This window comes from Camelus ferus, chromosome 3, assembly GCF_009834535.1.
Source record: "Camelus ferus isolate YT-003-E chromosome 3, BCGSAC_Cfer_1.0, whole genome shotgun sequence".
Taxonomy (NCBI): Eukaryota; Metazoa; Chordata; class Mammalia; order Artiodactyla; family Camelidae; genus Camelus; species Camelus ferus.
Genome location: NC_045698.1, coordinates 115,255,889 through 115,398,492, shown reverse-complemented (window position 1 = coordinate 115,398,492; position 142,604 = coordinate 115,255,889). Strand labels below are relative to the sequence as shown.

Here is a 142,604-nt window from a genome sequence, read left to right as displayed (position 1 = left end):
AGATTTTCATTCCAATTTGTAGTTATTTTCTATAGGTACAGCACCCAGAGGAGAAAGAAGGAGTTTGCTTTGAGCTGGAAAAGAATTGGGCTTTCCTATCTCCCACACCCACAGCTCAGTCTCCAGGATTTCATGGCCAAGTGCTCAGTGATGCTGTGCTGGAAACCAACCAAGGTCTGGATCTGGCCAGTGTATGAGGTGTCACTTTCCATATATTCCTGTCCTAGATACATGTCTCACCTCTCCTCACCTCATCTAACCGGCCCACAGAGTCTAGGGGTTATGTTTCTCTGCATGCAGTGTTCACCAACACTATCCTGCAGAGCTAGAAATCCCAAAGGAGAACTGAGGAAGAGAGGACACTTGGAAGCCCTTTTGCCACAGAACAACAGGCCAGGGTTGCCCATGGCTGCAGTTCCCACACCCTTGGGTCATCTTGATTTTGTAGCCTAGGCTGCTCTCATTAGCTCTAGGCCTCAGGACAGTGGCCTTTCTGCTTGTGCTTCCTTGCTCCAGGTAAATCCCTCCAGAGGCTTTTCCATAATCCAGACCAGAGTGTGGAGTTGTATTCCTGGGGCCAATGACCAGCGTCCCATACTTAGACCCCAAAGCAAGCTACTATCTGGAGAAAACAGTCCCTTAAGAGCTAAACCTCTTCACGATCATTAGCTTTCACCTCTCATTTCTGACACAAAACATCTGTACTATTTGGTGGCACTCACTTCACAAGAAACCCTTTCCCTGTTATCTTGGGACATAGCATGTTACCTTGGACTCTTCTTAGGTGAAGACTATAAAAACTGCTAAAAAGAGCAACAGGATACATGTGAATTTCAATCTCCTAGAAAAATTCTGAATTTATGCCTGTTGGAAAAAGGGCTCAGGGCTAACAGACAAGATAACACTTCCGTTTATTTCTCCAAGCCCCTGTGGAAAACATGAGGTGCAACCAACAAACCAGGAGTACTCATCATTGAGAGCGAAGGACGTAAGGCACGCTAAGGCGACACGCATTCGTGTGCCAAGGCTTATCCACGCACTCATGTTTCATGGTGGAGACGAAGGTGCTTAAATCCTCACTTCTCAAAAATGAACGCGTTATCAAGCACAGCAGCAATCATGGCTGAAGTTGACAGGGATCAGTGCTGAGTAGAGTCAGCTGAGGCGCTCCAAAGCAATGTGAGATAGACTGGTGACAGCACCCATTCCTAGCGCCAATTTCAGAGTGAATGCCCTAGCTTGTTCCCAATGTCAAATAGAACGGGGTGATAGAATCCTTTTCCATTTTCAATTTTAAAGTGAATGTTCCTAGCTTCTCCTCAAAGTCAAATAAAACAATGATAGCATTCTTCCTATTCTTGATTTAAGAGTGAATGCTCCTAGTTTCTCCTCCATTGTCCTATGTGGTGATACTACCCTTTCCTATTCCTGATTTTAGAGTGAATCACTTTGAGCTTCTCCCCAGTGTCAGATAGAATAGTGGCAGCACCCTCACTATCCCTGATTTTAGAGTGAAGACCTTAGCATCTTCCCAGTGTTAAATAGAGCTATGAAAGCATACTTTCCCATCCTGCTTTTATAATGAATGCTCAGAACTCCTCCTCAATTATAATAATGTTTGCTGCAGGCTTTGTTGTTGGTTTTGGGGGGGATACTCTCCATCAAATTAGGAAATTTCCCTTCTGTTTCCACTTTACTAAGATTTTTAGTCATGTATTTATAATGACCATTATTAAATGTCTTCTCTATTGAAATGAGCTGCTTCTTTTTATTCTATTAATGGGATTATTATTCTAATAATGGTTCTATAATTTCTATCATTCCATTCCTGCAATAAATTAACTAAGAAAATCAAAGGCAAAGGAGTGGAAGAGAGTGTCATATGACAAATAAGTGTGTCATGGCCTAGTTTTCCACACTGAAAACCCAGAAGAATCTAAAGACAAGTTATTCTAGTGGTAGAAGAATTTAGAAAATTGGCTGAATTGAAGAACAAATATAAACAATCTTGTGTATATATATATATAAGCAACAAACATCTGGGACACAAATTTTAAAAGTTGACAACATTTAACACACAACAAAAATATTCAAGTATTTTGAATAAACCAACAAAGGAAAGATAAATTATAAAAAATTTTGAGATGTTAAAAACAAATAAATGGTGAGATATCCAGTGTTCATGGATATGAAAGCTTGATGTCATAAATATAATTATCTTCAAAACAATCTACAGATTTAATAAAATTCTAATCCAAATTCTGGCATAATTTTAAAATGTACATTATAAATTTGTTTTAAAAGTACAATTCATGTGGAAGGATAAGGCCCAAGAATAATTTGGCAAATAAATTTCCCCCTTAAATACCAAATCTTATTATGATGCTATAATAATTAAAATTCAGTGGTGCATATACAGGAAAAAAATAGATTGGTAATGGATAATTGATAACTGAGCCCAAGATTAAAGCCTATGAATATGGACCTTTGATACATAACTGAGATAGCACAGGAAATCAGTAGGGAGAGGAAGAGTTATTCAATAAGAAGTTCTTGGAAAAGTGGCTATCCACAAGAGGAAGAGTAAAATAAGAACTCTACTTTATACCTTGTACAAAAAATAAATGTAGAAGACAAGGAAAAGACTTTAAAACGTTTGGTTTAAAATGTGGATGTTTCCAATAATAGCAGACAATGGAGGCAACTTGATGGAGAGAACTAAAATTCATGGCAAAATAGAAAAGATATCTTCATAGAAGCTGAAAATACCTAAAACATGGTGATGAACCACCAGATCCAGGGGCACAAGGAGATTCAGTAAGTTAGGCATTCAAGGCTATTTATGCCTTCAGAAATGGCAGCTAAGTGATTTTGTGTCATTTCTGACAGTAATTTGCAATTAGGGAAACAAAAGTGGGAGACCAGGATTCACCAAGGGTGTAGACCATGGCAAACCACACCTGCTTTGGGCTGAAATAAGAAGGGATTCACCCTAGGAGTGAATCAGCAATAGGACAGCTGCCCAGCCTTGAATCACACAGGTGGTTCAGGAAACCTCAAAACTGAACTTCACGTAAGTTAGCTCCAGACTGACAGTGCACCCTGTACCTAGCAGAAGCAAGCAAAATTCCAATTAGAATAATGATAATATCACTTTTAGCCTTAAATAATTTCTAAAAGTAACATTTAAATATCTTTCCAGCACATAAACAAAGATGATCCGAAACTTGAGACCATATACTATGACTGAGAACCAGAAGAAAAAGAGCCCTGAAGAGAACCCAGGATGGCAGAGTAGGAGGACATGGAACTCACTTCCCCCCATGGACACATCAAAAAATACACCTACATGGGGGAAAATCCTTACTGAAAATTAACTGGAGACAAGCAGAAAAACTCCTGTATAACGAAGGCTGTAAGAAAGATTCATACGGAATTAGATCAGAAGGGAAGAGAACTGATCAGGTCAGGACCTGTAACCCTGGGAAGGACTTAGAAGAAAAGGTGGAGACTCTCCCTGGGGAGTGAAGTGTTTGAGCCACAAATTGGGTACCTGAGCCCAGGGGTACAACAAAGGGAAGATGAACCCCCTTGGCTGGTTGGAGGGCTGGTAGGACTAACCGGAGGGCAGTGGGAAGCCAGGACTCCATCTATGAAGGTTGTACAGACACTTACTTGCTCCCAAAGCAGGGCAGAGAAGGAAGATTGAGACAGAAAGTGTGCATCTGGATAACTTGTTACCTGCAACCACCCCCATGCATGCCCCAGCCTGAGCCAAATGAATGTTCCAGCACTGAGTTCCTCATGTCACAGCTCCACACTAGAGCAAGGGCTACTATGACCAAGGAAAGAGTTCAGTCAGCTGTAAGATGCTGAGGTAGCTGAAACCCTAAACAGTGTCCGAACAGGGAGAGGGCAATCATTACTAGTGATTACATAGATGGATTTCTAAGGGTGCCCAGACCACCACAGCATATACCTTGGCCTTTGCTAAATACCTACATCTACCCTTCTTGCTCCAGCAGTGCTCCCCTCTGTGGCAAGAGTACTGGTGTGGGGAGGGGAAAGGTCACACACTTAAAAGAAACTGAGCCAGCTAGGACCCAACCCTCAGGTCTTCTGCTCTCGCAACTTGAGACCTGATCCATTCCTGATATGGTGGTGACAGCCACTGAGCAGAGGGGAAGACCCGCCTCACACTTGGCTTCAGCCCTAACCCCTCCAACTTGAGCCAAATCTCCTGCTAAGGTGATAGCTTTAAGCACACCCTGTGGGAAGACATGGCTTGTGTTCATGTCAAATCCAGCTCTCCCACTAAAGACAATGGGCACACACAGACTGTATAGGGATCCTACAAGACCACCATAGGTAACTGTGTCACTTAATTTCATAGAGACAGAGAAAAAAAAACAAAAAAACAAAATGAGGAGACAGAGGAACAAATTTGTCTCAATTGGAAGAGCAACAGAAAACCCCTGAAAAAGCAACTAATGCACAGAAAAAAAATTTTTACCAGATAAAGATTCACAGCATTAGTAATAAGAATGATGACTGAGTTAAGGAAAAATAAATTAACACAGTGAGAACTTTAATAAGGAATAGAAAATATAAAAAAAGAACCAAACAGAACTGAAAAATACAGTAACTGAAATAAAAACAAAACACATTAGAAGGAATGAACAGCAGACTAGGTGACAGAGAAGAATGTACAAGTGATCTGGAAGACAGAATAATGAAAATCACCCAGTAAGAACAGCAAAAAGAAAAGCAAATAAAAATGAAGGCAGTTTAAGGAATCTTTGGGATAACACCAAGCATAGTAACATTCACATTATGGGGGTCTCAGAAAGAGAAGAGAGAGAGAAGACATCAGACAATGTATTTATAAAATTATGAAATATTCCCAAGCCTGAAGAAAGAAACACATATTTTAGGTACAGGGTGTACAGAGAGTCTTAAAGAGGATGAACTCAAACAGAACCACACCGAGAAAAATCATAATTAAATTGGCAAAAGTGAAAGAGAGAGTTTTAAAGGCAGCAAGAGAAAAATAGGATCATATACAAGGGAATTACAATAAGGCTGTAAGATGATTTTTCTGCAGAAACTTTGCAGGCTAGAGGGGAGAGGCATGATATATTCAAAGGCCTGGAAGGGGGAAAATTGCAACCTAGGATACTCTATTCAGCAAGACTAACATTTAAATTGAAAAAAAGATAAAGAACTTCTCAGACAAGCAAACACTAAAAGAGTTCATTAATACTAAACCAACCCTAAAACAAACGTTAAAGGGTCTTCTCTAAGTAGAAAAGAAAAGACTGTAAAAATAATTAAGTATCCATAGGAAAGGAAAAATCCCACTAGTAAAGTCTGAAGATCAACCACTTAAATAATTTAGGACAAAGATTAATAGATGAAAAGTTGTAAAATCAGATATAAATACAGTGGGATAAACATGAAGATGTAAAATATAACATCAAAAACACAAAGCATGGGGGAAAGATGTTCTCTTCTGAACTAAAGACACATACACATTGAATATAAGGGGATGGAAAAAGACATTGCATGCAAATAGAAATAAAAAAGTGGGTGTAGCAATATTCAGACAAAATAAACTTTAAAACAAAGAAGGGCATTACATAAGGATAAAGAGATTAACACAAGAAGAAGATATTATACCCAATACAGCAGCACCTAAATATATAAAGCAAATATTAACAGATATAAAGGCAGAAACTGACAGGAATGCACTCATAGTAGAGAACTTTAACACCCCACTTACATCAACAGACAGATCATCCAGATAGAAAATCAGTAAGGTAATAGTGGTCTTAAATGACACAATAGGCCAGTTGGACTTAATAGATATCTGCAGGACATTCCATCCAAAAAGATACATTTTTTCCAAGTATACCCAGAATATTCTCTTCTCCAAGATAGATCACATGCTAGGCTACAAAACACATCCAACAAATTTAAGAGGATAGAAATTATATAAAGCATTTTTTTCCAACCACAAATTGAATTCTAATATAAAACCAGAAATCAGTTACAGAAGAAAAATAGGAAAAGCACAAATACATGGAGACTAAACAACGTGCTATTAAAAAAAAAAAACCAGTGGGTCAATGAAGAAATCAACAAGGACATCAGAAAATATCTTGAAACAAATGGAGGGGACAGACAACTTTCCAAAATCTATGGGATGCGGCAAAATCTGTTCTAATAGGTGAGTTTTAGCAATGCAGGCCTTCTTCGAGAAACAAGTAAAATCTCCAATGAACAATGTAACTGAGATCTATACAACACTTAATTCAACAACAGAAGAATGCACATTCTTCTCTAGAACACAAGGCATGATCTCTAGAATAGACCACATGCTAAATCAAAAAATAAGCCTCAATAAATTTAAAGAATTGAAATCATACATTTTATGTTTTTTAGCCAAAATGGAATAAAATCTGAAATGAATAATAGAACAAAATCTGAGAAATTCACAAATATGTGGAAAGTAAATAACACACCTGTAAATAACAAATAGATCAAAGAAAATATGACAAGGTAAGTTAGAAAACTTTGAGATATTTTGAGGTGAATGAAAATAAAGTACAACATCACAACATATCAAAACATGACAAGTAGCTAAAGCAGCTCTTAAAAGTAACTTCATAGAGATTTTTCCAGTCAAGATGGTGGAATGGTAAGACCACAAACTCACCTTTCCTTGTGACTACAATGAAACCACAACTGAATGCTAAACAACCATCCAAAAAAGAAAAAGACTGAAAACTAGCAAAACAGATCTTCTGCAACTGGAATATAAAGAGGGAATCACAGCAGGATGGTAGGAAGGGTGTGCTCAAGATATAATTGGACCCCATACCCCCTATGTGGGCGACCCACAAGCTGGAGAATAGTTAAGTTGCAGGGGCCCTCCCACAGAAGTGAGAGATCTGAGCCCCACATCAGGCTCCCCAGCCCAGGGTCCGAGCATTGGGAGGAGGAGACCCCAGGACATCTGGCTTTGAAGGCCAGTGGGGTTTGGCTCTGGGACCCCCATGGGGCTGGGGGAACTAGAGACTTCATTCACTTGGGAAGCATACACAGAAACTTGTATGCACCAGGTCCAAGGGCAGAAGCAGTGATTTCATAGGAACCTGGGCCAGGCCTGCGTGTTGATTTTGGGTCTTTTGGGAACATGGGGGAACGGCTGTGGCTCACCTAGGGGACATAAAAGCTGGTGGCAGACACTCCAGAAGTGTTCATCTACATGAGCTTTCCTGGAGGCTGACATCTAATTGGATCATTAGCACCAAAACCTAGCATCATCCAACAACCTGTAGGAAAGCCTCAGGCCAAACAACATACAGAGTGGGAACACAGCCCTACCCATCATCGACTTCCTAAGCTACAAAGGCCTCTAGACACAGCCCTACCCACCAGAGGTCCAGGACCAAACTTCACCCAGCAGTGGGCAGGCACGGGCTCCTCCTGCCAGGAAACCTGCATAAGCCTCTAGTCCAGCCTCATCCAGCAGGGGCAGATACTAGAAATAAGAAAACAATAATCCCAAAGCCTGCGGAAGGAATCTACAAACACAGGTCAGACTCTACACTGGGACTGGCTGGACCCTGGCCCTTGGGTGACAAGAGAGAAGTGTACTGCTGGGACACATAAGACGTCTCCCACAGAGGGACAGCCACCTCTCCAAGGTTGAGAAACATAACTAACCTACTTAAAAACACAAATAGAAAAATAGATGATATGAGAGGGCAGAGGAATATCTCCCAGGCCAAGGCACAAGATAAAACCCCAGAAGAAGAAATAAGCGATGAGGAGATCGACAATTTATCTGAGAAAGAGTTTAAAGTAATGATGGCCAGGATGTTCAGAGAACTCAAGAGGGGTACAGATGCACAGAGTGAAGTTTTTAGCAAAGAGTTGGAAAATATAAAGAACACCCAAACAGAGTTGAAGAATAAAATCACTGAAATGAATAAAACACTAGAAGGAACCAGGAAGTGACTAAATGAAGCAGAAGAACAGATCAGTGAGCTAGAAGACAGATTAGTGGAAATCACTTCTTCAGAACAGAAAAAAGAAAAAAAGAATGAAAAGAAGTGAGAATAGTTTAAGACAACTTTGGGACAACAAGAAGCACTCTAATATTCGCATTATAAGGATCCCAGAAAGAGAAAGGACCTGAGAAAATTTTGGGAGAGATAATAACTGAAAACTTCCCCAACTTGGGGAAGGAAACAGTCACCCAAGTCCAGGAAGCACAGAGAGTTCCACACAGGATCAACCCACAGAGGAACACACCAAGGCACACAGTCATCAAATTGACAATTAAGGATAAGAAGAAAGCATTAAAATTAGTAAGAGAAAAGCAATAAATAATATACAAGGGAACTCCCATACGGTTATCAGCTGATTTTTTTCAGAAGAAACTCTACAGGCTAGAAGGGAGTGGCATGATATATTTAAAGTGATTAAAGGGAAAAACTTACAACCAAGAATACGCTATCCAGAAAGGCTCTCATTCAGATTTGATGGAGAAATCAAAAGCTTCACAGATAAACAGAAGCTAAAAGAATTCAGCACCACCAAACCAGCTTTACAACAAATGTTAAAGGACCTTCTCTAGTCATCAAACTGTAAGAAAAGAGAACAAAAAGAAGAAAAGACCTACAAAAGAATGTTTTGGCTGTTTGGGGTCTTTTGTGGTTCCTTATAAATTTTGGAATTGTTTGTTCTAGTTCTGTGAGGAATGCCATGAGTATTCTGATAGCAGTTGCATTGGATCTGTGGATCGCTTTGGGTAGTATGGCCATTTTGATAGTGTTGATTTTTCCAGTCCAAGAGCACAAGAAATCTTTCCATTTCTTTGTGTCATTTCGGTTTTTGGTTTTCAGAGTATAGGTAACCTCCTTGGATAAGTTTATTTCTAGGTATCTTGTTGTTTTTGATGCAATGGAAATGTTTATTCCAATTATAAAATTCTGGTTTTTGAAGTGGAAAAAAAAAGTGAATGAAGGGCTGCAGATGGCAACATACCCTTCTTTCTTATGGGTGAGCTATATTCCATTACATATGTATGTGCTGCATTTCTTTATCCATTCATCTGTTGATGTGTACTTGAGATGCTTCCATGTCTTGGCAATTGTAAATAGTGTTGCTGTTAATAGCGGGGTGTATGTATCTTTCTGAATTAATTCTTATTTTGTGGTTGGCTTTATTCCTTTGATAACTATGTAAGTTTAAAAAGGTAAAGCTCTAAACGTTCTTAGAAACAATGAACAGTACATACATGTAAATTTTTTAAAATATGTGCAGTAAAAAATGTCATATTAGTTTCTGGTGTACAGTATGAATGGACTTGGAGGGCATTATGCTAAGTGAAATAAGTCAGACAGAGAAAGACAAATACTGTAAGATATCACTTATATGTGGAATCTAAAAAAATACAATAAACTAGTGAATATAACAGAAAACAAACCAACTCACAGATGTAGAGAAGGAGCTAATGGTACCATTGGGAAGAGGGAAGGGGGAGGGGCAGTATGGAGGTGGAGGGATTAAGAGGTAAAAATTATCAGGTATAAAATAAGCTACAAGGATGTATTGTGCAACATGGGGAATATAGCCAATATTTTATAATAACTATAAATGGAGTATAACTTTTAAAAATTTGTGACATTACATTGTATACCTGTAACATATAATATTGTACATCAACTATACTGCAATTTTTTAAAAATATGAATAGTAAAAAAATAAACAAAAAGGTAACTTTATAGCTTTAAATGCCTGCATGAAAAAAGCTCTCAAATCAATAATGACCTTAAGCAACAAGAAAGAACAGAAACTAAAACCAAAGCAAACAAAAGGAAGGATATGATAAAGATTAGAGGGAACCAATGAAATAAAAATAGAATATAAAATTGAGACAATCAACAAAACCAAACGTTTGTTCTTTGAAAAGATCAACAAAATTGACAAATCTTTAGCCACAGTGAAAAAGAAAAAAAAGGACTCACATTACTATAATCAGGAATGATTTACCAAAAAAGGTTCATGGGGAGATATTATGAACAACTGTATGCCAACAAATGAGATAATTCAGATAAAATGGACAGGTTTATCTAAAGACTTTCCACAAAGAAAAGCCCAGGACTAGATAGCTCCAATGGTGAATTCTACCATCATTTAAAGAAGTATTAATATCACTCATTTACAAACTCTTCCAAAAATAGATTTAGAAGGAACACTTCTCAACTCATTCTTTGAAGCCAGTATTTCCCTGATACCAAATACAGACAACACCAACACAAGAAAACCATAGACTGTTATCTCTTATAATACAGACACAAAAACCCTTGGTAAAATAGTGTCAAACTGAATCCAGCAACAAATGAAATGAATTATATACCATGACCAAGTGGGATTTATGCCAGAAATTGGTTAATAGCCCCAAATCAATTAATGTAATAAACCATATTAATAGATAAAGAAAAAAGTCCACATAATAATCTCAGATATAAAAAAAGAATTTCAAAAAATTCAACACCCTTTCATAATAAAATACTCCACAAAGTAGGAATATGAAGGACTTTCTCAACCTGATAAAGAGTGTCTGCAAAAACCTCACAGCTAACATCATACTTAATGGTGAATGACTGGATGATATAAGATTAGGAACACAACAAAGATGTCTGCTCTCACCACTTCTGTTCAGCATTTTGCTGGAGGCTCCAGCCAGGGAAATTAGGCAAGAAAAGAAATAAAAAGCATCAAGATTGGAAAATAAGAAGTACTGAACAATTAAAAAGAAAATTAATATAACAATTCCATTTACAATATTACCAAAAAGAACAAAACACTTAGGAATAAATTAAATAGGAGAAGTGGCTGCTTTGTACATTGAAAGTCATAAAGCCTTCTAGAAAGAATATTTTAAATATCTAAATAAATAGAAAGAAATTCAATGTTCATGGGTCAGAAGACTTAATGTTGTTATGATGCTCCCCAAACTGATCTACAGAGTCAATGAAATTCCTATCAAAATCTCAGCTGCCTATTTTTTTTTTTGCAGAATTCAGCAAAATGATCCTAAAATTTATATAAAACTGAAGGATTCAGATTTGCCAAAACAATTTTGAAAACAAAAAGAGCCCCAAAGTTGGAAGACTCATACTTTCTGATTTTGAGGCTACAAAATTACACAAAGACAGTGTGGTGTTGGCATAAGGATACCACACACAAAAATTAGCTCAAAACGATCATAAAAACCTGAATGTAAGAGCTAAAACTGTAAAACTCTTAGAAGAAAACATGAGAGTAAATCTCCATGATTTTGAGTTAGCCAGTGTTTTCTTAAATATGATATAAATCGCACCTCATTTACGGTGTATAATCCTTTTCATGTATTTTCCTTTATTAAATGCTCTTTGGGCTGTGGCAAACTTTTGATTAGTTTCCAGAGTTCTGAGAAAGTTGATTTTGACAACTTTTGATATTGCTTTATAGAGAAGTGGGTTTTCAGGGAGGTATGAGTATAAAGGGGCAGTATTAGAGCTCCTTTGTGGTGATGGAACAGTTCTATACCATGATGGTGGTTATGCGAATCTATTCATGAAATCCAGTTGCAAAGAACTACACACACACACACACGTAGGTTTTTAAAAAGGTGAAAATTGACTAAGGTCTGTAATTTAGTTCTCTGTATTGCATCAGTGTCAATTTTCTGGTTTTGACATTATACTACAATTGTAAAAGATGTCACTCTTATATGAAAGGTAGCTGAGTTACTTTGCACTATAACTGCAGCTTCCCATTAAGTCTATAATCACTTCACAATAAAAAATTAAAAAGTAAACAAATATCTTTCCCAAAAAAGCATTTTAAAATTCCTATATTATCAGAAAACAAGAAAAGTATTTTTTAAAAAAGAAAGAAAAAAAAAAGAACAGAAAAGTAAAAAAGTAAACAAAAAAGAGATAATTTTTAAATTTCCAAAATATTTAAAGTGTATAAAGTGGCAAAAATTAAAGCACACACTATTGATGGGATTGAAATAGGATTTGGTTGGACTACAGAGAAAAAAGTGATCTGCCATTTCATTACTCAGGCCTGCATGTTACCTACATGTGTGCATAAAATACATAAAATGATTAGTTTTGACTTTGTTTTTGGTTCTTCTCTGTGGGTCATAAACATATAGGCTAATCATTATAGGGAAAAAGTTTAACCTGAATTATGTAAAAACTTGTGCTTAATTTCAAGAACTAAATTAATCCTCCCAAATTAGAAAAAAATATTATTAGGAATGAGGTACCAATAATAACAGAAATCATGAAATGTTGGGGTATAAAGAATGTTGAGCCATAAATGTCATCAGAGATGGCAAATGTTTTTAGCTTTCCTCTTTAATGTTCAATGCCCCACTGCATGCTTTTCAGAGTTCATTGATTGATATACATTTATTTTAATATTTCATTACTACAAATGATGTTTTAGTGAATTTTCTTATTACATCTTCTTATTGTAATAAAATATACATAAAATAAATTTTACCATTTCAGCCATTTATAAGTGTACAATTCAGTGGCGTTAAGTACGTTCACGATGCTGTGTAACTATCACCACCATTTGTTTCCAGAAATTTTTCATCACACCAAGTAGAAACTGAGTATCCATTAAATTATTTCTTGTTACTCACTCCCACCCCCTGGTGACCTCTATTCTACTTTTATGTCTATGAATTTGCCTGTTCTGGGAAGCTCATGTAAGTAGGAGATGATATTTGTCCTTTTGTGTCTGGCTTAATTCACTTAGCATAATGTTTGCAAGATTTATCCATGCTGTAGTATGTGTCAGAATTTCATTTCTATTTAAGGCTGAATAATATTCTATTGAATGGATATACCACATCTTGTTTATCCATTCATCCACTGATGAGCAGTTGGGTTGTTTCCACCTTTTGGCTCTTGTGAATAGTGCTACTGTGAATGAACACAGATGTGCAAATATCTGTCTGTTCCCCTGCTTTCAATTCTGGGCTTATACCTAGAACAGAATTGCTGAATCACAATTCTAAGTTTAGCCTTTTGAGGAACCACCAGACCGTTTTCCACATCAGCTGCACTATTTTATATTCTCACCAGCAATGCACAAGGGTCCCAGGTTTTCCATATCCTCACCAGCACTTGTTATTTTCTGTTTTGTTTTGTTTTGCTTTATTTTTACTTTTTATAATATCCATCCCGATGGGTGTGAAGTGATATCTCATTGTGGTTTGGGTTTGCATTTCCCTAATGACTAGTGATGTTGAGCATCTTTTTCATGTGCTTGTTGGCCATTCGTGTGTCTTCTTTGGAGAAATGTCTCTTCAAGTCCTTTACTAGTTTTTCAATTGGGTTTTTGTCTTTTGTTGTTGAGTTTTAGGAGGTCCTCTATATTCCGGATATTAATTCCTAATCAGATATGTGATTTACAAATATTTTCTTCCACTCTCTCTTAAAGAGTCTTTTCGCTCTTTTGATAGTGTCCTTTGATGCACAAATTTTTAAAATTTTGATAAAGTCTGGCAAATGATTCTTTTGAATTTGGATTCTTAGGAAACTTTCATTGCTTCCCACATCCCAGATATATTCCTCAGCCTGACGCACCCTCCTGACTCTGGACTCCTTTCTCCAGCCCACATCCAGGCCTGACTATGTCATTTCTCCCAGTCTCACCCACCACCTCTCCTTCCTCAACTGTTCTCTTTAGCCTACCTCTCCTGTCCACATCTGGGCTATGCCATCCTTGAGGGACTCCAAGGAGACTTCCAAGCCGCTGGCCACTCTGGGTCTCACCTCAGTGGCTTGGACCCCAGCCCTACCCCTGAGTTCCCACCTAGGACTGCACCCCTCACTCCTCTGTGTCCTGGGTTGAGCACATTCCCTCCTGTGGCCCTCATCATCCTGGTGGAGGCTCATCTTTGCAACTGAACCCTGAGCTCTCTGAGGGTAGCAACCTTGGCCTGAGATCCAGGTGTTCTGCAGGACCTCACCCTCTGCTCTGCTTTGTTCCACTGCAAAACACCATGCAGTAAGACCAGCCTTATCAATGGAATGGGGAGATGGCTGGCAGCCGGGCACAGAGAGGGGCATTGCTGAAGATGTCCTACCTTGACAGTGACCAAGTCACCTCCAAAGTCTTCCAGAAAGTTAGGTGCATGCAGCCTGTTGTCATCTGTCATCTCTGAAGGATCTGCAGCAACCTCCCATCTGATTTATTAAAGTTATACAGCTGGCCAGCAAGAGAGCTGCCCCACAAGGACTCATGAGGACCTAATGTAGCATTAGCAGAGAACTTGGGGATCTCAAAGAGCAGGAAACCCTCCATCACAGGTTCTGAGGACTGAAACCCAGCTTTGAATCTCAGGATCTAGGGGTCTAGGAGAATCACACAGGCTTTGAGTCTGAAGTGACTCCCCACTGCCAAGTAGGGAAGCCACCCAGCAGTCCGAGGCACAGGGCTGTCACCAGGCCCATGGTTAGCAACGTAGAGCATCCTTGATTGCTCTCGACCATCAGAGCAGGAGTTGCCTAGCATCTGCACCCATGGAGATCAGCAAAATCCATGAGACCACGTCCTCCTGCAGCCGACACAAAGCAGGAAATACTGCAGTCACATGGCCTGACCCATCTAGAGGGGCAGGGAGTTTCTAGGACAGGACTGCAAGAGGCAGGGAAGGGCAAGGAGTCTAGGAGAGGCCTGGGGAGGCAGAGACTTCTAGAATAGGCCTGGGGGAAGGCAGAAAGTTCTAGAACAGAACTTCAGAAAGCAAGGAGTTCTAGGACAGGCCAGGGAAGGGAGACAGGATGTTCTGGACAGGCATGATTGATACGAAGAGTTCCTGGATAGCCTGGGGTTGGCAGGGAGTTCTGAATTTGCCTGGGAGGGAGTAAGGGAGAGAGAGTTAAGGAAAGAGGTGGGAATTTAGGCCACTTAAGCTCAAAGGATGGTAGGTCCTCTTTGTAACTGCCATGTGGCGACACCTCATAATATTCTTTTATGGGTGAGGGGACCATGGTGAACAGGACTGTGGAGGCTTGAACTCTGAATTTTAGGTTAGCACAGAGGTCTGGGAGGATCTGCTGAGAAGCTCTGAGAGCCAGGAGGCCCTAAGTGTGGGTCAGCCAGGAGCTGAGTCAGTACAGAGCACCATGTGCTGGCATCCAGCTGAGCCAGAGCTGCTCCAAGCTGCCCGGCACCTAAAGCAAGTCTGCTGCTGAGGCCGCTGTTGGAGGGCTCCTGCTGCACGTTCGTGGGTCAGGGCCCTTCAGCGGGAGCAGAGCAATGGGCAGACAGCACAGAGCAGAGCTCCTCTCCTCTCAGGCCAGTACACTGAGACCCGGGATCCAGGAGCAGCAGGGGACGGGCACACCCACATCAGCCATCTGCCTTTGAACTTGGGAAAATGGGAGGCAGATTCCTGTGGTCAGAGAAGCGTCGGTCAGTGGACAAGTGGAGACGGCGGCTGGCCCAGCTGACCGCTCCTGGCGCCTTCACCACCGGTGTCCGCCAGGCCTCTGTGTGTCCTGGGAGGTTGGGACCTGGACTGCGGTGATAACAAAACCCCACGACCACAGAGTGATTGTGAGGGCATCTCCTACCCCGAGGGCTGGCAGCGGGACCCGAGAGGCTTGCCGAGGCGCCAGACTGGGTTCTGCACGCTGCTCTGGTCTATGTCCTCTCACCCAGGACACCTGCCAGCGATTCAAGGGAGCCGTCAGTGACCACTGTCCCTAGGGGACTACAGTAGAGCTGTGCTGGTGACCTGTCCCTGGCTGCCCTCCGACCCCTCACCCCGGGACTGGGGAGCTCCTCTGGGCAGGGTCTTACTCCCCTCGCTGCGCTGGCCCCTCCCCGAGGGCGTTCCCGGGATGAGCATCCACTTGGTTGCGGGCAGGGGCCTGGCCAGGTGCACGCAGATGGGAATTCCGGGCTGCCTTCCGGGAGGAGCTGGGTCAGCCAGAGGTCTCAGAAGGCTGCCGCCAGCCCGGCCAGGAAGGCCGGGCAGCAGAGTTCATGGAATGTTCTCTAATCCGCCTCCCGGCCCAGCCAGGGCGGCCACGGATGAGGCACCCCCTCCCCGTGCCTCTCCATCTCCACAGCCTTGCAACTAAGACTGTCCCAGCGTCTCCACGATGAGGGAGAGGCCCCAGCCCTTGCGCCCACCAGGAGGGGAGTATGTGCAGCTACAGGCGGAAATGGATGTGAACCCACTTAGTATACAGAAGGATGCACCACACAACCAACACATCCTTTCACAGATGCTAACTATCCCAGCAACCCCCAAATAAAATCAGTTTTCCACTCTTACAAATAATGCTGCATTCTGGCACTCTCAACACGTATTCCTATGGGATGGATTTTTTTTTTTTTAATGCAATTGCTGGTTGGAAGGTCAGCGTGTTTAAAAGTTGAAGGGCACTGTCAAATTCCCCTAAAAAGACTTTACTAGCTTAAACTCTCACCATTACACTGCCAAGGAGTTTCCTAGAAGAATCTGGGGTGCCTGACAGCACTTGCCAGCAGTGCACACAGTTGCCCATCTCAATGGCCAGCTGATTATCGCATATTATTTTATTTGCACGTTATTATTTTTAAAAAGCTTCATCACTCTAGCTCAAGAGTCAGCCCTCTGGTTTACATCTGCTTTGGGATTGCCTGCCATCTAAGAATGGTTTTATGCTTTTCAGTGAATGGGGGGGGGGGGAGTAGATTATATCATGACATGTGAAAATTATATGAAATTTCAAATTTCAGTATGCATGAAAAGAGTTTTACTGAAATTTAGTCAGGCTCAATCATTTATGGATCATCCTGGCTGCTTTTCTGAGCCAACCATAGAGATGAGGGTTGTTTCTCTGCCCAGGCCTCTGGCCCTTCAGAGAAAATGTTTGCTGGCTTCTGCCACAGCTCATGAAAACCATGGGAATTTACTGTTGTTTGTAAAGGTGGATCCTTGTGTAAAGGCTGCTTCTTCCATCCCCCATGTCCCTCTCTTGTCCCCTCATCCGTTCCCCATAGGCCTGCTCATTCTAGCCCCACTGACTGTTTGCCACAGGCTTATGCCCCCCTCTCACCCCATCCCAAGTCCCTTCTTGCATCCTTTGTCTTCCTTGGCCATGTTCCCTCCTGCATCCTTCATGTCTCCTTCTGTCCTCCCATGGGCTGCCTCTTCCAATGCCATGACCCGTCTTGCACCCCTGGGCTGCCCCCCCCCCCAGGCCCTCTCCTCTTACCATCATGTCCCCTTCTACACCCACAGATGTCCCCCATAGGCCTGCTTCTTTCATCCTCTATGTCCCTTCCTCCTCTTCCCACTTGTCCCCCATTGACCTGCTCCTTCCATCCCCCCAAGTTCCCTCCTACATCTCGGGCTGTCCCCACTAGTACTTCACACCCCCTGCATTTATGCCTCTTCCTCTGTTCATCTTGGCCCAGAGTGCCCTGTGGCCCCACAGAACCCCCTTGACTGTTCTTTCCATTTCATGGGCCTGGGTGGGTGGGGCCTCACCCTTGTTTCTGCAGAGCCACCTGGCCCCCAGCTGGCATGGACAGTGCCCCTGGGTGGGGGGACTCAGGCCGTCCCCAGGGATCTGCCTTGTGGGGGCTTTCTCTGCCCCCAGCCCTGTGTTCTACTGGATATCCTCTCCCAGGAGCCATTCTGAGGATTCCCCACCCCACATGCAGGGCAGTGTGGGCCTCTGTCAGGGTCCATGCAGTGGATAAGCCACGAGGTAGGCTCAGATCAGGCTACCTATAATCCCCTGGAGTTGCTATCTGAGGCCAGCATAGCAGGAAAATGTCGGCAACAGTACTGGGCTTCTGCCCAGGGACCAGCCTACTCACATCTTGGACCATGCCCTCAGTGTCCCCTATCCACCCTTAGCCCCCATAAGCTCCATGCCAGACAGACAGACCCAGGACACACCTAGGAGTCCAGGAAGGAGAAGCCTGGCCCTGCAACAGACCCAGAGTGACTGCAAGTGGCTATGGGGTCCTGGGGCCAGGCGTCAGCCCCAGGTGTGGTCATCATTGCCCCTCGGGTCTGATCCATGACCCTAAGCTCAGAGCCTGGGCCTAGCAGCTCAGTCCTGTCCCCTGCCTAAAGCCTCTGTCAGGCCTAAACCAGGCCATGGGCAGCCTTTCCCTACCTCTCACCGCACCACTGTCCCTCATCACAGGCCCCAACCCTTTCCAGGAAAGCTTGGCCAAACTTGAAGCCCCACTGAACTGTAACTCCATTACCATCCAGGCCCCTGACCCCTGTCCTGGCCCTGTCTAGACACCTGAGTGAGGCCATCCTAATAACTCAGCTCCAGTCAAGCCACATAGGAAACCAAAGATTTGTGAGAAATGAGACATATCTGACCTAAACCACCAAGTTTGGGGATGTTTTGTTATGCGGCAAATTTAACTGATACATAGTTAGTACAAGGTAGTCAGAGCTGGATTTGAGGATGTGTAGGGCTAAAGATCGTGTGGTAGGGTTAGATCAGGCAGCTGGGATAAGCCTGCATTCTTCTACTGCCGGTGGCAGGCTGCTGGGGTTACACTCCCCACACCAAGGCTACCATCTTTCCCAGAAACAATTGTAGCCTGACAGACATGTGAATTATTCCCAATATACAAGGCCTGTGTGCCCCCAAGACCTGGCATGGGAAGAAACACTCCTCACTCCTGAGTGCCCTGGCCAGAGGGGAAGCTATGACTGTACTAAAGGGAAGGGAAGCAAATGAGGGCAAGCCAGAACATCAGGTCTTACCCCAGGGTTCATGGAGACCAGACTGGTAGGTTCTGGGCAAGGAGGGCTGGGTGGGAAGCACACAGATCAGGAGCTGGGTCAGCCTTGTTGAGTGAGGAGCTTTGCCTGGACCTGAGGACAGTTACTCTGGGCAGTGACCTAAAGGAGTAGCTGTCTGCATGCCCAAGGATCCCCAGTTGCTGTCTGTGTGGAGGAGCCCTGGACATGGGTCTGCTGTGGCCCACCTCCTTGGGTCTGAGTTTCCCCAGCTCTAGAAGGAGGGCTACACTGGGACTTCCCTGGGAGATGACTTGAGGATGGAGTACGTGGCCTATGCTCCTTCCAGACGCAGCTTCCCCCTCCCACAGCTGGTTCCCATTAGAGCAGGGCTCAGCTCCCACTGGTTAAGTGAACTTGTCAAGCAAATGAGGAAACCTGATCCTTTGCTCATTCCACATTCCAGCCCTGGGAGCAGGCGGAGCAGCATGCTCCTGTCTCCTCAGCCCTGCCCTCCTGGGTCTTTAGTCTCAACCAGATCCAGAGGGCAGGCGGGGACTCCCAGGAAGAGGAGACTTGGATGTGGCCCATTCCAACCAGAGAGCTATTTGGTGAACCCCCCGTCTCATGGCCTATCTTCTAAGGCCACTGACTTTTGGCTGGAGTCCTGCTGACCTAAAACAAATGGACTGCCAGTTATTTCTCCAGCAAAGATGAGTTTATTTGGGATCAGCAAAGAATTGAAAGTCAGGGTCTGCAACCATGGCAAGCCACGTGCAAGTTCCTGCACAGCCGAGGGAAAGGAAATTGGGAGAGCTATGGTAAACAAGAAGTCTATAGCTTTCCTTTGGCTGAGTCCTTGCCAGGAAAGAAGAGAGTCTTTCTTCTTCCTATTGGGCTGCGCTATTGTCACAAGGCATGAGAGCCCCCCTTTCTGATCTCCCAGCTCTGTTTGGTTGATATTTCTGTTTATTAATTTTTTTTTTACATTTCTCCCCCTTTGATCAAGATCCTTCTCTGAAAGCATTCCAGATCAAGAGTCAAGTTTTCCGGCATCAGGAGCTTTTTTTCCCTAAGTGCCAGGAAGGACCTTTCCTGGGTGTAATGTTTCACACTGGAGGGAAAGGGCACTGATTGGAAACCTACTGAGGTCACGTTCAAGTAATAAGGAGCTGTAGAAAGGAGAAATCTTGAGCAATTTTTATCAAGATAACAGACCTTGGAGATTATCTGAGTCATTATGTCATGATCAAAGGTTTGGTGACAAACTCCAAACAGACCTGGTCCAGATATCTTAGAAAAGCTGTCTCATCATATATTATCTGCTTCAGTTCCAGGAACTCTTTACTTTCAGGTCACCAGATGATGTGCGGTTCAAGTTAGTGTTTGATGCTTTCTTTGGGTGTGTTATATGAATCCAAGGGTCTATTCCCTGGAATTTGGTGGCACAGAGTTGGTTACAAGTGCCTGATGGGGCCTTTTTAGTGAGGCTAATGTGAGTCTTTCTGGAGGTACATTTTCCAATAGACAGAGTCTCCCTGTTCCAAGGTATGATACTTGAGGTAGTCATCTCTTGAGAATGCAGTGGGAAAAGACTGTGCTACCAGAACATGGTTATTTTTAATAGAAGCAATTAGGTCTTTGCAATATTGAAGTAGCTCTCCTTTTATCAGTAGTGGGTCAAAAGAGGCAGGAGGCGAGTACATTGGGCATCCTGTGACTATCTTAATGGGTGAGAGTTTATGAATTCCAAAAGGAGTGGGTATGAGATTTAAAAGAACCAACAGCAATGCTTTTGGCCAAGGTGTTTGGAAGGCCTCTACAAATTTTCCCTCCTGAGTCTTAATAATGCCATTAGTGTGTTCAACTAAACCAGAGGCCTGAGGGTGGTAAGCATAGTAAAATCCAACCAGTATAGACCTGTCAAAGTACCTGAGCAGTAAGATGGGCTCCTTGATCACTGTGGGTTCCAGAGGAGTTCCCCAGGTAGGGGTAATTTTTTCCAAAAGGGCTTTAGCCACAGAAGAGGCTGTAGCCGGTCTGCAAGGGAAGGCTTCAGTCCACTGTGCAAACATACAGACCATGACTAAAACATATTTATATCCACTAGATGGAGGAAGTCATATGAAATCCATTTTCCAGACCTCAAATTGTCCATTAGGTAGTTTAAAATGTCCAGGAGCGGTACCAACAGGCTTTCCTGGGTTGTGTTTTGGACAAGCAGGGCAAGTGAGGTAGGCAATTTTTGCAGCCCTGTTAATGTTTCCCCACCAACATCGACTCCTGAAGGCTATCATTTTGTCAGTAGACAGATGGTTTCATGCATGTACAGTGGTGACGAGTGGGAATTTTAGAGCCTCTGGTAGGACTGGGCTGTTATTTGGTCGGAACCAGAGTTTTCTCTTTTTATTGAACCAATAATTGTTGGATTTCCAATCTTGTTTTTCCTCTTCTGAGCCCAATTGTTGGGATTCTCTGGCCAGTTTTTCAAAGTTATCATTTGGGGCAATATTCCTTTGGACCACAGCAGAGGTTTGGCTGCAGTTTGTTCCTTTAAGTACAACATTCCTTGCAGGAGTGTCAGTAAGGTGCTTTCCCTTAGCTTCCAGAGAGTGAAGTTTAGTATGCTCCAGAATCTTAATAATAGCTAAAGCATCAGGTAAAATTGTTGTATCCAATAATTCCTAAACATAGGGGCCATTTTAAGTTTTATTTCTACTGGAAGTAAGGAAGCCACATTGCTTCCACCAATATTTCAAAGTCATGGGCTACTCTGGAAGTGTTGCTGAAAATCTGCCTCCCTAGCCCTGATTACTGAATTGAGACTCAAGGATAGGGTTTTGTACGAAGCAGAAAGAACAGCTTTATTTCTTTGCCAGGCAAAGGAGGTCACAGTGGTCTAATGCCTCTAAGACTATGAGTCTGCTGGGGAGAAAAGGAAGGAGGTTTTATAACAAAATTTCAAGGGATGGTGCTGGTTTCCATAGAGATCACACACAGGGTAACAAATTGTTGCAATATTGTTCTTGATTTTGCAGATGCAATGATCTCCTTCTGGTCCCCTTCCTTCAGCTGGGCATGTTGTTTATCTCTGGACTTGGGAATCAATGACCTGTATCTCTTAATATTCTTGTGCCTGGGACAGAGGGTGCTTAGGAAGGGGGCCTGTGGAAAAGTGCTCTGAAGAAAAACTTGTGCAGATTAAAGTCAGGTTGATATATGTTTCTAGTACCGAGGCAGGCTGAGACCTGGGATCTCTTGCTGCAAAGCTTGCACAGGCTGGGACCTGCATCTCAAGCAAAAAATACAAGGAAACTATAAGGGACTAAAAAATGACTGCATGCATGCACAGCTGGGACGAATTATGGACAACAAGATACAGAAACCAGAAATCCAACTTCCACTTGGGAGGTGTCAGGAGTGAAATCAGGGTATGGCACCTGGTCCCTGCATGTAGCACCATGAAGGCGCTGGGCAGACCACCCAAGCTCCCCACTCCAGCCCAACCCTGGTTGGCAACAGCATGAGAAAAGCCACCTAAACTATTAGACAGGTAAGCAGTTACAATTACAATATGGTCACCAATGACAGAAGCATATCTACCGTCAGCATAAATACTGGCAGTTTCATCGTTGGCTAGAGCGCAAGCCCATGTAAGGGTGTGTTGGGCTGAGGTCGCCATAGGTAAAGATGCTGTCTCAATAATGTAAAAACGAGTTGCAATAGCAGATCCAGCACAATATGTACCATCGTCACCTTTTAAAGAAGAAGCATCAACCATGGACCGTGAGACTCAGCTTTACATGGGGGAGCTTCAGGCAGGTCTTCATGAGGAGTCAGGATGTGGTCCACCAGCATTAAGCCATGGAGGACTTTGTTGGTGATGGAAGAAGAGTAGCAGGGTTAAAGTTACTACAATGTAAAGGTACCACTGTGAGGAGAAGCTAACAGAAGGACTTCACAGGTGTGATGAGAATTCGGGAGGACTTCTACTCTATCAGGTACGAAAATGGTTAAAGGGGGTCCACGGTGACCTTTCTCAGTGGCCTTACCCAAAAGGGCGTTGGCAGTTTGGGCTCTAAGGCAAAGTGGGTTATCCCCATGCCACAGGGTCCAGCTGCTGACTACAATACTTTGTGAGTTGACGGTGGTCCCTTTGTTTTTTGGGTGAGAACTCCAAGGGATTGCCTTCCTTTTCATATACAAAAAAGAGAGGGAGATTCTGATAATTACGATGCCTAAGGGCAGGTGGGTTTATCAGACTTTCCTTTAGGGCCTTAAAGGTTATGTTGTTCAGTTCTCCCCCATAAAATTGGGTTGGGGTTGATATTGTTTAGTAAAACATACAGAGGTTTGGCATAAGTGAGGAATTTGGAATCCAGCTTCACCAATAACTAACTAGCCCGAGAAAACCTTGCAGTTGACCCTTAGTTTTGGGTTTGGGGAAACTCAGGATACCATGAAGCCTATTAGGATCTAGGTGTACCCCTTATTCTGATGTCAGATGCCCTAAATATCAAAGCTGGGTTTGGTCAAACCGTAATTTTTCTTTGGTGACCTTACATCTCTTTAAGGCTAAAAGCTTTAATTAATGAGTGGATGCTGTCTCTCTGCGAGGAGGCTTGAGAAAAGCAATAAAGCAGATCATCCACACATTGCAATTTAGTAGAATCCCTACAGAATTTTATATCATCCAGATCAGCCTTCAGGATTCATGAGAAATAAGGACCCTCAGTAAAACCCTGAGGCATTACTGACCAGGTGAATTGTTTTTCTTCCCAAGAGAAGGCAAAAAGGTATTGGATAGCTTTATCAACTGGAGTACTAAAGAATGCACTGTAAAAATCAGTTACAGTAAAGAATTTGCTCCTGGTGGGAATGGATGCTAGTATGAAGATTAGGAACAAAAGGGTGTCAAGGGATTTAACAATGCGGTTTATTGCTCAGAGGTCCTGGACAAACCTCCACCCTTGGCTCTTAGATTTTATCAATAAAACAGGAGCGCTACAGGGGCTAGTAAAAGGAGCAATAAGGTCTTGAGCTTTGTAATCTTCTATTACGGACTTTGTGCCTTAAAGAGCTTCTTTATTTATATTACTACATGTGTACATTCTGGGAAGAGATTTGGAAGGATATATTTGATCTTGATATGAATTTTGCCAAAATCTGTTGGAGATTTTACCCAAAAGTGGATGATAGTTGACTCAATAAGGACAACTGATCACTATTTCCAGTTCTACCATCAGAGACACCAAATAAAAAGTGTCAGAAGGTCATTCAACTCACCTGGTTGGTTTCTTTTATGACCACTGTTTAATTCCAGAATTATTTCATCCTTTTTGGAGAAAGAAATTCCAGCATGATACTTCTTTAAGAAGTCTTTGCCTAATAAATGGGTGGGGGCAGAGGAACTAAAGAGAAAAGGGTGTGGCCCTCCCAGAAGACCTAAACAAAAGGGGATAGGTTCAGAAATAGGAACCTGATGAGGTTCAGAAGAGATCTCCACTATGTGAGCTGTTTTGTTGCTCCAAGTCAAGGGCTGCTTTATAGTAGTGGGTTAGCAGTGAAAGCGTGGCTCTGTTGTCAGTTAGAACTGGAGGAGATTCATCCCTAATCTGGAGAAGTGTTTCTCCAAGCTGATTAGGAGACAAGATCGGGAGGAACCCTCTGTAGTTCCTTGGAGCCTCATCACTGAGAACTGGAGGGACGTTGGAAATGTTGGTTAAAGGGCTAAAGGTGCCTGAAGCACTTAAATTTGTAACAGTCTCTTTTCCAATATTATTGCTTTGCAATAACAGCAGAAATTAGGAGGGTTTTGATTTCCTTTAGGGGCCTTTATTTGCTGGAGTTGAAAATGAAGAATTTTAGCAATCTTCCTTTTTGGCGACTCATCTAGAGTGTGAAAAAATGTGTTTGCATATTAACTAAATGTGGAGTACCCATAGTTTCCCATTCCATCCTGGCCTTTTTTAACTAGAAGGGAAAGGCCCTGATTAAGTCATAAATAAACGGAGTTAAAAGCTACCCCGGTGGAATCAACATCTGAAAGAAGACCAGAATTTTTTTTTAAATAATCTGAAGTCAATTATAAAAGTCATGAATATGTTCGTTAGATTTCAGTGTATAAGCCTGAATTTTGTTACAATCAACAGGCTTTGGACAAGCCCTAGGAATTGTCCAATAAGGTTGCCGAGTGATTGCCTGAGCCTGATCATATAATAGGTTAGTAGGCCGATCTTCTAGTTGTAATATTAGAGACCTTTCAAGGTTTTCCCAGTTAGCAGTATTCATCTAATACTGGGCCTGGGCTTTACTGACGAGCATATGAATTAGCTGGTGTCAGAGAAGCCAAGTTGGTAAAGTTGAATGACTATATTAACTTCCTCAGAAAATATGTGAGATCTTTCATTGCTTTGGGAGATTCTTTGACCATGGCTTGTAGTTCAGCTTTAGTCCAGAGAATATAAAAAAATTAAGAATTTACCCTCTGGATCCTCAGAAGGCTTAATTTTAAAGAAATGGACTCCGATAAATTCAGAGGAAAAGGGAGTGGAGAGAGTTTCAGAGCAAAATGAAATTCTTTGAGAGAATGAAGCTAAGGGAACTTATTTAAGGGAATCACCTTAAAATACCAATCGAAATAGGCATTCCATTCAGTTTTGGGAATTTTAGAGCTATGGTAGTCTAATTCAGTTTTAAGAAAATTAAATTTGGGGATTTCAAAATTTCCCATAATGGTCATTGAAATTCTAAATTGCCTTTGGTTAGGTTGATTCACTTATTCAGAACTGTACATGAGGGAGGACTGTGGGGTTTTTTGTTTTTTTGTTTTTAAGTACAAAATCAGCCAAAGTCCTTGTGTGCAGGGGACAACCTCAAAATGTTTAGTTAACTGGGATCCCATTTATCAGAGTTTCTTCTCTAGAGGGAAAGAATAATTTTCAAATGGCCTACACAGATAACAGTTCAAACAGTTTAAACAGATCTGATAGCTCAGACAGCTTGCAACTCAAACAGCCTGCAGGCTTAACACCAGCCACTTCTAAGGGAAGAGCTTGGTACTGGAGAAGCCAGGCTTAAGGCTCAGAAAGGAATGGGCTGAAGGCTGAATTGGCATAGTTCCAATGAACCAGCCCTCTTCAACCACCCCCACCCCTACTTCCAAAGGAATGGGTTGAAGACTAGCCAGTTCCAGGAGAAATAGTCCCCGTTCCAAAGGGAATGGATTGGAGGTTAGCACAGTTCCAGCGCAACACTCTGATTTCAAAATCAGACTGAAGTGCCAAATGAATACTCACATACAGAACAAAGCCTTAACCAGAAAGGACCAAACCTTAAAATAGATCCCAAATAAAACCTGGAGAGCTGCAAAATGCAAAGAGAGCATAAGCTCAGATCCAGGAGAAAAATGTACCTTCAAACCCCAGTGTCAGCAGGAAAAGTAGTGAACTACAATGAAGTCCCACACCTGTTTCCTTACCAACCTCAGAGCCTTCAGGGGACTTTTCTGATCCCCATGTGGGCCACCAAAATGTTGACCTAAAATAGACTGCCAGTTATTTCTCCAGCAAAAATGTGTTTGTTCAGGATCAGCAGAGAATTGGAATTTGAGGTCTGCAACCATGATGAGCCACGTGCCAGCCCCCGCAAGGCTAGGTAGGGGAATGCTTTTATAGAAGGGAAAAGGAAGTTGGGAGGGCTACAGTAAACAAAGAGTCTATGCCTTTTCATTGGCTGAGCCCTTGCCAGGAAAGAAGAGCAGTAGCAGGTCATTAGAGCTCCCTCTTCTGGTCTTCTGACTCTATTTAGTTGGGGTTTCTTCTTTTTTAAAAATTTGGTTTATTTTTTGTTGTTGTTGAAGTATAGTCAGTTTACAATGCTGTGTCAACTTTTGGCATACAGTATAATCTTTCAGTTATACATATACACACATATATTCCTCTCCATATTTTTTTCATCATACATTACTATAAGATATTAAATAAAGTTCCCTGTGCTATACAGTAAAAACTTGTTTATTTCATATATAGTAGTATCTGCAAATTTGAACTCCCAATTTATCCCTTTTCACCTGCATCCCCCCGGTAACAAGTTTATCTGTGAGTCTGTTTCTGTATTGTAAATAAGTTCATTTCTGCCTTTAAAAAACACCTCTTAAATATATATATTTTATTGACATATTGTCAGTTTACAATGTTGTGTCAATTTCTGGTGTACAGAACAATGCTTCAGTCATACATGAACATACACATTCATTTTCATATTCTTTTTTGCCATGTTACTACAAGATATCAAATATAGTTTCCTGAGCTATACAGCATGAACTAAGTTGTTTATTCTATATATATTAGTTAATACCTGCAAATCTCAAACTCCCAATTTATCCCTTCCCACCCCCTTTTCCACCCCTGGAACCATAACTTTGTTTTCTATGTCCGTGAGTTAGTTTCTGTTTTGTAAATAAGTTCGTTTGTCTTTTGTCTTTCTTTTTTTTTAGATTCCACATATAATGAAATTCCACCATCATATGGTATTTTTCTGGTTTGATAATTTTCTTTTGTATTAGCTTGGTTTCTTTTTGGGTATTGTGGTTACCTTGTTTTTCAAGTATGTTAACCCCTTTCTATATCTGTTTGCTTTAGGTTGGTAGTCATGTAAGCCTCAAACACATCCTAAAAAGAGTTAAGAAAAAAAAGGGAAAGAATAGAGAGAAAAAAAATCTATATTGTCTTGCTCTCCTCTCTGAATTTTTATGATTTTGATGTCTTTGTTTTTTTTTTTAACATCTTCATGTTTATTCTCCTGCCACTCATTGTAGTTATCACATTTCCACTTACGTTTTTCTCATTTCTATAGCTTCCTGCTTCTTTTCTATTTAGAGATGACCTTTCAATATTTCTTTCAGAATAGGTTTACTATTGCTGAACTCTTTTAGTTTTTTCTTGTCTCTGAAATTCTTTATCTCTCCTTCTATTCTAAAGGATAGTCTTGCTGGGTAGAGTATCACAGGCTGCTGCTTTTTCTCATTCGGGACTTTGAATATGTCTCACCACTCCCTTCTGGCCAGCAATGTTGTGTAGAGAAATCAGCTGATAGCCTTTTAGGGGGTTCCCTTGTAACTAACTCTTTGTTTTTCTTTTGCTGCCTTTAGAATCATTTCTTTAACTTTGGCCATTTTAATTATAATATGTCTTGGTGTGGGTCCGTTTGGGCTTATCTTATTTGGGACCCTCTATGCTTCCTGTATTTGGATATCTGTTTCCTTCTTTAGGTTTGGGAAGTTTTCCATCATGATTTCTTCAAATACCTTTTTGATCCCCCTTTCTCTTTCTTCTCCTTCTGGGAGCCCTATTATGCATAGAATGGCACAAATTATATTATCCCATAGGTCCCTTATATTGCTTTCATTTGTTTTCATTTGCTTTTCTGTCTGCTGTTCTGATTGGGTGATTTCCATTATCTTGTCTTCTAAATCATTTATTTGTTCTTCTGCATTATTTAGTCTATTGACTTCTTTTAGTTCAGCTTTTACCTCAACAATTGAGTTTTCTTCTCCTAATTGGCTCCTCTTTATAGTTTCTTTTCCCTTTTTATATTATTCTGCATTTGTATTGATAGACTCATTTCCTTCACTGCTTTTATCACCTCCTTTTTGAGCTTAGGATCTAATAGACTGTATGGTCTATTTCATTTTTTTTTTTTTAATTTCAGGGGACTTCTCTTGATCTTTTAATTGGGAGGGGTTCCTCTGATTCTTCATTTTATTTATATTTCTCTGACTCTATGAATTTAGGAGTAATAGTTATCTACTGTGGTCTTGAATGGCTTTTTTTTTTTTTTCATGTGGGAGCATCCCTGTGTAGACTGTTCATGTCTAATACTTTTGTTGCAAGGGCTGTTTTTTCAGCATGGGTGGTTCCCACAGCATGTGTGCTGGCTATTACCCTTTGATTCAGGGTACGGTTGGTGTTGTGGTGACCAGAGCCTACCCTGGTTGTTGAGCGGGACCTCCTCTTTTCTCTTTGGTTGTCACAGCCCTGACAGGGGATGGGTCTGTTTCCCTGTTATTAGAATAGAGGCTTCCAGACCCATTTCTGACCTGCATATGGTGTGTGGTAGGTGGGATTGGAAGAGGAGCTGCAGAGTCTCCCTCTGCTGGAGATGTCCACCAGCAAGTGCCCTTGGTGGTGTCATCTGTCACTTGTTATGGGGCTTACAAAGTACACTTTGTGGATGCTGCCCTTGTCCCTGCTCAGCTGCAGGAATGTTGGCAACCTACCCTGGTGACTTCCAGACTCTGCATCTGCAGATCCACCAGGGCTGATCTACATATGTCAAGCACTAGGACCTGCTATAGTGCACGTGCATTCACAAACTTGGATACACTGTGTGCCACAGTGTCAGCCCAGACCCCAGCCCCATACACAGGCCTGCTGTTAACCCCAGACCTGCCCCCACCATGCACCAGGACTCTGTTCATTTGTCTCAGAGTTATGGGTCCACAAATGCTCCAGCAGTGCAAATCTGCCACTGCCACCTGGGGCTTGAAGCAAATCTCAGTCCTGCCTGAGAAGTCGTGGGACCCCTGGATATGGATTCAAGTTTCAGCCTCATCTCCACCTGGGAGCTGTGCACCAGCTATTTGGCCCCTCCAGAGCAAGCCGAGAAGACCACTGTGTCTGAACCCTGCCCTTCTGCTTGTGAGAACAGTGCGCCAACAATGATGCTGAGCAATGCCCTCTGAACTAGTGGAGAGGGTTGTTATGTCTAGGCTGCTTTGAAAGCCTCCCACTACATGCACCAGTAATGGTGCTCTTTTGGGGGGCATGTAGGCTGTTCTGTTCTGCACACACTTCCAGCCCCAGCTCACACCACACTCCAGCCATCTGAGGCTGCCTCTGCATAATCAGCCCCAGCCCTCTCCCCAGGCTCATCCACAGAAGCCCAAGCTCCAGCACCTTGTCCCAACCCACTCCCACCTGCTCGCGTCTCAGTCCAGTGATTGCAGGGACCCTCTGTGCTAGTCTCTCTCAGTTCTGCCTGCCAGGTGGCCACTGCTTTCTATCTGAGCTCCCTTTCTGTCCCTGTTGACCTCCCCACTGGAAAGGGGAGGGGGCTCCCCAGAGTGAGGGCAATTTTCCTCCTTTGCTGCTCCTTCCCCATGGACAGGTCCTACAGCAATTTCCTTTTTTTTTTTTTTTTCCTACTTGGTTTTGTGAGAATTTCCTTGTATTTCTAACTGCAAGAGATGTTCTGCCAAAGTTCAGTACATATTCTGTGAGACTTGTTCCATGTGTAAAAGTAGTCTTCGCTGTATTCATCGGAGAGGGTGAGCACAGTGTCCTGCTACTCGGCCATCTTGGTGATCTCCCCCTGAGTTTTCTGTTTATTAATTTTTTAAAATTGAGTTATAGTCAGTTTACAATGTTGTGTCAATTTCCAGTGTAGAGCACAATTTTTCAGTTATACATGAACATACATATATTAATTGTCACACTCTTTTTTGCTGTGAGCTACCACAAGATCTTGTATATATTTCCCTGTGCTATACAGTATAATCTTGTTTATCTTTTCTACATATGCCTGTCAGTATCTACAAATTTCAAACTCCCAGTTGTTTATTAACTTTTTATAGCCCTGAGAGAGGTGGGGCTGCCTTCCCCCCACCTTCCAGGACCAAAGACTACCCTGTCCTCTGATCCTGACTCTGTAGATGGGGCTCCAAGTGATGTGAGAGATATATATCCATCCCCTCATCTTGTGAGGGCTCACCCAGTGAGAAGCTGCCCCAGGACCCCCAAAAGCCCAACCTACTTCTGCCTCTGGAGTTGTAACTCTGAGTGCTGCACACACCCCAAATTTTCACCTGCCCCAGCCTTTCTTTCCTCATTCTGCCAGGCTGGCCTGTGTCTGCCCCTAGCCTGGCCAAACATGAGGCATCATCTCTTTTCCAGGAGATCCAAGCTGTAATGAGCCAGGACCAAGTGTCCTTGCTTCCTGTAGAGCTCCCTGCCCAATCTACCTGGGGGTTGCTGAGTCCTCCCTCCACCACTGTGGCTGCTTGGCATTGCAGAGATGAAAATTAAAGGGACAGAGAAGGTCTGACGCTAGGAAGGCTAGTCCTCAGGTCATGTCCTGCATGCATAGCAGGGATTGTAGCCATGTTCTTCACTCATGTATGGACTGTGTATGGATACTGTGAGTGGGTGGAAAGATTGTGCCTTATAATCTTTGGGGGGGGGGCACCACAAAGGAGCCATTGGTGCCTATATGCTGGTTCTCAGTCCCCAGACTATCCCTGGAGAAGGGGGAGGCTTACACTCATGTCCCTCCAGAGTGCAGGGTCCTCGATCCACTCCCTCTGAGGCCCATGAAGAAAGCCGCCATGAGTCTTCATTCTTTAGAACAGGAAATTAAGCTTGCACCTGGCCAGACATGTTGCCCATCCTCTCAGACCTGGCCTCACTCCTCACTCTGCGACCTCTTAGTGAGGCCTGCTGGGAGAAGAGGGGGTGGGAGCAGAGGGTATTGAGCTCCTTTTCCAAGCTGGGCCTCATGCCCACTGTACACTTCTCCTCATTCCCCACCTGCCCTGGGGCACACCCCTTAGGGCTTCCTCAGCCCAGGGCCTCCTGTGGCTGACTTGGTCTGGCTGAGGAGGAAGCTGGAGACTGCTCCAGATGCTGAGGACACTTCTCCTCCATGACCAAGGGCTCTTGTAGCTGTAAGGGAGGCCCCGAGGCAGCACAGTTGGGTGGCTGGTGGCCCTGGGAGGTCCTGATCATGAGACTCAGGACCCTGGGACAAGAGCCAGGCAGGTTGTGCTGGAGGAGTGGCCCAAACCTTAGCTGAGACCGACAGGGATCCAGGAGGCAGGGCTAGCCTCAGTCCGCCCTGCCCCACACTCTGGAGCCAGCCAGGACCCCTCCTTGAGTGGGACTCTCATGGAGTCTCAGGCCAGCCATGGGGTTCTGTGGTTCCAGGTTACCTGGAACCTGGCAGGGCAGAGTGTCTTGCTCCCAAGTCCCGAGAACTCTTGATTCTCAGCTAAGGGTCACCACTGCCTAGGGATTCTGCTCAAATATCCATCTTTCCTTGGGTACCCACCTGTCTGTCCATTTCATCTGTGCTCTTGGCTTGTCCCTGTTACTGCTAAGACCAATGCCCTCAGACTCCATCTGACCCTGGTCCCATCACCTGGCTCCTAGGAGCCTACCTGCACCAAGTCCATAGGAATTCTGCTCCACACCCTAGGAGGCCTCACGGATGCTTTAGGATGCCCACCTTGAGGGCTGCTGGAGCCCCTGCCCTTTATCAAACATCTAGGGCATTGGTCCATTCTGGACACCCAAGTAGGCACTCAGGAGTGCACACATGCACACACACTCATACATATGCCCTCACACACTTAAACTCACACACGTGCGCACATACAAATGAACACTTGCATATGCACACACATGCACTTGTATGTGGACTTGCCCAATACACTCACACACTTGTATTCCCACCCTCATACACACGCACTCCCTTGCTCACGCTGGCATACGTGCAGTCACCTGCACACAATACACACATAAGCATTTGTACACATGCATTCATATACATGAACACATACACATTGCACACACACTAGTGTGCTTGCACAATGCAATCACATGCATACGATGCACCCGCACACACGCACAGACACTTGCATATGTGTGCATGTGTACACATATGCACAGATATGCACATGCACTTGCACCCTTGCACACATGTGATGACACTCACAGGAACTCATAAGAATCCAGGTTCAAATGGGCTCTGGCCACACCAGCTGTGCCCACCTTCACCCACACAAGCCATCCTCTTTCCTTCTCTGGACTTTGAGTTTCAGCTCCCACTATACCCTCCCTGTCCCCTCTATACGGTCAGCTGGTGGCAGCCCTTAGGGTCCAGGGCTTTGCAATGCCAAGCCCCTGATGTGATCCCCCATGGCCTTAGCAGTGGTCATTGTCTTCATATGCCTCTTGAGGGCAGGACTGTTCCAGACATATAACCCCACCCAGAAAACGCCTTCCCAGCTCAATCAGCAGTGACTCACCCTGGCTGCAATCTTCCCAGGGTCTCTGTGGGTTTGGGCCCAGGTGGGGCAGGAAAGATGGGCTCAGCCTCAGCCTAGGTCACCCTACACCACAAGCGTGGGCGGCCAGCTCAGGGTCAGACCACGGAAGTGGTCGAGTTGGGAGCTGAGCCCGTGGAGGTGGGTTTCAGAACTGGGTCTTCACACAGGCATACACAGGCTCACCAGTAAGTGCTTCATTCCTAGAGCTGGGGCCACCCCACAGCCCCAGGGCTTTGATGGGGACACACTCCTGACCAAGGTGGCTCACAAATGAGGGATGCTGGGCCTGCGCTCTGGGTCGTGAACATGGAAAAAGGACCCGAGCTTAGCCACACTCAGGAAAGGACCAGCAGCATGGAGATGGGAAGAGGGCAGGAGGATGAGAAGGAACCGGTGCTCCCCGCATTAGTGGGGCATCACCCAGGATGGACACAGGTAACACTGTGGTGGTGAAGGGCTGTCATGGATACCTGCCAGCTGCAGCTGGAGTGGACTTAGAGTGAAGCATCTTGCAGATGGGAAGAATGAGAGTCCTGGTGAGGCTGAGGGAACAGTGGTAGTTCAAACACAGGGCAGTCCCTGGCATAGGGACAGACATAGGACCAATGGGATGGAACCGGGAGTCCAAGGACTCACCAAGCATTGATGGCCGATGGATTTCACCAGGAGTGCAAAGGCCATTTGGGAGAAAGAAGAGTCTCAACAACAAATGGTGCTGGGACAACTGGATAGCCACACACAAAATGGAGCTGGATCCCTATCGCATACCAACCTCCCCCAGTTAACCAAAATGGACTGTAGACTTAAAACTATAAAACTCATAGAAGAAAACGCAGGGGAGAACCTTCATGATCTGGGATTTGACAATGGCTTCTCAGATATGACGCCAAAAGCACAAGCAATAAAAGAAAAACAGACTTCATCAAAATTAAAAATGTTTGTGCATCAGAGGACATTAATAAGGTGAAAAGATCATGTCCAGAATGGGAAAAACTTGCAAGTCCTATATCTGAAAAGAGTCTAGCATACAGAATATATAAGGAATTCTTTCAATTCACCAGCAAAAGGAGAAACAACCCGGCTAAAAAATGGGCAAAGGACTTCAATAGATATTTTAAAGAAGATACACAAATGACCAGCAAGCATATGAAAGACTGTCCATCATTATCAGTCATTAAGGGTGTGTAAATGAAGGCCACAACCAAATACTACTTTGTAACTGCTGAGACGCAGAAAGGAAGCAGAAAATAACAAGTGTCAGCGAGGATGTTCAGAAATGGGAATCTGTGTGCACTGCTGGTGAAAATGTGAAGCGGTGCATCCACTATGGGAAACAGAAGGATGGTTTCTCAAAAAGTGAAGTATAGAATTACCATATGATTCAGCCGCTTGACTCCTAGGGGACGGAGTCCCTAGGGTTGAAAACAGGGACTTGGAGAGGGCAGGTTAAAGGAGGCGATGGGTATGTCAGTCCCAGCCAGCTCAGGGGTTACCCGAGCACAAGGAAAATCCTGACTGCAGAGCCCAGGCCCGACTGCCCTGGAGACAGCGTATCTCCTCGGGCCCAAAACACCCAGAAACCCAAGGCCGGGACTGACTGTGAGCCTTGAGTCCTCCTGTGAGTCATCTCTGGTGGCCCCAGTGGTCCTGAATTACCCTCACAGGGAAAAGAGGGCAAATCCACCCTTCCAGGAAGCAGCAGTCCAGTCCAGTTTGGTGACGCCATGAGGATTTTCTAAATTATGTTTCTCGGTCCACCACGTGGGTCAGAGGAGGCCACATGACAGGCCAGGAGCTGGTCCCTGCCCTCTATTCTCCTGTCTGCTGCCCAGCCTCCAGCCTCCGGCATCTCACCTCTGCTACTCTGCCCCATGGAGCCTACCAAGTGCCCCTCTAGCATCTAGGGACCTGGGCTGGATTCTGCCAAGAGGAACTGGAATTCAGGGCAGCTTCCTGGACCCGGGGCCTGGCCTTCTCTGCCACCTCTGACCAGAGAAGCTCCAACATGTCCTCCTGAGCCAAGGCCCTCTGCCACCCACTGCCAGCCCTGTCACATCCCAGCAGTTTGTCAACACTCTGGGCATCCAGGGTTTCATGGCATGTGAATCAGATCACCCCTTGGTCAGCACCCAGAGTCCGCCCTGGTCAGGAGACCCCAGGTCTCCCTTTTCTCACTGCAAAGAACCTGACTGTGAGTGTGCACAGAGCTCCCACTTCCCATGGGCCTCTGTGCAGGGGTGAGTCTGCCCTTCATCCTGTTGTTCGGGCCCCTCCCAGGACATCGCAGGTAGAATGATATGTAGGTGGAAGCCTCCAAGGACCGCACAGGCAGATCTCAGGTGTCAGCGAGTAGCAGGGACAGGAGTCTGTCTGGAGGGAGAGATTCCTGGGTGGTGGTTGGGGGGCAATCACAGGGGAGAGTTTAGAGCCTCTTGGAGAAGCAGTAAGTGGAGAGGACACTGGGGATGTGGGGAGGGGGTTTGTCTGTTTTAAGGTGGTCTTAGAGCACATGTGCAAACTGATGAGCTGATCCAGGACAGGGGCTGGTAAACCATGGCCCACAGGCCAAGGCTGGCTGCCCCCTGCTTTATAAATGAAGTCATATTGAAACAGCCACATTCCAGCAATTCCACTCCTGGGCATATATCCAGAGAAAAATAAAATTCAAAAAGACACCTGTACCCCAATGTTCATAGCAGCACTATTTACAATAGCCAAGACATGGAAACAACCTAAATATCCATCAACAGGTGACTGGATAAAGGAAAATGGAATACTACTCGGGCATAAAAAAGAATAATATAACGCCATTTGCAGCAATGTAGATGGACCTGAATGTTGTCATTCTAAGTGAAGTGGGCCAGAAAGAGAAAGAAAAATGCCATATGACATCATTTATATGAGGAATCTAAAAATTAATAACAGTAATAATAAGGACAAAATGAACTAATTATTATTTTCATTTCTTGAATATGTGTAAGCACATTTGACTGTCTTTTATGGTTGGATTACCATGTTCTGTTGATTCTTATTTTGTAGTTGGCTTTATTCCTTTGGTAGCTATGTAAGTTTGAAAAGCTAAAGCTCTAATCTGTTCTCAGAAACAATGACCAGTACATATATGAAAACTAAAAAAAATGTGCAGTGTACTGTTTATATGTATTTACATGCGATATAATGTGTGTGTGCAGTCGAACTGTAATAATTCTACATAATAAAACTGAAAAAGGGGTGTAAAAAGAAACAGCCACACCTTTTCATTTCTGAATTGTCGCTGGCTGCTTCTACTCTATAACGGCAGAGTTGAGTATGTACTTGTAACAGAGACCATAATCAGCTGGATTAAAATCACCAGAGCCACTGGGGAGGCTGGGAAAGATTTATACAATCTGCACTGTTCTCATTAAAGGAAACTCGTGGTTGATGGGGCTTGGATGGAAACAACCAAGTGTGACAGCTCAACAGCCTTCAAATTGTCCCTTGGGAGGCCATAGCTGTGACCCAAATCCAACATGCTGTTTCTCGGAGAATGATGTGTACATTACTTCTCCACCTCACCTGGGCTGCTCCACCTCATCTGAGCTGCTCCACCTCATCTGGGCTACTCCACCTTATCTAGGCTGCTCCACCTCATCTGGGCTACTCCACCTCACCCAGGCTACTCCACCTCACCCAGGCTACTCCACCTCACTTTTGCTGCTCCATCTTATTTGGGCTGTTCCACCTCACTCAGGCTGCCAAATGAGGCCCTTACATGCACCTGAGATGAAGCCTCCAGCTCAATCATCAATAATTTTGGAGAAAGTCCTAGATTTTATGGCTTTTACACCCCAGTTGCTGGGTGGGGACAGACAGGCAAGGATTTAAACAAACAGGAGACCCTCAGACAGTATGAGTCCTACAAAGGCTGGCAGGATCCTGATCATGCATCTGTCCCATAAGGATCCTGTTTTACCTGAGTTTTTGCTTCTCTTCCACTCTAGCTCTTCCAGGCTGCCAGATGGCATCTAATCAGTTGAGAATTTGCACCTGTTCTGCTCTGACGTCCCAGCTGTGGTTTCTGTCCCTACCATGTGAATGCAGAGGCTGCCTGACCAGAAAAAAACAAACTCACTTAAATGACCCAAGACGCAGCGGCCCTTACTGACTTGAGAGCCAAGCTGGAAAGGCCCGGAGAGGGAAGGAACTGTCTGGGACCCCATGGCCACAGCTGGGACAGGTCTCTTGGCTGCCAGTCCTTTCTCGGAACAAACAAAGGGCAGAGATGGTGATACAGGGGGTGTCCAGACATGAGCTTCCCAAACCCTCCTCAAAGTACCCTCTCTGATTTCCAAACTGTATCTGGCCCCAAGAGAACAGCCCACAATGATTCAGCTATGGCCCTTGTAAATGCCAAAGCCATAGCATTCATCTGGAGTGTGACAGACACCAGACACGGGCTGTGGGAGCAGAGCACAGCCACAGAGGCCTCAGGAGGGAAGCCTGTTCTGTCACGCAGAGGCACTGACGTGCGCCAGGCATCGCCTGTTGCTGGTCATAGATGCAGCTCCGAGGGGTTCCTGACGGGGGGAGGTTCCTGGTGGAGGGTTCTGTGCCTCACATGGTGATGCCATGCAAAGATCCCAGAACAGGCAACCGGGCATGCAACCTCTCACCTGTGCAATGCAGGATGATCATACACCCCTCAGCCTCGGCACATGCTGAGTGATGTCAGAGCTTTCACTGCATTATCATCATTATGCTTTCTGTTAGCTTCTATCCCTACTTCCACTGATATCACTGTCCTTTTCCCAAATTTTCCTTCTTGTAACTAATCTATTTTCTGAAATATTTTATGCAGCCTTTAGAAGCTGTTCTAAAACCTTTTGGAACAAGGTGCATTGAGTGTAGCCTGTGTACGTGTGCCTGTCTGCATGTGCCTGCATGTTTCCATGTGTCTTCATGGTTCCATGTGTCCGTGTGTTTCCATGTGTCTGCGTGTTTCTGCGTGGGACTGCAGGTCTCCACGTGTGTGTGTCTCCATGTGCATTGCTTGTGCTTCAGTCTGTCTGCACCTGTATGTCTATCTGCCCATGTGTGTGCACACACACTCACATATGAATAAATAACTGCATAATTACATCTGAGTTGGTGGGGGACAAAGTCCCAGAGCAACTTTCCCACATTGGTTTTAGTGGGTTGGCACATGCTTCAGGAGCCCAGCCACGCTGCCATGGAGTGGCCACCAAAGGTGATTGAGACACGACCTCCTCCTCCTGGGCCCAGTTCCATGGGAAAGAAGTTTGTGGGACAAATTCCTGAACATATAGAAATGTTGCACAACATTACAAACGCACCTGACTTCATAGAAAGCCATGAAACTGGCCAGCAGCCCAGGGCAGGCATTGCTCCACAGGGCGAGCGTGGCCAAAGTTCTCCTGATGGTTCTTGCAGTGTGGGCTTTCAGACCCACAAACCCTGTGTCTGCAATCAGAGTTTTGCCTGCAAATAACCTCCTTTTCCTTCTGTAGATTAAAAAATAACTAGAGAAGAAAACAATTTTTCCAATGTTAATTTCTTCTCTTCCTTCCCTTCACAAAGAATATCTACTAACATAGGTTTGAGAATATCACCCCAGGGCGTACTAAAAAGGAAAGTTCCAGAGGGGAGGCACACAGGCTCCCAACCCGTTGGGCACCTGGTGAACACGTGTCTGCATAGTGACCACTGCAAATGGTTCTCCAGGACCAGTTATTATTATAGGAATTGGTGTTCAACGGTCAACTCATGAATAAGATAAAAATTACGACTGAAGAAGAATCCCAGAGAGGAGATCACGGCTTTCCAGCTTGATTTCAAATCAGTCTAATGATACATTTGCTACAGTGGATGAAAAATACTGCCTGCCATATGAGTGAACAAAGTGCGCAGCCACCAAGACTTCAGCCCCTGTGGCCACCCTGCCGCTCCCAGCTCACCGCCTCCAGTGAGCGGGGGGGGGGGGGGGAGCTCAGGATGGAGACGAGCAGGCTGCCCTCTGACAAGTCCTCAGCCACGGCAGCCACCTGCAGCGATGCCCCCTGAAAAGATGCAGGCTGGAAAGCATGAGATGCTGGCCCTAGACGGCTAAGGTGCTTATCAAAGGAATGGTTTCGGTGAGCCCAGATTTTTGGATCTTCCTGTACCTAGAAAAGTACTAAATTACTTAACTTGAGCTATCTGGTTTTCTTTAATTAACAGTAATCTTTTGATGTTCTGACTACCTGGTCTTTGTTACAATGACTCTTACGTATCCTGGCTCCTCCCCTGCCTCTTTGGAGCAGCCTCTGCCATCCCAAGCTTTAAGTTCACCAAATAAAACATAACTCTCTCTATATAAAATAAACAACAAGTTTAGCATACTGTTTAGCAGATGGAACTATATTTAATATCTTATAGTAACCTATAATGAAAAAGAATATGAAAAATAATATAAGCAAAACCGAATCACTATGCTGTACACCAGAAACTAATAACATTGTAAATTGGCTATGCCTCAATTAAAAATTAAAAAAAAATAACTCTCAACTTTTCGGTTGTGCAATTTTTTACAGAGGACACTACTACGTATTTAAACTGTGACTTTTACGAAGGTAATCAAGGAAGAGGCTGTTTTACGGTCAGTATCAGCTACCATTTATTTTGTTGGTTGTGCAGCAAATTCAATATTTTGTTTTTAAGCTTGCTTTGCAATATCAAGACACCTTTAAATTAAATTGATCCAGAAGCTCCAGAGAAGGAAAACTTGGCTTGCAAAGCTCAATACAGCTGCTTGCTTTTTAATTATAAATAATAAAAGTCAGCAAGAAGCACCCATCACTTGCAAGGAATCTGGAGCCATCCCTAATCTATGCAGACATTTAGTTCCACTGGTTGTGGGTCATGGAAACACCAGAAGGGTCTAGAATTGCAGGCTGCAGTTAGCACCTGCCCTGCCCCTGCCTCAGAGAAGGACCCCAGACAGCTCTATGTGGAAGGTGGTGCATGGAAAAAAACTGGTTTCTCCTGTGAACTCAGCCTGCCCACATTCATCTGGAAATATGACACAAGCACATATTTACAGGGCCATTTGGCATTGGCCCAGCCTCCCGAGGTGACGCCACCCAGTTTCCTAGTTTGTTCCCTCCTCCACAAAATGGTTAGAGTTCCCTAAGCATTTTTTCTAGTTTTAAGCATTCCATATCCATGTATTTTTTTCTCTGTGTGTATATGTATTTTATTGAAGTATAGTCAGTTTACAGTGCTGTGTCAATTTCTGGTGTACAGCACGATGCTTCAGTCATACATGAACATACGTATGTTCATTTTCATATTCTTTTTCACCACAAGTTACTACAAGATATCAAATATAGTTTCCTGTGCTCTACAGTACGAACTCTTTGTTTATCTATTCTATATATATCAGTATCTGCAAATCTCAGCCTCCCAGTTTATCCCCTCCCGCCCTCCTCCCCCTCTGGTAACCACAAGTCTGTTCTCTATGTCTGAGAGTCTGTTTCTGTTTTGCAAATAAGTTTGTCATTTTTTTAGATTCCACATGTAAGTGATATCAAATGGTATTTTTCTTTCTCTTTCTGGCTTATTTCACTTAGAATGACATTCTCTAGACCCATCCATATTGCTGCAAATGGCATTATTTTATTCTTTTTGTGGCTGAATAGTATTCCATTGTATAAATATACCACAGCTTCTTTATCCAGTCATCTGTCGATGGACAGTTAGATTGTTTCCATGTCTTGGCTGTTGTAAATAGTGCTGCTGTGAACACTGGGGTGCATGTATCTCTTTGAATTAAGGTTCCCTCTGGATATATGCCCAGGAGTGGGATTGCTGGATCATGTGGTAAGTCTATTTTTAGTCTTTTGAGGAATCTCCATACTGTTTTCCACAATGGCTACAGCAAACTGCATTCCCACCAGCAGTGTAAGAGGGTTCCCTTTTCTCCACAGCCTCTCCAGCATTTTGTCATTTGTGGACTTTTGAATGATGGCCATTCTGATTGGTGCGAGGTGATACCTCATTGTAGTTTTGATTTGCATTTCTCTGATAATTAGCGATATTGAGCATTTTATCATGTGCCTATTGGCCATGTGTATGCTTCATTGGAGAACAGTTTGTTTAGGTCTTCTGTCCATTTTCAGATTGGGTTGTTTGTTTTTCATTATTAAGTTGTATGATCTGTTTATACATTCTGGAAATTAAGCCCTTGTCAGTGTCATCTTTTGCAAATATTTTCTCCCATTCCATAGGTTGTCTTTTTGTTTTGCTTATGGTTTCCTTTGCTGTGCAAAAGTTGATAAGTTTAATTAGGGTTCCATTTGTTTATTTTTGCTCTTATATCTACTGCCTGGGTAGACCGCCCTAGGAGAACATTGCTGAGATTTATATCAGATAATGTTTTGCCTATGTTTTCTTATAAGAGGTTTATAGTGTCTTGTCTTATTTTAAGTCTTTAAGCCATTTGAGTTTATTTTTGTCTATGGTGTGAGGGACTATTCTAACTTCATTGATTTACATGCAGCTGTCCAGTTTTCCCAACACTATTTGCTGAAGAGACTGGCTTTACTCCATTGTATATTCTTGCCTCCTTCGTCAAAGATTGATCGACCAAAAGTTTGTGGATTTATTGCTGGGCTCTCTATTCAGTTCCATCGATCCATATGTCTGTTTTTGTACCAACATCATGCTGTTTTGATTATGTAGCTCTATAGTATTATCTGAAGTCTAGGAGGGTTATTCCTCCAGCTTCATTCTTTTTCTTCAGTATTGCTTTGGCAATTCTGGGTCTTTTGTGATTCCGTACAAATTTTAGGATTATTTGTTCCAGTTCTGTGAAAAATGTCCTGGGTAATTTGATAGGGATCACATTAATTTTGTAGATTGCTTTAGGTAGTATGGCCATTTTAACAATATTAATTCTTCCAATCCAAGAACACGGGATATCTTTCCATTGCTTTAAGTCATCTTTAATTTCTATACCCTCTTGGGTTAGAGCTTTTATCATAATTGGATGTTGAATTTTATCAAATGCTTTTTCTGCATCTATTGAGATGATCATGTAATTTTAGTCCTTTCTCTTGGTGTGTGGTATTACCTTGATTACTTTGCATATGTTGAACCATCTTTGTGTCCCTGGGATGAACCCAACTTGATCATGGTGTTTGATCTTTTTTATGTGTGGTTGGATTCTGTTTGCTAATATTTTGTTGAGGATTTTTGCATCTATGCTCATCAACGATATTGGCTGATAGTTTTTTTTGTTTTTGTTTTTGTTTTTTTTTTTTTGGCATATACAGTATTTTTATTTTAAGCCAGCACAATCCTTTTTTAGAGAAAGTAAACACAAACCATTAATTAATTGATTGGCATTTTCATTAATTATAGTGGATCCTCCTTATTTGCAGATTCTGTGCTTGTGAATTTTTCTACTTTAAAATCTTGATTTCCTTAAACTTTTTGAAACTTATTTGTCATCCTTCAGCAAAGACCTGAAAACACAGGACTGGAGTTGGGGAGAAATGACTGATCTCCTGGGCAGGATAGTTCTTCCCAGAGGGTGGACTCAGAAATTGTCTGCCCTGTGCTCCGTCTCAGGGTAAGACTGTATGTTTTTGGCTCTCACTACAGCGGGGCCCCTGGCAGCCTAGGGGATGCAACACTCTCCCTCTGGCCTCAACTTCTGTTCCCCTCAGTCAGGTGGTGGGGATTAAACCAGGGGCCTCACTTCATCCTAAATCCTCCTCAGCGGCCTCTCCCTCAGCCCTGTGCAGTGTCATCCGTCACTACAGGAGAAGATGAGCCAGGCTCAGGAAGGGAGGATGGACAGCAGCCTCCCTTTCCTCAGTGGAAAGCTGGCCCAAAGCCTCCTTGTGGCTGCGACAAGGCATCACATACACTGCAGTGGGGATTGGGACCAACGGCAACCGGGGAGGAACTGACCGCACTCAGGGAGGGTGGGGCTGAGAGATGAGGCTGTGAGGGTGATTCTGCCCCTTGGGGTGGGAAGCTGGCTATGGGTCCACCTGCGGAAGCCACCATCCCCATCTGGAGCCTCGGCCTGGGTGAGCTGGTGTAGCTGTCTCATTGCACGTTCCCCCCTCCCAGGTGCCAAAAGCCTGGCCAGCTAGGCGTGGCACCCTACCCTGGGCGGCAGGAGGGTGGGGCAATACTGGGGAACATGGACTCCTGCTGCCCCGCAGAGACCTTGGGGCACCACAGTTCCTGACCTTCCAGGAGAAATCCCATGTCTGATCCAGCCTCCTCAGCCCTTCCAGAGGCCAGAGCTCACCCCAAGTTTCTGTGGGCAGTGCATCAGGAACAGGGCCCCTGTCACGTGGGCCCCTCAAAGCTAGCAGCCAATGAGCCGAAGGGAGCCCCGCAGCTGTGTGCGTCCCATGCCCTTCCCAGCCAGCCCTTGGAGCCCTCTGATGAGCATGTGGTCCCTCTCCCACGGAGGGAGGAAGCTGCTGGAGTGGAGCTGGGAGAGCACAGGAAACTAGTATAGGATGCCCCCACCAAGGATCCGTGTGCCTTGCTTATTTGAGCAACACAGGTGGGAGGTTTAACACTGTGAAGCCACTTTGGCTGATGAATTTCTTTATTGCTGTGCCTCTCCAGCCGGGGAGACCACGTGGACCCTACATTCATTAAGGTCCCTCAGGTCCCAGGATTTGGAAGCACCTTCCTCAGTGTTCGTGCCAAAGTCTCACATCCTGGGAAGCTCCTCCTTGGGGTGTGAAATGTCCAGGACCTGTGGCTGAGGCAGAAGACCGGGAGAAGAGTAAGAAGTTCATATAGTGTCACAAAAACCTGGTGAAAGCAACTCTATTTAGTGTCCAGTGGGTAGGACACAGATTGCTGGCCTTCCATAGTTACTGCTTGCTGTGACCCGTGACTTACACTGATGGGCCACTCAGATGGCATGATGCAGTACAAGGATTCACTGTTGTGGTCGGTCCTGAGGTGGTGCTAATTAACTGTTGCATAGGGAGTGCACAGAGAATGAAAAAGGGAATGATGACTCCTAGTTCCAGTACAACCTGGCTGTCACCAAAAGGAAGACTTCAACATTGCATGACAAGTCCGCATACTTGGATGGGAAGCCAGAGCCCACACAGCATATGCACCATATGCTGGACTGGAGTGGGCAAGGAGCAAGGTTGATCACACACATGGAGACCAAACTCAAGTCCTGCTGAGATGGCAACACTTCTGCCCAGACACAGGTTTCCATCTCCCTAAAAGATGCCAATGTGCAGCTGAGAGTAGTGGCAGCTAAGTGGCTTTGGCACGCCACCCAAAGGAACACCATTCCTTTAACTATCCTGGCTGATAATACTCACATCTCCTAATTCAGGCCCTATAACTAATGTCCTGTGGGTGGAGAGAGTTTGGAGCTGACAGCCTCAGAACCATCCCTGCCTTGGGCTGCATAGCATCTTGCGGAGGGTATGGGGGTACTTCCCGACAACAGAACAGGACATGGGTGGACTCACCCATCAGGAGGCAGAACTCCTAGTCCTGGAACTGGACACCCTGGGCCAGGCTCCTAGCCCACAACAGCACCAAGGGAGCCTGGTGAGCTACTGGTCAGAACATTCTCTCCGACTGGATCCTCTGTTCTGAAGCCAGACCAGCCCTCCGTCTTCTATCTCACAAGGCTGGTCCCACTGTGCCCTTGGATAGCCCCAGGCATGTGTCCCCTGACCAAACCTAGCCCTGGACTTGGGAGGGAAAGAGGCCAGCCCTGGACAGGGCTCCTGGTCAGTCTCCTGTGCAAATCCTGGGGACCAAGGGCTGAGGAGCAGGAGGTTAGGGAGTGAAGAGGCCACAGATCTGCTTGGAAGGTGGGAGCCTCAGCAAGGGGCTGGCAGCCTCCCAAGGTCAGCTGAAGGTTGCCGAGGCTGTGGGCAGCCTGCATGCAGACGTGCTTGTCTGGGAGGCGACACCGCGTGTGCCGGTACCGCTGTATCACCTCACTTATTGTTCCCAGAAACCCCCCTGGGGCTTCGCCGTGTCTCCCTGCCTAGGCCTGGTGTCTGGAGGGTGCGGGTCTTTTGCTCCCCTGGCCCTGGTGCTTACTGAAGACCTCTCTCATAAAGAGAGACCGCTCAGAGTCCACCCTCTTCCCGCCTTCCATACACTTCAGATTTTAGCTGCCGGGAGATGCCACCTGAGCTCTGGACCGGGCCCATCCAGGAGCCAATCCCCTGCTCTCTGACTACTGCCTGGCCCATGCCGCCCAGCCCCTTCTGCCTCGCTGAGGCGAGCAACTTACTCTCACACCTTCCCGGGGGGCTGGAGTGTGGGGTTCTGAGGGTGGGGCCCAGGCATCTCCACACTCAGAAGCCAGCGTGCTCAACAAATGAATGAGCAGAATACTTCTTTCTGCACAAAATGTATCTTGATCGTTTCAGCACCATCCCGATAGCAGGGCTGTATTAAAACGAGCCTCAATCTGTATCTCATTTTTATCAGACTCTAAACATAAGGAAAGAATTAAGCTTTGGAGGAGGTATCATTCCCAAATCTAAGCAGATTTTTGTTTTGGAACTTTCTCCCTTGAAAATCACGAAAGCCAATACTGACAGGCATGCTTTCCTCTGAAATTGCAGCGTAATTTATTTATTTATTCAGGCTATGTGCTCGCTGGGATGGCATCTGGAGATAAACATCTGCTTTTGGTGAGAGACGGGGATTTAGTCATGCCCAGCACATACAGCGAATTCAGCCGTACAAATGCACAAAGTGCCCAGTCCCTCTTTCTGAAAGAGACTGGTCAGAGGTGGGTGCCAAGCATGGAGTCCTTCCACAGGGACAGTTGACATCTTCCTGGGGGACCTTACCTGTCCCGGGCATGGGGCCCTCCTTACAGGAAGGGGCCCTAGGACCTCCCACGCCTTCCTCTCCCCAGGACCCTGTCCCAGGCCTTCTGCTTTTTGCTTCTTCGTTCCCATCACTCCACGAGATACTCCCCTGCTCAGGGACACCCCCAAGCTGGGGGCTTCAAAGTCTAGGGCAATAAAAAGTAACTTCTCCCAGCCGCACAGCCCTCAGGGGTCCTCCCCTATACCACCCAACTGGACCTTATGCAATCACGACCCTAAATGGGGTTTGGTGCCAACTGTGTGCCAGGCATGCCCTTTGGGTACAAATGGTACTCCCTTGATCCCTGGTGGGCCTCACTGGAAGGGTGGAGGAGTCCCAGCCACAGGAGGTTATAGCTGATGCAGCCAGACCCTAACACGGGCTCCGGCATCACCTCTGGGCCTGCCTAGGGCTCCCTCTGGTCACAGCTTTCCTGCGATGCTGAAAACAGGGAGGGGCAGATCCTAAGATACCCTCAAAATTCCTGCCTTGGTGTACACACGGTCTCTCCCAGTTATTTAATCAAGTGCTAATAAGGTACTGCTGCAAAGGGATTTTGCCAACAGAATCAAGGTCCCAGATCAGGGGACCTTAAGACAGGGAGATATCCAGGTGGGCCTGACCTAATCACATGACTCCCTTTAAAAGCAGTTTTCTCCAGCTAGCTGCAGAAGGGGGGCCTAGATTCACAGCATGCGAAGGATTTGGCTGGCAGCTGCTAGTGTAAAGATGGAGGGAGCCATGGGGCAAGGAACAGGGGTGACCCAGAAGGGCTCAGAGCGGCCCAGCTGACAGCCAGAAAGGAAATGGGGACCTCAGTCTCATGGCTGCAGGGAGCTCAGTTCTGCCAACAACCTGGATACACTTGGAAGAGCCCCAGATGAGCCCAGATGAAGATGCAGCCCAGCCAACTACCATGATTTCAGAATTCTGGCCTCCAAACCTGTAAGAGAGTGAATTTCTGTTGTTTCAAGCCACCCAGTTTGTGGTCCTTTGTTATGGTGGCCCCAGGAAACGAATAGAGATGTTATTACCCGGGGGTGGGGTGCCATTCAATAGATGCTTGCAAATATGGAAGTGGCTTTAGAATTAGGTAGTGGCTTGAAAAGTTTTGAGACCCATGATAGAAGCAGCCTAAACTGCCTTGGAGAGACTATGGTATAAATATGGATGTGCAAACCTCTGCCAGCGAGTGCCCAGAAGGAAATGAGTAACATGTTATTGGAAACTGGAGCAAACTTGTAAAGTGGCAGAGAACTCAGCCGGACTGTGTTCTACACAGAACTTGTAAACAAACAAGAGGAGATTTCTAAGCAAAGTTTTGAAGGTGTATCCTGGTTTCCCTTGCCATGTGTAAGTAACATTTGAGAGGGAAGACAGAAATTGAGGATTTGGGAAATTCTCAGCCTGTTCAGATAGCAAAAGATGCTACCATTGGGAGATTCATGGTTAGCAAAGTGTGCACTGGTGAGAAAGCCAACAGTGTGGCTGAAGAGACTGAGGGTGTGTCTCATGGACGCACTCAGCCATCTCAGCAGAAACCAGCCTAGAGATGGGGTTACCCAGGAAAGATCTATGGAGGACCTTCTTGTCTGATGGTGTGGATCTCCATGACAAACACAGGAGACCCACAAGTTTTTGGGAGAATGTTAATCAGCAGAAACACTGCCAGTTTAGACAGAAAGAGACAGAGTGAGAAAGGGCTCTTGGACTTCTGAAATCCTACAGGCAGGAAACAGGCTGATAGTTAATGAGTTGCTGACATGTTCTGTCCTTCAAGAGAAAGAATGACTCCAAGAGTGGAGTCTTGGGCCCAGAGGGCAAAGCCTTGAATCACAGAGGATTATTCTCAGGTCTTGAAACTGAACAGAATTTGCCCTGCTGGATTTTGGTATTGCTTGGACCAGAGACTCCTTTCTTTCCTTCCTTCCTTCTTCCCTCTCTCCTTCCCTTCCTATTTTTTTTTTTAAAGTAATTTTTCTTTCTTAGAGCAGTTTCAGGTTCACAGCAAAATTGAGCGTGAAGTACAGAGAAGGTATGCCCTCTCCCCACAGTGTCTCGCCACTATCAAAATCCCACAACAGAGGGGTACGTATGTTATAATCGATACGCCTACATTGACACATCATTGTCGCCCAAAGTCCATAGCTTACATTAGGGTTCACTTTTTTTTTTTAATTTTATTTTACTGAGTTATAGTCAGTTTACAATGTTGTGTTAATTTCCAGTGTAGAGCACAATTTTTCAGTCATACATGAACATACACATATTCATTGCCACATTCTTTTTCACTGTGAGCTACCACAGATCTTGTATATATTTCCCTGTGCTGTACAGTATAATCTTGTTTATCTATTCTATATATACCTGTCAGTATCTACAAATTTCGAACTCCCAGTCTCTCCCTTCCCACCCTCCTCCCCCATGGCAACCACAAGTTTGTATTCTATGTCTATGAGTCTGTTTCTGTTTTGTATTTATGTTCATTTGTCTTTTTCTTTTCTTTTCTTTTTATTAGATTCCACATATAAGCAATCTCATATGGTATTTTTCTTTCTCTTTCTAGCTTACTTCACTTAGAATGACATTCTCCAGGAGCATCCATGTTGCTGCAAATGGCGTTATGTTGTCATTTTTTACAGCTGAATAGTATTCCGTTGTATAAATATACCACAACTTCTTTATCCAGTCATCTGTCAAAGAACATTTAGGCTGTTTCCATGTCTTGGCTATTGTAAATAGTGCTGCTATGAACATTGGGGTGCAGGTGTCTTTTTGAAGTAGGGTTCCGTCTGGATATATGCCCAGGAGCAGGATTACTGGGTCATATGGTAAGTCTATTTTTAGTCTTTCGAGGAATCTCCATACTGGTTCACTCGATGCTCTATATTCTATGGGTTTTGACAGATGTATCCACTATTATAGTAGATTCACTGCCCTAAAAATCTCGTGCTTTGCCTATGCATCTCTCTCTCCCCTCCCAGTCCCTGGAAACCATTCGTCTTTTTTTCTGTCTCCACAGTCTTGCCCTTTCCAGAACATCATAGAGTTGGAATCATATAGTATGCAGCCTTCTCAGATTGTTTTCTTTCACTTAGTAATACACATTCATGTCTCTTTCATGTCTTTTCATGACTTGACAGCTCATTTCTTTTTAGTGCTGAATGACATTCCATTGTCTAGCTATACCACAGTTCACTCAGTGCTTTGGATAACAGTCATTTATCAGGTATGTCTCTTGCAAATATTTTCTTCTAGTCTGTGGCTTGGCTTCTCATTCTCTTTACATTGCCTTTCACAGAGCAGAAATTTTAGATTTTAATGACGTCTACTTATCAGTTCTTTCTTTCATGTATCATGACGTTGTTGTTGTATCTAAAAAGGCAACACTACGCCCAAGGTCGTCTAGGTTTTCTCCTGTGTTATCTTCCAGGTATAGTTGTATCTTTTCCATTTAGGTTTATGATCAGTTTTGAGTTAATTTTTCTGAAAGATGTAAGATTCATTTTTTTTGGTGGCGAGAGGTATGTGGATATCCAGTTGTTCTTGGACCATTTCTTGAGAAGACTTTATTTGCTCCACTGTATTGCCATTTGCCCTTTTGTCAAAGATCTGATGACTACATTTGTGTGACTCTCTGTTTCTGGGCTTTCTATTCTCTTTTACTCATTTGTCTACTCTTTTACCAGTGCCACACTGTCTTGAGTACTACAGCATTATAGTAGTCTTGAAGTCAAGTTACGTCGGTCCTTTGACTCTGTTCTCATTCAATACTGAGTCACCCATTCTTGGTCTTTTGCGTCTCTATACGGACTTTAGAATCAGTTTGTTGATAGCCACAGAATGACTTACTAGGACTTTGGAATTGCATTGAATTTATAGATCAAGTTGGGAAGTACTGACATCTTGACAATATTGAGTCTTCCTATCTGTGGATGCCAAATCTCTATTTAGCTCCTCTTTGATTTCCTTCATCAGTTTTTGTAGTTTTTCTCCTATAGATCTTATACATATTTTGTTAGCTTTTTACCTAAATATTTCATCTGGGGGAGGGGTGCTAATATAAATGACATTGTGTTTTTAATTTCAACTGCCGTATGTTCATTGATGGTACATAGGAAAGTGATTCGCTTTTGTATATTAACACTGTATCCTGCAACCTTGCTATAATTGTCTATTAGTTCTGGCAGTTTTTTTGCAGAGGGGACATCAGTTCTTTCAGATTTTCTACATAGACAATCATATCATCAGCAAGCAAAAACAGTTTCATTTTTCTCTTCCCATACAGTGTACATTTTATTTCCTTTTCTTGTCTTATTGCTTTAGCTAGGACTTTCGGTACAATGTTCAAAAGGAATAGTGAGAAGGAACACCTTTGCCTTCTTCCTGATCATAGCAGCAAAGCTTCTAGTTTCTCACCATTAAATATGATATTTGCAGTTGATTTTTTTGTAGATGTTCCTTATGAAATTGAGGAAGTTTCCCTCTGTTCCTAGTTTGCTGGGAGTTTTTATCATGAATGGGCATTGGATTTTGTCACATGCTTTTTCTATGGCTATTGATATGATCATGTGATTTTTCTTCTTTAGTCTGTTGATGTGATGGATTATATTGATTGAATTTTGAATGTTGAACCAGTCTTGCAAAAATGGGATAAATCCCACTTGGCCATTGTGTGAAATCAATTTATGTACTGTTGATCTGCTAATATTTTGTTGACGACTTTTGCATCTATGGTCATGAGAAATATTGGTCTGTAGTTTTCTTTTCTTTGAATGCCTTTGTCTGGTTTTGTGTTAAGGAAAAACTGGCCTCATAGAATGAATTAGAAAGTTTGCCCTGTGACCTCACTTCCTTGATGGATCTAGGAAGAGTTGTTGACTTTCAGTTTCTTCAGCCTTTAACTTGTTAGGATGGAGTATCAACTTCCCAGCTCCTCACGTGCCCGATAGGAAACAGTAACTCTTGTGACCCTTCCTAACTTCCATTCCCCAACTCCCTTTGGAGTAGGAACAGTCCGTCACTGGTATCATATGCCTGTCCTACCACTGTGTTTTGAAATCAGAAAATTTGTTTTCTGGTTTCCCAGGTCAGAGATGGAGAGGAACTTTGCCCCAGGATGGATCATACCAAGAGTGTCTCCAATACTGGGATTTAGATGATTCAAGTCATGAGACTGGAGCTGATGAGATTTTGGATTTAGAGCTGTTATGGAATGGGTTGAGACTTGTGGAGATGTTGGGATGGGATGAGTGTATTTTGTATGTGGCATGGATGTGAGTTGGGGACAAACAGAGGGCAGACTGTAACAGGCTGAATTGTTGCTTCCCAAAAGATATGTACAAACTCTAATTCCAGGAACCTGTAAATGTGACCTACTTAGAAAAAGTGCCTCTACATATGCAGTTAGATTAAGAACCTTGAGACGAGCAGATCACATAGAATTATCTGGTGGATGCTAAATCCACTGACAAGTGTCCTTATAAGAAAGAGGCAGATGGAATTTTGAGACAGACATACAAGAGGAAGAGGTGATACACAAATGCAGTGGAAATGAAGAGATGTGGCTTCAGGCCACCAGAAGGTGGAGAGGCAGTACGGATTCGCTCCTAGAGCCTCTGAAAGGAACAGGGCCCTGCGGACACCTTGATTTCAAGATTCTGGCCTCCAGAATTGTGAGAGTATAAATTCTGTTGCTTCAAGCCACCCAGTTTGTGGTATTTTGTCACAGCAGCCCCAGGAAAATCACATCCCCGTTTGCTCTTTTGTACAGTTTGCAGCCAGGCCAGCTGACTCCATGCTGTGAGGTCTAGCTAAGAGTGAAGGGCTGGGTGATGGGGAGACCCCACCCATGCTGAGGACTGCGGACTGTGAGAGCTGAGCAACAGGGAGACCCCACCCATCCATGCTGATGTTCTTGTGCTGGGCAGTGTGACAAGGGAGAGCTGAGCAAGCAGGAGTGGGTGGTGCTGTGAGCAGCTTCAGGCTAGTGTGTGACGCCAGGAGGGCAGAGCGATTACTTCACAGGACCCAGAGGTCAGAGTCGGCTCAAAAAAGATGTCTTTCCTCATGACCTGCATGCTCCAACCAGGGCACAAAGCAAGGGAGGCTTCAGGTTCAGACAAATCCTGATTTTGGGTTAAGCTGGAGGGGTCAGGACACAAGAGTCCCCCGGGCATTTCCCCCTCACCCCCCAACCCCACTCCCATGCCCAGCTATTGCTCCAGTCCCCTCTGTGACCCTCCTGTGTCAGGCAAGGCAACGTCCTGCATGGACAAGCCAATTGTAAGAATGGTAGTCTGTGAGCTTAGCAGGCAGCTGCTGCTTCCAAGAGGAAACCCATTTTCTACGAGATAGGGCATAAATGGGTGGGTCTGGGTCTGCGGCTGGTATCTGCACCCTGAGGAGCCCTGGCTCACCCAGACTGGCACCCCACAACCTGAGACATTCTCCCTTCTCCCCACACTGTCCTCTCTGTGAGCTCTCTCCTCTTTCCTGCGGGCTCACTCGCGTCAGGCAGCCAGGATCTCAGCAGGCCTTAGAGGCTTGAGTGCTGACCCTATGTGGGTGTTAAGTGTTTGTTTCCTCGCCTGTAAGAAGGGTAAACACAGCTCCCCTCTGGGGAGCTTCTGTGAGCACTCAGAGCAAGGCCAGCACACAGGAGCAGACTTGTGTTTTGCTCAAGATGACTCACTTACTGGGCACTTGGGAGCGGGCCCCCAGGCTTGCCCTCTGACCCACCCCCGTCATCTCCATTCCTAATCTTCATTCCCAAGAGGCGCATCTCAACACTACCGTCACATTAGGAAACAAACCATCCCGTAGAGCATCGCTTCCACTGGAAAATGCAGCCCAAGGTCCAAACAGCTGCATCTAAGGGATCTTCCGAGTCTGCACATTCTCTGCTTGTCCTCACCTTCCACGGCCCCCTGCCCCCTTCCAGGGCATCTGCCCCGAAAGCCTCTAAAAAAGGGCCAGCCTCATTAGCCTCTCAGCACCAGATCCACGGGCTAGGCATGGGAATGGGGCAGCCACTACTGGTGGGCAGGGGCGCCCCAAACCGTGGAGGAGGAGGCCCCCCGGGCAGCAGCCTCAGGTTGTCTGTGCATCTTCAAGACACCTGTGGGGCCTTGGCCCTCCTCCACGTACGGCTGGGTTTCTGCACCCTGCCCTTTACTCATTCTAGGGAACACGCCCCTTTCCCTAACACTCCAGCCTTCAGGAGGGACGGATGGGGGAAGTGAGTTGCCCACTATCTTAGCTCACACTTGCTCCCTCAGGGCGAGAGAAAGGGGCAAAGTCTGTGACAGGAGACAAGAGTGAAATGCAGAGGACCCTAGGAAAAAGTGCTGCTTCAGACCCGGTGGGAGAACGTGCTGGAAAGTCAGTGCGTGCCAGCGCAGCCCAGGAGAGTAGCCACTCGTGATGGGATGATGCGGGACATGGTAGTCCTCGCAAGCGGGAGCCCGGCCCGCAGAGCACAGCCTGGACCCTGGTCCTGCTCATGGCTCCCTGCCCCTGCAGCCGGGGTCTCCTCCCCTGGGCACTGCACGTGGCCCCTGGATGGCTCTCCTGGGTTGGTGAGCAGCTCCCATTGTCTTTGAATCGATACCTTCCCCACTCTGCCCCTGCGGGCCTGCTTCCCTCTGAGGAAGCTGAGGGATGAGACAGAGCAGCCCTTCTGGGAAGCGGGACCACCCCTGCCTTCAGACTGGCTGGAGGACCAGCCCTGTGGCTCTTCACTTTCAAAATGAATCAGGGAAAATTACCTCCTGGGCAAACCCACTGCTATTCCAAGTTTCCAGATGGGTGCCAAAAGCCGGAGATATTATGTGGATATGGAAATCAGTTGCAAATGTGAAAACTGACTGCAATTTGCATGTCTTTCAAGTTTGATTCAAACCCACAGCTAATAATTAAACTGGCAATAGTGAGAGGAGAGGGAGCTCCTCACAGGTGAGGCCAGTGGGCATCAGAGGTGCATCCGTGAAGTGTGGTCTCACACCAGGGTTGATGCCCCAACCAACACAGCTGCCTCCAAGAGGGCATTGCATCAAATCGCAAACCAAACCAGAGCCCCCGCCCCAAGTGACCGCATACAGTGCGGTTTTCTGTGGTATTTGAAAATGTCCGAAGGACTGATTTTTATTTTTCCCTCTCTCCTAAAATGTGTGTGTGTGCTGATTTTGGGGGCCTTCAGAGAAGATGACTTGTGGAAACCAGCACCAGCCATTTCCCATCTCACTCCCCTCTCTCCACTGTCCCCTTTTTCTGCCTTTAAAAGGAACAGGATTGACTTTGTCTCACTGATGCGGGATGTGGGCTTCGAGGCTCTCGACAGCTGAGCACAGTCAGGAAACGAGCTGGCGGATGTCCAGTATTTTTGCTGTAAACATCTTTGCTGTAAGCAGTTCCACCGCACAACTGATTGGCTGTAGGGCAATTTTGCCGTAAGAGATAAAATAACTGTGATTCACAGTAGTCTTTGGGAGCACTAATTATCGATTCTTTAGCTGATTTAGATACAACTTGTTCTCTAATACTTTCTTTACCAAATTTATCATGAGATACTAGAAGCCTAAGGGAAAAGAAGAGTCAACGGCCTCCTAGCCCCCAAAAAGAAATGGCTATGTGATTCCTGATGAGGGTAACTGCTTTTTTTTTTAATTAATTAATTTTTTAAAAGTTTTTTTTTGGGGGGGGGGAGGTAAGTAGGTTTATTTATTTATTTGTTCTTAGAGGAGGTACTGGGGATTGAACCCAGGACCTCATGCAGGCTAAGCAATGCGCTCGACCACTTGAGCTGTACCCTCCCACCTAAGCTTCTTGAAAATGGTGAAAACTTCTTGCTATTTGATAATGGAGTACATGATGTAGACAGAATTTGGGTATTTGGCACAGAATCTGGTTTAGATTATTTGGCAAAATATAAGGACTGGAACACGTGATGGAACATTTAAATGAAGTCCAGACATGTATTACCATTTATACACAATAAATATATTGATAAGACATAGCATCCTTCATCTGCTCATTTTATTTCCAGAGAAATCTGAAGAGACTCAACAGTTTTTTCATATCATAAAGAACTTATATCTGACATTAGATCCTGAATCCTTAATGATCAACTTTGAGAAAGTGTCACTTTCCCTAAGACATACCCAAATACAACCATAACCATGAATCTACACACATTCAAATGTATTCAAACATTTTTCTTTTTTCTTTTGGGTTTTTTTGGGGGGTGGGGGTAGGTAATTAGGTTTATTTATTTACTAATGGAGGTGCTGGGGATTGAACCCACGACCTCGTGCGTGCTCCACAGTCACTGTACCACTGAGCTATCCCCCCCCCATCAAACAGTTTTCATATCTCCATTTTTTTCACAATAGACTCTTTTAAAGATTTTGTCATTAATTTCTCATGTTTCATTATGTTCTTTTTGTCTTTTTCATTATGTCCTTTTTCATCTTTTATAGTGAGAATACCAAGAAGCCTCCCAGCCACGAGCCTAGGTTCAGCTCTGGCCACTGGCAGCAGTGCTATGTGACGGGCTTGGGCCATGCTCGGGCTGAGGAGGGAAGGACGCTGCCCTCCAGGGCAGCCCAGGCTGCACAACTCTGATGTGAAACCTCAAAAGGAACACACCCACCTGGGCAGGTGGCTACAGTCACCTGCAGCCTGTTCTCACAACCTGCAAGCTAAGGACATGCCTGAATTTTCAAATGGCTTAAAGAAGAAAATCAAAGCGAGAAAACATTTCACAACACATGAAATACACGTTCTAATCTCACAGGCAGTTTTATTGGGAGCATAGCATGTCCGTCTGCTCAGAAGCCCAGGCTGCCTTCATTTAACAGCAGGCCTGAGACATTTCAACAGACGTCATGATGGCTTGAAAAATGAAGTATTATTTTCTACCTGGCCTTTTATAGACAAAGTCTGCTGACCTCTGCCCTAAACAAATGAAAGATTCAGCCATTTTTGATGAAATGTCAAAGCAGCTTCATTTCAGCTCCATGTTGGTCTCACAGCTGCATCAGACGTGGGTCTTGCATTTTGCCCACCTTTACAGAGTGTAAAACTGAGCTCAAAGCATTTGGTATTTTAGGAAGTGCAAACGCCTTAAGGAGTGACAACAAACTAACAGAATCCATTCCCTCCGCCACAGGTTAAGGGGCAAACAGATTTTGGTGCTGAAATAAAGCACACGGGTGAGCTTGACCCTGTACACAAACCAATCAATGTCAGAGGGCAAGCTCCATAACAGGAAAGTAAAAAAACAAAACAGGAGACACAGCAGGTCCTGAGCCAAACACTGGCGATGATGGTGAGACAATGGGATTGTGCGCCATTCCTGCCAGTCTCTTGAGGGTCTGCTCACCTGATGGGATCCACTGGGTTCCAGGCATCGTGACACTTAGTTCCTGGGCTGCCTGAGGATGGCAGGAGATCCCCAGCCTACCTGCTCCTCTCCTTCCCCCGGTATTCCCAGTGTCCGATCCCCCTCGTGCCCCTCCCGTGTCCAGAATGTGGAGGCAGAGCCGGAGCACCAAGAGTTGAGGGAGCGGTGGGAGGTGGAGTCAGTGCACCTGGGCTGGGGACCAGTGTGCTGTGGGAGTCACTGCCTGGCTTTACAGGGTTCTTGGCAACTTTGTTTCAGCCTTAGTGACTAACAGTCTGACAGATGGATTTTCTGCTACTTCCTGGAAGGGGTTATGCTTAAAAAAACTTAACTCTGGGGCCAAGGTTTAAAAAATAGCGTAAAATGGCTCTTGATGGCTTTTTTTTTTTTTTTTAACTCTCTTTAAGTCTCCACATAGACAGACCATAGTCTCTAACAATTATTCATGGGAGAGAAATGTCCTGGAGAATAATCCTGTTGTGGTACAATGTCTTCAGTACCACACACCTGCATGCCCAGAGTGTCGGGGCTTTATGCGTTCCCAAGTGATGGATAAGGAGAAGGTGAGGCCCAGAGCGCTCAGCGCTAACTCACAGGCACAGGCCACCAGCCGGGTCCCACTCCCTGCTTTCTAGAGGCCTGTTAGCAGCCGAGGTGTGTGCAGCCCTGATGCCCCATGAGTGCTGGATGGTATCTGTTTTCAGGACAAGGAGGTGCCAACGGGCCACTGAAGGGCTGAGCTGAGAACCCCTGAGCGGGGTCTGCCTGGATTCAGAACAGCATTACGAATGGAACAGATTCACTTTCATTTTAGCTGCCCAGGGCTCTCCAAGCTAGATGGAGAGAGAGAGAAAATAGGCCTGGTGGTAGCTAAGTCCCTTGGCCTGTGGATCTTGTCCTGTGTGCTCCTTAGAAACATCTGTGGAGCGTGTGTGCCCACAGAGATGCTGACTGAGGGGCCCGGGGTCGGTGTGTGCACGCACATGTGTTGGTGTCTTCTGAGGCCATGGCCCGAGCCCAGTGTGTGGCCATGGTGAGAACCAGGCACTCGGCCTCGGGGAAACTTGCTCCTCATGGGCTGCCCCGCCCCCAGCACTGCTCCAAGTTCCACGAGGACAAGGATCCAGCCGCTGCCGCCTCCGGGCATGAGCTCTCGGTAACTGTCCTTTCTGACACATCGTCACATCTGTTGCGCCCTCGCTGCCCCTCCCTGTCAAGGATAAGGAGAAGAGGCCACCCGGGGGCCAGACCGCCCCTGAAATGGGCCTGAACTCTGAGGGCCCCAACCCCTGATGTGCCAGGCACTGTCAAGGGCAGCCGCTCACACGCCTGCATTGCAGTAAGGAACCTTGAGAGAACAGGCCCACCTCTCATTTTGGAGGCTGGTAAGTACAAACCAAATGAGACAAACAGAGACTAGGGATGTAAGTTAGCAAGTTAAAAAAAGAATCAAAAGCCCTTATGAACGTGACTTTCTAGAAGGGCTACTTTCCATGTCTTCTTGGAATAGGTCAGCTTCCCAAGGCTGCACATCCCTAGACGGCCCCAAATTCATGCCCACTGAGAACCTCAGCACGTGCCCTTATCTGGAAATAGGGTCTTTGTAGATGTCATCAAGGTAAGTACCTTGCAAAGAGATCACCCTGGATTAGGTGAGCCCTGACTCCAATGACAGGTGTCCTTACAGGAGAAAGGAGAGGCAGACTTGAGACACAGAGACAAAGGAAGACGGCCAGGTGAAACGGAGGCAGAAATTAGGGTGATGTAGCCACAAGCCCAGGGACACCAGAGGCACCAGCAGCTGGCAGGGGCAGGAAAGAGCCTCCCCTAGAGCCTCCAGAAGGACACAGCGTGCTCACACCTTGACCCTGGCCTCCAGACTTGGGAGAGAGTGCATTCGCATCGCAGTAAGCCCCGTTTGCGGTACTTCGTTAGGGCAGCCCCAGAAAGCTAACACTGCACCTGTGAACTCATTCTTAAAAACATCCAGGGCTTAGGACGCAAGTGGAGCAGTGCTGCGGGGCGGCGCACGGCCTGGAGGCTCCTTCCTGGCAGGGCTGTAGGAGAGGTACTTTAAAGTACCATCTCTGAGAGGTCTCAGTGAGCCCCTTGTGCGTAGTTCTTTGAGGGGCTACTGCAGAGCAGTCTGGGGTGGCCTGTGGTGAGAAGGAAAGGGGATCGCCCACTTCTCCACTTTCCCCTTGTCTTCCCATGAGGGGCTTTCCCAGGGACACACTAAGACACCCCAAACCAAGCGGAAAGCAGCATCAATGCATATCTTCAAAAAATGTCTTAAAATTAGCGCTTGTCTTTTGTTTCTGAATAGAAATGGGGCAGAAAAGCAAAAATTACTTTTTAAAATAGGTAGTTTGTACTATTTTCATGTTTGACTAAAAACTGGGCAGTGAAAGAGTATTTATAGGATGACCTTGAGGTGACTGGACTCTCAGCTTTGGTTGGAAGATCACAATATAACCAGACACTGACCTGTCTACCAGAGGGAAATGGAACGAAAGGAAAGGCCGTGGGGTCTAGGCCGAGCGGTCCACGTAGGAGAGGCGGCTCAGGCCTGAATGTGGCCCCAGAGGAGAGATTCTGTTCACACGGGGTACGCCTGCAGTGTTCAGATGGGCAGAGAGTTAGAAATAAGTAGACCGCTTTCACAGAGACAACTCATCCTTTTATGCTTATCAAGAATGGAGAAAGGATGAAAGCGCGGTTAGCTGTGCTGCTGGAGGCCTGGGGTTGTGACCATGCAGTGGCCCCTGAGTACTGGGTGCAGCCTACCCTCAGGGGAAGAGCCACCGTGCTGCGGTGGCCGCCTCAGTAGGGCTGAGCCCCAGATCCGAATGCACATGTGCTCCTGGCTCCCCGCGCAGCCCGAGAGCGCCTTGTGGGAAGGCTGCTCACTGCGTTTGCAGGAAGAACTCCCCTCCTGTAGCTTTACCTTCAGATCCCTTGGTGCAGCCATGATTACCCCAAGCTAAGCTGCCCACCGCCCTCACAGCCGCCTTCCATCCTGAGGCAGCCGTGCACCTCCTGGGACAGGGCCCTTGGAATGACTTCCTGGGGTCTTCATTTCAAGGAAGCATGCAGGGGTTGAGAACAACATATTCAGAGAAGTGATTCTCATTAAAAGCAGTCACCTCTATGGTTTCTTTTCCTCCTATGTTAGTTTTTTCATTCGTCGATTGTGCTTGTCAATGGTTAAGGTTGTCCGGTCCACCGCTGCAGTGAGGTCGTCCAGGGCCTCATCCTGTCTCTCCAGCTCCGTCTCGGCATCCAAGGCAAGATCCTTCAGTTTCTTCAGGATCTGCAAGAGAGGCACAGATGACAGGAAGGGCTGCCTTTTCTTCTCACAAAAACAGAGACTATTTCTTTCCATCAGTTTTACAACACTTAAGAAATTCGGTGACAATGAGGGTGATGAAGACCCTGAGCACAGAGCCAGAGCCTGCGGCTCTGAGCCTGGGTGCGGGTCTCAGCTCGGCCACTTTCTGGCACTAGCTGCTGGGAGATGACGTATCTGCCTTCTGGCCCCGGCTCCAGGTTATCGGCAAGGAGACTGACCACACAGCCCAGGAGGTGCACCCCTCGGGCACTGCTACATCCAGCCCATGGTTCGCTGTTTCACTTGATGCTGACAGCCTTGCTGCGGATGTTACCACATTCATGTGGAATTCCTGCAAACAGTAGCATGGCAGGCTGGCACAGGGCGGAACCAGGGACCTGGAGCCTACAACTTAGATCTGGGTTCCAGCTCTCGCCTAATCACTGTTTTCATTACTTGTCTAAACCCAAGCACCTAGGTGCAGACTAAAGCTGGAAAAACAAAATTGAAAAAGAAAAACAAAATCCTTTTTCTCTGTATGTTTGAAATACTGTATATACAAATACAAAAGGTGGAACAAAACAGCAGAAATAACACAAGGCAATGAAGCAGTTACACGACACAACCCCATGAGCCTAGCGGCAAGTGCTGGGAGACGGCCCTGGGGTTCTGCAGGGAGGAACGGGCAGCACCAGCAGGCACAGACGTGTGGAAGACACACAGAAATGCATAAACCACGGCGATGCCGCAGGGGAGGGTGGTGCAGGGGAGGGTGGTGCCCGCAGGGTGGAGGGCACAGCCAGATCAAGGAAGCTGGATGGCAGCCCCTCGCCCCCAGAGTTGGGACTCATGTCATACTTCATACAGTTCCATGAACTGGGTGAGAGCAGCCATTTTATTACAATCCTTTTGAGACTAGCTGCATTGTGAAATGTGCTTTTAATTACACAGTTACTGAACCTGGGTTTAAAAATTCAATGTCCTTAAGCTGACAGCAAAAAGAAATGATTTTACGAGAAATCTTAGTGACCAACTACTTGCAATAAATGTTAATACCTCTTCTCTTTTAGAGAAAGTTTCAGATCATTGGTTAGATCAAGAAAAAGGCACTGCAGAATCTAAATGATTAAGATGAGCCCTTGGTGCCCTGTTTACTAACTCCCAGTGGATCAACCCGCCTACAGACCCATTCAAAGTCCTCTGTCACATGGGATGGATATCAGTAGTGAACAGCCTGGGTGACTACCACAAAGGACCCCGAGTGCAATCTATTGATAACAGATCATGCTTCACACTGGAGTCGCCCCTCTCCCTAGCAGTTCCCATCAGGTGACACAGGCAAGAAAGCTCTAGGTTCCACCAGGAGGCCTGGGACAGCCCTGAGCAGTGCTACTGCCTGGGAGAGGAGGCCACTCCTCAAGGGGAGTAAAGTGCATCCCATGTGTTGTCTCAGAAGGCATGACAGTAGCCATGTGGTCAAAGGAAAGCAGCTCTGCGAACACAGTCGAAAGGGACTCCTGACCACCTGGCCCACCACCCACTGCCTGGAAGAACTGCTTCGTCTGATTAACAGGAAACAGGATAAAGGCAGGGAGATGGCCCAGAGGATAGCAAGACCAACTCCTTTCCTAAGAATGAAGAGGTTCAAATGAGATCACAAATGTGAACAAGCTGTGAAAACTATACAGCGCTATGTAAGGTGCCACCGCCAAGTCTCAGAGCCCAGCCACGCACCCCCGCTTTGCAGAGGGGGGCATGGTGACGAGGCGAGCTGAGGTCATCCATCCGCAGTTACACGCAAGTTAGTGACAGAGACAGGATTTACCCCCACATCTCTTTCCAAACAAAGCATCACTGCTGGGATCTTTGTCATGAGACAGAAGACTAAGTCCTGGTCCAAGTTAGCAGTCTCAGACACCACCTTTTTGCATCCTCTGGGAACTGGTGGAAACTCCATCAGCTGAGTCACTTGAAAAACTGGACGGAGCTCTGGAAAGTATACTGTGGGGTCAGTCAGCTCTGGAGGGGATGGGCTGGATGACCTAATACAGGAGGTCTTTTCCATCTCTTATTTCTATGATCTCATACGGCTGAGGCCCAGACAGCATAATAAAAAAGTCAGCACTCACCACCACGATAGGCAGGTCGTTCCACGCTGCTCTCTCTGGTCAACTATTCCTTCCTCATTACCTCCACGTCAGTGTGATAATAGGGCCGTTCCATCAGGAACTTGCACAGGATGTCCCCTGGAAGCCCAGCTCTGGCCACGCAGCTGTGTCTGATCCGACACGCTTGCTTGAGGTCTCTCTCCTGTGCTGGGTGACCGGCTGCACAAACCCCCTGCAGCTCTCTCTGCACCCTCTATGTCCCTGTCAGTCATATCCAAATGTGGTCAAGTTTATTTCCAATTGAACTGTCTTTCTGGACCACAAGGTCCCCAACTGTAAACAATCACCATTTGTACATGTGCTGATGGCAGGAGACAAGTTTTCAGCAAGACAGCCATGTGTTCCCTTTAGGCAGATTGTCAGCTGTCTTGTTCTGTTCCAGTAATAACTGTGCACATAGAAAACTCGGAAACAGAACTTAGAGGAGAAAATAAAAGTCCTCCAACATCCAATTCCGAATTAGTGCCTGTCAGATAAGCAGTGCTGATAACGTGGCGCAGCCTTTCTCATCCCAATGTCCACACACTCTCAGAGAAGAGCAAAACTGGGGATTAAAGCATATGTATACGTGGTTCTGTTTCCTGGGTTCCCATCCCCCAGTTATCCTATAGAAGGGTAGGAGTTATGGGACCCTGAGATGTGCCCTAACTATTCTGTTAATCTTCAATCTAACTCTTTCACAAACAAGGCTAAGAGGGGGTGGGCAACTTGCCCGAGCTCCCGGGGTCCAGCTCCTGGTGCGGCCCTGACGTGACCACTGCATGGACAGCAGATGTCATGACGAGGACGCAGAGGTCACATCACTGAGACACTGACAGAAACTGCACAAGACCCTTAAAAATTGGCAAAAGGGCTCTCACTAGGGATGGGCAGTCTATTCACACACCCAAGGGAGGCCACGCCCCAGAACCTGGGCCAGCTCTTAGAGCCCCGGGCAGCTATGGCAAGGTGTGCCGTGTAAGGAGGGCCACCCCTGTAATTTTAAATTTTCTGATACTCACATTTTAAAAAAGTGAAAAGTGTGATTAATTTTAATAACATAGTTTATTTAAACCAATCAACCCCGTGTTATTATTTTAACATGAAGTCAATATAAACAATTATTATCATTATTATTTATGACTAGTATGAATGTTATACTTAAGGGACATCTTGACTCGGACCAGCTGCTTTTTAAGTGCCCGGAAGCCACGTGTGTGGACAGCACAGGGCCACATGGCCTCACGACAGCACTTCCATCAGGGGCCCTCTGTGTGACTGACCCTGTGTGTCGTACGCTTCCATCAGCGATCTTTCCCTAGAGCAGGAGTCAGCTGCCTCTTCCCCAGCCCAGAGTGGAACAGTGGCCAGAGCGAGACAACCTGCACTCCTGAGTCTGTGCACGGCGCTCACAGTAGTAAGAGGTGTGCAGAGATTCAGTCTGTGAGCTGGAGCGGCTGGCACGCCTGCAGAAGCTGAGCGTTCCACTGAGCGTGCAGTCCAAATAAAGGCTGGTTCCTGTTGAATTTTATTTGGGAAAAGCTTCACCAAATGATGGCCTTAAGAACAGCACTCAGTCTCCGCAGCCTGTTGAGCCCCGCGGTCACCCTGCCAAAGCTGCACTGAAACCAATCAACACGGCGAAAACACAGGTGAGCTCCTTACAGCTACTAAGTCTGCAAAGAAAATCACTGAGTAAACGCTCAGACTACTGGTTCCCCTGGAATATGGTCCAGTGTCTTCTTCCTTTAAGAAAGGGACTGAAGTAATTAAATGGCAATTAAATTAAATCTTGTGCATTCCATATAACATGGGATGGAAGGAATGGAGTATATAAAGTCTGGCCAAAACAGCTGTTACCTCTGTGGCCTGGCATGACAAGCTGTCTCGCCACCAAATGTGCCGTGCCCTAGCCCCGGAACATCAACGGGCCTCGCAGACGAGCCTTCACTCGGCTCCCAGTCAAGGCCCAGGGTCAAAGAGACTCCTCCCCAAGTCTCTACTCCACTAATGAACAGCCCCAGGAGAAGCTATTGTTGCAGCCACATTTGTAACTACACAGAAGTTAGCTGATTAAGAGTGCACTGAGTTTTAGGTGAAGCTAACTTTTATAAAGTCCAAAGAAATGTGCAGTGCACATCAGCACAAGTAAGACATAAAAGCACATGTGCTAGTGCCTCTGGGAGCAGAACCTCGAGGAAAACCACAGACACAGCCAGTGCTTTGCTGCTCAGGGGCCGCAGGCCCTCAACAAAGCCGGTGCAGGAGGCCCGGCCGCCCACAGGCAGGATGCTGGGCTCGCTCACCAGCGTCAGTAGCTGGGAAGGAGGACAGCCGACATGACTCAGGCAGGAAGTGGGGGCACCATGTGGGCCCCAGGACAGAGTGGGGAGGGCCTCCTGCATTGGCCACATGTTATTAGTGACCTCCATCCCTGCAATACCACAGACTCATAACAGCGGCACAAACACTGGGTTGACATAAGAGCAGATATGGGACATCTTAGTCTCCCAACCATTTCCCTTTTGTTTATAAAAACAGAAAAGAAATTATAGAGAAACAGCTCATCCCATAGAGTAGGTCCACTTACAAAACCAGACGTCGTAACTGTCTGCCTCATGCCAGCGACCAAGGTGTAAAAGTCGGGAGCAGAGGCCCCAGCTCTGCTGTGAGCGACACCTCCAGGGGGCTCTGAAATGTCCAGTGTGGGCTCCCACTGTGTCACTGTGTCAGGGAAAGACACAGTCCGCACAAGTGCAGGCCATAACATTTCTGAAGTGCCTGTAGTATGCTAGTTGTTGTCTCAGCTGATAGTCTGAAAACAGAAAATGCCCCACTCTACTTTATGACAAAACTCCAGGATTTAGAGCATTAGAATATTAACATTCACCACCTAAAGTGAGTTGGTATTAGCTAGCCTGTCTGCCCTGATCTTGTTATTAAACTGACCCACTAAAAACCGAAATTTTCTTGCAGTGAGAAATTAGCAACCGTTTAAGAATAGGGCTGGGATAAATCAAGCTGTCTGCAGTTCTACCAGTTGGGGCCATTAATATGCTACAGAGAAGGTGAAGAGGGAAAAATTGGCTCTCTCTCAGCCAAAGCTCTGGAGGCTGTAAAGAAGGTTCTAGGCCACAATCTGTCACATTCAGCACTTACAGAGCCCCCTTGCATCCCCCCTGTCCCCTCTGCTGCATTCCTGGGGGCTCTGAGGTGATCTGTGCATGAACAGGGGCAGTACAGGGTTCTCTTTTAAGGAGCCCCCCGCATGGGGCTCCCCTCCTCATGACCCCCTCTCAGAGCAGAGGGTGGAGGAACTGAGCACAGACTTGCCTTGTGCACCAGCATGTGTCTGCACATCCCAAGTCTGCAGGGGTCTGTTGGCCCTCAAAGTCTGACTAGCCTCCAGTTACAAACAGCCCTGATGGCCCACAGCAAGAGCATGGCCCCTCTCACTCAAGGTCTGGGAAGGGAAAGCACATGTGAGCACCTCCCAGGACTAGAGCGGGGGTCCTGGGAACCAACGTGCCATCAGACCAAAAACAGAGCTTCCCAGTGATGAGAACCACGTCTTTAAGAGGGCAATGGAATCCCAGCCAAGTGAAGTGCTCAAGAAACTGGAGGTTCGTCTTACAATGTGGAAGTAGATGCCTCAGCAGGGACATTCTCAGAATATGGAACATACAGAAAATGCATTAAGTTTGGGGCTCTTCAGAATTGACTGGGTCAACAGACATTCGGGGCCCCACTGATACATTTGTTTAGAACTTGCTATGCGCCAGAATTCTGTTCCATGTGGTACAGGCCTCATCCTCAGGTCATCCCCGTGCAAGCCTCGAGGCAGGACCCTGTTCTGTAAAATATGGCAGTAGCACTTTTTTGGGGAAATGTGCAGTTTGATGAAGGCCACACAGCTAATGCGCCAAAGGCACTTACTGGCCACCAGAAGTCATGCTTCCAACAGCCCTCGGCCCTCATGCTGCAGATGAGGTGGACAGGCACGGGCTGCCCACGGCCACGCAGCTGAGCTGCCTCCCCAACACTGTGTTCACGCATTAAGTCCAATTTTACATTTAAAACCTGCACAAAACCAACGTACCAGTCTGAACCCAAAATCACCTAATACCTGCTATTTTTAAAAGTTAATTTAAAAATGTTGGTAATGGGTAAGATATCTGGATAGAAGATCAATAAGGAAACAGACGGCTTGAACAACACCATAGACCCACCACACCCAACAGCGGACACGGAACAGCCCACCTGCAGCAGCAGCGCACACATTCTGCTCAAGCACACGTGGCACAACCTCCAGGACAGACCACACGGGAGACCACAAAACAAGCCACACGCTTAAAAAGACTGACGTACCAGAAAGCACCTTCTCTGGCCATACTGGAATGAAACTAGAAATCTGGGCAACTAAAAAATTCACAGACATGTAGAAATCAAAAACATACTCTTGAAAAAAAAAAAAAAGAAAAGAAAAGAAAAACACACTCTTAAACAACCAGTGGGTCAGAGGGAAATTCTTTGAGACAAATGAAAAGAAAAACACAACAGACTAAAACACTAGCAAATGGAATCCAAGTAGGATTTATCTCAGAATACAAGGGTAGTTCAGTGTTAGAAAAGCAACTGATTAACACATTATTAGAACAAAGAGAAAAAAAAACACATAATCAACTCACTTGATGTGGAGAAGGCAATGACAAAAGCCAACATCCTTTCATGATAAAAACTCAGAAAACTAGGACTACAAGAGAACTTCTTCAACATAATAACAGGTACTTACGAACAATTCAGCTAATAGCAGACTCAACAGGGAAAGACGGAAAGCATTTCCCCTCGGGTCAGGAAAAGACAAGAACGCCCACTGTCACCACTGCTACACAGTCTGCTACTCACTGCAAGTCCGAGCTGGAGCAATTAGGCAACTAAAAGGAATAAAAGGCACCCAAATCGGAAAGGAAGATACAAAACTATCTCTATTTGTAGATGACATGATCCCATGTAAAGAATACCCCCAAAATTCCACAATTAACATGGAACTAATTAACAAATTTGGTAAAGTATAAGATACAAGATCAACATAAACACACCTGCTCTGTGTTTCCAAACAGCAGCAATAAAGGATCAGAAAAAGAAATTAAGAAAATAATCCCATTTCTAGTAGCATCCAAAAGAATAAAATACCTAGGAATACATTTAACCAAGGAGGTGGAAGACTGAAAATTATGAACTATGCTGAAATAAATTAAAGACTACCTAAATAAATAAAAGACATTCTGCGTTCCTGGATTGCAAGGCAATATTGGCAAGAGAGCAATACTTCTCAAAGCGATATACAGATTCAACACAAACCCTATCAAATTTCCAACAGCTCCCCTGCCCTTTTTCTTCCTCAGAAATGGAAAAGCTGACCCTCAAACTCATGTAGAATTGCAAGGGGCCCCAAATAGTCAAAACAACTTGAAAAAGAAGAATGAAACTGGAAAACTCACACTACGATGTTACAGTAATAAAGACAGTACGGCACCAGCGTAAGAACAGACACACATAGACCAATGGAACAGAATGGGGAGTCTTCAGAGAAACCGAAGGATCTATGGCCAGTGGGCTCTGACAAGGGAGCCAGGTCTACGCAACGGAGCAAGAGTAGTCTGCTCAGTCAGCAGCGTTAGGACAACCGGACACCCACGTGCAAAAGAATGAAGCTGGACCTCACTTCATATACAAGAACTAACTCAAAATGGATCAATGACTTTCAGAAGAAAACACAGGCAAACTTCAAGACCTTGGATTTGGCAATGAATTCTTATATATGCCACCAGAAGCGTGAGCAAGGAAAGCAAAATGGATAAATGGGATTTCATCAGAATTCAAAACTTCTGTGCACCTGTTGTAGTAGAAAGAATGTGACTGGCCTTTGTCCTTGGCTCCTGGGAGATGGACTCTAAATCTTTGGACTCTTCCAAGTGCCTTTGTTACCCATGAGCCCCTGGGACCACATCTGAGTTTAGGCTCCTAGACAGTTTCGGGATGGAAGCTGCCCATGCTTCAAAGACCAGCCATTTGATTGGAGGGTAGGGACTGTGACCTCAGGGGGAAGGAGGGAGACTGGTGACTAAGCTCAGTCACTTGACCAGTGATTCCCACAATCATGCCTACATAAGGAAGCAATAAAAACTCTGGACACTTGAGGCTCAGTGGAGCTATCTGGTTGTTAAACAGGTAAAACCCATTACCTGTAAGACAGGTTAAAAATGTGCCAGGAGGGTGATGTGTCCATTCACTGGGAGAGAGCACAGAAGCTCTGCACCTGGGACCACTCAGACCTCGCCCTCTGGGTCTCTTCATCTGGCTGTTTCCTGGTCTGATTTGGATCTTTCATAATCATGACTAGAATGCTCTCCTGAGTTCTGTGAGTTGCTCTAATGAATGATCAAACCCAAGAGGTGTCATGGGAACCCCCCCCAGATTTGTAAGCAGCTGGTCCGAACTGCAAGTGGCCTTGGGACACCACTGTGTCTGGTGTCTCAAGGAGTCTGTGTTGGGGACTAGGCCGTTTAACGTGCGGGGTCTGCTCTAACAGTGAGTGGTTAGTGCCAGAACTGAATCATGGTATACCAGCTCGGGGCTGGTGTCAGAATTGCATCAAAGGACATTATCAGGAAAGCCAAAAAGAAAAAAGAAAAAAAAAACCTACAGAATGGGACAGTCATTTGCAAGCCAGCTTTAAGGGCTTAATATCCACAATGCAAGGAACTCCTACAACTTAACAAACAAAAAGACAAACAACCCAATTAATAAACAGGGAAAGAACTTGACTACGCATTTCTCCAGACGCACGGATGGCTAATAAGCACATGAAATGATGCTCAGCGTCATCAGCCATCAGGGAAATGCAAGTCAAAACTACAATGAGGTACCACTTCGTATCCACCAGGATAGAATAATTTTAGAATTTTCAAAAGAGAAAATAAATGTTGGCAAGGATGTGGAGAAAGTAGAACCCTCATACACAGCTGGTGAGAATGTAAAATGGTGCAGCTGCTGAGGAAACAATTTGGCAGCTCATCAAAAAGCTAAACAGAACTGTCCTATAGCCGAGCGATTCCAGCCGGAGGTGTACGCCCAAAGGAACTGAAAGCAGGGGCTCAGATACCCGTACATGAACGTGCAGGGCAGCTGTGTTCACAACAGCCAAGAGGTGGAAACAGGCCGAGTGACCATCAATGATGAATGTAAACAAAACGTGTATAACCATCCAACTATTGTTCACGGAATTACGAGTTCAGGTGAGTTGGAGAGATCAGAGGTGCCAAGGAAGGAGGCAGAATGTGGAGTTAGTGCTTCACCGTAACTGAGTTTCTGTTTGGGGTGACGAAACAGCTTTGGAAATAGATGGTGGGGATGGTTGCACACATTTTGAATGTAATTACTACTACTGACTTTTACACTTAAAATAGTTAAAGTGGCAAAATTTATATTATATATATTTTACCACCTAGAAAACAAGGTTGTAATACAAATATGCTGCTACAGCCAGGCACTCAATAACAATACAATCAGACACTTGATTTCAAGATGTGAGGTTCATTTAAATGCTGGTGGAGACCGCAGGGAAATGTTCCAAACAAGAACAAGCCCTCCTCTCGATCAAGATGCCTGAGCGTCTCGTTTTGGCCTCTGGCATCCTACCTTCTGCCCAGCCAGGCAGCGGCTCTGGAAGTTGCTCACTGGGATGCTGGTGTTTTCTGGAACCCCGTCCTTGGCACAAGACCTCAGAGCTCCTTATCTGGCAGCTTCCTCCCTGTCCACAGTTCCCGAGGGCAGCAGAAGAGACGGAAAGCACCCCCGGGATTCATCCACATGGACATCTGGACCTGAAGGGCAGACGCCCCCTCCAGGCAGCGTGGGTTCATGCCACAGCTTCCATGTGAGGGGGTGTGGCGCGTCCGCCCAGCACCTCTCTCGTGGGCAGAGAGCACAGCCCCTGCTGACGGGCCCTCCTACCCCGACAAGCACCGCCCACACACCGTGGGCCTGGGCTGGAGCGGAGACCACAGCCAACATGACGGGAGGCCTGAGGCTGCTGTGGAGCAGAGCTGGTCATCTGGGGCAATCTCACAGGGCAGCAGTGGGAGGCACAGGAAACCACAGCAGGCAGGGCTGGGCTGGGGCACCACGTGTCTGTCCAAGCAATGCTCACGCTCACCAGTGACCCTAGTTAACCAACCGGGCAGACAGGAAAACCATGAACGAGTATTTCAAAGGAAGGCATGGCATATTCCTGCAACTCGGCTTTCATTTCTTTGAGGTAGATTCTACGTTAGATGGTAGGTACTGGAACATGTTACAAGTCAGTACCCTTGTTTCTCTGAGGTAGAGACCCAGGCCGGGGGAGGGGAGCAGCCTCCCCAGGACTGCAGAGCTGCAGGCGGGACCAGTGCGAGGACACACTTCCTAGTCCAGGGCTCATCCCAGGACACACGTTCTCTTACTGAAATGCCCACTGTGTGTGGACAGCAAGAGTTACTAGGAACCTCGTCCCGGTTACCAAGTCTCTTCTTACGGTTTAACATTTAGAAATGACATAGGATATGATGTCAGGAACACTTATTAATAACTCACAATTAAAGTACCATACATTTAAATACATAACCTAGCTCATTGTTAATCTCTGGATGGGTATCAAAGCCGTAAATAAAAACACAACTTTCTAACTGTGCCCCGGAATTAATGAATGAAATAAACAGTCTGAAACAGATTTAGAAGGTAGCAGAGGATAGTAACAGAACCTGAGGAGAACGGGTTAAAATCTGAAATTATCCCACCACTCCCTGCCTAAACTCTTTCAATGATTCTCAACTGCTTACAGCACAAAATCCTGGCAGGAAGGTACTGAAAAGTTAGTGGCCACATCCAGCTCTCTGTCCCCAGACCCCCCCACAGAGCCTGCTCCAACAAAGGTGCCTGCAAGTCCTCCCCGCACTGGTCAGTGGTCCTGCAGGCTGGAATACATCGCCCTTGCCTTTTCACTGTTGAGGGCCTAACCGTATAGCCATCTCTTCTTCCTAAGACACGTCAGTCCTGGAATGTGGCCTAACCCACAGCCACAGGGGATGGCAAGCACCATGGACCCACCCCTTGCTCATGATCTCACGACTTTGTCCTGACAGTCATCAAGGAAACCCAGGTCTGTCATCTCTCCAAACAGACAGTTAACGCACTGAAGCCAGGGCTAAACAATTCATTTATTCAGGTATTTATTTTGGGCCGAAGAGTACTGTTAAACACAATTCTTTTACATAGATTAGTTATGCAAGAAATGACCGATTTTTTTTTTTCCTGACTAGGAGAGGAGACAGATTAATCAGGACAAATTTAAATACCTGGAAACAGAGTATGGGGGAAAAAAAGCAGAATGGTGGAGTTACTGAAGGTGAAATGTATTCCATAATTTCTAAAAAAGAAAGAAAAAAAGAAAAGAAGGACATGAATTTCTTAAGATAGCTTCACAGCAAGCAGAGAACTGCCCTAGAACTATTTCAGGAAGGCTCCAGTGAGTTTGCCTGTCCACGTGGAGCGTGGCTCCGCTAAGCAAGCAGAGTGGGCAGACACACAGAATCTAAAGCGCAGGGCCTCGCTCATTTCCCCAGCGTGGACAGCTACAGAGACGCCTTTTCGGTAAACCTCTCCATGCCAGCTGACTGGCTATGTTTTCTAGTCAACAAACCTTCTGATTGGGGTGATTGAGTCACCTCATTTTCTTTTCATTTTTGTGCATTTTTGTGTTTTATTGTTTATAAAGGTATCACATACAATATAGGCAGACTAAATGCCTGAATATAATCAAACAGAAAGTTCAAAACTATGACCTAAAAATTTGCCACGAGTCCACACTCTGTGCGTCCCTCTTTATGGGAAATGACGAGAGCGTCCTGTGCAAGCCTCCCCTCACTGCTGTCCCAGAGTTCACACAGCGCTGGTCCCCGCAACCAGGCTGGTGCCTGATAAACCAGGAGATGAGACCTGGGCCAGCTTTTTCTCTGAATCCTTTTGGCTGAAAGAGGGAGGCAGGATGAAAAAAACACCAAACACAGGGCAAGACAGAGAACTGGAGATTAAGAAATCAGGAAGACACTTTACATATTCTAGGGGTGGAGCCTGGCCGCTTGTGTTTGACACTTCCAAATGCTGTATCAAATGTTTGGTAGCCAAAGACTTGGAAACGAAAGAGTAGCAGTTCTGAGGCAGGAAAGGTGAGTGCATCAAACACTGGAAAATGATTCGAGAGACTCTGCCAAACCCATCTCAGGGACTCTGATTCCTCTCCCGGCCGTCCGCACCACGTGCCCTCCCACAGCGGAGGGTGGACGGCCACAGCCGCAGCAGCCGGAGCCACACACCCGCTGCAGGGGCCCAGCACGCAGGGGGCGGCCGCACAGCCCTGAGCATGGCTGTCCCTCAGGGAAATCGTGACTGATCTTCTCTCTGGCACCCCAGATGCAGTTTAGGTCACCGAGACCCATTTCCACATGATGACTTTAATAGCGTCTGCACTGAAACCACAGATGAATGGAGGCAGATTTTCCTGCATTTTCGTTCCCCCCGGAAATTTAGCTCATTCCTACTTAGGCCTGAGCTTCAACTACACAGCTCAGAATTCTTCTCTAAATATGAAACATGTGTTTTACCTCAAAAAGACAATCTCTTAGGAAACCAGGTTCTCCCTGCAGGGAAGGAGAACGAGGCAGCTACCTAGCACGAAGCCCTGCCCCTCCTGTGCATGGGGCTTCCCGGCCCAGCTGCTCAGGGATCACCACTTCCTCTGTCCTGAAGCCAGCATCCTGATTCATGACCACGGCATCCACTGTTCCCAGCATGCAAGCCACAGGGCCCACTAAGACTTGTTGATGACAGTCAGAATCAACCACACAGACACACTCTTTCACGGGAAAGAAGGGCAATCTCAGTGGTCACCGAGGAATCTTATTCTACTCATTGCTGTTGGTGCATTCATCCTGACCCCTTGCATTCCACCATGGCTTTTATGGGAAGGGCACATTGGACATGGTGGTAGAGACTGGGTATTTGAAACTGGAAGGGTCCTCTCCAACTACATGTCCACCATCAGAATTAACAGATAAAATTCCCATATTTCCCATGAAAAAGCCATCATATTGCTTCAGCCTCAACACAGCTCTGGGACACAGAAGAGCTCATCTCAGCCACAGACGCTTTTGTTGGAGGGTGGGGGGTCCAAGATCCTACCAGCCCGAGGCCTATATGCGCTCTCATTCACTCTCAGGAGGACAGGTACATGTGTCTTTATAGTACGAGGGTTTCTCAAGCCCCAACGCAGAGATCTACAGTGTTCTGGAGTCAATAAGCCTATCAAAAGAAGTGATTAGTTATCAGTTGATTTTTCAGTAGAAACCCTTCAGGCCAGAAGGGAGTGGCACCATATAAGGGAAAAACTTACAACCAAGAATACTCTATCCAGCAAGCCTTTCATTTAGATTTGATGGAGAAATCAAAAGCTTCACAGGTAAGCAAAAGTTAAAAGAACTCAGCACCTCCAAACCAGATTTACAACAAAGGTTAAAGGAACTTCTCTAGTCATCCAAGCACAAAAAAAGAAAAAGAAAGAGAAAAAATAAAAGACCTACAAAAATAAACCCAAAACAATAAACAAAATGGCAATAAGAACATACTTATTGATAATTACCTTAAATGTAAATGGATTAAACACTCCAACCAAAAGACACAGACTGGTTGAATGGATACAAAACCAAGACCCATATATATGCTGTCTACAAGAGACCCATTTCAGAGCTAGAGACACATGCAGGCTGAAAATAAGAGGACGGAAAAAGATATTCCATGCAAATGGAAACCAAAGGAAAGCTGGAGTTAGCAACACTTATATCGGACAAAGTAGATTTTAAAATAAAGACTGTTACAAGAGACAAAGAAGGACACTACAGAATGCATAAGGGATCAATCCAAGAAGAGGATGTAATAATTGTAAATACATATGCACCCAACATAGGAGCACCTCAACATATAAGGCAGTTGTTATCAGACATAAAAAGAGAAATCCCTTACACAGTGACCATAGCACAATAATAGTGGGGGACCTAAACACCCCACTTACATCAATGGACATATCATCCAGACAGAAAATCAATAAGGAAACACAGGCCCTAAATAACACATTAGACCAGACAGACTTAATTGATATCTATAGAGCATTCCATCCGAAAGCAACAGAACACACATTCTCCCCAAGTGCACATGGAACATTCTTCAGAACTGACCACATGCTGGCCCACAGAGCTAGCCTCAGCAAATTTAAGAAAATTAAAATCGTACCAAGCATCTTTCTGACCACAAGGCTATAAGGCTAGAAATCAACTACAAGAAAAACACTGCAAAAACTTTAAACACGTGGAGGCTAAATAATATGCTACTAAACAACTAGTGGCTCACTGCAGGAATCAGAGAAGACATCAGAAAATACTTTGAGGCAAATGAAAATGAAAACACAACAATCCAAAACCTCTGGGACACAGCAAAAGCAGTTCTCAGAGGGAACTTTATAGCGATACGTTTACCTCAGGAAACAAGGAAAATCTCAAGTAAACAGCCTAATCTTATACGTAAAGTAGCTGCAAAAGGAAGAACAAACAAACCCCAAAGTTAGTAGAAGAAAAGAAATCATAAGGATTAGAGCAGAAATAAATGAAACAGAGACTAAAAAACAAAACAAAACAACAGAAACTAAAAGCTGGCTCTTTGAAAAGCTAAACTAATAAACCTTTAGTCAGACTCATTAAGAAAAAAAGGGAGGGGGCCCAAATTAATAAAATCAGAAATGAAAAAGGAGAAGTTACAACCAATACCACAGAAATGTAAGGGATCACAAGAGGCTACTATGAGGAGCTAGATGCCAACAAAAAGGACAACATAGAAGAAATGGACAATTTCTTAGAAAGGTACAATTCACCAAGACTGAACCCGGAAGAAATGGACTGTATGAACAGACCAATTACCAGCACTGAAATTGAATCAGTAATTAAAAAACTCCCAACAAACAAAAGTCCAGGACCAGGTGGCTTCACAGTGGAGTCTACCAAACATTTAGAGATGAGTTAACACCTATCCTTCTGAAACTATTTCAAAAAATCGCAGAGGAAGGAACACTTCCAAACTCACTCTGTGAGGCCACCATCACCCTGATAAGCAAAAACAGACAAAGATATCACACAAGAAAGAAAATTATAGGCCAATACCAGTCATGAATATAGATGCAAAAATCCTCAACAAAATACTAGCAAATTGACTCTACAACACATTAAAGGATCACAAACCATGATCAAGTGGGATTTATCCCAGGGATGCAGGGATTTTTCAGTATCCACAAATCAATCAGAGTGATACACCACAGTAACAAGTTGAAGAATAAAAACCATATGATCATCTCAACAGATGAAGAAAAAACTTTTGATAAAATTCAACATCCATTTCTGATAAAAACTCTCCAGAATGTGAGCACAGACGGAGCATACCTCAACATACTAAAGGCCACATATGACAAACCCACAGCTAACATCATACTTAACGGGGAAAAGCTGAAAGCACTTCCTCTAAGATCAGGAACAAGACAAGGATGCCAACTCTTGCCACTTTATTCAATATAATTTTGGAAGTCCTAGCCACAGCAATCAGAGAAGAAAAAGAAATAAAAGGAATCCAAATTGGAAAGGAAGAAGGAAAACTGTCACTGTTTGCAGATGACATGATACTATACACAGAAAATCCTAAAGAAGCAGCCAGAAAACTACTAGAATTTATCAGTGAATTTGGTAAAGTTGCAGGATACACAATTAATATACAAAAATCAGTTGCATTTGTATACACTAACAATGAAACAGCAAAAAGGGAAATTAAGGAAATGATACCATTAACCATTGCACCAAAAAGAATAACATACCTAGGAATAAAACTACCCAAGGAGGCAAAAGTCCTGTACTCTGTAAACTGTAAGACACTGATGAAGGAAAGGGAAGATGACATAAGCAAATGGAATGATATACTGTGTTCTTGGATTGGAAGAATCAATATTGTTAAAATGGCCGTAGTACCCAAGGCAATATACAGATTCAATGCAGTCCCTATCAAATTACCAAAGACATTCTTCACAGAGCTGGAACAAAAAATGTTAAAATCTGTATGGAAACACAAAAGATCCCAAATACCCAAAACAATCTTGAAAAAGACCAGAGCTGGGGGAATCATGCTCCCTGACTTCAGACTATACTACAAAGCTACAGTAATCAAAACAGCGTGGCACTGCCACAAAAACAGACACAGATCAATGGAACAGGATAGAAAGTCCAGAAATAAATCCACACACTTATGGTCAATTAATCTACAACAAAGGAGGCAAAAATATACAATTGAGAAAAGACAGTCTCTTCAACAAGTGGTGCTGGGAAACTGGACAGCTACTGTGAAAAACTGAAATTAGAACATTCTCTAACATGATATACAAATATAAACTCAAAATGGATTAAAGACTTAAATGTAAGACCAGATACTATAAAAGTTCTAGAGGAAAACACAGGCAGAACACTCTCAGACATAAATCACAGCAATATATTTTTTGAACCAGCTCATGGAAATAAAAGCAAAACTTAACAAATAGGATCTAATTAAACTTAAAACCTTTTGCACAGCTAAGGATACCATCAACAAAATGAAAAGACAATCTATCAAATGAGAGAAAATATTTGCAAATGAAGCGACCGACAAGGGACTAATTTCCATAGTAAACAGCTCATACATCTTAATATCAAAAAAGCAAGCAACCCAGCCAAAAAGTGGGCAGAAGACCTAAGGAAGCAATTCTCCAATGAAGACATATAAATGGCCAACAGGCACATGAGAAAATGCTCAGCATCACTAATTGTCAGAAAAATGGAGATCAAAACTACAATGAGGTATCACCTCATACCATCCAGAGTGACATCATTAAAAAGTCTACAGATGATAAATGCTAGAGAGTGTGTGGAGAAAAGGGAACCCTCCTACACTGCTGATGGGAATGTAGTTTGGTGTAGCCACCATGGAGGACAGTATGGAGGTTCCTTAAAAAACTAAAAAAAGACTTACTATGTGATTCAGCAATCCCACTCCTGGGCATATACATGGAGAAAAATGTAATTCCAAAAGACACATGCACCCCAATGTTCATAGCAGCACTATTTATAATGATGAAGGCATGGAAACAACTCAAATGTGCATCAATGGATGACTGGTTAAAAAAGATGTGGTATATATATGCAATGGAATACTACTCAGGCATAAAAAAGAATAAAATAATGCCATTCAAAGCAACATGAATGGACCCGGAGATCATCATTCTAAGTGAAGTGGGCCGAAAAGAGAAAGAAAAATGCTATATGACATCACTTATATGTGGAATCTAAAAAAAAAAAAAAGAACTACTTATTATTTATAACTTAAATGATTGATTTCTTAAATATGTGTAAGCACACTTGATTGTCCTTTATGACTGGATTACTGCATTCTGTTGATTCTTATTTTGTGGTTGGCTTTATTCCTTTGATAATTAAAAAGCTAAAGCTCTAAACTGTTCTCAGAAACAGTGAACAGCACAGATATGCAAACTAAAAAAATACATGCAGTATATTGTATAAATGTATTTACATACAATATATTGTGTATGTGCAGTCAAATTGTAACAACTCTACCTAATAAAACTGAAAAATGAAAAGAAGTGATTAGTAACCTGCAGAATCTGCTCGTTGTCACTAGAAAGCAGCACTTCTGTGTGTCATTACTAAAAGTGATTAAGTTAGATCAGAAGGGAAAAAGTGACAGATCATGTATATTTCAAATACCTCATAGCAAAGATGAACACTTTTTCCCAAATAGGAAAAGACAGAACTTATAGGAGTCTGTGCCTACAAAGACACATAAAAAATGTGTTTAAAAACAAGTTTCAAAGACACACGCATGCCTTGATGCAAGTGTGCAGTCCACCGAGGAAACAGTCTCTCCAAGATGGAGCCCGAATCTCACGGCACCTCTAGAGCTATGAACTGACCTGCAGGAAGCCCAGGGCAGGGAGCCGGCAGCTCACCACCAGGGAACCAAGCCAGGAAGATGCAAACTACAAAATCTCGACAGAGAAACAATTTAGTTTTTTCACCAAATAAACTGCAAAGGAAAAAGACCAGATAGTAGAGGAAAGCTACCCATTAAAGGCACTTCACTGAGGGCAACGTTTGGGCCTCATGAGGATTCTGGTTGGAACAAACATGCAACAGATTTTCCTAAATGAGGTGACTAGGGAAATCTGAGCACTGACTCGATGACTGATGATATCAAGGAATTTACTTTTTCCTTTTTAAAGGTCAGCATGGTATTGTGTTGATTTTTTAAAAAACAGTCTTATCTTTTAAAGCTACATACTGAAATATTTATGAATGAAATGATACATCTAGGTATCTGCTATATAATTATTAAAAAAAAAAGCCACTGTGTTGTCCAACATTTTTTTAAATTTCTTTTTATATACTTTCATTTATTTATTTTTATTGCAGGGGGTAATTTAGGTTCATTTACTTATTTTTAGAGGAGGTACTGGGGATTGAACCCAGGATCTTCTGTGTGCTAAGCATGTGCTCCTCCACCTGAGCTATGCTCTCCCCCTTGCCCAACAGTAACACAGGAAAATAAGTTGAAAAATCTTTCTATCATATATTACTTAAACTTCACCTTCCTGGTCAAAAAGTGGCAAGCTGCCTCAAGAACCCAGTGTTGAGCACTTGAGAGAGATCTGAGAGAGCAAGCACCCTCAACTGTACACACACAGGTGGTGTGCACACACAGCACATATTTGTTCAGGCACTGCACATGCACACACGGCACACACACAGCATACACTTACAGGTGCTGCATACATGTGCACACACAGCACACATACCACACACGCATACATGTGCATATGTCACACACCCACAGCCCCCACACATGCCAGACCCACATATGCATGTGTGTGCGTGTGGCATGTACACAGCACACATGCGCACACATACACACATGTACAACAGGTGGAGGTGGCTGCCAGGACTACTGTGTGCACAGGAGGGCTGTGCGTCTGCATGACACAGAATGCTAGGACTCAGATGGGTGCTGCCCTTTCTCTCCTTCTCCAGCCACAGGTAGCTGAGCAATTCAGATGCATAGCCTAGCAGTTCCTTGTAGGTGAGAGGCAAGCATAAACCAGTGGAGAGTTGTTTTCAGGCAGGAAAGAGAAATGAGTCACCTGGAGGTGGCACCACGAATGCATGTTACCTGTCTCAGTTCCTGGGCGTCCCCGTCGGAAATTAACAGCTCGCTCGTCTGTAGCTGAAGTGACCTGTCTTCCTGGCTCCCTGAGGAGGGCTCGCTGTGCATGGCATGGTCCGTCCGTCCAGATGCTGAAATGGAAAGTCAAACAGCAGTGGCATCTTCCAGAAGGTGTGAACAACGCAAGAGCACTCAGAACTTTACAAAAAGTGGTGTTTAAGACCATCAGAGCTCTTTGGGTTGACGAAGTATTTTCATAGGCATCTGCTGGTTTCATGCCTCTGCCCTTGCTGGGGCAGTGGGTGTGGTGGGTCTGCCCCCCCAGCCTCTGCTAAGCTGACTGCATGTGAAACCTGCCTGAACTTTGCCTTCTACCCTAATCCAGGGCTGCTTCCTTACCCGACACTGATCAGAGGGTGCGACACTGTAAATACTCAGGGTCTAGCTCCATAACTGAATTTTAGAAGAAAAGTCCTTTATCCAGGAGTCTTTTTTTTCTCTGGAGAAGATTATAGATTTGGAGTATGAAACAATACTTGTTGAACCCTGGTGAAATGTACATGAAATACACTACTAGGAACTGTAGTGCCATCTGATTGTCCCATGAAACACTGTGGTTCTAGAGAGCACGGAAATGGTCGGGTCAAGCAAAACTGAATGTGGAGTGTGCTGAGGTTGGGGTGAGCCAGAGAACTGGATGTGGCGAGGCACTGCTCAGGGGTGTTTTTGCTCACACACCAGCTCCTGGGGAATCTCGCTAAGGAGCAGAAGGGCAGCTTGGCGAGAAATGGTGATAATCATTTATTTAAAGAGCTGCCTCCAACTGCAGCCCTGGTACTTTGGGGCCCAGAGAAGAACACAGATTAGTCTGTTGCCTCTTCTCCATAATACAGGCCACCTCAGGTATGTCGTATGGCTATGTTTATTCATCAGGACACTGGGAAGCAGCAAGCACACTGGGCTGAGAACCAGCAGTCTGGATTTCTGCACCAAGTCTTTTCAGCAGCCTTCTCTGCGTCAACAAAATGGGGGGGGAGCACAGGTGGGACCCCCACTTCCTTCCTAGGAGCAGCTGATAAACACACTGTGAGGAGAGGAAATCCATCTCAGCATAAAGTCCTCACTGGGCCTGAAAAGCAGAAGCGCATGCGGTACCTCCAGGACGGGCCAACCGCGCAAGTTCGTCCTCCTGGGGAGAGACCAGCCACCTCCAACGTGCACACAAACATCCCCTTGATTCTTACTTCTTAAAAAAATTCTTACAAATTAACACTTCCTGAGAGTGCCTGGCTGAGCAAAGAAGGCCTGGCCTCACCTCGGATAAACGCAGGCTGGAATGAGGACAAGAAAGCACGTTTCTCGCAATCCTAGAGAGAAGTAGGGCCTAATAAGCCAGACAGAGTGAGTTCAGGAACCAGCTGATGTGAAGCCAAACCTGCATGGAGGCAAGACCCCAGGGTCCCACACCTGTGGGCCGACCCCTCCCCGGGCCCATCTCCCCAGGGAAGGAGGCCCTGTGAGAGCCTTCACATCCTGTAACAGTGCGCCACCGTGAGGAGACGACACAGGACAGCGGCATCCTCACGTGCGCCTCGGAGGGCTGAAGACGTCTCCTAAGACAGAACCCTTAGCACACGCCACGCACTCACACGTGCTTTCCTGTGCTGTTCTTTACGTAAGAGCTGCTTGTCTGTACCTCAGAAACTGACACAGATTGTAAACTGACTATAACTCAATAAAAAATAAAATAAAATTCTAAGCTAAAAAAAAAAAGCCGGTTGTAATCAACCAAATTGTTTTCACAGCCTGTGTTCTAGAATCTCCAAAGCGCCACCCTCCTCCAACACGCTTATTAATTAGCACAGAATTCTCCATCGCACACCACTCATTGCTGCTTTGTCTTCCATGATCTAAAAATGTCACTCAGATGGTGCGTAATGAAAAGCACTCTTCCAGAACAGCAACAGAACACTCAGCATCAGAGCTGTGCTGGACAACATGATGGCTGGAACAGAGTCTGCGTTCTACCAGTTATTATTAGCCTACAGGAAAGGCCAGCTCAGCACACGACGTGAAAATGTTACTAGTGACAACGTGATGGCGAATTACACTTCACTCGTCTACGGCAACGGTGGTTCTATGGCCTGATGGGTGAGAGCAAACCCCTCCCTCAGCCTGTGCCCCCTTCCTAACTCTGCTCCCTGACCCTGCAGACTCCTGTTCCAGCCACTCTGCCCACCCTGCACCCACCCGGTACGTGTCGTGCAGACAGATGTCCCCCAGCTCAAGTATGGAGGAGGCAAGTTCTCCTCTTGGCCCTTCCATCAGAAGCAATCTTCCCTCGTCTGAGCTGGTATCATTCAGTTTGCACACCTTTGACAGCAACGTCTGTGGTACTGCACTGCTTTTTTTTTTCTGTATCTTTTCAACCTGGGACCCCCCAGCTAGCTTCTCTGAGAGCAAGCCGTGCATCTGATTCACACTGCGCTCCTGTTCTCTCACTCTGGTGTCCATTTTAACACCTATTATTACAGAGACATACTGTCTTTGAATGTTTAACAAAAGGGATTGCTTAAACAACCAGAAAGCCAAAATTGAGGATTTTTCTTCCTGGAATACACTAATCAGGGATGTTTTACGCAACGAGCCGTGGGATCAGCAGGTTCCTGGCGAGGCTCGGCCACTCCCAGGCCTCTGTGCTGAGACCTGAGTGGCTGACTCAGTTACTTCAGTGCTTTGAAATATCTTCTGAAACAAATTAACTTGGCTCAGTATTAGGTGATTTTTATCTCAAAAGTCATTAGTTATCTCAGTGAAACAAAATAAGCACAAACTGCTCAAGCCACATGGGAATTTAGAGATGATGCCACTTTCCAAGAACAAGGAGGCATCTGGGGGAAACCTGAGCGCGGGCTGGGCTGGCGGGGCCGGCGCCAGGACACCCTTATGCATCAGACACAGACTCCAGACTTCACCATAAGTGCTGCGCAAAGACCACCAGGACCTGGCCTGAGAGCAGAAAAACCGCTCCAAGCCGGTCCAGCCATGGGCAAAGCTCTGTCCTTGTCTCTGGGCCCCAAACCCTCCACTGATGACACAGGAAAACGGCAGCTTTACCCAGGGATGGACCCAGAAGCTTATATAACCAGGGTGGAAGCCCCTTCAGAAAAAAACACAAAATGCCCCAAGTCCTCAACACAACAGGGATTATAAGAGAGAGAAAGCTGAAATGGAGAGACAGCAATCTCCACCGACTACACTTTAAAAAACTTAACTTCACAAATTTACAAAATTATATGGTGTGCAGCTTAGACTCACGGGGCCTTGGAAGGATCAAGCAGATGGGGGCCACGCAGCCCCCAGGGGTCTGTCGGTCGTCAGGGGGTCACATCCTAGTGCCCACATGGGGCCTGTCTGTAGTCAGTGAGTCAGTGCAGTGGTGCATCCTGGTGACCACATGGAGGGGTCTGCTGGTGCTCAGCCTCAAACCCACGTCCTAGTGACCACATGGAGTCTGCTGGTCAAGCGTGGTGCCATATCCCAGAACCAGAACTTCACTGCTTCAAAAGATGGTTTTAAATTAATGACCCTGTACAGAGGCTTCAATGCCCCAGAAGTTTACCATCACACAGAGATGCGAGTGCCTTCTGGTTACCCAGGTCTGTCCTTGGTGCTAGAGGTGGGGTGGGAGAAGACAGACTTGGGTCCGATTCTGGAGCACACGTCCCAGGGTGGAAAGCCAAGCAGCAAACCCAAGGGCGGTGGCACCAGAGGGCACGTGCGAGGCGAGATGCCTGCAAGGTCCATGAGCGGGTGACCAGAGTCCTCCTATACCAGGTGAAGGCCCCTCAGAAGGTACAGTTGGCAAACGGCGAAAACAAAAATCAGCACAAAAAAACTCTTAAAACATGTTATGCACAGCCCTTGCTCTCATATGATGAGAACACTGTGGCCTTCCTCCCGAAACTCATTGCCCCAGTGGATCATGAGGCAACACGAGACAAAGTCCAACTGGGGGAGGGTCTACAAAAACCTGACCACCACCCCTAAAGCTCTTCCAGATCATCAAAACAAGGAGTATCAGACAAACTGCCACAGTCAAGAAGAGTCCAAGGAGACGAGATGCCGAAATGTCACGTGGGATCCTGGATGGGATTCGGGAACAGTAAAACATATGGAAATGTGGATAAAATACGGACTTCAGTGAATAGAGACGTATCAGGGCAGGTGCACTAGTTGTGACAATGAACGACACGAACGCAAGGTGACATTTACATTAGGGGAAACAAGGTGTGGGAGACAGGGGAACTGTCTGCACTATCCTCTTTTTCTCAAGTCTGAAACTACTGTAAAATTTAAAAGATTATTTTAAAGCTGCTCTGCAGAAAAACAGCAATCTGTAACTTCCCTACGATGAAATCTGTCCACCTGAGCCATTTCCAGCTCTTGAAGCCCAGGGGACTTCCTCCTCCCCCAGCTGCTGGCCGGGCCACCCCAGGCCCTCACCTGTCCACACTATACGTTACTACACAGCTCTCTGGAAAGTTCTTCTAGACACTGACTCCTGGCAAACACTGGTCCCCTGTTACTAGACCGCCACCTTCTGGCCACACTTTTTACAAAATAGCTCATCAAGGAGAAGAATGTATTTGTGAGATTTCAAAGTCATGGTTTCCACCTCCACTGCTTCTGTAGTTTCCAACGTAGAACAGTAAAAATAGAGGTGCCGACAGACACAACGAGAGAGGCCACAGCGGGAAGGACGCTCTCATCACCGGGCTGACAGCACTGTGAAGGTCCAAGCAAATTAGATACCATCTTGCTGACTGAACTCAGCATGCTGGCTTCTTTCAAACATAGCTCCTTGTCACCTGTGTCTCTCCAAATTCACAGCTGTAAGGTACACCTGCCTCACCCAGGCAGGGCGGCCTCACAAGGGGAGGATGGCACTTCTGGCTCGGTCTAGATTCACACGTGCTATAGAAATCCTACCCAGAGGCTAAAGTTAGCACTGAGATGAAAATCCATCTGTCACCCTGGATGTGGCTCAGCTCATTCCACACACATACAAGCTCTTACTGTGATGGGTGAGGCCATAGTCCCCAGTTACTCAATCCCACTCGAATCTAGATGTTGCTGGGAAGGTGTCTAGATGTGGTGAAGGCTCACCATTGGCTGACTTTAGGTAAGGGAGTCTGTCCTAAACAATCTGGTGGGCCTGGTTTAATCAGTTGTAAGATCTCAAAAGTGTATCTGCAGCTTCCCTGAGGAGAAGGTGTTCAGCCTGTCGTCAGCAGCCTCAGGTTGTGCCTAAGAGGCCCATTCACTTCTTCCTGATGGGTGGCCCTGCACAATCCACACTCACCCAGCTTCCTGCCGTCTCACCACAGCTGCAGAGGTGCTGGCACTCACGCCCTGCTCCTCTCCTGCCCCATCTGCCACCTGGATGCTCAGGGTCAGAGCCCAGCACCCCACCTCCCGCTGGCCAGCACCCACAACAGTGAGGCCCAGCAAGCGTGTGCTCTTCTTACTTGTACAGTGCGGTTTTCTGCACCACACGGTACGTGCTTGCGTTGCCATCTCATCTGTAACACTCTGGACCATTTCTCTCGCTGAAACCATCATGCCTGATGCAGAACCCACGGAGGCGGCAGAGCTCCACAGCCAAGGGCTGCGGGTTTTACTGTATTTAGCTTTGTTTTCAGGATTATGGGCACCTGGTGCCACGCCTGGCACAGACGGATTCTCCAAAAGCAACAGCAAAAGCAATGGCCCACGGTGCTCTGCATCTGGTACCACCAGCCAGGACCTGCTAAGGCCCCTCTTAGAGAAAATCAGCCGCAAGGGGAACTCAGAGACCTGGGGTATCAGAGCGGCTGCCCGGGCTAGGCTTGCAGATGGCCTTTCCTGAAGGGTCTTTCTGCTCAGGGTCTCATGTTGGCTGGTACAGTCCTCCCTTCTTGTCCCTTTTATACACCAGCCTCTGAGTCCTGCCTTAAATGACGAGCCAAAGAAAAATGTGCAAATGCCAGGAAAGTAAGTTTATAAATTTGTACATTAACATTTGCAATATTTTGATACCTAAGGGACCAGATCTATTATCAAGTATATTTCTTTTTGAAACCTGAAGCCATCTAGAGTAACATTAAAATATTCATGTGTTAGAGAAACAGGTTACATATTGGAATTGAAATCAATCACTAAAGAGGATAAAAGAAAGGAACTGGAATAGTAACAAACACATTTTTTACGTTAAACACTCCAGCAACCAAAGTTAGTAAGAAAAGGCTAACACTTGTTAGAAACATCACTGTAACACAGAAGTAATGTCACCTGTGGTGCTACTATTAGGAAATAGCAGGTACTTTGTGACTTGGGGATTTCTTATGTAGGGCTCAAAAAATAAACTTAAGGGGAAGACGGGTGGACTTGACCGCAGCAAAATGAGAGATTTCTGTAACAGAGCTGGCAGTCTGCAAGAAGTACCGGTAGCCTCTCAAGTCAAAAGGGATAAATACCTAGAATGAATAATGAACTCCTGCAAATCAGGAAGAAAAAAAAAAAAAAAAGACAGCCCAATAGGACAAATAAAACACAAAAACCAAAGCAACAAAACCCCCCAAAACAAAACCAGAACAGGCAACCCACACAGCAAAACCTGAGGCCTGGGACCAAAAAGTAGATAAAAGGCATCCGATGCTCCATCTCACAATCAATCAAAACTGATAATAAAAATACCACCAAGATGTCACTTGACATCCATCAGAATGACAAAGCTAAGAAGTCAGATAACACCAATTTACCTTATGCTCAGGAGGAAGCTGAGACCTGGGGACGTGTCCACACACCCTGCCGCCCACACTCGCGCCCAGGGCCATACTCAGCTGTACCCTCCATGTCCCACAGAGACCTGCAAGAGGACCCGACAGTCACACTGCCAGGAAAAGCAAGAGTTTCACGGTATCTTGTGGATGCTACAAACACGATGCTGCGTACTTTCCACAAATCTCAGCACCCAAATGTACATCTGGAAGGTGGGCTGGGAAGACCTCGATTAAATGCCAAGAAAACCACGAGTGATGCGGGGTCGGGGTGGAGGGATTGGAGACACACCAGAGCAGGCAGGGATGATGCAAGTTAAGACCCTGAAGTGCTGGTGCTCAAATCAAACAGAGGAAAGGGGTGAAGACACCTAACCTGGAGCCTTCCTTTGTTCTGAAAGTCACCCAAACCATTTCTGACTTATTTGGGAACCCACAAAGCTCTCAAGTGTATAATAAGCCTGAGTGATTTGAGATTCACAGGGCAAGTACTAAGGAAAACGGTCTGAAATTATTTCTCTTTACAAGCAAATGGGCGGGTGCTAGTGAGCTGAAGCCAGCAGCCGCTCCACGTGACGCATCACGGTGGGTACCGATCATGGGCGCGCTGAGCGTGGCTGTGAAATGAGCGGTCTTGCGCACAGGCTGTTCTGATGATCACTCACCTGCAAGCCAGACTGAGTAGCCCTTCTCTGCTGGGGAAGCGGTTGCAGTGCTTCCGAACATCCAGGCATCCTCTAACAACTCGATCTTCTTGCTGAACTGCACTTCCAAAACGGGGATAACCTCTGGCATCTTGGCAGATATCAGACGATAAGCTATGTCTGGCTTCCCAATGAACCGCTGACGGATGCTGACTTCATAAGGTGTGTGAACCTTGATGTCATCTACATCTTCTCTTTCAAATCTGTGCATGAGCAAGGAGTCTGAGTCGTGGATTTCCAACCCAGAAACAAGGACGGTGAACTTTCCTGGTTTAACCCGAGATTCTGTTCTTTGGGAAATAACAGCAGGAATTCTGATCACTATCCCTTCTCTTCCAGAAGCTTTGGAACTAGCCACGGAGGCGCCCGCGCTGCGTTTTGTTTCTGATGGCACCTTCCAAAGCCTGGAGCTAAAGGGCCACCAAGAAGGAGATTCCAGCTCTGTCAGCAACCTAAAAAAGCAAACGAAACATAGAAACTAGTCAATCAGTTGTTATTTATTTTTTGAAAATTGCTTTGACTTTTATAAAGAATGTTACCTTTTTCTAGTTTTCTTTTTCACAAACACTTTTTTCCACCTCAGAAAGAGCAGAAATTATCATCCCTGTGCTTTAGAGAAGAAAACTAAGGCCAAGAGCAGTGGGATGTTTCGCCTGTAGATACACAGCTAATCCGAACTGTAGACACACAATTGAAACACACAGCTTCTGACTAGAATGTTGCTCTTTTCTCACTTGACCTGGGGTAATTCTGGCCAAAATAAATTTTGATCTTAATCTCTACAAAACTGTCTAATAGCACTTTCTGCAGTAATTTGCATTGCCTAATACAGTAATGGGGCAGGTGGCTGCTGAGCACCTGAAATGCAGCTGCTGCAATGATGAACTGAGTTTCAAACTTAATTTTAATGTGGCTAGTGGCTACCATATTGGACAGCACAACTCTAACCCCTAATAGCATCAAGAAATACTATCTAAAAACCCAATGAAAGAGGAAAAAGTAGAAGCAGGAAAGGAAAAGCAAAGGAGTAAAGATCAAAGGGAATAAACAGAAAACAAGAAACAACAAGGTGGAATTGTCTCAACCATATTAGTAGTCGAACTAAATGTAAGTGGTCTAAATTCTCTAATTAAAAGGCACATTGTGAGTCTCGGTAAAGAAGCAAGACACAGCTATATCCTGTTTACAAGAAACAATGTTAAATTCAAAGACACAGATACACTGAAAGGAAGGGAATTGGAGAAAAGATATGCGAAAAGTAAACATTAAGACATGGGTCGTTACTGGGGACAAAGAGGGACAATGTTTAATAATAAGAGGGTTAATCTAAAAGAAAATTTACTGATAGTAAATACGTATGTATCCAATAACAGAACTCCAAAATTCATTAGCAAAAACTAAAAAAAATAAATAATCATCATTGTAGATTTTAACAAATTTCTCTCCATGATTCATACATCAGAAGATAAAATTACTACAAATATAGAAATTTTAAACAACCCTATTTAACCAACTCAACCTGACTGATATTTACAGAAAACATCATCCAAATGCTGAGTGTACACTCTTTTTAAGTGTATTCAGAACACAAACAATAACAACAAAGAGTATAAAAGAGTGGACAAGATGGCAGAGTAGTGAGACCCTGAGCTCACCTCCTCCCATGGGCACACCAAAATTACAACTATTTTCAGAGCAACTATCCTGCTGAGAAGGAACTAAAGACTAGCAGAGACGATTTTCCACAACTAAAGATATTAAGAAGGAACTACGATGAGATGGGTAGGAGGGGCAGAGACGCAGTATATTTCATGGCCCACATCTCCAGGTAGGCAACGTACAAACGGGAGGATGATCACAATTGCAGAAGTTCTCCCCGTGGAGCGAGGGGCCCAGACCCCACATCAGGATCCCCAGTCCAGGGGTATTACGCTGGAAGATGAGCCCCTATAATGTCTGACATTGAAGGCCAGTGGAATTTGTAAAAGAGAGAGCTGGAGGGCTGTAGCAAGCAGAAAGTCTGCCCTTAAACAACACAAGCAAAATCTCAGACGCTCCCAGACCCAGCACAGAGGGAGTAATTTGAAAGGAGCCTAGGTCAGACCCACTTTTTGAACTTGGAGAAGCCTGACAGAGAGGTGGGAGGCCAGCAGAACTCCCCTTGGGGACACAGATGCGGGTGGCAGCCATTTATGGGAGCCTGTTCTACCACCCTGGAGGACACTGGTGCTGGCAAGGGCCATTCTGGAGTCGAGACTCTCTGCACCAGGACCAGGCCCCGTCCACCAGCAGGCTGGCAGCAGTCCCTGGGCACCCTGTACGGAGCAGCCAGTCCCATGGGGAAACAACTCTGCCTGCCACCCCCAGACCCATGGCCCTGTAGCCAGCCACACAAGGACCTGGCACTGCTCACCAACAGACTGGGGCCAGCCCTGGGACCCCAGGTCCTACAGCCAGCCACACTGGGACTGGCCCTGCCCACAGGCAGGCCGGCATCAGCCCCAGGAGTTCCAAGGCCCTTGCTCCACACACTAGCAGGCCAGCACCAGCCCTGGGACTTGCCGGCACCTACAGCCAACAGTCCCAGGACCCCCGAGGCCCAAAGCCAACTGCACAGTGAGTGGGTTACCCACCAGCAGGCTGAGACAAGCCCTAGGAACCCCTGCGGCCACTCAGTCGGCAGCTCTGGGACCCAGACTTGCCCATCAGTGGCCAGCAGACTCTGCATAAGGCAAGGCTTGGCAGCAGCTAACTGGGCGAAGACCAGCCCTTCCTGCCTGCGCACCCACAGCAGCTGGCCCAGCCACGACAGAAGAACCCGCTCACATGATGAGGGGGGCACCCCTAGATTATGTAACTCAGGTGACCAGAGCGGGGTGTGCTGCTGGGCACCAAACAATGTCTCCCACACAAACCTAGTTCTCCAAGATCAGAAAACATAACCGATCTACTTAATTCTTAGAAATAAACACAGAGAATTAGGCAAAAGGAGGCAAGAGAGGAATATACTCCAAACGAAGGGAAAGATAAAATCCCAGGAGAACTCAGTCAAGTGGAGATAAGCAATCTCCTAAGTAAAGAGTTCAAGGTAATGATCACAAAGAAGTTCAGCAAACTCAGGGAAAGAATGAATGATCATAGCAAGGAGTTTAAAAAGATTTAGACAATATAAAGAAAAACCAAACAGAGATGAAGAATTCAGTAAGTGAAATTTGAAAATATACTAGGAGGAACCAACAGTAGAACATCTAGATGATACAGAGGAACAGATCAGCGATCTGGAAGACACAGTGGCTGAAGTCACCCAAGCTGAACAGAAAAAAAAAAGAAATTTTAAAAAAGCAAGGGCAGTTTAAGATACCTCTAGTCTTATGCCACAACACTGTGAGACTAGAAATCAAGTATAAGAAAAAAAAAAAACTGCAAAAAACACAAGCACATGGAAGCCAAACAGAACGCTACTGAAAACAAATGGGTTACAGGAGAAATTAAAGAACAAATTAAAAAATGCTTGGAGACAAAAGGAAACAAAAACACAACAATCCAGAATCTATAGGATGCAGCAAAAGCAGTACTAGGAGGGAAATTTATAGAGATACAGGCCACTTCAGGAAACAAGAAAAAGCTCAAGAGAATCACCTAACTTTACACTTGAAGGGAGGAGAAAATGAAGAACAAACAAACCCAAAGTTAGAAGGAAAGAAGTCATAAAGATCAGAGTGGAAATTAATGAAACAGAGACAACAACAAAAAAAACACACAATAGAAAAGGTCAATGAAACTAAGAGCTGGTTCTTTGAAAAGATAAAATTGATAAACCTTTAGCCAGACTCATCAAGAAAAAAAGGAGAGGACCCAAATAGATAAAAACAGAAATGAAAAAGGGGAGGTTACAATTGAGACCACAGAAATGCAAAGAATCATGGAAGATTACTACAAAAAATCATGCCAATAAGATGGACAATCTAGAAGAAATGGATAAATTCCTAGAAACATACAATCTTCCAAGACTGAATCAGGAAGACATACAAAATATAACCAGATCAATTACCACTGATGAAACTGAATCATTAAAAATAAACAAACAAAAACCCAAAAAAACTCCCAACAAACAAAAGTCCAAGACCAGACGGCTTCAGAGGTAAATTCTACAGAACATTTAAAGAAGAGTTAATGCCCATCCTTCTCAAAGTATTCAAAACGTTAAAAAGGAAAAAATGCATCCCAACTCATTCTACAAGCCCAGCATCACTTGATACAAACCAAACAGATGCTTCAAAACAACAGAACTACAGGCCAATATCACTGAGGAACAGAGATGTAAAAATCCTCCACAAAATACATTCAAAGAAAACTTAACAACATACTGAAAGGACCAAACTCCTGTGATCAGCTGGGATTTATCCCAGGGATGCAAGATGGCTTGATATCCACAAACCAGTCACTGTGATGCACCATATTAACAAATTAAAGACCAAAAATTGTACGAGCATCTCAACAGATGCAGAAAAACCTTTTGACAAAATTCATCACCTATTTATGATAAAAACACTCAACAAAGCAGGTATAGGGGGAACATACCTCAACATAATAAAGACCACGTAAGACAAACCTACAGCCAACATCGCACTCGGCAGTGAAAAGCTGAGCACATTTCCTCTAGGATCGGGAACAAGACAAGGATGCCTGCTCTTGGCACTTCTCTTCTTTGAAGAACTGAGTTCTTTCTCTATTCACCATATCCTGGATTGAGTCCTGAAGAAGCCAGAACCCTGGATAAGCAGACAAAAATAAATACATAAAAGGAAGGCTGCTCTCTCTACCCTATGGACAAGGGGAAACCCGCTGAGAGAGAACTTTCAGTCAATAACAGCTCTACTCCAGCCAAATTCCCCCCAGAGAAGTGCAGCCCACTACTGCCTTCATCAGCAAACACCACAGAGGAGCCTCGACATGGACACTCACCCAGCTGCTCTCAGGCTACGTCCTTCCCACTAACTGGGACAGAGTCAGAGAAGGCCATGTGAATGGCCTAGATGCCCACCCGCACCTAGCTGCGCTGAGGGGAACGTCTCTCAACTAGCGTGGTGTCAGAGGAGGCCATGCGAGGGGCCAGCAGTATAAGGGAAATCTTACAAGTCAGTAGAGGCCAAGAGGGGATGGTGACAAGACAATTCTCATCCTCCCAGTTAGGGCAGTGTTGGCAGAGGCAGATGGGGAAGCCTGAAATTCCACCCCTAGTCAGTAGTAGCAAATGTCTTTCCCATCTCAAGGCATAAATGAGGGCCAGGTGGCCAATCTGGACTCTCACTCCCATGTGACAGTAAAAAACAATTAGCTTCTAACTCCCAAGAGCACTATGTCAGGGGAAGACCTGCTAAAATAGAAGATAATGCCAAGAGTTTCCTTTAAGATAATACCCCAAATGTCCAGGATACAACGAAAATTCACCACCAGACCAAGAACCAGAAAAATTTGAACTTGAGTAAAAAAAAGACAAGCAACAGATGCCAAAACCAGGAAGAAATTGATAGGATACCTTGACAAGGATTCCGAAGGGGCCATCATAAAGATACCTCGACAATTATGAACATGCTGGAAACAAATGGAAACACAGGAAGTCACAGGAAAGAAACAGAAGACACAAAAGTAGTACCACACAGGACTTTAAGCACTGAGAAATACAGTAACATTAAACAAAAAAAAGTCTGGACGAGATAAACTGCATGCAGCATAGTTTGACTAGATAAAAGAATCAGTGAAATTAAAGATCAAAGGATAGAAATTACCCAAACTGAAAAACAGAGAAAAAATTAAAAAAAAAAAGAGTCTGAGTTTCTGAGTGATTAAAATGAAAGATCTAATACTTATATCATTGGCATTCCAGGAGGAGATGAAAAGAATATGGGACTGAAAAAGTGTTCAAAGAAATAATGGCTGGCAATTTCCCAAATTAGGCCAAAATACATAAACCCTTAGATTAAAAAAAAATGAATAGTCCCACACATAAAGATATACTAAATAGACAAAGGAAAAACCCTGACAGCAGCAAGAGAGACAGGAAACCTTATTTATATAAGAAAAATAATTCAAATGACAGTGGATGTTTCATCAGAAACCATGGAGGCAGAAAGAAGGTATATAACGTTTTTCGAATGCTGCAAGAAAAGAACTGTCCATTCAAAATGCTTTATCCAGTAAAACTATCCTCCAGGAATGAAGAGGCAATCAAGCTATCCTCAGAGGAAAGGAAACTACAGAGAATTTGCTGCCAGCAGGTCTGCCTTAAAAAAAATGCCTCAAAGAAGTGGCTGGATTAGAAAGGAACTGATGAGGACAGGAATCCTGGAATATCAGGAAGGAGAGTAGAAAAACAGAAAAGGAAATACAGGGAAATAAAATAGACTTGCCCTCTTTTCTTGAGCTTGCTAAAATATGTATGATGCTTGAAATAAAACAGTACAACCTTGATGTGTTATCAAAGAATGTATGACGTTAAGATGACTGTGTTATCTTAACATAATTTATACAAATCAGGTGAAGAGACACAAAGGTAGGTAAAGTTTCTATACCCAACTCAAACTGGTAAAATGTTAACAACAGTAAAAAGCGATGAATTATGTTTATATAATGTAATACCTAAAGTGACCAATGAAGAATCTATATATTTTTAAAATTTTTTGTTGAAGTACAGTTACAATGTGTCAATTTGTGGTGCACAGCAAAATGTCCTAGTCATGCACATACATACATACATCAGTTTTCATATTCTTTTTCATTAAAGGTTATTACAATATATTGAACATAGTTCCCTGTGCTACACAGAAGAAACTTTTTAAATCTATTTTTATACATAGTGGCTAACATTTCCAAATCTCAAGCTCCCAAATTTATCCCTTCCCACCCCCTTTACCCCGTAACCATAAGATTGTTCACTATGTCTGTGAGTCTGTTTCTGTTTTGTAGATGAGTTTATAGTGTCGTGTTTTTTTTTTAAGATTAGCCATATGAGTGGTATCATGTGGTATTTTTCTTTCTCTTTCTGGCTTACTTCACTTAGAATGACAATCTCTAGGTCCATCCATGTTGCTGCAAATGGCATTATTTTATTCCTTTTATGGCTGAGTAGTATTCCATTACATAGATATACCACAACTCTAATGAAGAATCTATATAAGGAGATACATTCAAAACATATAATCACAAAGCGATTCTGAAATAATATTCAGGTAACCCACAGGAAGGCAGAAAAAGAACCAGAAATGAACAACAGAGGGAACAAATAACACAAAAAATAAAATAGGAAGCTTAAGTCGCTTTATAACACATCATGGTTAAGATGGCAAAACTCTCCCAAAATGATCTACAGCTTCAATCCAATTTCTATCAAAATCCCAGCTGGCCATTGTGCAGAAATTGGCTACTTGATACTAAAATTCATATGAAAATGCAAGCAACCCAGAAGAGCCAAAACAATCTTGAGAAAGAACAAAGTCTGTGGATTTCTACTACTTGATTGCAAAATGTACTACAAAGCTATAGAAATAAAGATGGTGTGGTACTGGCATAAGGTGACACATATGGATCACTGAAATAGAATTCAGAGTTCAGAAACAAGCCTTGACATTTACGGGCAACTGGTTTTCAACAAGGGTGACAAGACAATTCAATGGGGAAACAAACAAGTCTTTTCAACGAATGTTGCTGATAGAACTGGATATCCACATCCCAGAAAAAGAATTTGGACTCATTTCACATATCATTCACAGAAGCGAACACAAAAGGAATCACAGACCTAAATATAATAGCCAAAACAATAGAATTCTTAGAAAAAAGCACAAGAGTAAACCTTTGTAACCTTGGACTAGGCAATGGATTCTTAGATGTAACACCAAAAGAGAAGCAATAACAAAAGATACATTAGACTTCATCAAAATTCAAAATTTTCATACTTCAAAGAACACAAGCAAGAAAGTGAAATGACAATCCACAGAATGGGAGAAAATATTCGCAAATCAGGTATATGATAAAGAGACTTGTATCCAGAATACATGACGAACTCTTACAACTCCGTAATAACAATTTAACCTTTAACCATAAAAAATGGTCAAAGGATTTGGAAATAAAAACACATATGAACAAAAAAACACAGGAGAAGATGCTCATTATCATTAGGAAGTGAAAATGACTGCCACAGTGAGATGCCACTTCACGCCCGCTGGGATGGTTATAATAAGAAAGACAGGCTATAACAAGCACTGGCGAGCATGCGGAGAAAACGGAGCCCTCACACATCATGGCAGGAATGCAAAGTGGTGCAGCTACTTTAGAAAACAATCTCTCAGTTTCTCAGCATGTTAAACAGAGACCCAGCAATCTCCCTCTCAAGGAAAATGAAAATATATGTCCATACAAACATCTGTACATGAGTGTCCACAGGAGCACTCCTCATGGTAACCGCAAAGTAAAAACAACGTGTCCATCAAAACCGGTCAGTGGGCGAACAGCATGTGACAGACCCATACAGCAGAGTTCTTGTTCAGAAATATACAGGAATGTACTTTATCCTCCAACAGGGATGAACCTCACAAACAACAACGCTAGGTGAAAGAAGCCAGGCACACATTAATTCTCCAGAAAAGACAAACCTAAACAATACAGACAGAGAGGAGATGGGTGGTGACCTGGGCTAGGGTGAGAACAGAGAGTGACGGCAGACGGGCTTGAAGCAACCTTAGGGGGTGATGGAAAGGTCCTAAAATTGGATTATAATGATGTTTGTCCAACTGTAAATTTACTAAAAATTACCGACTGTGCACATAAAGCAAGTGAATTTTTTGGTACGTAAACTAGAAAGCTGTTCTAAAAAATCTACACAGACACATTAGAGTGAAAAAGAGGACAACAGAAAAACATCTTCAAAATGCTGAGCTCAATTTGGTTCAATTGTGAAGAGTGAAATTATCATTCAGAGTGTAAAATAAAGGTATTTTCCAACATATAAAGATTGAGACAATACTACTTACTCGTAGATCCCAATGAAAACACAATCAGATCAATTATTTCCCTAGCAAACTCCCGTGATCAAACCTGGGTCACCAGCTTGTCTTCATTTCATTTAAAAAGAGCCACATGTGACCTGTGTGCTTAACTGAACAGGTTCCATTTTTGGATTCAAACTCCATCTTGTGCTGATAAAGCAGGAACTAAACTTAACTCTTGAACTGGGCTAAGGCGGATGGCGAAACACACAACTGCTGCGTTCACATTTTTAAGATAAAATCTGGACACCCTAACAACAGATTTCCTGGTAACCTATGCAAAGTGCTCAGACACCCAATGAAATGTAAACTGTGACTGTATCTTCCAACCATAATTTTAGGACAAAAAACTGAGGTGATGATTCTAAACTCTCCTCTTCTTGCTAATGAAAATCTCTGACTTTTACTCCTCAGTGGGACAAAGTTTAGGTTGCTACCTGAATCTGTGCTCCCTGAGTTGCAATTCCAAGACACCAAATAAATTCTTTTGCTTATTTTAGCTACGCCCCCTTTCTTGGTTGACGTACATAATACCAAAAAGTAGGACGTGTATAACTCAGAATTTTATTATTATGTAAATAAATTCTGTTTTCTAAAAATTCACTGTGTAGTCCTATTTTACCACAGAATGTGAAGTGGTAAAGGTCTGACTGGAGAATCGCATGGCTGCTGAATGAGCTGTGGGCAACCAGGGCTGGGAACTTCCTCCCAAGAGGCTGCTGCACACACATTCCCTGGAGGCTGACCTTGCTGACGAGACTTGCTCTTTCTCTGTCTTCCCTTTCTGCTGCTCTGTAACGTGGGCTCCACCTGGAATCTGTCTGCAGAACATTCCCCCAACGTGGTTATATTTAAAGATGTAACTAAGAGTCACATAAGCTGTCAAGGAACTCATGATATTGTACAATTTAAGGTTTACAATCTTAGACATTGCTCCTTGCTATATTATTGGATTAAAAATGTCACAACATGCTCAAAGATGGGACAGTTTAAAGTTCAGTGAGACACTGAGCTTTCCTCGTCAAGATGGCAGAGTAGAAGGACCCCCCGCTTGCCTCTCCTTGTGACTACAACAAAACCACAACTGAACAACAATTAAAAAAAAAAAAAGACTGGAACCTAGCAATAAAGATCTTCTTCAACTGGAAACACACAGAGGGAGCCACAGCAGGATGGTAGGAGGTGGGTGCTGGTGATATAATTGGGCCCCATACCCCACCGGGTGGCTAGCCCACAAGCTGAAAGATAATTAAGTCACAGAGGCCTTCCCATAGAATTGAGAGTTCTAAGCCCCATGTCAGGCTCCCCAGCCCAGGCTTCTGGCATTAGGAGGAGGAGGAGACCCAGGACATCTGTTTTTGAAAGCCAGTGGGGCTTAACTCCAGGAGCTCCATGGGACTGGGGGAAAATAGAGATTTCATTCCCTTGGGAAGTGTACACAGAATTTCACATGTGCCAGGTCCAAGGGCAAAGGCACTTATTTCATAGGAACCTGGTCCAGGCCTGCCTCCTGGTTTTGGAGGGTCTCCTGGGGAGGCAGAGAATGGCTGCAGCTCACCCAGGGAACATAAAAGCTGGTGGTAGACATTCCAGGAGTGTTCACCTACATGAGCTTTCCTGGAGGCTATCTTCACTGGATCATTAGCACCAAGACCTCGCCCCACCCAGCAGCCTGTAGAGAAGCCTCGGGCCAAACAACACACTGGGTGGGAACACAGCCCCACCCATCAGCAGACTTCCTGATCCTCTAGATAGGGCCCTACCCACCAGAGGTCCAGGACCAGGCTTCACCCAGCAGTGTGAAATAGGAAAACAACAATCCCAAAGCCTGTGGAAGGAGCCCACAAACACAGGCCAGACTCTACACTGGAGCCGGCTGGACCCTGGCCCTGGGTGACAAGAGAGGAGAGCACTGCTGGGATGCATAGGACCTCTCCCACAGAGGGCCACTTCACCAAGGTCAAGAAACATAACTAACCTACCTAAAAATACAAATAGAAAGATGGACAATATGAGGCAGCAGAGGAGTATCTTCCAGGCCAAGGCAAAAGATAAAATTCCTGAAGAAATAAGTGATGAGGAAATAGGCAATTTATCTAAGAAAGAGTTTAAAGTAATGATGTCCAAGATGTTCAGAGAAATCAAAAGGAGTATAGATGGACTAAGTGAAGTATTTAGCAAAGAGCTGGAAAATACAAAGAATACCCAGAGTTGAATAAAATCACTAAAATGAGTAACATACTAGAAGGAACCAAGAATAGACTAAATGAGGCAGAAGAACAGACCAGTGAGCTAGAAGACAGATTAGTGGAAATCACTACTTCAGAACAGAAAAAAGAAAAAAAGAACGACAAGAAATGAGGATAGTTTAAAAGAACTCTGGGACAACATGAAGCGTGCTAACATTTGCATTATAGAGGTCCCAGAAAGAGAAAGGACCTGAGAAAATTTGTGAAGAGAAAATAACTGAAAACTTTCCCAACTTAGGAAAGGAAACAGTCATCCAAATTCGAGAAGCTCCAAGAGTTCCACACAGGATCAATCCAAAGAGGAACACACCAAGGCATACAGTCATCAAATTGAAAAAAAAGTAAGTACAAGGAGAAAATACTAAAATGATCAAGAGAAAAGCAACAAATAACATACAAGGGGACTCCCATAAGGTTATCAGCTGATTTTTCAGCAGACATTCTATAGGCCAGAAGGGAGTGGCACAATATATTTAAAGTGATAAAAGAGAAAAAACTTACAACCAAAAATACTCTATCCAGAAAGGCTCTCATTCAGATTTGATGGAGAAATCAAAAGCTTCACAAACAAGCAAAAGCTAAAAGAATTCAGCACCACCAAATCAGCTTTACAACAAATGTTAAAGGAACTTCTCTAGTCATCAAACCATAACAGAACAAAAAAGAGAGAGAAAAAAAAAAAAAAGACCTACAAAAGATTGCTTTGGCAATGTAGGGTCCTTCATGGCTCCATATAAATTTTGGAATTGTTTGTTTCAATTCTGTGAAAAATGTCATGAACATTTCGACAGCAGTCACACTGGATCTGTAGACTACTTTAGGTAGTACCACCATTTTGATAATATGATTCTTCCAATCCAAGAGCACAAGATATCTTTCCATTTCTTTGTATCATCTTAAATTTCCATCACCAATGTTTTACAGTTTTCAGAGTACAGGTAACCTCCTTGGTTAAGTTTATTTCTGGGTATTTGGTTGTTCTTGATGCAATGGAAATGTTTATCCCAGTTACAAAATTCTGGTTTTTTGAAGTGAAAAAAAAAGTGAATGAAGGGCCACAAAAAAAGATCCTTTTTTATCAGTGAGTTGTATTCCATTGCATATATATGCTACATCTTCTCTATCCATTCATCTAGTGATGCGCACTTAAGGTACTTCCATATCTTGGCAATTATAATAATAATGCTATTAATAGTGGGGTGTATGTATCTTTTTGAATTAATGTTTTTGTTTTTCTCAGATATATGTCCAGGGTGGAATTGCTGGGCCACATGGTGGTCTATTTTTAGGTTTTTGAGAAACCTCCATATTGTTTTTTTATAGTGGCTGCACCAATTTGCATTCCTACCAACAGTGTACAAGGGTTCCCTTTTCTCCACATCCTTGCTAACATTTGTTATTTGTGTTCTTTTTTATGACAGGCCATTCTGGTTGGTCTGAGGTGATGCCTCATTGTGGTTTTGATTTGCATTTCCCTGACATTAGTGATGCGGAGCAGCTTTTCATATTTCTGTTGGCCATTTGCACTTCCTCTTTTGGAAAAATTCTGTTCAGTTCTTCTGCCCATGTTTTAAATGGGTGGGTTGGTTGTTTTAATTGAAGTACAGTTGATTAAAAAAATTAAGTTCAATAGGATTCTAATTGCAATGGATTGAAACCCATCAAAAATTTAAAATCCATAAATTCAAAAGGACATAAACATAACAACTGAACATCTTTTGAAGATGATAAAGAACAAACTCATTACCTTGAAAAAACTGCTAAATACAGAAAAGCAGCAAACATCTAAGAGATGTGCCGTGGAATGAAATGGTACAAAAGTGCAGCATCTATTCATAAAAGCCATTTAACTAGTGACAGCAGGGAAGATGGTGGAATAGGAAGCTGCAGGAATCTGCCCCTCTAGCAAAACGACTGAACTGGCAGAAACTGTCTAAAGCAAGTGTTTTGGAACTCTGGGTCAGGGAGAACATTTGGAGCATCCAGCGGGGACTTTGAAGGAGAAACCAGTAAATTTAAATTTCTGCTCTCAAGCAGTAGCAGCTATCATCCACCATCCACAGCAGCTGGCAGCTGTGGGACAGCAGCAAGTATTCCTAGTATGGCCTGCTGGAGGCAATAAAGATCTTTCCTCCAAAAATCTGGGTTGTGAGTTCTGACTGGCACTTCTGATTGCCGAGAGGCTGGCACAGAGGTTTCTACCATGAGCTGAGGTGGCTTTCCAGCCAGAACATTTAACAAGACAGACCTATTTCTTTTTCCCTTCTTGGGAGCTTCAGTGACCACACATAACAAAGAATACACGCTTTGCGAAAATAGTCTGGAAAAGTCACAAAATGTCAGTTCCAATCCTTAACATGCAAAGGCCAACGATCCCTGACACATAAGAGAGTTAGATTACCAGAGTGTTACCAGTCAGCTTGGGCTGCCACAGAATGCATAGCTTAAGCAACAGATATTTACTTTCTACAGTTCTGGAAGTTGCAAAGCCCAAGATCAGGGCACCAACAGATTTGGGTTTTGGTGAGAGTTCTCTCCCTGGCTTGCAGATGGCCAGTTTCTCTCCAGCCTCTTCCTCTTCATAGAAGGACACTAATCCCATCATGGGGGCTCTACTCCCATGACCTAATCTAAACTTAATGACCTCACAAAGGCCTCACCTCCTAATACCATCATATTGGGGGTTAGGACTTAATACATAAATTTCAGGGACACAAACATTCAGTCCATAACAGAGTTACCACAACATAATATTTAGAATGTGTAGTTCTAAAGAGAAGATTATAAAACATACAAAGAAAGAGGAAAGTATAGCCCATTCACAGAAAATTTTAAAAAACTGATAGAAATCATCTTTGAAGAAGCCCTGAAATTTGAATTATTAGATAAAGATATACTAACTGTCTTAAATATGTGCAATGAGCTAAAGGAAACTATGGACAAAGAGCTGAAAGAAATCAGAAAAACAAAACAAGAATCTCAGTAAAAAGACAGAAATTACGAAAAGGAACCAAACAAATTCAAGAGCTGAAAGGTACAATAACTGAAATGAAAAACTCACTGGAGGGAGTCAACAGCAGATCTGAGCAAGGAGAATAAAGGAGTAGCAAATTTGAAGGTCACACATTTGAAATTATCCAGTCTGAGTAGAAAGAAAAAAGAATAAAAATGAACAGAACTTGAAGGACCTATGGGACGCCATCAAGCAGATCAACATGTATTACCGGAATTTCAGATGGACAAAAAAGAAAGGTGCAGAAAATCTATTTGAAGAAACATTGGTTGAAAACTTCCCAAATCTGATGAAAGACAAGAATGGACACATCCAAGAAGCTCAACAAATTTCAAGTAGGATCAACAAAAAGAGACACATTTTAGTCAAATTGTTGAAACCTAAAGATAAAAAAGAGAAGACTGACTTGCCACGAGTCAGTAATTCACAGTAAAAAGTAGTCTACTGTAATCAACCAGCCACCACGTAGCTGGCTGAACACCCTGGAGAATGGTGCCACATTAGAGACCAGGTACTGATCCCTGCTGCTATCAGACTGGGCACGCAACAGTGGCTATAGCCAAGCTGGTCTCAATAAATAGAAGTCCATGTTGCTGAGCCCAAACATGACCTCCATCCCTGTCACCACGGCCACTTTGTTCACGGGCCCATCGGGCAATAACAGGACAGACTGGACAAAACAGGCTGACTAGGATCCAGAGAATGGGTTTTCCTATCCATTTGGTTATTACAACCCTCTTCTGCTGAGCTTTGGTGAACATTCACGTGGGACATACCTTCACCTTTTTGCCCATTCAGAGAGATCTATGCATACACTTCTAGACCTCTTTGTCATGAAATTTCCCAATCAGCTTTCTTCCAGTCCCTGAATGTCCAGCCAAACCACTGGCCACAGACAATCAGTATACAATTCTGTGTCTGGCCATTGCCTCTTCCAAGCAAATTTTGACCAAAGTACTACTCATCAGCCACCAATCCCAGGCGAGGACTCCAAACAGTTCTCCCCATATCACCTTAGTATTGGAGTCACCATGAAACACAACACGGTCAAACACTGGATGGAGCAACACTTTATTAAGCTTTATTCATATAGAGGAGACAGAGCAAGATCAGCTCCAATAGTGGGCACTGGTCCCTCATGGCCAGCAGGTCCCCCTAGCAGCCAATGCACAGCAACCAGCCTATGCACATCCTTCTAGTGCCATAGTGGAGGGACCCCTCCCCCTCCCCACGGAGTCTAAAGTACTGAAAGCTGGGGGTGCGCCTGAGGGCCGCTAATGTACACACTTAAGCAGAACAAGAGAACTGGTGGAGATCATAACAGCTTAAACTATTTATTCCCCCACAATATAATAAGCCTGGCATAGGCTGTGTGGGCTCTTTATCTCTTGGTAAGAAAGTGGTCCAGTCCCAAGGCCCATCCTTAGGAGGCCAAGGCGGGGTAAAAAGACTGCATGCGGCAAGACCGCCTCTCCTAACACAACTGAAAGACCAGGAGCACTGCCTGCGGTTCTGCCCACTGAAGGGTTTCCCTTCATCGTGTCCTTCAGGATGTCCCAGAGAGGAACTGTCATGCCACTACTGTCCACTTCTGGGTAGTGGCCTGCATATTGCACAAAATCCTCTGTAAACCAGGCCCCAGTGTTTCCTCCTTAGTTGACTGTAGGGCATTCCCCAGTAGGGAACGCACTGTAGATGCAGGCTGGGAGAGAGAAGGCAATGTAGTAGGAGTGGGGCCATGTCATTTGGGCCAATTCTTCATGCAACTTCAACTGTGCCTTCAGGGCCTGTTTGAGCTTGATCTTTTATATCCCACTTCCATTTGATGATGGCATGTTGCTAAGCATGCCCAACTTCGTGGCTTGGTGGGTCAGATAACACCCACTTCATGATGGACAGCTCAGGTCACATGGTAGCTTGGTGGCCTATGGTTAAGTATTCAGTCTCTACTAAGGCCCAGTAGCAGGCCAAGAGCTGTTTCTCAAAAGGAAAGTGGTTTCCTACAGAGGATCGAGGGCTTTATGCCAAAATTCTAAGGGCACGCACTGTGATTCCCTAAAGAGGTCTGCCAAAGGCTCCAGAGAGCTCCTCTATCTGCCACTGACACATCCCACCACTGGATATGCTGGGTATGACGGCCCAAGTGGGAGGGCAGCTCTGTGTTAGTCTGGATCCATTTCAGAGCCTTCTTTTGTTCTAGGTCCCACTCAAAAGCTTCAGCTTTCAAATCACCTGGTAAATGTGCCAGAATAACACCACCAGATGAGAAATGTGTTGCTTCCAAAATGCTACGAGGCCCACTAGGCATTGTGCTTCCTTTCTGTCTGTAGGAAGAGCCATATGCAACAACTTATCCTTCACCACAGAGATACTTCAATGAGCCACACATCACTGGATCCCGGAAACCTTCACTGATGTAGGAGGCCCTTGAAATTCTGTCAGATTTATTTCCTACCTTCTGATAGGCACACATCTTATTAATGAGTCTAAAGTAGTTGCTACTTCTTACTCACTCAGTCCAGTCAGCATTAATATCATGGTATCCTGTGGAAAAGAAAGGCATCGAGATCTCTGTGAACTGAATTAAGACACAGGGCTGAAAAGTCGGTATACTCTTGAAGGAAGACTGTGAGGGTGCACTGCTGGCCTTGTCAGCTGATCAAAACTGCTTCTGGTGGTCTTTACTAAAAGGGGTGGGGAAAAGCACGTGCCAGATCAGCTGCTGCATACCAGGTATCAGGATGCGTTAATCTTCTCAAGCCATGAAACTACATCTGAAACAGCAACTGCAGTTCCGGTCACCACTGACTAAGTCTGAGACAATCCACTGTCCTCCAAGATCCACCTTTCTCTGCACAGGCAAGTAAGTGAGCTGAGTGGAGACACGGCAGGACTCACTATCCATGCATCCTTCAAGTCCCTGAAGGTGGGACTAATCTCCACAATCCCTCTAGGGATGCACAATTGCTTCTGGTTTACTATTTTTCTAGGTAGAAGCAGTTCTAGTGGCTTTCACTTGGTTTTCCTACCACAATATCTGTCACTCCAGGGATTAGGGAAACAAGATGGGGATTCCACCAGTTGCTGAGTACTTCTATTCCAACTAGATGCCCCAGAACTGGGAAAAATAACCACAGGATGGGTTTGGGGGCCCACTGCACCCACTGTGAGACAAACCTGAGCTAAAACTCGACTGATCACTTAACCTCCAGAAGCCCCTAGGTGGGTCTCCTAGGATCAGTGTCAGTTCAGAGCCATTGTCCAGTAGTCCCTGAGGAGTCTGATTACTTTTTCCCCCAGTGCATGGTCACCCAGGTAAAATGTCACAGATCTCCCTGAGGAAGGCTGAGAGAAGGATTAACAGTATAAAATTTGGCAGCACACTGGGGTCCTTTCACAAGGGTGTTGCAGGAAAATGGGACGCTAGAGGATGGTCACATCACAGGTCTCAGGCACCTAAGTCCCTGGGAAGCTCCCCACCAAGTAAGAGTCCTTGGCTTCGCACAGGGAAGAACTCAAGAGTGAGCCATGGTGAAGTGAAAACAAGTTTATTTACAGAGATACATATTCCATAGACAGAATTTAGTCTGTCTCAGAAGGGAGGGTGGCCCTGCAGCGCAGGAGGCATTAGTTTTTATGAACTGGGTAATTTCACAGCCTAACAACCACTTTGGGGAAGGGGCGGGGACTTCCTGGATTGGGCCACTGCCCACTTTCTGGCCTCTTATGGTCAGCCTCGGAACTGTCATGGTGCCTGTGGGCTGCATTTAGCATACTCATGTACTACAATGAGCATAGAATGAAGCTCAAGGTCTACTGGAAGTCGAATCTTCCACCATCTTGGGCCTAGTAGATTCTAACCAGTTTTTGTCATATCTTCAATGGCTATGTCATTCTTTTAAAGGTTGTGCCCTGCCCCCTTCCCTCATGCCTCAAGAGGGAATGAATGACACCTTCCCTGTCATTCAAGGGGTCTGGGCCTGTAAAATGGTTCAAGTCTGGAAATCAACTGAGGGGCCATGACTTTTTAAAATTCAAGTTAGATGCTTATTCATATAACCGAGAACTCTTCTGCTTACATAGATCAAGTAAGAATTGAGTAGACTGCCCATCTATTTCTATTCCAGGGACACACAACTAACCAGCCAACGCCACCGGTCTCTGGGCATCAGGCTACCCTGATTGCTGCTTTGACTCTGCTGTCCATTACAATAACCGTCCCCACTTGTCTTTGGTGATTAAGTGCTACCACTTAGCCTTGCCACCCAGGATCCAATTATCCCTGCTGCTCTTAAGGATCCCAGCTCAGCGGCAGCAGTTCCCACTGTAATTTCTGATCTACCGAGAAAATCTACCACACGACTCTTCAAGGATGCTGGCACGCCCCTTAACAGTTTACTTCTCAGTCATGGTAACAGGTGTGTCCTCTTGGACTCTGCCAAGGTGGGTAAGCAGGTCTCACATCATGAAGCTACTCTATCATTCCAATCCTCATCAGTCTGGGACCCTTCCTCTGGAGTACACCAAGGCAGTTCTGACATTTCAAACTCCAATGTAGGCCACCTTTCAGTCCACATCGCAGTCAACCAACAGAAACTGCTACAGCCTTTCTAACTCCTCGAGCCATAGCACCAAGTCAAGGATCTCTGCTTAATGGGCACATTTTGGTAACCTTGTCCTGATCCAACTTTATATTCCTTTCACTACTACCCCAACACCCTAGATATCCATTCCCACACACATTCTCCCGATTTCTGTCTGTATAAATTAGAAAATCATGCAGTTCTTTCAAAGTGTAGCGCAATGCTTTCTGGGTCACACTGTGTGTCTCATCTTTTGGAATCTTCTGAGACTTGAGTCTAACAATACACCTAGAAGCAAAGGGTGTTGGGGAGTAGGTCTTGAGGACAATCTCTGCATTGTCTTGCAAAGTAATTACCTCGGGGGAGGCCATTACACCTCAGATAGGGGTGTAAGGGTTTTTACTGGCAAAGACTCATCAGAATTGAGGGGCTCTATTTTCCCAGTTTCATCAGGATCTTCCCATATTTTCACGTTCCAATTTTCAGGATCCCATTTCTTTCCTATCGATGCCCTTGGTGTAACAGCACACACCATGTGAAGTTAGGATTTCAATTTACATTATAATTCAGCCACTGATAGGCTGACGCTCTGGATCCGGCTTTCAGAAATCTCAGTGCTGTTGCTATGGGAGCTAAGGTTTTCTTTCAGGGCACGTACAGAAATGTTCAAGTCCTCATGGGGCACCCTGAACTCATCCTTCCCTTTCTACACGTTGTCCAGTGGAGTCAGGGCAGCCAGCCAATCTCATTACACTCATTAGTTTGACAGAAGTGTTATCAGGTATCAAATACATGGTCACGCAGTGCCCTGCCTCTCTGAAATATCTGGCTAGGAGCAGCCCGGGACGGGATGCCATGTATCACCACTGCCACACCACCAGTGCCCTCCATACCGCCGGGGGAAGAGTTACTAGTTTTCCTTGTCTCTAATCAGACCAGAGATTCCAAAACTTGTAGAATTCAGAACTCCCTCTTCACTCTCAGTACCAGACTCTTTATCAGTCAGGGTTCTCCAGGGAGACAAAGCCACCAGGATACACACACACACACACACACACACACACGCACGCACACACACATACACACACACACAGACAAATGTGGAGAGAAAGAGAAATAAAAAGGGAGGGGGGCAGAAAGGGAGACAGAGAAGGAAGAAAGGAAGAAGGGGCAGAGAAACAGAAAGAAAGGGAGAGGAGGACCACATTTTGCGAGGACTCCCGAAGGCACTATGACTGCTTAAATTTTGAACTGTCATGGGAAGAGGACCAGATGTTCTCAGACCACAGGTTTCAAACACTATGACCACAAATAGCCCTTTACAGCAGAACCAAAACCTTCACAGTCCAGGCTTTCCCATACAAGACCATTCACAACATCCTAAGACAAGGCTACCCATAACATCCCAAGAGAGCAGCAAATAGGGCATTCCAGAAGCAGTGGCAGGCTGCTATTCAAATAGAGCATCTGGAGAACAGAAAATAATTCTTGGAAATTTAAAAATATGATAACAGAAATAGAAAGTGTCGACTGGAAAAAAAAAGTACAACCTAAAAGTTGAGAACTATATTAGGTGGACTTTCTGAGGACTTCAGGCCCCGGAGGCAGCCTCTCAGATAGTTCTGAGGGACTGCTCTGAAGAAGGGAGTGGGGAGCCAGGATAAACGGGATTCTGCAACAAGGACCAGGCAGTCGGAACATCAAAAGACTACTGGTAATTAAAGAAAGCCAGGTTATCCCAAGTTAATGGACTTGGTGCTTCCCCATTTATGGGAAGATGCAAGAGTCTGGGCTCACTGAAATCAGTCCTCCGATGTGCACCTCCTCCACCACGGGCCGCGATCCTGATCTTCCCCGTCCCGAGCCCCCTCAGGGGGCGCCATCGGGGCGGCTGCAGGGGCTGAGGGCCTGGCAGGGGGCATGGCCGCCCCCATCCTGCGTTCCCCGAGGCTCTCCTTTGGGGGCTGCGGCACTGGCTGATGCAGCATCCTGTGTTTGCCGACATGGCAGGCGACATTTTTCATTCACCAAGGGTAGGAACATAAAATTCAAGAAGTCAGAGTAGAACAAAAGGCCAAGGAGAAAGGAAAATGAGAACAGTATTAGAAGGTCAGTCCAAGAAGTCAGATAACAACAAAAAAAGAGGCGTTCTGAAAGGAACACACTTTAAAAACCGAGGGAAAAAGATCATCAGAGAAATAACTGAGGCAATTTCCCAGCTCCGACGGACAAACTGAGGGCTACCACAGCAGACTGCAAAGGCTTCGCACCGAGGAGCGTCCCGCACCACGAGAACACCGCTCTGGGCACACCGGCCCGCCGAGCTCTGGCTAAGTCACCCCGAGGCTGCGGAGCGTGGGGCCCTGCATGCACCCTCCCTGTTCATGTTGTCATATTTTAACTCTATATTTTTCCTGTAAAACACTTTAAAAACATCTTATAAATGACAATCTGCTGTATACATCTCTTTGCAACTTGCTGTTGGTTTTTTAAGCACTGCTTTGGGATTTATCCAAGTTGATGTGCATAGATCTAACACATAATAGTTAACATAAAAGAATGAGTCTATTTTGTGACTAAAACACAGCTTATCCTCCTTAGCTTATCCCATCCTCCTTCAGAAGCAAGTGACTGCAATTGTTCTTTACTGTCCACAGTCCTTTAATGAATGTTCACATCCACACACGCTGTGCACAAGTGCCAGTGTGTCTCTAGGACACACACCGGAAAGGGAAAGGGCACGGTCATGGGGTGTGTGCACCTCTGGCTTCACTAGTTTTGACAACTGCTCTAAGTGGTTGAACTAATTTATATTATTGACAGAAACATCAGAGTTCTCATCACCCCAATTCTTAACCAACAGCTGGTGCTGCTCAACTGATACTTCCCCTCATCACGAGGGATGCTGAAATCCTTTTTGCAGTTCATTGGTCTTTGGGGATTTCTCATTTGTGAGGCACTGTGGCAGAGATGAATGGTCCCCAGCATCCACTCTCCTCTTCTTCGTTTCCTAATGGGACACGTGAGTAATCTCTCACAACGACCCAGCTTCTCTGTTCCTAGGTGTAGCTACGTGATTCAGTCCTGCCAGCAGGATATGAGCAGAAGTGATATGTGCAACTCTGGGGTCATCTTCTTAAAGATAAGACTGCGTGCCCTGGCCTCCCTCTCTGTTCCCCCTTCCCTGGGAGTGAGGGCCACCAGCAACTTTTGCTACAGTGATGCTGCCATGTGATAAGATGGGAGATTCTCTAGCTAATGCGTAGCCTTAGGTGATGACCTGAAGCAGAGCTTTCCATCTGCCTGGGACACCTTCTTTCCTTTGGACCCTTATATGGAGGGAAATAAACTTCTCGCTTATTTCAGCTACAGTATTTTTGGATCTGTTATAGCAGCTCATTAGCCTAAATGCCAGTCAACAGCCTTTATAAAGTTTTCTGTTGAGTTCTCTTTTTCTCATTTTGTCTTAACTAGCTGGATATTAACCCTTTGTTGGGATACGGGCAGATATCACAAATATTTTCTCCCAACCTCAGGTTCATCCTTTTGCTTTCTCTTTTGTCAAAAGATACAAATCACCTGATTGTTCTCCTAAAGAATTACACCAACTGCCGCACTTCACGAGCAGTGGGACAAAATGCTGATTCACTGTCCTCAGGTGGTTCTGTGTATTCTTTTAATCTTTGTTAATTTGACATTGAAACCTAGATGTTCGTTATCTTAATGTGGATCTCTTTGATTTCCAGTGCATATGAACAGTCTTCTGAAATTCTAGTCTCTATATTCTGATACGTATTGAAGATACATTAAACATCCCTGACGTACTTTACACACCTCATAGTCAGTGCAGTGCTTCTCAAAGTGTGGTCTTTGGACCCTGCAAGGGAGCCTGGGGGGTCAAAATTGCTTCCTCCAGCGCCACAACGCCATTTGGCTTGCTAGCTCTCATTCTCTCATGAGTGCAGAGCGGAGTTTCCAGAGGCCACACGACCTGTGACATTAAGCAGACTGACCGCAGAAGCAGGCAAGAGAATGCAGCCGTCTTCTAAGCCTCACCTTAAACAGACGAGCAGAAAACTCACACGGCGCCACTCCTCTCACTGACCATGCTTTGCTTTATGAAAGTTACTTTTCATTAAAAAATGTTATCTATGTTACTACATCATTGGTTTATCATTGTACTTTCAAAATGAATAATTATTTGATTTCTTAGTTTAAAAAAGCATACGGTACAGAACCACACAGATCCTGGGCCCTAGACTAGGCTTTGCCCTGTGAGGCCCCCGGGGGGACCTACTTTCAGATCAGCTCCTAGAACTGGAATTTCTGAGTCAAATACTTTGAGGCTTTGGATACATACTGCTGAACTTCCTTCTTTCTCAGTATTCATTCCTACCAACTTTTCTCAGGTGAATTTAAAATTTCAGCTTGGGGCAGCACAGAGTGGAAGAGGAAGACGGCAGAGCAGAAAGACCCTGAGCTCACCTCCCCTCGCACAAGCACATCAGAATCAGAACTATCTGCAGAACAGCCATCAGTGAAAAGACTGGAACCTACCAGAAAAAAATCTTCTGCAACTAAAGACATAAAGAAGGCATCACAACAAGATGGGTAGGAAGGGAGAAATCGTGATATAACCAAATCCCATACCGCCCTGGGTGGGCGACCCCCAAACTAGAGGAAAATTACAAGGCGGATGAGAGCTTTGAGCCCCACATAGGTTCCCTAGCTCGGGGGTCCAGCACCAGGAAGAAGAGCCCTCAGACCGTTTGGCTTTGAAGGCCAGTAGGCCATACCTGCGGGAGCCCCTCGTGGCTGGGGGAGACAGAGACTCCACTCTTACAGGGCGCACACAAAACCTCACGCCTGCCAGGACCCAGGGCAAAAGCAGTAACCTGATAGAAGCGTGGGTCAGATCTACCTGTTGGTCCTGTAGAGTGTCTCCTGGAGATGTGGGAGGCTGGCCGTGGCTCACCCTGGGGGCACAGACACTGGTGGCAGACATACTGGGGTACATTCAACCCCAGGAGCACTCCTGGCGGCTGACAGAGTGGATCATTAGCGCCAAGAATCGGCACCAACCAACAGCCTCCAGTAGGCTCCAGTACCGGGACACCTCAGGTAAAACAACTCCCCAGGCAGGAACACAGCCCCACCCATCAGCAGACAGGCTGCCTTGGACTTCTAAGGCCCACAGCTGGCTCTAGACACGTCCCTAGGCATGGCCCTGCCCACCTGAGGGCGAAGACACAGTTCCACCTACTAGAGGGCAGTACCAGCCCTCCCGCCAGGAAGCCTGCTCAAGTCTCTAGAACAGTGTCACGCCCCAGGGAGCAGACACTAGAAGCAAGAAAACTACAATCCCGCAACACAGGCCAGACCCTGCCCTGGGACCAGCTGGGCTCCGGCCCTGCCCACTAGCAAGACAGCGCAATCTTCAAGACACCCCGTCCCCCAAACGAACTGTGTCAGGAACCAGACCCCCTCCCCCAACCAACAGTGTGAAATGAGTTCCAGGATCCCTGGGCCCTGCAGCCAGAATCCAGCAACCAGCTCTGCCTGCCAGTAGTCCAACCAACACTAAGCCCAGGACGTGGCTTCAGCTGCCAGTGGGCAGGCAACAGCCTCAGATTCCTCAGGACCCTGACTCTGCTCACCCGTGCGCCATCACTAGCCCCAGGACCCCCAGGGTTCTGCAGCCAGCAACCACGCACACGGGCCCTGCTAAACAGCAGCCAGCACCATCCGCACAAAGGCGGGGCCCACAACCAACCAGACGAGGGGCCAACCAAGCCTACCAGACAACCTATAGAGTCAGCGTGCCGTAACAGAAGGACACATGCAGCCCCCTTAGGGGAAGCCCTAGAGCATGTATCTTGGGTGGTGAGAGGGGAGTGCACTGCTGGATGCATAGGACGTCTCCTACAGAGGGCCACGTCTCCAAGGTCAAGAAATGTAACTAACCTGCCACATACACAAAAATACAAATAGTAACATAGACAAAATGAGACAGCAGGGGACTATGTTCCAGACAAAGGAACAAGATAAAACCCAAGAAGAAAAACTGAGTGAAGCAGAGATAGGCAATCTATCTGAGAAGTTCAGAGTAATGATTGCAAAGATGATCAAAGAACTCAGGAAAAGAATGGATGCACAGAGCGAGAAGTTTTACATCTTTAACAAGGAGTTAGAAAATATAAACACAACCAAACAGAGATGAAGAATAATGCAAATGAAAACCACACTAGAAGGAATCAGTAGTGGACTAAATAGCACAAAAGAATGGATCAGGGAGCTGGAAGACAGAGTAGTGGAAATCACTACCTCAGAACAAAGAAATGAGGACAGTTTAAGAGACCTCTGGGATGACATCACACTAATACTTGCATTATGGGGGTCCCAGAAGTAGATGAAGACAGGAAAGGGCCTGAAAAAACATTTAAAGAAATAATAGCTGAAAACTTCCCTAAACCTGGGAAAGGAAACAGGTACCCAAGTCCAGGAAGTGCAGAGTCCTCACTGGATTAACCCAAAGGAGAACAAATGAAGGCACATAATCAAAACTGCAAAAATTAGAAATAAAGAGAGAATACTAAAAGCAGCAAGGGAAAAGCAACCAGTAACATGCAAGGGACTCCCGCAAGGCTATCAGCTGACTTCTCAGCAGAAACTCTGCAGGCCCAAAGGGAGTGGCGCAACATACGGAAAGTGACGAAGGGGTAAAACCTGTAGCCAAGAACAATCCCACAGCACGGCGCTCATTCAGATTTCATGGAAAATCAAAAGCTTCACACACAAGCAAAAGCGAAAAGAATTCAGCACCATGAAGCCAGCTTTACAACACATGGTAAAGGAACTTCTGTAGGCAAAAGAGAAAAGGCCACAACTATAAACAAGAAAATTACAAAATGAAACAGCTCACCAGTAAAGGCAGGCACACAGTAAAGGCAGGTAAACATCCACACAAAAAGACGTAGGGCGGTTAAAACACAGGAGTAGTAACATCACCTGTATCCACAATAAGCAGTTAAGGGATACACAAAACAATTAGATGTAAAACAATAACCACGGCTGGCTCCTTCTCAGCTGGATCTTCTGCTGCTCACACTCCTCCTCCTGCTCCCCACCTGTGCCCCTTGTCAGCCCACCACGGTATGGCTTCAAATAAAATATAAAGGCAGTAATCATCAGGGGAGGAGAGTATACATGCAGGGTACTTAAAACACATTTGAAATTAAGAGAGCAGCAACTTAAAACAATCACGTACATGGAGAGACTGCTAAGCAAAGCCTTACGGTAACTGCAAACCACAAATCTGTAATAGATATACACACACACAAAAATCCAAAATAACACTAAAGATAGTTATCAAATCACAAGATGACAAAAGAATAAAGGAGGGGAAAAAGACCTACAAAAATATCAAAAACAATTCACAAAATGGCAGTAAGAACAGACACATCAATAGTTACCTTAAATGTACACAAGCTACATCATCAAAGGACACAGACCAGCTGAATGGATACAAAACTAAGACCTGTACATACACTGCCTACACGAGACTCACTTCACATCTAGAGACATGCACAGACTGAAAGAGGTGATAGAAAAAGGTATTCCACGCAAATGGAAATCAAAAGAAAGCTGGAGTAGCAATACTTGTATCAGAAAAAACAGACTTTAAAATGCTGTTCCAAAAGACAAAGGACACTACATAATGATCAAGGGATCAATCCAAGAAGATAGAACAATTGTAAATAAATATGCACTTAACACAGGACACCTCAATATATAAGACAAATATTAACAAACATAAAAGGGGTGGGCTTTAACAGCCCACTTACATCAATGGGCAGATCATCCAGATAGAAAATCAATAAGGAAACACAGCCCTTAAATAACACATTAGACCAAGTAGACTTAATTGATATTTACAGAGCATTCCATCAGAGAGCAGCAGAATACCTACTCTTCTCAAGTGCACGTGCAACATTCTCCAGGATATACCACATACTAGTAGAGGCTACGAAACAAGCCTCTGTAAGTTTAAGAAAATTGAAATCATATCAAACATCTTTTTGGACCACAGCGCTATGAGACTAGAAATCAATTACAAGAAAAAAAAAGGCAGAAAACACAAAAACGTGGAGGTTACACAATGTGCTACTTAACAACCAATGGATCACTGAAGAAATCAGAGGAAATCAAAAAACACCTAGAGACCAATAAAAAAGAAACCATGGTGATCCAGACCTGTGAGGTGCAGGAAAAGCAGTTCCAAGAGGGAAGTATGTAGTGGTACAAGCTTACCTCAGTAAACAAACAAACAGAATCTCAAGTAAACCACCTAATCTTACACCTAAAGCAAAAAGAACAAACAAAACTCCAAGTCAGCAAAAGAAAGAAATCATAAAGATCAGAATAAACGAAATGGAGACTTAAAAACCAATAGAAAAATAGAAAAAATTCTCTGGAAGCTACAATCTCCCAAGACTGAACCGGGAAGAAATAGAAAATATGAATAGACCAATTACCAGCCTCTGAAATTATATCAATAATTTAAGACCTCCCAACAAACAGAAGTCCAGGACCAGATGGCTTCCCAAGGGAACTCTACCAAACATGTGGGGAAGAGTTAACACCTATTCTTCGGAAACTATTCCCAAAAATGCAGAGGAAGGAATACTTCTGAACTCATTCTATGAGCTACCATCACCTGATACCAAAACCAGACAGGGTCATCACACACACACACACACACACACACACAAACTACAGGCCAATATCACTGAACGCAGATGCAAAAATCCTCAACAAAATACTAGCAAACCAATTCCAACAATACATTAAAAGGGTCATACAGGATTTACCCCAGGAATGCAAGGATTTTTCAATATCCACAAATCACTCGATGTGAATTCACAAATTGAAGACTGAAAGCCATATTATCATCTCAATAGATGCAGAAAAAGCTTTTGATAAAATTCAACATCCATTTATGATAAAAACTCAGCAGAAATTGGGCACAGAGGGAACACAACTCAACATAACAAAGGCCGTATGTGACAAACCCTCAGCTAACATCATACTTAGTAGCCAAAAGCTGAAAGCACTCCCCCTAAGATCAGGAACAAGACAGGGAGGCCCACTCTCACTCCTCTTCTTTAAAGCAGTTTTGGATGTCCTAGCCACAGCAATCAGAGAACAGAAACAAATGAAAAGAATCCAAAGAGGGAAGAAAGAATTAAAACCGCATGTTTGCAGATGACGATACTATACATAGAAAATCCTAAAGATGCCAACAGAAAACCACTAGAGCTCATCAGTGAGTTCTGTAAAGTTGGAGGATACAAAATCAACATACAGAAGTCTGCTGCATTTCTACGCACTAACAACAAATATCAGAAAAAGAAATTGAGGAAACAATCCCATTTACCATCACATCAAAAAGAATACAACACCTAGGAATAAACCTACCTAAGGAGGTAAAAGACCTGCACTCCAAAGCCTGTAAGATGTGATGAAAGAAACTGAAGATGACACAGGTAGGAAGATACACCATGTTCCCTGGATTGGAAGAATTAATATTGTTAAAATGGCCATAAAATTCAAGGCATTCTACAAATTCAATACAATTCCTATCAAATTACCAATGGCATTTTTCACAGAACTAGAACAAAAATTTTTAAATCCAGAGTTTATTTGGATATATATTTATATCCAAATATTTATTTGGATATTGAGTACCCACAACAATCTTGAGAAAGAACAGAGCTGGAGGAATCATGCTCCCTGACTTCCGACTATACAACCAAGCTACAGTAATCAAAACAGTATGGAACTGTTACAAAAACAGACACACAGATCAATGGAACAGGACAGAAAGCCCCAAAATAAACCCATGCACTTATGGTCAATCAGTCTTTGACAAAGGGGACAAGAATATACAATAGAGAAAACCATCTCTTTGATAAGTGGTGCTGGGAAAACTGGGCAGCTACATGTAAAAAAGTGAAATTAGAACATTTTCTCACACCATATTCAAAAATAAACTCAAACTGGATTAAAGACCTAAATGTAAGACTGGATACTATAGAACTCCTAGAGGAAAAAAATAGGCAGAACAATCTTTGACATAAATTGCAACAATATTTTTTTGGACCCGTCTCCTAGAGTAATGAAAACAAAAGCAAAAAAAAAAGACAAAAAAAACCAAAACAAAACAAAAAACAAACAAACAAACAAAAAGAATTTAATTAAACTTAAAATCTTTTGCACAGCATTGGAAACCACAGCAAAATTAAAAGATTACCTACAGAATGGTAGAAAATACATGCAGATGATGCAACTGACAAGGCATTAATATCCAAAATATACAAACAGCTCATACAGCTCAATATCAATAAAACAACCCAATCGAAAAATGGACATTAGATCTAAATAGACATTTCCCCAAAGAAGACATCCAACAGGACAACAGGCACATGAAAAGATGCTCATTTAGTGATGTGCTAATTAGAGAAATGCAAATCAAAACCTGACTGATGTGTCATCTCACAATGGTCAGAATGGCCATTATCAGAGAGTCTACAAATAAATGCTGGAGAAGGTATGGAGAAAAAGGGAACTCTCTTACAGTGTTGTTGGGAACGTAGTCTGGTGCAGCCAGTATGGAAAACAGTACGGAGAGTCCTCAAAAACTAAAAATAGATTTATCATGTGATCCAGCAATCCCACTCCTGGGCATATATCAGGAGGGAACTCTAATTCAAAAAGAAACATGCACCCCAATGTTCACAGCTGCACTATTTACAATAGCCAAGACATGGAAACAACCTAAATGTCCAGTAACAGATGACTGGATAAAGCAGTTGTGGTGTATACATACAATGGAATATTGTATATATTACTCAGCTATAAGAAAGAATAAAATAATGCCATGTACAGTAACATGGATGGACCTGGAGATTGTCATTCTAAGTGAAGCCAGAAAGAGAAAAAAAATACCATAAGACATTACTTACATGTGGAATCTAAAAAAAAAAAAAAAAAAAAAAAAAAAAAGACACAAATGAACTTATTTACAAACAGAAACAGACTCACAGACATAGAAAACAAACTTATGATTACCAGGGGTGGAAGGGAGTGGGAAGAGATAAATTGGGAGTTTGAGATTTGCAGATACTGACTACTATATATAAAATAGATAAACAACAAGTTTTTACACTTCATAGCACATGGGACTATATTCAGCATCTTGTAGTAACCTATAATAAAAAAGAATATGAGAAGGAATGTACGTCTGTATGTGTATGACTAAAACATTATGTGGTACACCAGAAACTGACACATTGTAAACTGACTCTACTCCAATTTTTTAAAACGTAGCAACATGGATAGACCTAGAGATGGTCATACTAAGTGAATTCAGTCAGTCAAAGACAAATATCGTATGATATAACTTGTATGTGGAATCTAAAAAAATGAAACAAATGACCTTATATACAAAATAGAAATAGACTCACTGATATAGAGAAGAAACTGATGGTTACCAAGGGGGAACAAAAGGCAATAAATTAGAAGTCTGGAATTAACAGATACATACTAACATGTGTAAAACAGATGAAGTACAAGGACCTACTGTACAGCACAGGGAACTATATTCAGCATCTTGTAATAAACTCTAAAGGAAAAGAATCTGAGAGAGAACACACGTGCATGTATAACTGAATCACTCTGCTGCACACCTGAAGCTAACATAAGACTGTAAATCAAACATACTTCAACTAACAACAGTATGGTACACACTGGTGTATATAACCCATGTAAACAAAAGCTCTCCGGGTCCTCAACTTTTACAAGCGGGGAGGGGCAGTCCCCGAGACTAAAGGTTTGGGAGTGGTCGGGGCAGCACCAAAGACGGCAGCTTCTGAGGCTAAAATGCTTCCGCTCAAACCTTGCTCGTCCACAGCTGTGTAAAAGAAATAGGTAAACTATGCTAGTGAACGTAGTGTGCGTGACCTTGGACAACTTACCTGACCGCGCAGCCTCACTGTACCCGTCGGTAAAAGGATGTGAAGAACAGCACATTCTTCTTGGCTCGCCTGGTGATTAAATGAGGCAATCCTCACTAACACTGACAACTGCACTCAGCACACACCGTACCCTCAGTAAACACTGGCCCTCGTTATCTGTACACCCAGAGCAGCCTGCCCAAAGTCAGCGTCCCCCACTGGGGCCTAATCTGCATTGTCAGAATGCTGAACGCACAGTAAACGTGGGATGACGGAGAAGAGACCACACCACAGCCATCCAAGGGTCGGGCCAGGGTTACAGGGCTTACCTGTCAGCCACGTCCAGGTCAGACTCCATCTTGTCCAGGCCTCTGGCTATGCTGTCGAGCTGCTCTCCCTGATGGTGGAGGACTCTGGTTGTGTCTTCCAGACGCTTCTGGGAACAGGCCATCAGACAAGTCAGCTCCTTCCCCTTGGTCGCGGGGGAGGAGGAACCCTCGACAGCAGCTCCAGGCTGGGACAGCAGCAGCTCTCTCCAGAAATGCTCGATGATGCTGAAAACAACATTTCGACTAGGCTGCAAGGAACTGAACCAGTGCTTGACATGGTCCTTCTCCAGGATGGTGATAGAACTGAAGATAAAATGAGAAGCCTCTTTCTTGATCTCAATTATACTAGAAAGCGGAAAGTTGACAAGAATCTCTCCAGTTTTATCAGTCATAAATTTTAGTGAGAGAGGAGTTAATGAAAGTTTTCCAGGGATCCATCGCTTCTCAAGTTCTAAATAATAGGAACATGGCCAGGTGTGGACGCAGATGTCTCTGCTCATCTGGTTCCTGGGTCGGTTTGCACGTTGGCCAAGGCCACTCTGCCTCTGAAGAAAAGGGGACAAATTAGTGGGTGGGCGAGACTAAACGTATCATCACACTTGGACTAGAGAAACCTGGACACCGACAGCAGGGGTGTGACTGGGATTCTGAGCACCAGAGACTCCAGCACGTGGCCAGGTCTGCCCGGCAAAGGCTTGACACCACTTGTGACAGGCGGGATGAAGACCTTGCCTTACCAAGCAGAGGCGAGGGCCAGGACCAGATCTGTGCTTGTCCCCAGGCATCAAGGCCCCCAGAGCCCCCAGATGGCCCACACCCACCAGAGCACCCGCATTGGGACCAGGGTCCAAAGACGGACGTGACTGAAGGAAGGAATTCACTGGAAACCATCGCCCTAGAATTCTTCACAGGAAAGCCATTCTGGCTGGGATGACCCCCATCAACTACACACTACATACAAGTTTCTAAACATTTTCCTCTTGAAATTTTTATAAATTTACTTATGTTATAGAGAAAATAATCCTACAGACAAATTTTCCCCCTTTTCGTAAGCCCAACTAATCTTATAGAGTTCTGCCTAGTTATATAATTATGTATACATACTTTTATAGACACTTTTACAAAGTTATATGTATTGAGATGTACTATTTATATCTACAGTTTGCATTTATCAATGCACTTTTAAAAGTAATGATTCAAAATGTAGAATAGATGGACAGGATTATACGGTCTGGCACAGGGAAATATATACAAGACCTTATGGTCGCTCACAGCGAAGAAAATGTAACAATGAATATATGTATGTTCATGTATGACTGAAAAATTGTGCTCTACACTGGAATTTGACACAGCATTGTAAAATGATTATAGCTCAATAAAAAATGTTAAAAACAACAACAACAAAAAAGACATGATTGACAGGCTTGAAACAACCCTGTAGAACGCTTAGTTCAAGTAAATATAAGACCAAGAAAGGGCGAGGGCCTTGTACAGAGCCAGTCCAGAAGCTCATGACATCAGCGTGGCCGGAACTAAGCCTGGAAACGCCTGAAGTTCAGTGCCCTTCCCAGGAGAGGTCCCCCTGCAATCAGGCATCCCTTCTACTTCTTCTTTCCTTCCTTTCTTTTCCTTCCTTCTTTCTCTCCCTCCCTCCTTTCTTCCTTCCTTCTTCCCTCCTTCTTTCTCTCCCTCCCTTTCTTCCTTCCTCCTCCTTCTCTCTCTCCCTATTCTCTCTCACACACAAACATTAATTATGACATGACCTCACTCACAAAAATAGAAGAAATATTATCTCTAAAAACATTGACATGTGTGGGCTTTCAAAGAATGGGCACAAGGATTGGCTGCGTTTGTTCAGCAGGTTTCACGCTCCCCCCACGTGCCAGGCTGGGCTGCAGGTAGAAAAGAAACAACAATGACACAGTCCTTGCCTCAGGGAGCTCAGAGTCCATCGGAATTCTACGAACTTCCTCACTGAGCTGTGTTCTGAAGACTCGGATTCCTCAGTGTCATTACCGTACTGGGCACTGCCTCAGGCAACACAAGGCCAGACAGCAAAAAAAGGCAGTACCCGCCCCTGAAAACTTGTACTGAACTGAGATCCCGAACTATACAGAAGCACAGTGATTTGAGATTAGGTAACGTACCGTCAAATATGAAGTGAGTTAATGCAAACAAAACCCCAAAGCTCTCAGGGCTGGAGGCGTGGTCAAGAAACGTAAGGAAGTCTTCACCGGCCCACAGCAGCAGTCGAATTGGTCCCCTGCCACTGGGACGCCAAAGTGCCCCCACTGCCACCACGGCCTTCCTTCCAGAGTTCGAGGGCCCCCACCAGCCCCTGCCTCCCCCGCCTTGTGGGGCTGTGTAGGCCTTGCGTCTCCTTACTGTGCCTGCTCAGCGGCAGGATGACCACTTGCTATTTGACTGCAAGCTCGCAAAGGGCGATGACCAGGTTTTACTCATAATCCTAACTCAGGAAACGCTTTGTGACTGAAACGAACAGGACAGACGCTCACGGTTTATGGTGTTTGCCCAGCTGAGACCCTCAGCACAGCTGAAGCCAATGCTGCAGGCTGGCCTCAGCCCACCGCTTAGAGTCCTGCCGGTGGTGGCCTTAGTTAAACACTGTTGGAGACAAACCGCACTGACCTGGTCCTGGCCAAATCAATCAGAGCGGTTGATGGATTGGGGAAAATTCACTGAAGCCAAGATGATATAGAAACAAGGTGTAGACATTACTGGGAGGCAGTTCTCCATGGTGTTTCTCCATACCTTATGTCCATTTTTGTCCCAGACTATCTTTCATGGAACTGTGGACAGCGTCCCCCTCTTGGTTGAAAGATGTTTCCTGACCAGGATAACAGGTGGGGTCCCCTTGGCGGCAAGAGGCTGGCAGGTCTGCTAGCAGTCCCCCACAAGCTGTGATACGAACCCAAGGTATGTGCGGCACCCACCGGGGACGGGCAAGGGGAGCAGGTGCACACATGACACTGCGGGGCCATGGTAACAGGCCCTGTCTCTCTGGCCGAGGGGCTCCTGTCTCCTGCCACGGCTACCAATCTGTGCCAGGCTCACGCCTCAGCCTGCAGTAAAGTCCCAGACGCTCCACGGTTCCTGACAGTGACATGCACCAGAAAGACCCTCCTGCTCTTGGGCATGGGTTCTTCATACCAGAATCTTCCTATTAAAACTAAATGTTTAGGAAGCAAACTCCAAGAACCCCCTCTATCAATGAACAACACCTAGGATGTTTCTACTTGACTTAAGGGAATTACGAAAACTTTCCCCAAACTTTTCTACTTTAAAAATAAGTATAAGAAAATCTCAGGAACAAGAAATCAGAATAGTGGTTCTAACTGGGGAGGAGGGAGGCCCTGTGGTGTTGGAATGTTCCATTTCTTGCTCGGGGTGTGCCCATTTTGTGTTAATTAAAGATTTGTGCATTTTCTGTTCTAATGATTTGTTCATTTTTCGCATTAATACTTCAATGAAAGACTGAGTATTTATTAACAATATAAAATTGTATTAAAAATTAATAATGAACTTACACATGAGGTACATACCAAACCTGCATCTCAGCCGAGCAGCGAGCACAATTGCAGAAACGCCTGCGATCACCGCCTCGGGCAGCAGCGCAGCTGGAAGGCTGCACGTGCGCCTCTCCTGGGGACGCGGCAGGTGCTGCCGCTCACCTGTGTCACCCCGGCTGCCCGCCCCTCTGCCTCCGCTTCCCGATCTGCAAGTGAGGATGACAACGGTACCTGCTACCCCACACTGCGGGTGTAAAGCTTAACTGAACTGGTATTTGAAAGGAGCTCAGGAGAGTGTCCGGCACCTACCAGACGCTGCATGTGTTACTGCAAGCACCACGAACAGCACACAGCCTGCACAGAACCGACCCAGCTCGTCGAGCAGGACTTGAGGAGCTTACAGTCTCCTCAATCCCGTTCCTTTAACGACCCCTAGAGCATCGCCATGCCCAGAACCTGCCATCTAATCTCATTCACCGACTGATCAGAGTTGAAAGGACCTGGTCACAAACACAAACAAACAAACATGACAGTGAAAAAAGAGGAGATGAAGGAAGAACGTGCCCAATGTAAACAAAATTAAGGTTAAAGCAAAGCAACCTGATTCCAAAACATAAGAAATATATTTAACCCTTACAGCAATCAGAATGAAGTATTCCCCAAGTCCATCCTAGAACTTAATCACAAAAGTGAGGGCAGGCCTGAGCTTCCCAGGTGCGCATCCCGCCAAGCAGCTCCTGTCACTCATGCTACAAACCAGCCCCGCGTACCAGCTCTGCTCACTACGAACACCTAAAATTTGGGCAAGCCTAAAAGAGAGCTGCCATATTAAGCCTGAGAAGTTTGTCATCATTGCAAAACAAAACATGGAACTTGGAAGTAATAAATACAAAGACATCAGGGCTGGAAGGCTCACAGAGGTCATCTACCCAACCCGCCACACTTACAGGCGAGCGAGCACAGCCCAGCCACGGCGGCAGCAGTGGCAGAAGTCCACCGACAGCCTGGCCAACACTCTTGCAGGAGTATTAGCATCTTCAAGTGTTTTGCATTAGCTTCAATTCTGACAAAGTAATGGCCTTAGAACCTACATATTTAAGGAGTTACAAAATCATGCAGGCACAAGAGGGGTATGGACGTAAGGAGACAGAACACACACACTTAAAGATAAGCAACAAGATTGCATATTCTTATACTGAAAAGGACAAAGAGTAAGTGGAAAAAGGACTGCTCCAGATGAAGACCACACGGAAGGCAAGCCCCCTCCATGGAGGATGTAACAGGCCTGGGGCAGGAAGAAGCAGAGACTTCCTGCTCTCAGGCCCGGTGCCACCTTCTCAAGCATCGGTTCACATGACCACCCTGCGTCACAGAGGAGCCTGAGGCTTATGGGGTCAGAAACCTGCTCAAAAAGACAGGAACCCAAGAACCCGCCTTCTTAGCCAGCATGAAGATGAATGTCGGGCCAAGGGAAACCTCAACACTGAAAACACACTGAGCAAACAAACAACCTCGTGCCCTCAGCTCAGCAGCCTCTGTGAAGGAGCCAGGAGACCCATGCTCCTATGTCACTGGGAAGCTAACGAAGATCTCCTCACTGTTGAAAACTCCTGACCTTCTCTGCACAGAAGACTGGCGTCATCCTTTCGAGGGGCTCTGCCCGTGAGATCTCTGCACACACCCCCCGGCACACCCTGGAGCGTGGGGAAGCTCACCGCGTGCGGCAGAGCAGCTGGGAGCGCGCCTTCCTCCGGAACCACAGTCCACGCGAGACAAAAGGAACCGCGAGGCCGAGGTGCCTTCATCGGACCCTTCTCCCTAGTGAGGGGAACACTCAGCCGGACACTGGAAACAACGTCAGACAGACTAGCGTGTGGCTGGCCCGGCCCGCTCACAGGACAGGGCAGTGACGTGCACACCTGCGGCGGGCTACGACCCACACACCTGCCGGCCCCCACGAGCCGCGAGGCCCCCAGTGAGCCACTCGCCCAGCCCGCCAGCCCTGCTCAGCCGTCAGGCCGCTCGGCAGTCGTTCAGACGTGCGTAACAGAGAAGGCCTCCACTCTCAGAATTAGGGGCGAACTCACTCCATCAATTTAACCACGGGTTCCAGTGTGTCCACGGCCAAGACAAACGTCGGAGGCAGGTACGTCGGGCCCCGCCGCTGCAGTGTGCTCGCAGGCCTGGTCGGCACTTGAAACCAGCTGGGCCCTGGTCCTTCTGGCTGAAAAGAGCCTCCTGCCACTTGGCCGCTCCCCGTTTGCCATACACCATCCCCAATACCCCAAAAGTACCGAAGAGGGGTCACACCTTATTTACCTCTGCTCCCCACACTTCGAAAGTTTGATTTAGCCTGGAAATTGAATTTATATTAACAATTGCCTGGCCCGAGCCGTCGTTCCCGAGCTTGTATTCTGGGAGGTGCTCCCTGAGCACTGCGTGAGATTATGCACACACTCCTCAAAGAATCACCGAGTCTGGCACTGCAGCATCCAAGGAAGCACGCTGAAGTTCCAACTCCAGCTGTGCCACATGCTTTACGACTGTGGAAAAGTTACTTCATCTTCTGGGCCTCTGTTTAACCAATAAATTAACTAAAACATCTAAGGACAAAAATCAGCTCTGAAATATTCTAAAATTTCAAGAAGAGAGAAAAGTAAGAGGAAAGATTTAAGAGAAGCACAAAACACTTCTCATTACAGCACCGTAGACAAGAAACAGGAGAAAAGTGCTCAGGTGTCACAGTCACCGAGGAAAAGGCACAACGACCTCGGGTCACCTGTGGCCACAACTGTTCCTACCACAGATTTCCATGCAGCTTTCCCAACAGACCAGAATAAATGAGGATTCCATGGACAGGCCAGAGCGAGAACAACACTGCCGTGTGTACTGCAGAGACCCAACCCACACACGGCCTGTCCCTCAGCCGAGGACTCAGACACTGCACCTGTCCTGTCCCCGGGGGCTTGCCTTTCCTCTGGTCCCCCTGTACAGTGTGCAGGAAGCAGTGTCTCTGCTCCCTCAAAGGCCAGACTCATGCACCCTGGATCTCAACCTCCTCCCTCTCCAGGCAACGTCAACCTGTCCATCCTTCCGCCACCAGGGGAGGGCACGCTTTTTCTGACAATGGCCAGGTAGTAAATATTTTATGCTTTGTGACCATGTGGGCTCTGTTACACTGCTCCACTGCTTTGGCAGAGCAGAAGGAGCCAGAGACAATACAGAAATAAAGGGGTGTGGCTGTTTCATTAAAACTTCATTTATAAAGCAGGGGGCAGCCAGCCTTGGCCTGTGGGCCACGGTTTACCAGCCCCTGTCCTGGATCAGCTCATCAGTTTGCACATGTGCTCTAAGACCACCTTAAAAGGGACAAACCCCCTCCCTACATCCCCACAGTCCTCTCTACTTCCTGCTCTTCCAAGAGGCTCTAAACTCTCCCGTGATTGCCCATCCCCCACCACCCAGGAACCGCCCCCTCCAGACAGACTCCTGTCCCCACCGCGCACTGACACTGCTCTGCCCCGGCCCCCAGGGAGCCAGATCCCACGCCCACGTTTACCCTAACCTCTGTTCAGCACAGCTGCCCCACTCCTGAGAGACGTCACATCCTGGCTTCCTGGATACTATGCTCCCCTGGCCTCCCACTCCCCAAGGGCCTGTTTTCAGCCTCCTCTGCTGGTGCTTCCTCGTCCACCTGACTGCTGACTGCTAGAATGGCTCAGTCTCGGCCTTGGTCTTAATGACTACTCTCCTCCCAAGCGAGTCAACACAGTTTCACGGCGTTAGTATCACCTCCAGGCCGATGCCTCCCAAACCTTCCCCTCCAGCCCAGACTCTCTGGGACTTGAGTACTGACGGGGCCTCTCTGCCTGACCATCCAACGGGCACTTCCAACTTAGCAAGCAACTCCGTCTGCTCCTGCAGCTCAGTGAAGGCACTGCCAGGTGAGTTCTCCTGGATCCCCCTTCCTCACCCCTCCCAACGAGCCATCAGCCAGTCCTGGCAGTCGTACCTCCCATCTGCCCTCTGCTTCCCCATCCCCGCAGACACAACACTATGCAAAGGTGTCATTACTCTCCTGGACAGCCTCCCAACTGGCCTGCTTGTTTCATTCTGCCCCCACCACACACTGTCCATCCAGCAGCCGATGTGACAGTTAAAAAGCAAAATTAGAAAATGCCACTCTTCTGCTGAAACCCTTCCCCACGTGCCTCGAGTAAAATCCAAAGTCCCCACCCCAGCCATGCAGGCTTTACTAACTACAGCCTCACCACCCAGCCCCTCCTCTCTCCTCTGTTCCTGCCTCAGGGCTCCCCACCCTGCTGCTCCTGGGACACTAAATGGCCAGCTCCATCTTGCTCCCCAGGTCGCTGCTCCAGTGGCATCCTCTCCCCCGTAACAGACCCTTCTCCGACCACAGCACTCCCCTTAACTCCACAGAGCCTGTGACTGTGCTTACATGGTGCCAACTCGGCGACACACTGGAGAAGGCAAGCAACACAAGGAGGGTGCCCTGTGCACAATGCCAGCACATCACAGGAACCCAGTAAGTATGTGCTGAGTGAACCACATATGACACGAAAACATCAACCGTGTCCCCTTTAAACAGTTTTCTTCCTTCTACACGCTGACCTCGGTCTCCGTTCTAAGCTAAGTTCCTGGAGGCCTTATTCGGTCTTCACCTGCTGTAACCTGGAACCCGCATCTCCCAGTGAAAAGACCCGTAGACTCGTGCTGCCCCTGTGGGTAGAGCTGGGCTAGGGAGAGGAGGTAACGGTAAGGCACCCCAGGAGTGTCTGAGGCTGGTCCACACAGTGACGCTCCCGGGAAAGAAACAAGTGGTCCCAGGGACTGAACTCCTAACACACGGCAGTTAGTATAATGGGTCTCTCTTAGCACTGGCACAGACCTGTGCTCTGGAGTAGACGCAGTATCAGGTAAACACCCTATTTTTAGTTAATTTCCAAAGTAACAGACCAAGCGACATTTTACACACCTTCCAGTAACCCCTGACCACAAGAAGGCTTAGAGTCAGAACAGTGGGAGCAGTGTCTCCAGGCACCAGTGGCCAGTCTTTTCCATTACCTTCACCTCCTGCTCCTCAGAGGCTCCCACTCTCAACCTGGGAGGTTCAAACGTGCCGTTTGGGGGTGTTCCGTTGCAATCGCATGGCCTATTCACATGGTACACACTGTCTTTCTAACCTCTCAGAGCAGAGAGCTAGAATTTCGTTATTCCCACTGCATTTCCAACAAAGTGCTGACTTTTGATCCCCTCTCCTACCATTTCCCTTTTCTGGCCCTCTGTGGGGTATGTCCCACCCCAGGTTCTGACTCAGGTCTGGGTGGGGCCCAGGAGTGCGCAGTGCTCAACAGTTCCCAGGTGACGCCAGGGCTGCCGTCTAGGGGCCTCGGAGGGATACAGACCTGAGTTCCAGTCCCAACTCTGATCATGCTCCTTAAGCTGAAGCCTCATGTGCACAGTGGAGGTAACGCTGCCAACATCAGAGGGCCACTGTGTGAACGAGGACAAATACCACACAAAATGTCTGGCCCAGGGCAAATGCTCAAGAAAGGAGACTTCCTCTCCAACTCGGAGTTACTGGGTCAGTTGTCCCTACAATCCTGGGGAGCGTGTGGACCTGCTGGCCTAAAACCTCTCCTTCCTTACAAAACTTAGTCTCAACCACAGAGCTTCAGGAGCTGAAATCCTGGGGTTCCTCTGAGGCAATGACTACCTGAATTTCCTATCTCCCCTATGAGGCAAACTTTGAGCCATAGTTCCCAAATCTTAGACAACTGTGAAAACTCTGCTTCCCACACACTTCCTATTTGCCTTCCATGATCTCAACTTACAACTTAAATCAAGTAATTGAGGAGCTCCTGGTCAACAAGCAGCAAGAAGCTGACCATGTACCATTAATCTTTTTTAAAAAGCTAAAAGCAGAGAAAGCTTACATACATAAACTTGCATATATGTAAAATAGAGAGACCCTGTGTCTATGTGTGTGCAGAGAGGGAGAGAGAGAAAAAAATTAACATGTGGTGAAAAAGAATATGAAAACGAATATACGTATGTTCCTATATGACTGAAGCATTGCACCGTACACCAGAAATTGACACAACATTGTAAATGGACTATAGTTCAATTAAATTTTTTTAAATTAAAAAACAGAAAAACAAACAAATAAGTGCGTGGAAGGATAACTCTGTATCAAGAATGAAAAGTGCTCATCTCTTGATGGGATTAAAGGTGACTCTTTTTCTCTATTGTAGCTTCCCAGAGCATTCTCACTTTCTGCCCCACACTGGCCCAATGAAGAATTCCACAGCCTGACCACATGAGGCACAAGGAGCCAGACTGGGAAGGGAGCACAGTGCACACTGAGTCACACAACCCCTCACACTGGTCTGCTTGCCACAAACTCGCCACCGCCTGTCCTATCTAGCCCATGTTCTCAGCTCCCACTTTTGGCCCCCTCCTCTGCCTGGACTCCAGACTCTCCCAAACTCACTGTCTTCCTAGTCTTCCCCTCCTCTGCCTTTCCCCACTTCTGGTCCTCGCTGTTGTCCTGATGCATGAGCTTCATATCCCTGGGAACTACTCTTAGCAAGCTCCTCTCCAAAGCTCAGGGCCTCAGTATCCTCAGAATCTCCCTTATGACACCTATAGGGGTAAATAAACAAGATTACATCTTCACTGCTTACTAAAGAGGAGGGAGTTGCCCCTCCCCTTCCCTTTGGCTATTTCCTTTGGTCAGGAATGAAACAAACTCAGTGTTCAGATTTTACAAGGCACAGTCACCACCTGCTGACTCAGAGATGCAAACACACACCTCCAGAACTGAGGCAGGGGTCGCTCGTGCATCTATTTTACCCTCAAGGAGACAGGAGACAGCGATGGGGGTGGGGGGTGGGGGTCATACCTAGTCTTTCTTCTGCTTCTTGTGTGTGAAATGTCTGAAGTTCTGCCCACCTCTGTACTCTCCTGCAGATGCCTAGCATGCATGTAATCTGCCCATACAATAACAGACCTATTTTCTTCCTTCCATATTGATGTGGGGAGGTTTGTGTTGGAAGGACATCTATTTCTCAAACATGCTGAAACCCTGACGTGTCACCCCCACCCAAGTCCCCCTCTGATGGCCCCCCATTTCAGGTCTGCTGGTGTGCACAGCCTCATGTCCCCACCCCTGTCCCCCACACCTGCACGTCAGAGCATCCCTAGTCCCCCAGCATGTCCTCCAGGTCCCACCAACCTCTCCTGGCCCCCAACATCCCCCTTAGCCCCCAGCGTCCCCTCCAGGCCCTCAGCATCGCCTTAGACACCCAGCATCTCCCAGGACCCCTCCTTTGGCCCTTGTGCCTCTTTGTTAGCCCAGCCCACATGCCACCACCTTCTGCGTCCTTGGAGCACTGGAAAGAGGAGGGGTCCTCACCCAGGCATTAGCGGCGGGAGAAATTGTGCTGAGGGACCAGCGGAGGGGCTTGGGACACAGGCCCAGCTGCAGACTAGGGACACCGCTTACCTGAGTCACTGGGGAGGCGCGAAGACAGCGAGACCCGGGGCCCGCACCGTTCGAAAACCTCTGAAGCGGGGCGGACCCGGCGCGGGGCCCAAGGCACCGTAGCCCCTCAGTGCCTGCGCCAGGTGAGGGCCGCTGCCTGTGTGAGCATGCGCCCGGGGCCCGGCGCGCGGCGTTTCGGCTCCGGCGGGAACTGCGCCCGCGGAATCTTGGTTCCCCCCGACTGCGCCGGGACGACTGCGCCGGGACGACTGGCCCGGGACGACTGCGCCGGGACGACTGGCCGGGACGACGCGCCGGGACGACTGCGCACTACCGGTTCCTGTACTTCGCCTTCTTCGTGCTGGCGGGCGCTGGGCGCCAAGCCGCGGATGCCCAGAGCGTCTACGCCGGTACTACTTTTAGGAAGCACTTCCTTTTTCACCTCCCAGTTTAAAGAGCAGAGAAGTGGAAATCCGGAAGCCGGATTTTGGGCCCCCGCTCTCCGCCGGGCCGTGGCCGCTGCTCCGCCCCCAGCGGCCCCTCCGGTCCAAGGAGGCTCCTCTGGCCGCCCGGCAGCCCCCCACCTTGTCCGCAGCAGCTCCTCCGAGCCCCCCCGACCCTTGCCCCATTCCCAGCAGCCCTCCCGACCCCCCGGCAGGCCCCCACCCTACGCGCTCCGCGCCCCACGGAGGCGGGGCCTGGCTCGGGATGGACAGGGACACGCGCGTGTTCGCCGAGAGCCACTTCCGAGGGCTTCGGGGGCGCCTACCCGGCAGAGTCTGCCCCAAACTGGACCGCGTGGACTTCATCGAGAAGCCAGACGCCTTCTCCTACGCGGACTTCTTCAAGGGCTACCTGCTCCCCAACTTGCCCTGTGTTTTCTCCAGCGCTTTCACCGAGGACTGGGGCAGTAGGAGGCTCTGGGTGACGCCCGGCGGAAAGCCCAACTTCGATTATCTGCTTCAGAACTATGGTGAGGAGCGCAAGTGCCTGGGCAGGGCAGCGACATCATGGACTAGCAAACACAGGACTAGAGCCAGTGTCCTTTGACTCTCGCCCTGCTAAATTCCCTTGGGTCAGACTGTGAGGGCGCTAATGAGGTAAGCCGCGGAAGGCTTGAGGGAGGCAGGGCATGAGTCGGTCCCCAGAAGAATTCATCTGGAGACGTGTGTACCAATGAGTTGGAGGGCGGACAGGGTCAGGGAGGATGGACAGGCTGGAGCACTCTCAGAAAAGTCTGTGCCTGACCCTTGCCTTTCAGGAGACCTGGTTGTACCTGTTGCAAACTGTGGGGTCCAAGAATACAACTCCAACCCCAAAGAACACATGCCCCTCAGAGACTACATCAGCTACTGGAAAGAGTACATTCAGGGGAACTACTCCTCTCCACGGGGCTGTCTCTATCTCAAAGACTGGCATCTGTGCAGGTAAAGGAGCCTGGAGCACTGGCCCCAGCACTGCTTTTCCTGCCCTGAGTGAGTCCTGGCTGCACACAGGGGAGCTCGTCTTTTCCCCAGCTAAGAATTTAATTAGTATAAAACCTGCTCTCTTCAGAGTGGTTGGAAGTGTCATTCTGTCCCGTCGTGGCCATTTCACCGTGCCTGGACAGGGCTGGCTGCTGTGAGGAGTGTGGGCCTGGCAGTGGCCCAGATGGGCTGTGCTTGCTACCTTTTTTTTTTTTTTTTTTTTTTTGGTCACATTTGCCCATAACTGTCCTTGTCAGCTTCATCTAAAAAATCTAACTGGCACCATCTAGCTTTTGCCTGTCCTCTCGGATGCTCCTGGGATCAGCCTGCCCTCTCCCAACCTGCTTCTCCAAGTCAGGCTTGCTCTCATCCACCTTGGCTGCTGCCAGTCTCCAGACTAGCTGCCCCAGCTCAAATCCCGCACCCTGCTGCTAGACTCACTGAAGTCCCAAAGATCTTTCCGGCAGGACTGTGTCCTGCCCGTTTAAGGTCTCCATTGCTAACAAGCAATGAGGCCAACACTTTAACGAGGCCTTCTGAGGTCTGTCCCCGTCGACCACAAACTTCTTCCTCCTGAGGAGCTTGAAGGACGCTGCTTTAAGAAACCTCTCGCTTCCTTGGGCAGCTCCACGCCTTCTGCTGGCACTCATACTCTGAGGTGGCCCTCAGAATTTTGTGTCCCTCTTCCTTGCCAGGGCTGTGCTTTTCACTAGCAGAGAGGGGATCACAGTCAGACCCCCACCTACTGGCACCACCTGGCACAGAGTGGGTGCTCCAATAACGAATGAGTGAACAGTCAAATTCTTGTTTTGCTCAAGCAGGAACTAAGACTCAAAAAAAAAAAAAAAAAAAAAAACAAACTTAGATCCTAGTGAGTCCCAAGATGAATCCGAGAGTGCACGAGGGGCACGAGCATCCTGCTCAAAGCTTGCCCTGGGTGCTGTCTGCCACACAACTGCTTGCTTGGCAGAGAGAGCCGGACCAACAGACAGTGGGTGAGATGCAGCCAGACTCTGGTCCTAGAGCTCAGGAGCTCGTTCCAGGAACGCAGATGAGCTCAGAGACGCAGACGCTCACGCGCGGTGAGTTCGGGCTTCAGATAAGCTGTGAGGGGTTTTCAGGTGCAGGTGTGTCCCAGGTGTCACAGGGGGCACACTTAGCCTGGAAGCGCGTTCGTTGTTTATTTGAATTTCAGTCTTGATGGAGTGCCCTGCATTTCCTTTGGCAACCCTAAAATAAAAGGTCTGGATCAGGCAGGCAGGGGTGGCCACAGGGGAGTTGATACCTGAGCCTTGTTTTGAAGGATGAGCAGGCGCCTGTCAGTGCACAAAGATATGGCAACAGAGGGCCTGCACAGTGTCTTAGGGAACTGCGGGTGACTTGGTGCTGAGGCTCCCCCGCCACGGCCTCTGACTGCGAGTGACGTGGGACCGTGCTGTTGGCAGAGCTGCACCTCTCCTTGGGCTAACTTAGAATGCTCCTCTGTTTGGGAGCCCATTGGTTGGGTTGTGGGGATGGACTAGGGAGTGAGAGCTTGAGAGACGAGGTACAAAGGACCTTGGTGTACATGCCTGTGAATCCACTTGGCAGAGTCAAGGTCCCTGGTGTGGGTGAAAAAGTAGAGGAGGCCCCCAAAGTTGGGAAACCAGCATGACGCAGACAATGCATTTAGAACCAGAGGCTGAAGGCCTGGAGCGCGTCCGGGAGGGGCCCAGAACGGCTGGGTCACTGCCTGTGCTTGTTGGCTAGGCTGTGGCTGGATGGCCTGATGTGGCCCACTCAGCCTGGCAGTTGGCGCTGGCTCCAGAGGCAGGTCAGCATCATTCACATAACTTCAAACCTCTCAGGGTCTCTCATGGCCTCAGGACCTGGGTGCTGGGAGGTGGGCTGGCAGCGCCTTCGGCTGCAGCCTCACGCCTCTTTGTGAAGGGACTCCTCAGCGGAGGACGTGTTCACCCTACCCGTGTACTTCTCGTCCGACTGGCTCAACGAGTACTGGGACGTCCTGGACGTGGATGACTACCGCTTCGTCTACATGGGGCCCAGCGGCACCTGGTAACCGCCTGTCTGCTCCCACCGCCGTCCTGTACCCTGACCCCCGTCACCCTCCTGTTCCTGCTGGTGTGTCGGTCCTTGGCCAGAGCCTCTCAGATTTCCGTCAGCCAGGTCATGGAGGTGGCTGCCAGGTCTGGCATTCCTAAGCCCACTTACCCTCTTTGCTCTGTGGCAAGAGCCCAGGCACCTGCTCTGGGGTGGGGGAGGTCTGGCCCTCCCACCTGGCCCACAGGCCGGGTCTGAGAACTGGGGACCAGTGAGGCCTCTGAGCGTGGCCTGTGTAATTCAGAAGGCGCACAGCCCACATTTGAGCCACAAGACACCAACAGGAGCTCTTGTGCAGGTCACCGTTCCACGCCGACATTTTCCGCTCCTTCAGCTGGTCTGTCAACATCTGCGGGAGGAAAAAGTGGTTCTTCTTCCCACCGGGGCAAGAAGAATTCCTGCGGGATAGCCGCGGTGGCCTGCCCTACGATGTGACCTCCCCCACACTCCTAGATGGCCACCTACACGCCAGGCTCGATCTCTGTAATCCACCACTGGAGGTCACACAGGAGGCTGGCGAGATGGTGTTTGTACCCAGTGGGTGGCACCACCAAGTCCACAACCTGGTAGGGTGGGCCCTCCCTGCCCCACATGCTGTGGTCCTGAGGGCTCAGGGAGACAGGCCACAGGGCTTCCCGACTCAGCTGTGCCCCGTGGCCTGCCAGGTGGCCCTCCTCATCCTCAGTGCCTTCCTAGACGCCTCCCTGCAGAGAGCGGGGTGAGCCCGCCCCTCCTGGTCCCACAGAGTGGGCAGGCTGTTCCTCTGGGAGAGCCCGGATGTGGGACACGGCAGGCCACGGGCAAGGCTGGTCCTGCCTGTGGCCACGCTGGCTCCTGCACGCAGCACTGCTGAGGGCCCCCAGCCTCTTTCCCTCCCTCCCGTGTTGCTTTCCTGGGCAGCAATGGGCAAGGGGTCTACAAGCCATGGGGTTGTCCCAGCCCCCGGGGAGCCCCACTCTGGGTTAACTGTGGATTCAGATGATCACAGCCCCGGCTCCCTTTTCCCTTCTGGCACCCATCGGGAGATGGGAACAGCCCTTTCCAGCTTGAGAAGACCTCAGGACACGGGGAGGGGACAGTGCCCCCTGTGGGCTAGTGGGGACAGCCTGCGCCCTGCCCTTTCCAGGAGGACACCATCTCCATCAACCACAACTGGGTCAACGGCTGTAACCTGGCCAACATGTGGCACTTCCTGCAGCAGGAGCTCTGCGCGGTGCAGCGGGAGATCATCGAGTGGAGGGACACCATGTCCGACTGGCACCGCCACTGCCAGGTGGGACGGCTGGTCTGAGCAGGAGCGGGGCGCGCGGAAAGGCTCACCGGGGCTACAGTGGGAGGACGGGTAGGGGCCTCACCAGGGCCGAGGCCTCAGCGGGGGGAGGGTGTGGAGGAGCCCCCAGGACAGCCTGCGGTCCCACGGGAGGGTGTGGTCTCCTAGGGCCAGAGCTGCAGTCTTTGGGAGGGTGGGGGGTGGCCACCGGACCTGCCTCTGTGAGCGAGAGTCTGGGACCGAGGCAGGTCACTGGGCCTTCCAGACTGCAGGACTCAGACGCGCTTGAGTCCGGCCCCTGGGTGTCTTCCTCCATCCTGAGGGCTAGGCCGTGCCCAGGGCCCTTCATAGCCTAAATTCTGTACAAGGTGGGCAAGAGCTTGCCCAGAGCCGTGCGTGAGTGGCGGCTCACTGGCCGCTCTTTCTGACCCAGGTCATGATGAAGTCGTGCTCCGGCATCAATTTCAAGGACTTTTATCACTTCCTCAAGGTCATCGCTGAAAGGAGGCTGCGCTTCCTGGCTGAGGGCGTGGACCCTGGCCAGGTGGGGGGTAGCAAGGGCTGTGGGCTGGGCCCCCAGCAGGCCGCTTTTGACGTCGGCCGCATAGCTGAGGTGCTGGAGTGCGTGGTGGCCCACGCTGACTTCCAGAGAGTGGACACCAGCGCGTTCTCACCACAGCCAGAGGAGCTCCTGCAGCAGCTGGAGGAAGTCGTGGCCGCCACCGTGTCCCTTTAGTGCGGGTCGTGAGAACTGGCTGCAACATGTCCTGGGGGGACGCTGGAGGCACCAGTGTGGAAGGCATTCACCCTGCTCCAGAGTCCCTTCTAGCAATAAAGCTCTGTTCTGTGTGGCCCAGGACATGTCACCTCTCCACTGAAACTTGTCACCTCAGTGTCTCAGGCACAGTGTCTGCTTTTTGGGGTCTAATACGTCCTGTCTGTTGGACCTTGATGCTTGTGCAGAGGGTCCAGGTTCCTTGTGAGGCCCAGCCAGGACTGGGCACTCTGGATCCATTGAGAGGGTGGGTGAGGAGGCGCTGTTCACTTGGACCCACAGCGAGGAGGCTGGGAATGTGCTGGGGATTTCGAAGTGGGGGTGACGTGGCTGGGTTTTCTTGGTTCCCCACCCCCCGGCCTTCTCTCAGCAAAGGCCAGCACCCAAGCTGATAGGCCTCCCATCCTTAGCACTGCAGGGCAGGTGGCTTGTCTCGCAGGGCCCCCTCTGCCCTAGCACCACATCCTTGCCTAAGTCCCACTAGAGCAAGGCCCCCAGGGTGGGGGGAGACACTCGGGCCCAGGTCAGCCCCAGGACCCAAGGCCTGTGTCTCTGTCCAACACTAGACAGTATTTAAATACAGCCCGCCCTCCCTCCACTGGCCGGTACCTCCCTCCTCCCCCACAGGATCCTGAGCCAGAGATGTCTCTTGGTCAGGGCTCTAGGCAGATCTCAGCGCGCTGTCCCGCATGCAGGCCCCCCAGGTGTCACAGGTATATCATGCAGCTGCCATTTGGGCCTTGTTGGCAGCAGGTAAGCAAGACAGAGCACCAGTGAGTTCATCGTCCTCATGCTCACCGCAGCACCGCCTTCGCCCTCTGGAGACCCCAATCCCGCCCTTGAAGCTGCGTGCGCAGTGAGGGAGAGGGTCTTGTGCCAGTCCTGCAGGCCAGGTGGGACCCGAGAGGCCGGCTGGAACCCGGGCCTCTTCCACACCTCGTACACCTGTTCAGCACCATCCAGCGTCTACTCCTTGCACACCCCTTACTCGCCATTTAACAAAGTGATTTGTGCACTCATCCTGCCCCATCCAACTTCCAAACCTAGCTTCTCACGCCTGTGCCAAACAAAACTCAATCACTGCACACTATTCTAGTTTTTAAACTCTGCACACTTGCATGGGCCATGCAGTTTCTACATAAGCCTTGCACACCTGTGTGCTGCTACTCAGTCATCAGTTTCAGGGATCTCCAGAGAAATGGAACCAACAGAATAGGTGTATGTGTATAGAGAGAGAGGGAGAGAGAGAGGGGGAGAGGGAGAGGTGTTGGGGGATGGCGAGTGTGAAGTCTGCAGGGCAGGCTGGAGACCCAGGGAAGAGTAGACACTGCAGTCTTGAGGCTGAAGGCTAGACACTCAGGCGGGGTTTCTGGGTTGCAGCCTGAAGGCAGAATCACTTTGGGGAACCTAGGTCCCTTGCTATTAAGACCTTCAACTTACTGGATGAGGCCCACCCACACTGTGCTGAATTAAATATCAGTCACATATAAAAGATGCCTTCACAGCAACGTCCAGACTGGCTAAATTTAGCCAAACAACCTGGCACCATGACCTGGCCACACTGGCACATAAGGTGGAACATTGCAATTACCCCCTGCACAGTCAGTGGTCAGTCTGCTTCAGCCAGTGCCCACTTCCCACAGGCCCTCTCTGACGCTCAGCGACGTCTGCCGGCACACGCGCTGTGTAGTTCAAAAGCCAGTGTCTGGCATTTCCAGTTCACTTCACACTCTGCACACCTATTTGCCTTTCAGAGTCACTGTCTACACACTCCATTTGCAGTTCAAAAACCAGTCTAATGTGTGTGCGCCCCGATTTCGCTCCAGCACACTCCTGCAGCATTTAACAATTGCTTCTCCCATGCTCACCACCAGGCTTTCTATTCTCACAACCCACTGTGTGCTATTCGGCCATGTCTTGTTGCACACTCACTGCAAGAGGCACTTTGAACACTCACTGACGCCAGGTTATCAACCATTCTTCACTATCCTGCTCCTTCTGGCTTCTCCTGCATCCCACCATGTACCATTTGAGAGTCAATGTTTGCACACTCACTGCAAAACAACCACTCTTTGCCCGTTTGTGCTGATTTATTAGTCTTTCCTTGCACATTAATTCTGCAGAATCCAAATTCCACTAAGCCATCAATAATCAACTCCATTACAATCTCTGTGTGGCGCAACAATCATTTGCTCCATTTTGCTCTTTTCTGTGTCTGCTTCTTGCACACCCATTTGCCTTCAACAATATCCTTGCACAATCACTTGGGGCCTGGCAGAGGTGAGCCTTGCTGTGTGTCTGAGTGACACCTATAGCCATTGAGGAGGAAAGGGTAACTCAGAATTGCCCCACCATTTGTCTATCTCTTGCCCTTACAGGCTGTGTATTCTGACAGGGTGCAGGCTGAAGGCTGTGTAAGGTCCTGGGACCTCCTGCTGTGCCTGGTGTTAATCCTTTAGCTTTCAGTCCTGGGAGAAGGCCCCGGAGGGCGCTTGGGTGAGCTCAGGGCAGTGTGTGTTTCCCACCTGGGTTGGAAACGCTCCGGTGTCTGACGGGGAGAGCTGTGTCTGTGCCGCCCACGTATCGCTGGTCCTGGCGGTACACCCCCTCCCCGTCCATCTGGCTGCATCTTTCCCCTCCCTGCAGGAAGGATTTACATCCCTGTGACATAAACAAAGGACGTTCACAGGGCCCCACCCAGCCAGAGGAGGGTTACCAGGGTGTACCCGACGGGGGACAGGTGGCATCTAGGGCATGTCTGGGTTAAAATGGTTGCACAAGGCGTTGCGGGGGTGCGGGAAATCCCTGTACACAGGCAGCAGGGACACTTACAGAATGACACCCAGCTGTAGCCCTAAACTCTGTATCACAGATCTTTCCCCTGGATTTAAAAAAAAAAAAACAAAAAACAAAACAAGGAAAGGAATTCTGAGGTCAGAGGAGTATTCAAGTTCAGGTGAAGTGCTGACCTTGGGAGAAGGGGGACTATGATGGAAAGCCCTGTCTGCCCTCAGCCTGGTTGCCAGTAATCTTACTCTGGCTTGTTCTTTTCCACGTTGTATGTTTTTGTCTTGTATACGTTTCCCCCACTTGGGCTCGTGGAATTGCAGAGTTTGATCTACAGTTTTCCCAACTGGTGGTCAAAGGACACCTCAGCAGGAGAAGTAGAAAGCTTCTCTTCCTCTGAAGTGTAGAAAGGCAGCCATTGTCCGGGGGCGGGAAACGGCCCGGGCAAGGGTTACTTTTAAAGATGCTCAGATTTCAGCGGCTGCTGCTGTGCCTGTGCAAGTGCCTTCAACCTCTGAATCCCCTGGGTTCTGAGGCGCTGCCTCAGCTCCTCGTTCAGCTTAATGACACTGAAATAAAAGTTTCTGTGGAAGGTGGACGTGGGCACGTCCTTCAGAGAAGGCTGGCCTTTCTCACTTCTGCACACAATAAACTAATGACCCTGCAAGACACTGAATGAGGACTGAGCGTGTCTATCTCATATTAAACACAAGAAATGAAAGAACACAAAACCACATCTCCCAGGCTGTAGCGAAAGTGGGATTTTGATATAATTTTCAAGTGCAAGTTTTGCTGTTTACAATAATAGTAAACTTTAACCTTTTATACAAAAAATCAATCACCCTCTCACCTCCTCTGAAATCTCCCCTTCCCACCGGCCCCACCTCCTGTGGTCTCACAAAGTCCTTGATGCCTGGCACTTACAGTGGCACCAGGTAACCTCAGTGGGACTCGGCTGCCCCTCCTCACCTGGTGAAGAGCAAGGTATGTGAGGGGGGGCCTCTCCTTTACCAGGGGGGGTGCAGTGCAGGGTGGGGAGGTAGATAAGACTCTGACTCTCAGCTGGCCTTGAGCATGGAGTCTCTGAGATCCCATCTAGCCTGAGAAAGGCTGGAGCGGTAGGAGACAGGGCCAGGACCCCTAGGAGGGTCACGGGCAGGTGCTGTTATGACATAAGAGAGCTGCCATTGTCAGACCCAGAGAGTGAGTGGGTGCTCTAGGCTGCCTGTGGGCCCAGATGGTGATGACCAGCACCTGTGAAGGAATGAAGGAAGTGTACAGGGGGCAGCACCTGGCAGCAGGCAGGGCAGTATGCCCACTGGCAGTGGTCCTGAGCTAAGGTTAGCTAGTCCTCTGAGTCCCAGAGAGCAGAAGGCATCTAAGGCAGCAAAGTGGTCCACAGGAGTCTGGGGCAGCCTGTCCACTGTCAGGAATCGTGCCCGGCCAGAAGGGAGGGTCAGTAGTGAGCCAAACCCGGGGGTGGTCTGGGCTGGCAGGTTGGGAGCGAGGTGCCTGGCGAGCCCGGGCCACTCCCCGCGGAGAGGGGGCTCCTGAGGCTGGCTATTGCTAGGAGTTAGTTAGAAGGTACCCTTTGTGAAAAAGAGCAAAGTAAACCTAAAAAATAAAAGTTAGAAAAGAACGTAACAGAGATACCAGAGCTGGCTCTAGCTCACATGACGCGCTGGCTCTGAGCCTGGAACTGGAGCTGGGTCTGGATCTGGACACTATGCGAGGACCGGTGCTGAAGTCGGCTCTGGCTCAGAAGCAGGTGCTGGGGGGGCTCCAGCTGCGGCTGCCACTGAAGCAGCTGGAGCTCGAGGTGCGGCTGGATCTGATGGTGGAGCTGCTGCTGTCGCTGGTCACGGACCTGGCGCAGGGCTGCGAGGCGTCTCTAGCTCTGGGCTGGCTGTGTCTCTGCTCTCCGAATTCGGTTCCGGGTGTAAAGCGCGCAGCAGCTCTAGCTCTGGGGCTGCTGCCGGGGCTGGTGCTGGACCAGCTAAGGCTGAAGCTGGCGTGGGAGTCAGTGAGAGAGCTGCGTCCGTCTCCAGAGTTCTTTGTAGAGCTGGTGCTGGTGCTGGAGTCGGCGCTCCAGCTGGTTGCAGTTCTGGAACCGACACTGGCCGTAACTCCAGCTCATGCCGGAGCTGGCTCTGGTTCCGAGCTGGGGCAGAAGTTGACGCTGGTGTGCGCTCCGGCTCATGACTTAGCGCTAGAGCTGGAGCTGGTAAGGCTCAGAACTTAGTGTGGATCCTACGTCTGTAATTACCTTGGGAGGTGGTTCTAAATCTGCAGCTGATGCTAGAGCAGTTGCCGCAGCAGACACGGAAGTGGATCATACACAGCAGTCCCTGTCCTGGAGCTGGTGCCAGAGCTGGTGGTGGAGCCGGCTGGAGCTCAGGGGACGTGGTGGCCCCGACTCTGGAAGCAGCCCTGGCGGTGGTACCAGAGCTAGCTCTAACTCAGGGGGGGGCTGGTACGAGAGCGGGTGCTGAAGTTGCTTCTAGTTCTGGATCTGGCCCTGGATCCAGCCCTGCAGGTGGTGCTCCCTCCAGCTCTGGCAAAGATGCTAGAGACGGCGCTAGCTCCAGAGAGAGTTCTAGAGCTGGTCCTGGAGCTGGCTGGCCTCAGATGTGACTCTGAAGGGAAATTGTTACCAGAGCTGCCCTTGGCTCTTTTCTGGACCTGGCAGTGAGGCCAGCTGTAACTCTGGAGGTGGTGTGGAGCTAGCATTTAGTTTTAGGATTTGTACTGGAGCTGGGCTAGCTCTGGAGTTGGCCCTGGAGCTTGCTCTGTGCTGGGAGTTGGTGCTGGCTTGGGATGTGGCTGTAGCTCTGGAGCCAGATGGCCCTTGAGCTGGTTCTAGCTCTGGAGCTGGTGCTGGAGCTGATGTGATGCGAGCACAGAGCTGGGCTAGAGCTGACTGGACCTCTGGAGCAGGTACTGCCCCCACATCTGGAAGTGGCACTGGAACCAGAACCAGAAGTGGCTTCGGCTTGGGCACTGGTGCTGGAGTGGGTGCGAGCACTGGCCGTGCAGCTGACCTGCCCTAGAGCGGGCATTACAGCTGCCCCTGGAGCTGTCTAACAACACAGCTACCTATCAGTGCCACCGCAAAAACGTAAAAGACCCCAATTGCTGTTAAGGGAAGTTCAAGCCCAAGGTCCACATCCCAGGAAGGGTTTCCAAACTGAAGTGCACCAGAGGAGTAAGCTGGGACTGCTCTCTGCTCGTCTCTGTGGCCCAGCCGCATCCCTCTTGACAGCAGCCCCTCCCAGCCCTCCTGACCCTCTGGCTCGGACTCTGGGCTCCAGAGCTCCAACTGCGTGGTGCTCCAGATCCAAGTGAGACGTGTTGAACTGTGTGTAGTCCATCAGCCTCTTGGGAAGAGAAGTATGGAAGCTGACAGACACCCTCTGGTGACTAGTCCAGACTGGGGCCCAGGATTGATGATAAGGCACTGGGGGAAGGCAGGAGGGCAGCAGAGTTAGAGGAACCCCCTGTCAGAGGTCCGAAGCAGCACCCACACAAACCTCTTACCCCAAACAGTCCATGCTGGGAGGTCCAGCCCCTCCATTGAGGAGGGAGAGCCCTCCTCCTGAAGCAGGAAACTGAAACAGATGCCCATTTTCCTTCCCCTGCCTCACACACCCCTCCCTAGCCTAGCAAGTTACTCTTGAGGAGAGCCAAGATGGGACCTGGAGGGCTACTGTCTACCTTCAGGATCAGGGCCTGACTCCCAGCTTGCCTCTGCAAAGGCCACCAGCTCAGCTGGAAGGGTCTGCCCTTTCCCAGAGCTCACTCCTGTCCCCTGTTCCATTCAGGGGTTTGGGATCCCCTGGGTCCCAACAGACCCTGCCAGCTTTCAGGGACAAGAGGAAGCATGGATGTTGAGAGGAGAATCACCCAAACACCCCCTTCCAGGCAACACACGGACTCTGCCCCCACCCCTGCAGCCCCAGCCTTTCAGGCCACCAAACTCGCTATGCTAGGCCTAGTCACCGCCCTGTGAGCAGCCGTGACGTGGGGCCTGAGCGAGCAGTCAGTGAGCACCGCTGCCCGGCAGCACTGGCACCATCACAGACCTCCACTCCTGGCTTTCAGGTCACATGACCCCTCCTTGGGGAAGCCTTCTCTGACCCCTTCACCCCTCTCCCCAGACAGATATGGCCCATCTGAGTGGCACTAGACTTAACAACTTGCTGCTAACTGCAAGTACTACAAAAGTGATGGATATCACTTGCCAGACGCAGTTATAAGAAGTCTGTGGTTTCCATCTCATTCACTCGCTCCTGTGTACCCCCACCCCTGTCTTTTAATGTCTCAATTTCTCTGTCTCTCAATCTATCTCTGTCTCTGTCTCTCTTCCTCTTCCCTCCATCCCTCTCTGCCCACACCCTTCTTTAATAGAAATGGCAGCCCAGAGCCTAAGGGAATGTAACTGATACCTTGGACAGACAGCCAGTCAACCCAGCAGGTAGGCATCCTGGGCTAAGTTCAGGTTGCCTGGGATTGACAAATGGTTGGCCTGGCAGCTAGGCTCTCAAGGCCAAGTTCAGGACACCCAGGATGGACAGCTGGTTGACAGCAGCTTGTCATGTGAGGCAAAATTTGGGATGCATAGGACCCCTTATATGAAGAGCTAGTCAACTTGACAGCACAGCACCCAATGTCAAGCTCAGGATACCCAGGATGCCCAGGACAGACAGGTGGCTGGCCTGGCAGCCTGGTGCCTGAGGGAAAGTTCAGGACACATGGGATGGCAGGAATGAACAGCTTTTCCCAACAGCCTTGCACTGAGGCCAAAACTGGGACATGTGGGACAGACAGCTATTTGACCCAGCAGCCTGGTGCTCAAAACCACATTTGGAATGCCCCAGACAGAGAGCTGTTTGATCCAGTAATCTGGGGCCAGAGACCAGGTCTGGGATGCCCTGAGCAGACAACTGGTCGAAACTGGCAGCCCAGTGCTGAAGTAAATCTGAGTCAAGTAGGTAGAACTGCTGGTCCAACAATTGCTTCTGGGTCAGAAGCCTGATGCCCAATGCAAAGCTGGGTGCCTAGGATGGACAGCTAGTCAAACTGGCTGCCCAGTGCTTGAGGACACTTTGGAGATGCAAGGGATACTCAAGACAGATTGGTGGTTGACCCAGCAGCCTGACACTCAAGGCCAACACCAGGACATTCAGAATGCCCAGGATGAACAGCTAGTTAACCCAGCCATTAAGGGCCTGAGGCCAAGTCTGGGATGCACAAGACACCCAGGATTGACAGCTGTCACCAGGAAGTACAGCTCCTGAGGCCAAGTCTGAGATCCCTGAGACAAACAGCTGGTCAACCCAGCAGCCTGTCA

The 142,604-nt window shown here is 46.4% G+C and overlaps 2 protein-coding genes across 9 annotated transcripts; one reads left to right on the top strand and one right to left on the bottom strand.

The window, feature by feature from the left end:
• Positions 1 to 43,579: 43,579 nt before the first annotated feature.
• On the bottom strand, positions 43,580 to 129,036 carry SNAP47 (synaptosome associated protein 47). Of its 8 annotated transcripts, none has more exons than XM_032477271.1 (6): positions 128,878 to 129,036; positions 117,820 to 118,364; positions 86,552 to 87,042; positions 79,072 to 79,196; positions 59,346 to 59,512; positions 43,664 to 43,683 (listed from the first exon to the last, which is right to left on the bottom strand). In XM_032477271.1, the coding sequence occupies exons 2-5, from the start codon at positions 118,317 to 118,319 to the stop codon at positions 59,366 to 59,368; spliced, it is 1,263 nt and encodes a 420-aa protein (XP_032333162.1). In that variant the 5' UTR covers positions 118,320 to 118,364; positions 128,878 to 129,036; the 3' UTR covers positions 43,664 to 43,683; positions 59,346 to 59,365. The 8 variants fall into 8 exon arrangements, 6 of the variants coding, with proteins under 6 accessions (XP_032333162.1, XP_032333161.1, XP_032333160.1 ...); XM_032477270.1 differs by lacking the exon at positions 43,664 to 43,683 and adding an exon at positions 54,773 to 58,813; XR_004318914.1 differs by lacking the exon at positions 79,072 to 79,196 and having other exon boundaries at positions 43,580 to 43,683.
• Positions 129,037 to 129,360: 324 nt separating this feature from the next.
• On the top strand, positions 129,361 to 134,572 carry JMJD4 (jumonji domain containing 4). The gene is made up of 6 exons (XM_006189397.3): positions 129,361 to 129,829; positions 130,118 to 130,283; positions 132,252 to 132,377; positions 132,721 to 132,988; positions 133,549 to 133,695; positions 134,126 to 134,572. The coding sequence occupies exons 1-6, from the start codon at positions 129,565 to 129,567 to the stop codon at positions 134,426 to 134,428; spliced, it is 1,275 nt and encodes a 424-aa protein (XP_006189459.1). The 5' UTR covers positions 129,361 to 129,564; the 3' UTR covers positions 134,429 to 134,572.
• Positions 134,573 to 142,604: the final 8,032 nt, after the last annotated feature.

What these genes read in the sequence shown, in the direction of transcription:
- SNAP47 (XM_032477271.1), bottom strand. Translation starts at nt 118,319, where the DNA reads ATGAGCAGAGACATCTGCGTCCACACCTGGCCATGTTCCTATTATTTA. An exon ending in GACCTGGACGTGGCTGACAG is followed by an intron (nt 87,043 to 117,819) that starts GTAAGCCCTGTA and finishes TTGCTTTTTTAG; the next exon opens with GTTGCTGACAGAGCTGGAAT. An exon ending in ACGCCCAGGAACTGAGACAG is followed by an intron (nt 59,513 to 79,071) that starts GTAACATGCATT and finishes CCTCTCTTGCAG; the next exon opens with ATCCTGAAGAAACTGAAGGA.
- JMJD4 (XM_006189397.3), top strand. Translation starts at nt 129,565, where the DNA reads ATGGACAGGGACACGCGCGTGTTCGCCGAGAGCCACTTCCGAGGGCTT. An exon ending in TTATCTGCTTCAGAACTATG is followed by an intron (nt 129,830 to 130,117) that starts GTGAGGAGCGCA and finishes CTTGCCTTTCAG; the next exon opens with GAGACCTGGTTGTACCTGTT. An exon ending in ATGGGGCCCAGCGGCACCTG is followed by an intron (nt 132,378 to 132,720) that starts GTAACCGCCTGT and finishes GCTCTTGTGCAG; the next exon opens with GTCACCGTTCCACGCCGACA.